Raw genomic sequence first — 125,511 nt, 5'->3', positions numbered from 1 at the left:
TTCCACTAACCTTACTGATAGTTGATCCTTCCTAAGGCCCACCTGACTTCACTCTCCAGGATAAGGAGTCACACTGTTGACTCATATTGTTTTTCATCAAGGCTTAACTCAGACATTACCTTTTCCATTTACCTTACTCCAAGGTCTTGATGCTTCCTCCATTCTAGAATGATCTTGTATAATGCATGCTCTGGAGTTATTCCAGGGGTAGCCCTGAGGGTTATGGTCAGTTTTCTATTTTTTTCTTTCTTTTTTTTTTTTTTTTAGTGAGGCAATTGGGGTTAAGTGACTTGCCCAGGGTCACACAGCTAGTAAGTGTTAATTGTCTGAGGCCAGACCTGAACTCAGGTACTCCTGACTCCAGGGCCGGTGTTCTATCCAGTGTGCCACCTAGCTGCCCCCCAGTTTTCTAATGCTATAGCCCTCAAGCCCCTACCAGTGTGTTTTCTCCTCTATTGACTATCCATTGATACTAATTAACCAGACTCAATTATCTTTTAGAAAGTAGTATTGACTAAAGTATCATAAAACAACTGGTACAAAACATCACTCCCAAAAGTCTTCGACATAGTGTCCCACAAATACTTATAGAGTCCAGAGGAAAATGAGCTCCTTTAAGAGATCACATGTAACAAAGGTTTAACTCACAGCTGCTGAAAGTCCTTTTGATGGAGTCTTCAAGACTCCATTAAAATGGAGTACTTCAGGGCAGCTAGATGGCACAGTGGTTAAAGCGCTGGCCCTGGATTCAGGAGGACCAGAGTTCAAATCTGGCCTCAGACACTTGACACTTACTAGCTGTGTGACCCTGGGCAAGTCACTTAACCCCTATTGCCCTGCAAAAACAAAAACAAAAACAAAATGGAGTACTTCCCCTTAGAAAGAATGGTGTTGCTTTTCTATTAGGTTCCTTATAGAGTCTTGTTTTTGTTTTTGTTTTTGTTTTTTGGCGGGGCAATGATGGTTAAGTGACTTGCCCAGGGTCACACATCTAGTAAGTGTCAAGTGTCTGAGGCCGGATTTGAACTCAGGTCCTCCTGAATCCAGGGCTGGTGTTTTATCTACTGTGCCACCTAGCTGCCCCCTTATAGAGTCTTAGAAGCTGCCTTTCTTCAATGTATATAGTTTGTCCTCCTGATGGAGACACTGCCACCAATCACAACTATTTCAGGAACATTGATAGGCCCCTAATGAAAAAGTCTAAATCCACTTGCCCTCCAAAGTTCATAAGATCCTCCTCTGGTCAAGAGAGAGAGGTGGGTGGAGGATATCAACACCTCCCCTCACCCAAGAAATTCCTTTCAGGAGCTTGGCTGGACACACTTGCTCCTAGATCACCACTGGGATATTCCAGATATTTTATAGAAAGCCACAGGTCATGATTGAGTCTCCTCAACCCATCTCAACCCACATCCTATGTGGTCTCCTTTCACTTCATCCAATGGCCTTCATTCTATCCAAATTGATAAAGGACTTTTTTGAACCTAGTTCAAATGCCTTTGATCCACTGATTACATAGAAGTGTTTGGGTCTTGCTCAGCCTCAGTTCTTACTTTTGCCAGACTGACTGAATCAAAAAGTCTATGGTTTCTATAATTATTAAAGTAGGGGTACTCCTCTTACACTGGTATTCACTCATCTGGACACATGCCATTTCCCTCTTAGTAGTAAAGAGTCTTAGATTAGACAATTACTAGCTTGTGACCCTGGACAAGTCACAACCCTTTTTGTCTCAGTTTCCTCATCTGTCAAATGAGCTGGAGAAGGAAATGGCCAACCGCGACAGTATCTTTTCCATGAAAACCCCAAATGGGGTCACGAAGAGTTGGACGCAACAAATGACTGATCAGTGTAGAGCAAGCATTTCCAAATGGCCTCTGGTTGCTGAGGTTCCTATCAAGGGTTTTTAAAAAACTATTTTGATCCCGCTATTTCACTATAATTGGTTTCTTTTGTAACCCGATGTAGTTTATTTCATGTAGTGACTAATATTGCTCTGAAAAGACTTCACCAAGTACTGCCCAAGGTTGGGGGGGGGGGATTTGCAAAATAGGATTAATGATACCTGAGGCACCTTCCTCCCAGGGTTGTTGTTAGACTCAAGTAAACTCATGTATGTAAAGTGCTCTGCAAACTTAAAAACCAAGGACAAATGTCAGTGCTTATTACTGAAGGCAGCAGCCAGTTCCTGTGTCTTGTGACTCCTAGCCTAATGCATGACATTGGATGAGGTGCTTAATATGTGCCACTGAATCAAATTGACTGATGAATGGAAGTTACAATGAGCCAGGTTTCAGGTTAATATAAAGAGACATTTCTTTACAATTAGGGCCTCATAAATGTTTAATAGGCTGTGTCATGAGATATGAGGCCTGGTGGTCTTGAGACCACCATGACAGTCTTTCCTTAAGGGAGGCTGTAGCTTATAGAATCTATGCACAGAAACCATTGCTGTAAGATTAGGCCTCATGGCCTTCAGGGAAACTGGAAGATTATAGAATATACTTATGGAAAAATTTCGACAATAATATTTTTCAAAGTACAACCATATCCCCCAGATGATATTTTGTCTACCACAAACTTGTTTTTCTCCCTGATAACAAATATCTAAGACGACACTTTGCTCTGATCCCTGATGTGCAAATCATCCCACTCCAAGGAAGCTACCCAAAATTAAAGCTACCCAAAAGCTCCCCCTGGAGCACCCCCTCCCCTCCAGCAGGAGCACATCTCCCTCCTGGAGGCCCCCCCCCACAATGGACCTGGTTCTCTTCTCCCCCAGTGCAGTGCTGGCCTTACTTGAGTTATACTCTTAAGTTTGTATGTTTCCATGAGTTGGGTGTTGAGTCTTCTTTTCCTCTCTCCCCTTTGCCCTCTTCTCCACTGCTTCCAATAAAGCTTTGCAATGAACTGCTTCCCATTGTTTTACAAGTTATTCTTGGCACCTAAAATCATTAAGAGGTAGTTTCCCCTAACATTTCTGACTGGCCCCCAGGCCTCTCTTTATACATAAACTGGCTACTGGGACAAGGACTTAATCTATTGACAGCCGCACCTACACTGGGGAATAGGGCACTGTGAGTCCAGTCAGAGAAGGCAAAGGTCAATGGGGAAGTCTGTGCCCTCCCAGAAAAGACTCTCTTAACAGAGAAGATGTCACAAAACAAGCTGCCTCAGTAGATGTCAAGTTCCCTCACACTGGAGGGAGCCAAGCCCTTTTCTACTCTATGAGTCCCTTAGTGTGAACTTTCTGTGCCCAAGGTTCCTGTCCTTGGTCCTGAGAGGAATACAGAGAAGAATAAGACTTTTGGTCCTTGAGAAATTTACCATCTAGAATAGGGGGTCTGTGAACTAGAACTTGGGGTCTGTGAACTTGTTTTGCAAATGCATTTCATTATGATTATCTGCCTTTTTAATCCTACATGTTTGATTTTATGCATTTAAAAACATTATTCTGCATTATTAAAAATATGAGAAAGAGTCCCTAATTATCATCAGACTGCCAGGCGAGGTGGGCAGAACCTCTGCATTCAAAGCTAAATATGTTCCCTGGGTTCTCAGAATTGGAACATAAAGCACTGAGCGATTTCAGGAAATAATAAGAGCCCTTGGCACTGCTTCCCGGGAAGGAGCATTAAAAGGGCTGCTTCCTGACCATTAATTTGAGCCAATTACCCTAGCCATGTATAGGCTATGTACCTATGTCATAAAGGTAATTGGGACCTGCTTCGAAGCGAGGCAGTGGCTTTTAGAAACCAGCAAAGCAATGAAAAGGTTGTCATGCCAGTGATTTGGTAAGAAGACAAACACAAAACAGACACGGATGGTTCCAGGATAAAAGCTTTTGTAAAAGCTGGCAAAAAGGACAGAGTGGAGCAAACAACTAACCATGGGAAATGGCCTAATTATGGCTGCATTTATTTCTGCGCCTCAAAAAGAAAACAACTCTCTAGAACATCCCTGTGCTGTTGGGTTGTCTCCAAATCTGCCCCCAAAATACCTGACAAGTCTTTAAGAAAAACTGTAATGACCAGTGTATAATTGCATGGAAATAGCTTGAATTTGGAGAAACAAATAATCTTTTGGAAAGCTTGTCTTCTTTTCCTTTAAGTCCATTTTGAGTTTTGAAGGGGAAAAAGCTGCTAATTAAAAAGATTGAAAAGATGTTTTCTTCAGAGCCAAAAAGCAGCATTAGGCAAAATTGCAAAGTAAAACAAATTTGTCACTGACATTTTCCCATGTCAACCTCTACATCCCTAGTGGAGGGGCAGGGAGGCCTTCTGGGCTCAAACACTGCCTTGACCACCTAGGACTTGTGGAATGGTTGGGAAACAGAGGACCTGACTTCTTATCCTAGCTCTTGACCTTGGGCAAGTTATTTAATTTCTCTGAGACTCAGTTTCCCTCCCTTGTAAAGTCAGGGTAATGGACCTGATGATTTGTGTTGTCCTTTCCAGTTCCAGATCTATGAGCCTGTGACACCCACAACTGTGCCTCATGCTCCAAGGTGACAGCTAGTCATCTGAGAAATTATCCGCTTTAAAGTAATATCAGGGGCAGCTAGGTAGCGCACTGGATAAAGCACTGGCCCTGGATTCAGGAGGACTTGAGTTCAAATCTGGCCTCAGACACTTGACACTTACTAGCTGTGTGACCCTGGGCAAGTCACTTAACCCTCATTGCCCTGCAAAAAAAAAAAGTAATATCAGTTTAGATGTGTCCCCTCTCCTGGGGACAGTTGTATTTTAAAGGAGGGGTGGGTAGGGGAGCCTGAAGAGTCGGTGCCTTCAATGATTGTGTAAACTGTTCTAGCAGTGTAGAAAGATGGAGAGAGAGAGAGAGAGAGAGAGAGAGAGAGAGAGAGAGAGAGAGAGTCTTTTGACATTCCTTAAATCAGGAGCCTTAAACTCAACTTTCCTATTTGTCCTACCCTTATGGCACTCACCCACTCCTGCTCTTGCTAGCATCGTCTTTGTTTGTCTTTGAAACACCCGGTTGACAAGATTAGATATCCATTTGTACACAGGGCATGCCTTAGGAAATTGGAAGCATGCCCTGGGTCAAAGCTCAGGTCATGGCGGCCATCTATAAATGCCTATGGCAAAACTTGCTCAGGTAGAACCTTGACATGATGTCTTTTCAATACTCCCAACCCCCTCCACAGGCTCCTTAGAAATGCAGCTCAACTTCTGTGTTTGCTGTATTTTCAGTCAAGCACTTGAAAGAACTGAGTGGAGTTAATCTAGAAAAGAATCTGAAGAACCTCCAAGTGGAAGATGGCTTGGGCTTGTCCTGCTTGGACCCAGAGGGGCAGATTTAGGTGCATGTGAAGCAAATGCTCCTAACCATGAGGCTAGCCCAAAGGAGATCACCAAGCAGAGGCTGCACAACCATTTAGTGGGTTGTTACAGTGGATACTCCTTTGGTGTATGGGCTAGATGAGAAGACCAGTAGCCAAGATCCTTTTCAAGTCTCAAAGTCTCTAATTCTGTATGTATATGGAGAGAGAGACAAAGACAGAGACAGAGACAAAGAGAGAGATAGATACAGACAGGGAGACAGAGGGAGAGAGAGGGAGAGAGACAGAGGGATAGAGAGAGCACCATTTTTTAGATGGGTGAAGAAATGAATCCAAACGTTGTCTACAACAGCATTTTCTAGATTTGTTTTCTCCTCAGCAGCCAGATTTGGCCAGGGGAAGGAGAACAAGGCAGGATAAAGGCTTTAGAGGATTAAGTGTTTCGGGTTTGCCTCTTCTAATCTTCACAGAAAGTTTGGGGAAAGAGAAGCTGAAAGCGCATCTCCAGAGTCATCTAAGGGAAGACGTCAAGGTAACACACTGGCCATTCATCCTAAAGCTCAAATCAGGGCAGGTATGAAAAATATCTTCAAGCATAATCAACAATCCATCCTGGCTTCTGATATAAGACAAGTGAAGTGGGCAGGTTTTTCTTTCAATTTTTAATGGGGTGTGTAAGCCTTGTTTCCTCTCACTCTCACTATAAGAAGACAGCCTTGTATATGTCTTCATCAACCTCGCCACTTTAATACTTTAAAAAGATCGTAGGAAGAATCAGAGAGGAAGCAAGGTCTAACCCTCAGCTACACCTTCAAATATGAAGTCACTTGAGTTTTGTCTACACGGTCATATGAAAAAGAGCTCACACTACTAGAGAGCTTTAAGGTTTGCAAAACTATTTACACACACTGGCTTATTGTATCCTCTCTACAACTCGATGAGGCTGGTGCAATTCTTATTCCCATTTTACAAATGTGAAGACAGGTTTTGGAATGCAGTAGAAATACAGAGTTTAGGAATTGCCTAGAATTGCCCACCATCAAAAAGCTATTTCTCCAAAGGAAGACATCAGATATCCAAGGGACCCATCAGAACACAAAAACCTCAGAGAGGGGATCCATTAAACAGATATCACCCACTAAGCCTGATGATCAGCGAGCACCTGGATGAGCTAAAGGAAGAGCTCCCTGTGAGAACAGGGAGCAGGGTCACGTTTTTTCCCCAGAAGAGGGCAGTAAGCAAACGCAGGAGCTTACAGAGCAACTTTCACCAAAGAAGCTCTCCCATAGTCAGACTGTAGATGACTGAGGACATACATATATGAATGAATGAAGGAGTATTTATTAAGCACCTGCTATATACCAGGAACTGTACTAAGCTTTGAGGAAACAAAAGCAAGAAAGCAAGACAGTCCCTGCCATCAAGGAACAACATTCTAATGGGGGAAGGCAACACAAAGGGGGAAAGGATTCATTCAATCAATTACTCAATCAAGAAACATTTGTTAAGCACCTACTATGTGCAGAGCACCATAGGGTGGCAGCATGGTTTAGAAATGGCCGGAGGCAGGGGAAGCTAGGTGGCACAGTGGATAGAGCACCAGCCCTAGAGTCAGGAGGACCTGAGTTCAAATCCGGCCTCAGACACTTAACACTTACTAGCTGTGTGACCCTGGGCAAGTCACTTAACCCCAATTGCCTCACCAAAAAAAAAAAAAAAAGAAAAGAAATGGCCAGAGCGGGCAGCTAGGTGGCACAGTGGATAGAGCACCAGCCCTGGAGTTAGGAGGACCTGAGTTCAAATGCAGCCTCAGACACTTGACACTTACTAGCTGTGTGACCCTGGACAAGTCACTTAACCCCAATTGCCTCACCAAAAAAAAAAAAAAAGAAAAGAAAAGAAATGGCCAGAGCGGGCAGCTAGGTGGCACAGTGGATAGAGCACCAGCCCTGGAGTTAGGAGGACCTGAGTTCAAATGCAGCCTCAGACACTTGACACTTACTAGCTGTGTGACCCTGGGCAAGTCACTTAACCCCAATTGTCCCGCCCAAAAAAAGGAAGAAGAAGAAAGGAAAGAAAAGAAAAGAAAAGAAATGGCTGGAAAATGAAATGGAGGTCTGGTTCTGGTCAAGATAAGCCAAAATCTCACCTTTCCAAACCTAGGCTCCAGAAGTGGAGTACAGTTTCTGATAAGAAGGGATGAGAATAACAAATATGCAGACCACATGACTTGGAAATAGCCAGGAAATGACATAGTAGCCTGATTCAGGGGAAATTAAGGTATTAGTCTGAGGGACTCAGAGGCTACTCATGTATCGTTTCCTGCTTCATTTTTCTCTTTTCAATAATATGCCTTCTGTAACATTGTGAACTATGAATTTTCAAATGCCCTGGAGGCTCTTACATCCATGTACTTTCCTAAATTAGATGGGAAAAGCCTCCCTCAGTACACACTCAGGCAGGATGCAAGAGATATACAAGCTGAGGTCTCTTTCATAATTTTCTCTGTTATCACAGCCAGTCTCTTACCTCTACTTTCCACATTGCCTAGTCTTCTTTCAGGGGTTGAGGGCATTGGCACCAACAGAAGCTAATGAGGAGTCTTTTCTTCAAAGAGTATGACTCTTTTTTATATTTAGAGGAGTCCTAAAAAGAGATAACAAAAATAACAACAAAATCATGAAATAGGGAAGGAAGCTCATCTTGGGATGGAGAGACTGAAAGACTCTTCTTCCTTCTTCATATCCCAAGTAGATTTGCATGTGAATCTGGTGGCCTGAGCCAATGGGTGGCCTGAAAGTAGAGGGGGAGGGGAGGAGGAGGATTGGAAACTCATCCAGCCCAAGCAACCTCAGCCTCCTTTGGATCCCAGACCAGGTCTTGTGGGTGCCAGGTCCCCACAGTCAAGGCTGTGTACTGTGCCTGCAGCTTATGGCCAGAAGTTGGACACCAAAGGAAGTAGTTGGGAAGCATGTCGCAGGAAATAACTGGAAGCAGGTTTTATAAAAATCACTTTAACAGGAAGTGAATTGCAGTAAAATGCCTAGAAATAGCTGTGAAAAGAATCACAGTAACACAGTAAGAAGGAGTAAGGCTATTGCTAAAACATAACAAGTAGCTAAGAATTATGTAACAGTAAAATCTCTAAAAATTGATATAAAGAAAAAAAGAGGAAGGAGGTAGGGAAATATCACAGTAAAATCTCTGGAAATTGGTATAAAAACATCACAATAAAAGGAAGTAGTTTGGAAATATTTCATAGTATAAAGCATAGAAATTGAAGGAAAAAAATAACAGCACTGAGACAATAAGTGGGAAGCTATCTGTAGTGCCACAGGAAGTAGGTGGGAATGACCATGGTATGGTGTCTAAAAGGAGATGGGGGGAGGGGGATCACAAGAACAGGAAGTAGGTTGGAAATATTTTACAGAATAAAGCCTGGAAGTGGGTGTGGGGAAAAAAAGTAGGAAGATCATTACTATACCATTACAGGAAAAAGGCGAGAAATATATGAAAATAAAGACTTTGGAAGGAGTATTTTAAAAATTACAGGAACTCGGGGCAGCTAGGTGGCACAGTGGGTAGAGCACTGGCCCTGGATTCAGGAGGACCTGAGTTCAAATCCGGGCCTCAGACACTTAACACTTACTAGCTGTGTGACCCTGGGCAAGTCACTTAACCCCAATTGCCTCACCAAAAAAAAAAAAAATTACAGGAACTGGAAGTAATTTGGAAATATTTCATAGTATAAAATCTGTAGTTAGTGTGAAAAAATGAAAGCACCAGGAGAGGAAGTGGAAAGATTATCATTGTAGCACTACAGGAAGTAGGTGGGAATAACATCAGAGTACAGAGTCCTGAAGGAAGTTTGAGGGAGAAAAATCACAAGAATAGAAAATAGGTGGGAAACAATTAAGAATAAAAAAGTCTAGAAATTTGTGTGGGAAAAAAATCCCAGCACTCAGAAAGGAAGTATGAAGAAAATTATTATAGTACCAGAAGAAGTAGATGGGAATTTCGTCACAATATGATCTCTGGAAGGGGGAGCGGGGAACACAGGAACACGAAATAGGTTGGAAATACTTCACAGTATGAAGCCTGGAAGTTGGTATACAAAAATCACTGTACTAAGACAGGAAGTAAGAAGACTATCACTGTAGCATCACAGGAAGAAGGAAGGAACAATATCATAGTAAAAGTTCTAGATGGTCATGTGAAAAGAGAAACTCCATTTAAAATAACTGTTCAGCCGTTTCAGACATGTCCAATTCTTCATATCCCATTTGGGGTTTTCTTGGGAAAGGTACTGGTTTGCTACTTCCTTCACATTACATTCTCTGGAAGGACAGTTGAAATCAATATCAGGAACAGGAAGGAAGTTGGAAATATTTTACAGTATAGAGCCTAGAATATGGTGTGAAAAATAACAGCTCTAAGACAAGAAATGGGAAGACTCTCACTGTAGTATCACAGGAAAGAGGTGGGAATGACTTCAAAGTACAATCTCTGAAAGTAGATGGGGGCGGGGGAGGGAGGGTAGAAATATTCCAGAGTATAAAGCCTAGAAGTTGGTGAGGAAAAAAATTTGTAGCACTAGGAAAGGAAGTAGAAAGATTCTCACTGTAACATCATAGGAAGTAGGTGAGAATCATATTACAGTACAGTCTCTGGCAGGAGGGGGAAATCAATACACAGGAACAGGAAAGAAGTTAGATTTTATAGTCCAGAGCCAAGAATATGGTGTGAAAAATCACAGCTCTAAGACAAGAAGTAGAAAGAAGTAGCATCCCAGGAAGAAGGCGGGAATAACATCACAAATCCATCTCTGGAAGGAGGTGGGAAATATATATATCACAATAACAGAAATTAGTCTGGTAATATTTCATAGTATAAAACCTAGAAGCTGGTGTGAAAAATTCTACAGCATGAAACAAAAAGTGCTAGTGGGAAGACTCTCACTGTGGCACCAAAAGGAAGTAGGTGGGAATGACTTCACAGTATAATCTCTGTAAGGGGGGGAGGGGGCAATGAATCACAGGAATAGGATATGGTCTTACTTACACACACACACACACACACGCGCGCGCGCGGGCACGCACGTGCAACCATCTCTCTCCTTCCTCCTCCTGGTCACCTGAGGAGTCCAGCTCCCTCAGGGTCACCCTGCCCTCCCCCTTCACTACCCTAGACCCCTCCTCTGCAATCTCATACCCCAAGTCCTCTACTAGTACCCCCTAACTAGTGAATGCCAATAGGCATTTTGTAACTGAGCCCTCATTGAGGCCCAGAACCTCCTGTTCAACCTCTGAGGTGATACCAAGACCAGAGATCAAAGCCAGTCCTGACCTCAAAGAACTTATACTCTAACATGGACGAATCATTGGGATAAGCATTTACTAACCACTGTGAGCCAGGCACTGTCCTAAGTACTTTACAAATATTATCTCATTGATCCTCACAACAACCCAGGGAAGGAATCAGAATGATGTGGCTTGCCTATGGTCACACAGGTAGGTAGTTGGCGACTGAAGTTGGATCTGACCCCAGGTCTTCCTGACTCCAGGCCCAGCACTCTATCTTCTGTAGCATCACCCAGCTACCACCATATAGGTGCATAGCATAACTACTGAGGTTCACAATAGCTTTTGGTTCATGATCTAATGAAGTTCCAAGTTTGTAGAAGGTCTGCCCTTGGAACTGTGCTTATGAAACATAAATGTCTCATAATGATACACCCAATCAGCAAGAATGCTCCAATAGTGGGCTGGTTTGTCGGGATCCCAGCTCTATCGTAGAAAAAATCATTCCCTCCTGCGTGATTCCCAGGTCCAGGCCACCATCTCATGCTACTAATCAAAAGGATACAAAGACGATTGGAGGGTCAGGGTCAGCCACAGGTCTTTATGAGGAATAGGATGAGATCAATCACATGCAGTTAAGAGGACATGATTGGGAAGGGGTACCAGTCACATTCTTGATCAAGCTCTTGTGATTTAAAACAACAACATAAAAAGCACCAGTTCTACATTTCCCTCTGGTCCTTGAAGCGTTTGCCTCTTATGTTCTCCATTAGAGGCTTGAGTTTAAGGAAGGAAACTACAGATATTGCTGCCACCAACATGCGTTGAAGGCAAGGGCCACCACTGCTCTCCCCTCTCTACCCATCCTTTCTCTCCTCCTTATGGAAAGATCCACCAGAACCTTTGTAGGGGGAAAACCCAACACTCCACTCACATCAACTTCCTCTCTTCCTACAAGAAATACAACCCCTAGGGTCTTTATCAAGTTAGACCCCTTACAGGGGGCCCAGCCCAAGCCTTATCAAAAGGGCTGTAACAATACGATCTTTCATTTAGAGCAGGAAGAAACCTTAGACTTCATCCGGAATACCCCCATATGGGAAAATGGTACTCTAATGTACTTTTGTGGAGTTGTGAACTAATCCAACTATTCTGGAGAGCAATGTGGAACTATGCCCAAAGTGCTACGGGACTGTGCATACCCTTTGACTCAGCAATACCACTACTAGGTCTGTATCCCAAAGAGATTTTTTTAATAGAGAAAAGCATTTATATGTACAAAAATATAGTAGATCTTTTTGTGGTCACAAAGAATTGTAAATTGAGGGGATTGGGGAATGGCAGAACAAGTTATGGTATATGATCATGATAAAATACTACTGTGCTATCAGAAATGAGATGCTTTCAGAAAAACCTGGAAAGACTTACATGAACTGATGCAAAGTGAAGTGAATAGAACCAGGAGAATACTGTATCTATATACAGCAACAGCATGTGTTGATCAACTGTGAGCTACTCTCAGCAATACAATGATCCAAGAGAATTCCGAAGGACTTAGGATGAAAAATGCTATCCACTTCCAGAAAAAGAATTGATGCAGTCCGGATGCAGATTGAAGCCACTTTTTTAAACTTTCTTTTTCTTGAGGGGTTTTTTGGTCTCTGTTTTCTTTCACAACCTGACTAATATGGGAAGATATTTTGCATGACTGCAAATGTATAACCTTTATCAAATTGCTTGCAATCTGAGGGGGGGAGGAGAGGGAGAGAAAGAATTTGAAACTCAAAAAAAATTTAAATAATATAAAATTTTTTCACATTGCTTTAATTGGAAAAAATAAAATATTGAGATCACAGAAAAGACCCCTCTTTTTACAGAGGAGGAAACTGAGGCCCAGAGAGGTTATATGACTTAAGAGTCACAGATGTGGGTATTAGAAGCAGGAATTGAACCCAGATTTTTGTTCCAGGAAGTCACAGGGATCATGAATGGAGCCATAATGCAAGTAATGTCACTCTTTCCAGTGACAGTGAGAGCTTTTATTTGATTGCTATTCTGAGAGCGAGAGTGAGGGTAAGGGGCAGGGTTCCCAGGCATGTGTCCAGTGGCGGACCAGATGGCCACATGCCTTTGCTGAGTAGGCCCTGGTTTCTCAGTAGATGGCCGGATTGGATATGGAGAGCAGTCCAGAGCCAAAAAGATAGAGCAGGTTGGTCAAGTTAGTTAGTCAGCATTTACTATGTTCTAGGCACTGTGCTAAGTGAAAAAAAGAGGCAAACCAATCTCTGCTCTAGAAGGTCACAATCTAATGGGAGAGACAAGATCCAAAGAGCTACGTAGAAACAGGCTATATACAGGGTAGATAGAAAGCAATTTCAGAGGGAAACAAACAGCATTAAAGGAAATAGGGAAAGACTTCTTGTGCAAGGCAGGATTTGATCTGAGATTTGAAGGAAGTCAAGGGGCCTAGGGAAGGAGAAAGAGCATCCAGTAAAGAGATGAAGTGCCATCAGAGGCAGCTGGTATCATAGGAAATAGAGTACTAGACCTGAAATCAAGAAGACCCGAATTCAAATTTGGATTCAGACAGTTACTGTCGATCACGATCAAATGGGATAATAATGATTATAAAGTGCCTGACACATAGTAGGTGCTATGTAAATACCTATTCTTTTAACACAGTGCTTGGCACATAGTAAGCATGCTTTTCATTCATTCATTCATTCATTCATTCATTCACTTATTCATTCTTTTGGTAAACTCTTCCAATTCACTACTTTCAAGATGGTTTTTCTAGGACATTATCCACCACACTTTAGAACTGAAAACTTCCAGCTTGTGGTGAGATGAAGCAACTGACCAGATCAGCCAGAACCGAATTGCCAACATCTCTGTTTCCCTCATCACTGCAACACAGTCTCTGTACTGCCCTTCGCCAACCTCAAGGCAGCTCAGAGCAAAAGGCAGGAAAGACTCCAGTGCCTGCAGAAAAGGCAGCACGGATGGCCAGATGTATTTCCCAAGCCAGCTTGGCTAGGGCCATCAGAAACCCAAGATCCTCCCTTAAGGAATCTTTGTGAAAAGTTCACTTTGGGTGGGGAGGGGGGTGTCATGTGTCTAGTCACTCTGACCTAGTGTGATCTTTTTCAGAAAAGGAGACTTCCAAGTAAACCCATGAAAGCAGCAAACACAAATCAGAGAAGTTAGAGATTCTAATAGAGCCAGAAAATCCCACCAGAGTGAAAGAACTCTCCAGCTGAAAATGATATAGCTCAGTTCAGATCAAGAGAAGGCTCTGATATCATTCAAGGGGAAAGTTCCCAAAGACTCTAGAGAAGCAGCTTGGAGCTCAGGGCCATGGTGAGAAGCTCCATTCCTCTCCATGTCTTCAGTGTGTCTTTCTGCAAACCTGAGTGCTCTCTCTCCCAAGAAGCTCTTAGACCAAGTCCAGCCTTAATGCACGTGCTCAGTGCCATGTCACACCCGACATTCTGCCCACTAATACGGTCACGTCTCCTTCTGTATACGCCACAGTTCTTGGGGGAAATTCCAGTCACTGTCTATGATACTATGCCCCAACCTGCACTTGTTATCTTCTCTTTCTTCACCCCTACCCTCCCCAAACCCTGCCAGTTCTTCCTTCCTCTCCATTCACACTGTTGTCACCCTGACAGAGGGTGTCTATGAGATGCTTTGCCTATCCAGTCTCTCTCCTCCAAAGGGTCCACTGATCCTATATTCACTTGTGGTATCTCTCCCATTTCTTCCTCCTTCTACCACTCCCTTGAAAACCCCTCCTCAATGAGATCCTATTTATAAAGGGCAGTGGATAAAGTACCGGTCCTGGATTCAAGAGGACCTGAGATCAAATCCGGCCTTAGACACTTGATACTTACTAGCTGTGTGACCCTGGGCAAGTCCCTTAACACTCATTGCCTTGCAAAAAAAAAGAAAAGAAAAAGAAAAAAGGGGCCTGGAACATAGTAGGTGCTTATCAAATGCTCCTTTCACTCCCTCTTCTTTGTCTCATTCTCCACTCTCCTCCACCTCTGTGACATCCTCGGTCTCCCTACTTTGTTCCTCTTCCCCACCCCCACACTTCTCATCCTTCCTTTGCCCTCTTTATTTTTTTTTCTTTTTTCTGTGGCTTCCTCTCTCTCCATCCAAAAATGATGCTAGGTTAGATCTCACCACCAAACTGTCTGATGCAGTCTTCATTTCCTAGACCACAGACTTGCACTAAATGGGGATGGAATGATTCATATGATTCTCAAAAAAGAGACATTCCATTTGAATGTTGTGTCAATGAGAACATCTCTCCTCTTAGCACTCTGCTCTGATTCAAATGTTATTGAGGTAGCAGAAAATGTTGGAGAAAGCAGTGGTTTGGATGCCTGGGTCTGCTACCACTTGGCTCTCTCCGTAGCTTAAAGCTCAGGGCCGTTTTCAGCCTCAAAGTCCTTAATATTAAACCTCTTTGTGGTGACTAAGACGTTGGTGTTTGAAGGAATGTCAGAAGACATTCAAAAACTGGAAAGTGACCTCCAAGAAGCTGAAAATTTCTAGACTGGAAATGTCTTAACTTAGAAAACAGACAAATAAAAATTGGCTCTGAATGGGAAGTTTTAACAGCACCATGTAAAGAAAACCCTTCTAGTTCCAACATGTTCAACAGTGAACTCGTTTTCTCACACAAACCAGTCCTCCCTTTTAAAGACCTTGTCTCTGACAATGTCACCACCATTTGACCAATTACATAGGCTCAAAACCTTGAATCCCACTTTAACTCATCTATCTCCTTTACCCTATCTCCCCTGCCCCCAACCCAAACAGCCAGTCAACAAGACCCATTCATTTTTCACTGCAAATGTCTCTTATATAGTCCATGCCTTCCTTACCTCATTCCTATATTATTGCCACTGTCTCTTAACTAGCCTCTCCAACACCAATTTCTTCTCATGCTGATCCTTATTAATACTACTATCAGATGAATCTCCCTCAAGACCCAATTTTATCATATGACTCCTTTGCTCAAAAACCTTCAATGGCTCCCTATACCTTCTTAAATATTCAGTGATCTATGATGTCACTAATGCAGGCATTACCTCTAATGATGCAGACGGTAATCCATCTATAGATGCCCATCCTGTACAACTCTTGTCTACATCTTCCCCTAAGTTCACTAAAGGGGATCCATATAACATGCAGAAGGCATTTCTTCCTTTCTCTTAATGTCACAAAAATGCATACAATGGAGCACATGGACTTTTAAAAATGACATTTTTTGACAAAAAAGGAAAATAATAAATGTTGGAGAAGCTGTGGGAAAATTGGAACACTAATTCATTGTTGGTGGAGCTGTGAACTGATCCAACCGTTCTGGAGAGCAATTTGGAATTATGCCCAAAGGGCGATAAAGCTGTGCATACCCTTTGACCCAGCAATTCCACTTTTAGGTCTTTTTCCCAAAGAAATCATGGAAAGGGGAAAGGGACCCACATGTACAAAAATATTTATAGCTGCTCTTTATGTGGTAGCAAGGAATTGGAAGTTGAGGGGGTGCCCATCCATTGGGGAATGGCTGGACAAGTTGTGGTATATGAATACAATGGAATACTATTGTGCTGTAAGAAATGATGAGCAGGAGGAGTTCAGAGAAACCTGGAGGGTCTTGCGTGAGCTGATGATGAGTGAGATGAGCAGAACCAGAAGAACATTGTACACAGTATCATCAACATTGAGTGTTGATCTACTGTGATGGACTATATTCTTCTCACCAATGCAATGGTACAGAAGAGTTCCAGGGAACTCCTGATAGAAGAGGATCTCCAAATCCAAGAAAAAAAAAAGAACTGTGGAGTATAGATGCTGAATGAACCATACTATTTCTTTTGTTTTTGGTGCTGTTGGGTTTTTTTCTATTTTGAGGTTTTTCATCATTGCTCTGATTTTCTCTCTTATAACAGGACTAATGCAGAAATAGGATTAATGTTATTATGTGTATATATATATATGTATGTGTATATATATCTATATAGATATAACCTATATCAGATTACCTGCTGTCTAGGGGAGGGGGAGGGAGGGGAGGGAGGGAGAAAAATCTGAAATTGTAAAGCTTGTATAAACAAAAGTTGAGAACTATCTTTACATGTAACGGAAAAAATAAAATACCTTATATGTAAAAAAAATGACATTTTTAAAAATCGTAATAAAAATGTTTATTTTTATTTAAAGTTTTGAGTTCCAAATTCTATCCCTTCTTCCTTCCCTACCCTCCCCCCTCCCTGAGGTGGTAAACAATCAGATATAATTTATTATACATGTGCAGTTATGTAAAACATTACCATATTAATCACTTTGTACAAGAAACTTGAATAAAAGAAAAAATGAAAGAAAGTGAAAAACAGCATGCTTCAGTCTGTGTTCCATTAATATCAGTTCCTTCTTTGGAAGTGGATAGTATGCTTCACCATGAGTCCTTTGGGATTTTCTTGGATCATTGTATTGCTGAGAATAATCAAGTCATTCCCAGTTCTTCATCAAACAATATTGCTGTCTCTGTGCACAACATGCTCCTGGTTCTGCTCACTTTGCCATGCATTAATTCCTATAAGTCTTTCCAGGCTTTTCTGAAATTGTCCTGTTTGTCATTTCTTATAGCACAATCATATTCCATAGCAATCATATACCACAGTTTGTTTAGTCATTCCCCAACTGATGGGCATTCCTTTGATTTCCAATTCTTAGCCACCACAAGAAGAGCTGATAGAAATACTGTTGTACAAAAAGGTCTTTTTCTCTTTTTTGAGATGCCTTTGGGATACAGACCTAGTAGTGGTATTGCTGGATCAAAGGGTATGCACAGTTTTATAGCCCTTTGGGCATAGTTCCAAATTGCTCTCCAGAATGGTTGGATCCTTTTACAACTCCACCAACAGTGGATTAGCATCCCAGTTTTCCTATATCCCTTCACATTCAATATTTTCCTTTTTTGTTATGTTCACCACTCTAATAGGTGGGAGGTGATACCTCGGAGTTGTTTTAATTTGCATTTCTCTGATCAATAGTGATTTAGAGCATTTTTTCTTATGACTATAGATAGCTTTGATTTCTTTGTCTGAAAACTGCTTGTTCATATCCTTTGATCATTTATCAATTCGGAAATGTCTTATATTTTTATAAATTTAACTCAGTTCTCTATATATTTGAGAAATAAGGGCTTTATCAGAGATATTTGTTTCAAAACTTCTTTCCCAATTTTCTGCTTTCCTTATCATCTTGGTTACATTACTTTTGTTTGTGCAAAAGCTTTTTAATTTTATATAATCAAAATGATATATTTTACATTTTGTACCACTCTCTATACCTTCTTTGGTCCTAAATTTTTTCCTCTCTCCATAAATCAGACACATAAACTAGCACATGGACTTTTGATTGGTTAGCTGTCACTCTGGCCACATGACCTGCTCATCTTCTTCTGGTAGCATCCTTTTCTCTAATTCTCCCATTTAATTCCTCATTTTCTCCATGTTGCAGCCCACTCACACTAGCCATTCACCATTCCACTGGCTCACTACCATATGACATAGCAGAATGCTCCTACCATATTTCCTACCTTGTCAAATCTCACCTCCGCTGTTTGGTTTCCCAGGCCTCCTCCAGCATGGCCACTCGGTACCTATCCTCAACACAGATGCTCCACTTTAGTAAGGTCCATCCATCTCCTCAATGACCTAGGAATACTTTAGGCTTTTTCTTGTCTCTGTGATTCCAGTTGAGACATTACCCTCCCTTCTCTGCTCTGAATGTCCAAATTGTACTGACCATTCGACGTCTATCTGAAATCTTACTTTCTCCATGAAAACTTTCCTGTCTAGGATATCTGCCAACAATATCTTCCTCTAGTACTTCAAATCCATAACATATGATTTGGCTCAGTTTTATAGAATGTCTAGTATTGTTACTGTTTCCTGGATCTGGCTTGTCTCTCTAACCAAACTAAAAAAGTTCTTTGAATGGAGGAACCTTGCCTTAGTCACTTTTGTATCCCCCAACCCTGCCCCCGACAGTGCCTAGAACAGAGTCTTCTTTATAGTAAGGACTCCAATAAATATTTGTTGTGCAACCTAAATATTAAAGGTCACATAATAAAACATTAGAAGAAAACACGAAGAAGCTCCTTTCAGCTATGTGGGAAGGGGGGAAAGTATTTTTTAATTATGTTGATTTTTTTAAATCTCACCTTTATTCCTGAATGTATCTTCCCTTTCTCCCCACCCATCCAGGGTGCAACAGAGTAAAAACGAAAGAGAAAAAACAGTTTAACAAAACTAACCTCTACATCATCATTATCTGATTCCCAATTTTTCCCTGCCTAGAAACAGAGCGGCTAAGCCATTGGCATAGCAACTGAGAAATGCGTCTAATAGCCTCATTTCTGAGGGCCTGAGTGGGAGGGGAGGGAAAGGACCATGTGAGCAGCCAATAAGCATTCAGACAGAATGGTCTGACGCAGTACCCTAATTCCCTGATGCCCAAAGGCAAAAAGGCTGCTTTCTCTCTCAGCTTGTCTTTGAAGGGTCTCAACAAGTTCAGCTCAAGTGAACATTTCAGCCCTAAGCTCTTTCAAGTCAGCCATGAGCTTGCCTCATAACAACCCTGTACAATCCAGGGAGCTAGACAGCAATTTGGGGCAAAACGAAGGTGGATAAGTATGAAAGAGGACAACAGACAGTACAGCATTATGGATATATCTCAGGGTGCAGCTAGCCTCGAACCAGGAAGCCCTGGGTTCAGTTCCTGCCTCTGACACATCCTGGCTGTGTGACCCTCTGCAAGTCACCTAACTTCTCAGTGCTCTGGGCCAACCCCTAGGAGTATATATTCCAGAGAAGGTGCTGACTTGATTTGGTAAAAGGAGTTCCCAGCTGAGCCAGCTATGTGGTACAGTGGATAGAGTGCTAAGCCTGAAGTCAGGAACACCTGAGTACCTCAGTTTGCCTCAGTTTCCTCAACTGGAAAATGGGGATAATAACAGCACCTACCTCTCACAGGGTTGTTCTGAGGAACAAATGAGATATGCTCAGCCCAGGGTCTGACACATAGTAGATTCTATAAATACGGTATTCTCTTTCCCTCCCCCCTATACCAGTGAAATCACAGGTCTAGTTTCTATCACTAAATATGAGGCATATACAGAAATCTGAAAGATCATTATAAAATACTGTAAAAGTGCAGAAAACAGAAGAAGGGGACATGGGGGACAAACATTCTAATTATAACCATATAAGAGGAAAGTAAATGAGACAAAGAATTTCAATCAGAGCCTATAGGGAGTGACTACAAATTCCTTGTGATACTCTATGCAATGAAATTAATTTAAATGTAAATTGCACTGTGCATATTTAGTTGGTTGTACTGATGCTCAATGTTATCTTTCTAATTAAACATTTAATTTTTTTTTAATTCAGCATGGCTTAATCCAGAACAAGTCATGCCCAACTAAGCTAATTTCTTCTTCTTTTTTTAGACAGGAAGAAATCAGGGGAAAGATGTCCTTCCGGTTTTAGCAAATCCAGATGTTGGCAATCCTCTTGACAAAATCTCATGCTTTTCTGACAGAAGAAATGAAGGGAGGTGGGCTGGAATAAACTAGCGTCTCCATACTGACGTGCTAAACCCTAAATAAGGGATTCAACTAGATAAAAATCAAGTGTGGATGCATCGATTCATTTACTTGGTCTTTTAGAGGGAGAGCAAAGCAACAGAGGGAACCAGAGAAAAGTCTGAACTGCTTATGGGCTCAGGTCTGAGTCCTTTGCATTCTTGTGAGGTCCCTTACCTTTTTTTTGTTTTGTTTTGTTTTGTTTTTAGCGAGGCAATTGGGGTTAAGTGACTTGCCCAGGGTCACACAGCTAGTAAGTGTTAAGTGTCTGAGGCCGGATTTGAACTCAGGTACTCCTGACTCCAGGGCCGGTGCTCTATCTACTGCGCCACCTAGCTGCCCCGGTCCCTTACCTTTTCAGAGACACAAAACAAATTCTGAAATCCCCAAAGGAAATTCTGGGTAGAACACACAAGGCAGAGTATGAACCCAGTACATGTACACCCAGAGCTACCATCCTGGGCCACAGACTGCATCATCTATGACTTGAATAAAGGCTTACATGGCATCCCTATCAAACCCGCAGATGACATAATGGTGGGTCTGGAGAGCTTAGCCAATGGATCACAGAGTTAGCACCATAATGGACGTCTTCAAGCCCAGGTCTGATGATCTATCATTGGTTTGGGTACATAGTTGAAGGAATCCTTAATCAAGTACCAGAGCAGCTGTGAGTTTTATTATTCCCATTTTACAGGTGAAGAAACTGAGGTGAGAGGCTGTTCATAGAACTAGTAAATATTTGAAGCATGATTTGAACCCAGCTCTCCCCATTTTTCCAGGTCCATTTCCCACTATACCAAAATGCCTGACATTGCTACTCTGCCTCACTTTACTTCCCTTCATAAGCCCTGTGCTACAGTTTAATTCAATTCAATATTGATTCAGCAGCTCCGAAGAGTAAGACACTCTTCTAGGCAAAGGCAAGGATCACTTGACATTCCCCTCAGGAATCCTGGGCATTTTCCCCCGTTGGTTTGGGGGTTTTTGTTTGTTTGTTTTATTTTTGGGGTGGGGCAATGAGGGTTAAAGTGACTTGTCCAGGGTCACACAGCTAGTAAGTGTCAAGTGTCTGAATCCGGATTTGAACTCAGGTGGTCCTGAATCCAGGGCCGGTGCTTCATCCACTGTGCCACCTAGCTGCCGTCCCCTGTTTTTGTTCTTGGATTTCCCCAAGCCTGGAATACACGAATTCTTTCCACCACCCCCATCTCTGCCAACTGAAATTGTCCCTATTCTTCAAGAACTAGTTCAAATGCCACCTCTTCCATGAAACCTTTCCTGATCACCCCTGCCTGAAGTAATGGCTCCTCCCACTGCCCCTGACAGTGTGCCTTTCTTTTGCACTTCTCCCGTTCTATCTTCTATTCCAGCTAGCTGCTTACCACGAGCCATCTCCTTGCTAGTACATGAGCTTCTCATTCCTTGCACTTTATGGTGCCTAGCTTGGTAACTTGCTAATAGTAGAAGGGAAGCAGAACTGGGAACCAGTTTAGAGATCACTACTGCACCACCATACATAGGTAAAGGGGGCGGTGGTCTTGATACAACTAGAAGAATGCAGAAAAATGAATTTAAAAGTATTTACTAGCTTACTACATGCCAAGAACTGTGCTAAGCACTGGGAATAGAAATACAAGTAAGCCCTCATGTGGCTTTCATTCTAATGGGAACTAGAGTTTGAAAAGGGGAAAAGGGGTCAAACTAGGGTTTGGAAGGCCAGGAAGTGATACCGCAGCATGGTTCAAGGCAAGAACAGGTGAGGACTTAGAAATCTAAAGGAAGGAGTCCATATTCCAGTGGCAGCAGAAAGAGAAGGGCCAAAGCACAGGTAGCAGAGTTTGGAGACTGCTGGGAAGAAAGATCACCAGCGCCACTCCACCTCTCCATCAGGGCTAAAGGAAGCCTCTGGGTAATATACAAGGCCCTAAAGCTAGCAGAATGATATGAGACAGAGGGAATTAGCTCACCCCAATTCAGATACTGAATAAGCCTAGAAAAGCTCCCACTTAGAGGGAACTGAAATACAGACAGAAAGTTCTCCCTTTATGCAAGTGGACCATTCCCCAGACCTCTGGGTAAAATGAATTTGCCAGAGGAGGTGGGGAAGGGATGGAGGTGGGCAGCCGGGCAGGAAGGAGGCAGCATCTGCTGCAGAGGGTACATGGCTCAAGGACACTGGAAGAGCGGGGACAGAGAAGGGAGAGCAAGAAGAGGAATATGCAGGGGTCAGTTGGGGGTCTCAAGCCAAGCCCTGTCCCTGACCTAGCAGGGCTGCAGTGCTAGTGGTGGTGGTCTCTCCAGGAGTCCTGCTTTTACTTGGGGGGATTTTTTGGTTTGTTTAGTTTGTTTAGGGTTTTGAGGGGACTTTTTTTCATGGCAGGCTGAGGAAGAACTGATGTACAATAAAGTTAACATTTGGTGGTTTGGGGAATGTAGATTTCTTTCAAAATTACTTATGTAAAAAACAAAAAAATAATAATAATAAATGGGGGAAGCTAGGTGGCACAGTGGATAAAGCATCAGCCCTGGATTCTGGTGGACCTGAGTTCAAATCCGGCCTCAGACACTTGACACTTACTAGCTGTGTGACCCTGGGCAAGTCACTTAACCCTCACTGCCTTGCCCCCCCCAAAAAAAAAATTTAATGTAAAGTCCCATAATGCAAATTTACATAAAGTGAGAACTATCTGTATTTTGGGGGAGAAAAGGGAAATGGGCCTTACAAAAGAACTGAAATAGCCCAAAGACTATGGGCTTACTCACAAAAGAACCCTAAATTCCCATGCAGGGAAGAAGCAGCCCAGCCGGAATTTTGCAGAGAAGCAGCAAATTGCAGTAGTTGTTCAGTAATAGCATAGTGGGGAAAGTGACCTACCTAGCAGATGATGTCAGTGACTCTGTGGAGAAGCAGCAACTGTCAGCTTCGGAGAAAGTGAGGTGTTCTAGCTAGGAGAGTGAGCTGCCTGAGCTTCTGGTGTGCCCTCTCCTACCAGTAGGAAGGAATTTGTGGGAGAATGCTATCCCTTTTGATATAGCGTGATCTTCTGATTAACTAAATGCCTTTGCTTTGCAGTTTTCAAAAATAGCATTTTTACTTTACATTTGATCCTCACATCAACCTTGAGAAGTAAGTGCTATTGTTAGCATGACCACTTTACAGATGGGAAAACTGAGATACAGAGATGTGACTTGTCCGGGGTCATACAGTTAAGTAAACATCTGAGGCCAGATTCTGGAGTCAAGTCTTCCTGAGTCTAGGTTCATCACTCTATCTACAGTACTATATAGCTGCCAACCAGAATCAAGGTGGGAAACACTGGCTAGGGGCTTGTGAGCCATGGTTTTGGATAACACTGACCCAAAGAGCTGACCCTTGAGAGCATCTTTTAGGGGGCTATTTGGGGGGAGGGGCAAAGAAGGCAGGCTCCACGTGTATCAACCAGCTCAATAAATAACCAAATTCTCCCTCCCGGAACTGCCTTCTCTGCCCTCTTCCTGTTAAAATAGATGTCACTGTTCTTCACTCAGGGAGAACGAGGGTTTACAAGGCAATCTGATGTGGAATCCAGAGTCCAGAGGAGTTAAGTGGTCAGGGAGGTAGTCTGTCCCAGGGCCTGCCCCTTGACCCAAAGGACGGTGGCCTAGGAGCCTGTCCAAGGGGTGATCCATTTATCATAAAGGTTGTGCAAGTGCTCAGCATTTGGTCCTCGCACTTGGTTCCTGAGTCAGAAGAGCTTCACACCTTAAAGCTTGTCTGCCGGGCTCCTTCATGAGCCACAGTCATTACTAGCGTCATGGGCTGAAGGCCAGTGACCATCATTCCTCCCCTTGGCCTTCAGCCCTCATGTCTCTTTGTCTCCACCTCTCTGTTCTCCTCCTCTGCGGGAGAGAACAACTATAGCTTTAGGGACAGTATAGCTTTAAGGGAACTTCTGGCAGATGCAGCTAGGCTAACATCTGGACAGCGTTCAGTCTAGGACCGGGAGCTGCTGGTTTGAGGAATGTTAAAAGTAAAGTAAAAGTTTCCCCTGAAGGAAGAGGCGAAGAAAGACCCCGGGCTCGGTAAGATTTGCCCTTTCCTCTCCTGCACCCAATCTCCCTTGATTCACTGGCTGGAGGGAAAGAGGGAAGGAAGAGGCAGCTGGACTGAACCTTTGTTTGAAGTGGGTCCTGTGCCTGACTGAACCCCCCCTCCCCCGGGGAACAGCCTGGAGGGGCAGGGGGATGGAGACCCAGGGGGATCTTTGATCTGCAAAAGACTGGGGGAGGGGGGAGGGGGGAGGAGACTTGGAAGAGAAAACAACTGCCTTAAAACAAAGAAAGTGGAATAGATCTGGGGCTCCGGGCAGAGGATGCCCAAGTGAACGTCACGCCCAGTCTAACTGGGGGCTGTCCTGGGGTCTCTCTCTGTCTGCCTCTGGCTCTGTTCACTTCATCTCTTCCTTTATTACTGCTTTTCTAGCTTCTATTTAGTTCCACTTACTCTCTATTCTCTCCTTTCTCCCCAATCTTCCCCATTTCTCTCCCCTTTTCTAGTCTCCTGTCTCCTGTCTCTTGCCCTTCCTGTCCTATCTCTTTTCTGTCTGGTCTGACTCTCATTCTCATTCTCTCTGTCTCTGTCTCTCTCTCTCTGTATAAAATGGAAGGAGACAGGCAGACACACAGAGAAACAGACAAAGACAGAGACAGACAGAGACTTCGGGAACAGCTCTCATAGTAAGCACAGAGAGTGGATGGGTTTCTAGACAGAGACGTGTGACACAATGGAAGGAGCAATGGGTTTAGAATCCAAGTGACTGTGTTTCAATCCCACCTTTGCCACTTCCTACACGTGTGCAGCTCTCTAGGACTCAGTTTTCCAATCTGTAAAATGGGAAGGGGGTATTCTAGATGGCCCCAGAGGTACCTCCCCACTAAACTGATGACCTTATCATTTCTCTGGTGCCAGGACTGTTTGCTTCCTTGAGAGATCAGAAGAGCCTAGGGATTTTCTGGGGGCCTCACGGGGGCAGCTGGTTTCTGTGATCTATACGGTAGCACTGTGTCAAGGCCACAGTTCACTATTCTTTTTCATTTCTCCCGGGGTTCACACAATGCATCCCAGCAGCAGGAAGGCAGAGAGATGGAAAAAGCAGCAGCAACGACCTGTTCACCTATTTATTCCTCGTATGTTTTGCACGGCTCTTCTCTGGGGCAACCTTGACATCCCCAGGGCTGAGGCTGGAGCCAGGATGGAGGAAGATGAGGCTCCAGAGCAGCCTCCCTGCACACACTGGTTGTTAGGAAATACTGATCTCACAGGCAGAGCCTGTGACTGGGAGGGGCAGCTCACGCATGCCCCTTCTGTCTCTGGCTTTCTCGAGACGTGGGACCTGGGGCTGGCCAGAATCTTCCAGGTTCTGGGCCTCAGCTTACCCATCTAAAGCACACACTGAGTGATATTTGCACCCTCTCTTGATAGAGGGGTCCTGACAATCCATCCATCTCCTCTTCTCCCCAGAGGAAGGATACCCAGGCAAAAACCTGCCACCCACTTGGACAAGGGACATTTACTAAGTACCGGTCTCCCACTGTACTGGGCACTAGGCACAAAAGTGAGGAAGTGAGGTGAAGAGCAGGCAGTCAGTACCATCCCTGAGTAGAAGGGGCTCTCACACACTCTCTCTCTCTTTTCCCATAGAGCTTCAAAAGAAGCATCTCCTGGCACTTTGAAGTCTGGCACTATTGGGACCGAAAGTGCCCCGTGCCCAACACTTTGGGCCACAGCCTCTCAAAGGCCCAAGCCAAGGATGTCCACGCAGCTGGCCCTGGCGGGAGCTCCCTTTCTACTGATATTCCTGACCCAAGTCGTGACCCCCACATGGTATGGAGGTGAGTTGTGGAAGCTGGTTATTGTCTTAGCCATTATTGTTATGACGATGATGTTAAGGAGGATAGGGAACAGAAAAAGGCAAGGCAGCTTTAAACCATGAGAGAAATGTGGATGAAATGCAGAGGTGCATGAGGTTTGGTGCAGCAGAGAGAGCATGAGTTGAAGCCAGAGGCTCAGAGTTCAAATCCAACCTCTGCCACGGACTAGCTGTGACCTTGGATGAGTCACTCTATGTCATTGTTCTTCCATCTGAAAAATGAGGTGATCAGATATCCTCTGATGATCCTATGAAGAACCATTCTTGACAATAAGAGTAGTTCAATGGGAAACAGAAGATGGAGGCAAACTGTGGAATGGGCATCTCAGGAGACATCTGAAAACAAAAGAATCCTGTACGGAGGCAGAGGGTTGGATGAGAAGACCTCCAAGACCCCTCAAACTTGAGAATTCCTCTCACCTCCCTCTACGCTCAAAATTCAGAGAGGCCTTTTCTAAAATGAATTCTTTATATTCTAGCCAAACTGGCCTGATCTTAGCACCCCATCTCCTTCACCATGCTGCCTGTGCCTAGACTGGGCCCAAGGCTAAAATGCTCTCCAGGGATAGACAGAGAAATCAGATTAGATAGATAGATAGATAGATAGATAGATAGATAGATAGATAGATAGATAGATAGATAGATAGATGATAGATGGATGGATAGAGAGAGACAGAGAGAGAGAGAGAGACCGACAGAGCATTTCCTTAGTATTTACTATGTGCCAGGCACTAGGAATACAAATACAAGCAAAAAGATAATCTACCCTCAAGGAGCTTATGTTCTGATGAGAGAAGATAAGACAAAACAGAGAGCTGAAAAGTGGAGGGAGGTAAAAAGGCTGCAGGGACAGGGGGGAGAAGTGGGGAGCGCTGCTCCTCGTCTCTGCCTCTTAGCATTCCTAGCTTCCTTCCAGACTCGCGCCCCCACACCATCTCCTAGAGAAGGCGACCCCTACGGGTGTCAATGCTTGCTTCTGCCTCCTCAGACTATTGAGCACACACTTACATCCTCAGCTGTTGAGGGCAGGGACTCTATTTCTGTCTGCCTTCTTATCCCTCACACAGAAAGTGCTTAAGGAAATGCTTGGGGGGTTGGACCAATCTGATGCCCTTCATGCTAAGACCCAACGTAGCAACAGCATCACTGAGGCTGGGTCCCTTGTTTGAAAGGAGCTGGAAAGACGATAAACCCAGGATAAACCAGAGTTGCTCCTTCCCTATTGCTCTCTGTCTGTCCCCATGTCCTTCTAAAAGACTTCTTTATTTCTCCTGTTCCACACTCTCACATTGGGTTCAGAGGGACAGTATGATGGGGTTGGGGGGGGCACCAATTCCTTTTCCTCCAACGAGGTTGTCACCCTGATCACATAGCTCACTTCTTTTTTTTGCAGGGCAATGAGGGTTAAGTGACTTGCCCAAGGTCACACAACATAACTCACTTCTTTCTGCACAGAGGGATCCCCCTCTGAACCCTATCAGAAGGGGATGGTGATGCCTGAGCTCCTGGAGGTTCCCCAACCTTCCTATTTGTAGGCTGAAGGAGTAGATGCCTGTCAGATAGGAGACGGAATGGAAGGGAGGAGGGGTCTGGGGGGAGAGGACTAATGAGATGGGCAGACCGAGGCTTTGGCTGGGGCCCAGTCAGCATAGGCCACACTCTCAGAGTACTATGTGGTTTTCTATGTCTGCCCATGGGAGGGCTGGGGCTGGGGCTGAGGGGTGGGTGAGGAGGGGGTGTAGGAGAAGGAGCTGGGCCTAAGCCATGAACCCAAGAGAACAGCCAGAGAAGAGTCAATAACAGACTGCTCCCCTGTGGCGGGATCCAGCAGCCTCGCTGCCGCTGCCCAAGCCACTGCACACATGCTAAACTTTTCCACATGCCCTTTGCTTCTGGTGGAGGTCTTTGGCAAGAGTGTCTATTTGTCTGGGACAGCTGCATCCAGCACTCAAACAAATATGCAAACTGCTTCCCCTCCCTCGCTTAACCTGGCTCTGGCTAGGAGATGCCAGGAGGAGGTGGGCAGGCTAGCGGGCCACAAACGCTGCCTTTAGCCTGCTTAACAGCTTGTGTGAAGCCATGCTCAGGCCAGACCTAGAGGAGAAATGGGATCAGACTTGGGGTTGGAAGAGATCTTCAAAGGCATTGAGTCCAATCCCCTCAAGGGGAAACGGAGGCCCAGTGAGGGTGAAGTTATTTGTCCAAGGCCACCCAGGTGATCTAGGACAGAACCAACAACCCCTGTGGCCCAGGAGAGAGCTCATTCTACTGCGCCTCCCCTGGGTCTCCCACCTACTGGCCTAAGGGGGGCAGGAGGAAACAATTAAGATGGAGAACCTCAGCGGGAGCCCCAAACTCAGAGCCGTCCTTTTCCTTTCCCTTTCCGACAGGGGCGACCTGAATGCCAGGCCTGACCCAGGGGGCTTAGGAGTTTCTAAGGAGTTATATCTCCACAAGCCCTATTCTTCTTCTGCCCTACTCCGGGCTGCTGCAGGGGCTGTTTCCCAATGCAATCCCTGAATCTACCCAAGGGACATCATTGCAGGGACATCTCCCCAGATCCCCAAGGCCAAAGCTCAAGGCCAGAGGCCCGTGTCTAGGGGCCCACACCATTGGCCAGCCCTGCCCCTGTTGGGAGCCTCCTTCGCTGCTCCCAACTGAGTACTCCCATCTCCCCCTAACAGCTACTTGAGCTGAGCAGGGTGAGCTCTGTGACCTCCTCCCTTCCTGTGACCTTGTCCATAGAGAATGGCCGCAGAGAAGGGAAGTGGGGGTAGGTTGGGGCACAGTCCTGGACTAAATCTAGGACTGCAAAAAGAGAAATAGCCTTGTGTACATCCATACCCAGCAGAGGGGGCAGGACAACAGGGAAGCCAGGAAGCTCCTGGCTCTCCACAATGGCTGGCCTTTCCTCAGGTTCTAATCCCTATTCCCTTTGCCCTGCCCCCTTTGGCCTCACTTTGTTCAGTCAGATTTACCTGCGCTAACAGCCAGGTCAGCCCTGGGTTAGGATACTGACTCTGATGCAGACTAGCTGTGTGGCCCTGAGCAAGTCACTTAACCACTGCCTGCCTCAGTTTCCTCACCTGTAAAATGAAGATAATAATACCTATAGAACCTACTTCACAGAGCTGCTGAGACAGTCACAGAGATTACAGAGGTACAGTGTTTTGCCAACCTCAGGGGCAGTGACACCATGGAAAGACTGGACCCTGGGATCACAGGAGCTGGGTTCAAATTCCAGCTCCCTCGTCCACTCTCTACCTGTGGGCCTTTGGGCAAGTGATGGCCCTTTTCTAGGTGACTGCAATAAAAGGAGGGGGAAACAGCCTCTGGGGTCTCTGCAGTCCCAGGCCCAGTGTTTGCTTGGAGCTCCTGGGGAAGTTGAAGACATTGGGCAAGTAATTCATGGCGACCACACCCTTATGTGGAGTGAGCCTCTGCCTACTTGGGGGGGGGGGTGGACAGCAAGGCCACTTAGCTTCATGCCAAATCACAGGCCAGAGAACAACCATGGAAAGGGAACCCAGCCCTGTAGGCCTCATCCGAATCTTGTTTCAAATTCTTATCTACCTCCATTAAGTGTAAAATCTCCAAAGTAGTCTTCTTTTGCCCAGTTTGGCCTTGTGGGAGGGAGGCCTGGGAAGAGCAGCAAGCCTGGGCCCCATTCCCGCCCCTGTCCTCCCCCCAGCCCAGGGAGGCCTGTAATTATTTATTGCACTGTCCCTTCGGCTTCCTCACAATTCCAGAATGATGTAAAGTACTTTCTGGCCTTTGATCCCGGCTTACTAACTGAAGGGGTCAGTCACAAGGAGGCAGGGGTCAATCCCTCCTTGGCCGTGTTCACAAGGCTGCCCACCAGCCCTCTTTCTTCATTTTTCTTCCCTTTATATCACCTTCATTGCAGGGAGCCTGGACTGGGGGGCGGGGGCAGGCCTCACCCAGCCCGGGTGAACTGGAGTTCTACCTCCCTGTGGGGGAATTCCTTCACAATGGGATGGGGGAGGCAGGGTTTAGGGCCTCACCAACATCTGGCCTTTTGTTTGCCAGGAGTTGCTCTCATTAAAGGCTAATCCCCAAACCGCACTGCAGGCTGGGCTCAAGGGCCTATGGGAGGTGGCAAGGGGAAGAGCAAGGTAGAAGGGGCAAAGGGGGGAAACAGGAGGACCAACTAAAGGGGAGAAGGAGGGAGGAGAAGGAAACAAGAGAGGCCGGGGGAGACAGAGATGGAGAGAGAGAGAGAGAGAGAGAGAGAGAGAGAGAGAGAGAGAGAGAGAGAGAGAGAGAGAGAGAGGTCAAGGGAAATTAAGCCCTCTTCTAAAATGAAGGAAACCCAGTGAGGACAGGATTTCACAATGCAGGCTTTCAATCTGATTTATTCGCCCACTTGTTTTCCAAGTTGGACTGGTTTGCCCCCCTGCCTGGGACTTGGGGAACTGGAGCAGCTTCATGACTGGACCCTGGGCTCCACCCTGGAGCACAGGGGGCCCAGCTGTCCCCTAGAGTGGAGCCAGAGGGAGGCATGGCCTTGTTTACACGGGCCTGCGGTTGCAGTTCTAGAAGGCTCCATCCACTCCTTGAGGCCAGTCCCAGGCCTGGAAAAACTGCCTGTCCTGGAAGGCGGAGATTCTGTTCTGCCCCTTCCCTGGCTGGCTGCCCCACTCCTAAACCAGAAGGGCGTGGGGGGGGGAGCTGGAAGGCAGGCTTCCTGGAGCTCTGCTCAGGAAACAACCAAGTTGTTTCCCAATTAACACTAATTCAAGACTGATTTCCTGCAGCCAGGCTAGCAGTCTAGAGAAACCGCCTGTTTAGTCTGCTTGAAAGCTGCTGGTGGCTGTGTCCCCCAAAGGGATAGTATATCCTGAACTACTGGTCACCTAGGTTTGCCCCCCAAGAAAAAGAGCCAGCATCCTGAGGACTACCAAGCACTTACACATAGGATCTATTATTACCCCAACTTTACAGATGGAGAGAGAAAAACAAGCAGAGGTTAAGTGACTTGCCCAGGATCACACAGCTGGCGGCTGAAGCCAGGGTTGAAATGGAGGCCGTACCACCCTGTCCCTCTCCCCTACAGGGTCTCTCATACTCATGCACTTCTCTCCTCTCTCACAGACACCACCCTAGTTCAGGCCTTGGGTCCTCTCCCTTCTCCAATCCATCCTTCCCCGGCCACCAAAACAATCTTCCTAAAGATGGACCACATCACTCCTCCATTCAAGAGCCTTTGGTGACTCCCACTTGCTCCTCAGCTTGGTACTTAATGCCCTTCACTACAGCTTTTCCTGACTTCTCCCCTCGTACCCTCTACTTTCTAGCCAAACTGGCTGCCCTGCTCTCCTCCAACCTGACATTCCATTCCCTACCTCTTTAGCTTTGTCCCAGCTGTCCCCCATGCCTGGCATGTTCTCCCTCCTCACCTCCACCTCTTAGAAGCTCTATTTTCCTTTTGGATTCAGCTTGTGTGCCACCTCCTCCAGGAAGCCTTTCCTGATCTCCTCCTGGTTATGAATATACTCCCCTCCTCAGATGACAGTGGATATGTGGACCTATTTACTCTGAATCATATCCCTGAAACAGAAGGAAAGCTTCTTGAGGACAGGCACTATCTGGTTTTGGTTTTGTATTTTCATCCCCTAGGATAGAGCCTGGAACATCCTAGGTGCTTACTAAAAACAGCAAGCATTTATTTATTGCCTATACAAAGACAAAAACTGACCCTAACTTCTCCCCCTCCCGCCCCCAGAAGTTGGTATTCTCTGAAGGAGTAGTGCTTCTCTGCTTGGCCCTGAAGACTAGTCTAGGACCAGGGTGGGGGTGGTGGGGGGGACGGGACTAGGGGCGAATTTGGGCTAGAGATGAGAAGAATTCCTCCAATGAGAACTGTCCAACATGGAATGTACTGCCCAATCTGGACAAGGGACAGGGAGCAGTCATCTTCTCCATCCCCTCTATTCCACACTGAGGCCCAGAGAGGTCAAGTGATTTGCCCAAAGTCACAGAGCCAAAGCTTGAAGACAGGCTCTCTGTCCCCCATCCTCATCCCAGCCTGTCCTGTCTGAAGTTCTTTCAGCTCCTTGGCTCTGCTGCTATTGTGTTCTAAGAATTATAGAGGGGCAGCTAGGTGGTGCAGTGCATAGAGCACCGGCCCTGGATTCAGGAGGACCTGAGTTCAAATCTGGCCTCAGACACTTAACACTTACTAGCTGTGTGACCCTGGGCAAGTCACTTAACCCCAATTGCCTCACCAAAAAAAAAAAAAAAAGAATTATAGAGGAAATAGCCTTCCAACTATTTAAGTCTCCACTAATTTATTCTATAAAGAGCATTTTGTAATAATGGTAACAACAACATCAATAATAATGCTATTCTCCAGTCCTTTTTAGATGTGTTTGACTCTTTATGTACCTATTTGGGGCTTTCTTGGCAAAGATCCTGGAATGCTTTGCCATTTCCTTCTGTAGCTCATTTTAAGGATGAGGAAACTGAGGCAGACAGGGCCATACAGCTAGTCAGTGTCTGAGGCCAAATTTGAACTTGGGTCTTCCTGACCACCTAGCTGCCCTTAGTTATAGTTCTATTTGTACAGCTTGAGGGTCCTAGTAAGTTGACTGCCAGGTGTTTTATGCACTTTGTAGTTATTTTGAGTGGACCCATTAACGGCTGAGATGGTAGCATGACATACATACAGTATTGGACTGACCAAAAACAAAGGGATGTGACCACCCTCAGTGGATTAAGTGGCTACATTTTCAAGAAAGAAATATCTTTCCTGGAAGAGCCCTGCTAGGATAGGGCCCCCAACTACTCCATTAAACCGTCAATGTGATCCTAAAGCACAGGTCTGAACATGTCAATAAACTCCAGCAGCTCCCTGTTCCCCCAGGACCAAATACCAAATTCTCCAATTGACTTTTTTTGGTGGGGCAATGAGGGTTAAGTGACTTGCCCAGGGTCACACAACTACTAAGTGTCAATTGTCTGAGGCCAGATTTGAACTCAGGTACTCCTGAGTCCAGGGCTGGTGCTGCCCCCCCTCCAATGGCTTTTTAAGACCTTTATAACTGGGTTCCTTCCTACCTTTTCTGTCTTTTTGCACCTTACACTCTGACGTATTCTCTATGATCCAATGACAAGGACCTACTTGCTGTTGCTCTGTCTCCCAATACTGTGTCTTTTCACTGATTGTCCCTCATGCCTGGAATAATCACCCTCCTTTTTTCTACCTCCTAGCTTCCGTGGATTTCTTCAAGTCTCAAAGAAAATCCTACCTTCTACCAAAAAAAAAAAAAAGTCTTTTCCAATCCCCCTGAATTCTAGTGTCTTCCTTCTGAGATTAACTTCAATTTATCCTATATATGACTTGTTCATATATAGTTATTTGCATGTTGTCTTAGACTGTGAACTCCTTGAGGGTAGAGGCTGTTTTTGCCTTCCCTTGTATCCCCACATCTTAGCACAGTGCCTGACACTGACTTGATTTGACTCTGCTGGATGCTACTTCACTGGTTTAGCCGTAGTCATTATCACCTCTAGCTTCAGGCTCAGCTGACATCCTAATCTAACTAGAACCCACACCCTAAGACCATAGGACCAGCAGAAATCCTGGCTCTAGGATCTGCCATCTCCTAAGCAGAATCCCAACTCGAGGCTCCCAACTATCCACTCTTGCTGACTCGTGTACTTCTGGATATCACCAAGTTGCTTCTTCTGTGATATACTATTGCTTAGTTTATGGTGGGCTAAGGGGAGAGGAGGGAAATCCCCTCCCCCTCCATTTGCCCCACTATACCAGAAGCACTCCTAACAGCTGGTGACCTGGTCTTTTTCTTGAGATCTTGTTCCTAGCAGGGTCAGCTCTTCCATTGTGTTTATCTCTCCCTATTTCCTGGCCTTGTCATATGCAAACTCACAAATGGCTATTTTTCTCTCTGAAACACAGTGCCAGTGTTCACAAACCCATGACCCACTCCTCACCTTCTGTGCTCCTCCCTTTCCTCCTCCACCCCTGCTACTCGTTTGGCTACTGGTGCCAACTTGCAACAACCAGGAAATGATAGCCATGCCCAGGCCCCTCTCCACATGGCCATATGCCTCTGCCTCAGCAGTAACAGGGTGAGCTCCCCCCTGCCCTCAGCTGCCACTGTGCAGTTGTAGGAACAAGGCCTGAAGGTGCCATCATGCCCTCCCCCTAAGATAGCTTTATTGACAGGGAAGCAGGTCGCAGCAGATGTATGTGTGACAGGGGTGGTGGTCTTACAACTCTCCAGGGCCAACCTTTCCCCACAGAATGCCCAGCTCCTCAACTGTGGGTGGTCATGTCCTGGAAAGAAAGCACTGGGGAGGTACAAAGGGTGGGGAGGGCCTTCCTGAGAAGTTCTGACCTCATGCTGCTTTGTTCTCTTCCTTCCAGGATCGGGTTACTATCCTGATGAAAGCTACAACGAAGTGTCTGTTGAAATGCCCCCTCAGGTCCCTGCTCTGGACTACCGAGGTAATTTCAGTTCAGGGCCAGCTTGGGCCCCGTGAGGACCATCTATCTCATAGACCTCTTTGTATCCCCCAGGTGCCCAAGAGAATAAAGGCCAGACACATAATATAAACATGTTGGATACTGGCTACATCCATGAATGAACCAAAGTTAGGAAGGGAGAATAAGCAAGGAGTGTGAGGGAGGAGACCAGCCTGACTGTTGCCGAAGGAGAAGATTGGGGGAGCAGTGGGAAATAAGGGTGCAGAGGGAGGCTGGAGTCAGATCACAACAGGCCTGGTGATGAGATGTCTGCACTGGGGGGGGGGGGGGGGAGATGGAACTGGATTACTCCTAGACTGTCTTTAAACCTGGAGCTTCTCTCCCACGGAGAGGAATCTGGACAACAACAAGACAGTTACAATTTGTGACCTCCTAAAAGCCAAACTCAGATGGCCAGTTCTTCATCATCATTCCTCTTGACTTCTTGGTAGTATGTGACACCCTCCTCCTTCTCCTTGGGGCTCAAATGAGCTAATGTCTACAAAGTGCTTTGCAAACCCTAGAGGACCATGTGCATACCTGTGAGCTGCTCTGATGATAACAACAAATTTGTTGTTTTGTTTTTTGTTTTTGTGGGGCAATGAGGGTTAAGTGACTTGCCCAGGGTCACACAGCTAGTAAGTGTCTGAATCCAGATTTGAACTCAGGTCCTCCTGAATCCAGAGCCAGTGCTTTATCCACTGTGCCACCTAGCTGCCCCTGACAACAAACATGTATTAAGCAACGTAGCGGGAACTGTGCCCTTGGCCTCCGTGACACCACAATGTCCTGCTTTTCCTAGCCTCGGTATCATTTCTTTTCTAGCTCCTTTATTCTTTCTTTTTCTTATTCCCATTTGGTTCCTAATTTGAGAGTCCAAACACTCCCCAAGGGTCAGTGCTCAGCGTCCAGTTCCTGCAGCTTGCACTGTTATCTCCCTCTATGGTAATGCTTCCCAGGTCTCTATCTCCAGTGCCTCCTCCTCAACTCCTCTCCTGATTTAGAGTCATATGTCTTCAGCTGCCTGCTAGATACCTCCACTCGGGGCCCTCATTGACCCTCCACGTCAACACATCCGAAATGGGAATCACTGTCCTCATTTCTCTCTTTCTGTTAATGGTCCATCATGTATCCCTGGTCACTGGGGCTTGAAACCTCCTCCTCAGTATATCAGTCACCAAGTCCTAGTGTTTCTTTCTGTTTGGTGGCTCTTGTGTTCTTGGTCCCTGCCCTTCCAATCCCACCATCATCACCCCAGTTCGATGTTTCCTAATCTCCCTGCCCTAAACCCAATCCTTCCTACACACCTGATTAATCATCTTGAACCACCATTTTTATCATCATCTGGCTTCCTCCACTCAAGTCCCTACCCCTAGCCCCCAACCAGCCCCAGTCTGCTTTCCCAAACTTGCAGCCAGGCTGGCTTCCTCATTGTTCCCCGTGTTTAGCTGCATGCTCCCCATCCTTGGATTCAAGGCCCACGCCCGCTGTGAAGCCTTGCTTGACCAGCACAGGCCACCCTGATGGCGGCTGCTTCCTCTGAGCTCCTCCAGCACGTGGTGTCTATGCCTTCATTAGGCATTTAGCAGTCCCAGCTTTTTCCTGTGCCTCATTGCTTCCCAACTATATTATCAGGCAACACACTGTAATGGCTTCACCGGGGCAGTGGGAGAACCACAGTCCTGAATCTGGAGTTAGGAGAGGTGGCTTGCCACCTGGGTGACCGCAATTAAGTGGCTTTCCATTCCCTCATCTGTCAAATGAAGGCGTTAGACTAGGTGGGCTTTGGATATTTCCTCAAGCTATGATTCTCTTAGTACTGGACTTGAAGTCAGCAAAGGCTTGGTTTGGCTCCTGTCTCTGACCATTACTAACCATGTGACCCTGGCCAAGTCCCTTTACACAGCTAGTAAGTTTCAAGTGTCTGAATCCAGATTTGAACTCAGGACCTCCTGAATTCAGGGCCAGCGCCACCTAGCTGCCCCCTATCACTTTCTTAAGACAATTGATAAAATAATAAATCAAGCCCTGACTTGTAGCATTTGCTGATTTCAGAGGTGTAAATGCTCATGCTGAAAATTTAACAATCAGCTCTGGCCAGGTCTAGTGGGCTCCAGTATACCCCTAGGTGGAGAATGTTACATAAGTGAGCTAATGTGTATGACCTTAAAGATACAGACAGACCTGTGTGCGAGTGACAGTATTGACAGTGACATAGGTACTGGAAGCATTCAGACGACCATGGGGATGAGCACTGGGAGGGCTCTGGTCCAACCCCTTCATGACATAGATGAGAAAACTGAAGGCTGAAAAGGCAAAGTGATTTGCCCAAGGTCACAAGGTTGTAGGTAGGTGACAGTTTCGACTGGGACACAGTTATTATTCGGTAGCTAGGTAGGACATGGAGAGAACCTTGCTCTTGGAGTCAGGAATACCTGAGTTCAAATTCAACCTCAGACATTTAACTAGTTGTGTGACCCTGGCCAAGTCACCCCCTGCCTCAGTTTTCTAATTTGTAAAATGGAGATAACAAGTTCCCTGGGTTATTATGAGGATAAAATGAGATATTTGTAAAGTACTACACAAAATGCTGATGATTAGTATTATTATCCCCATATGGATGATGGGAAAGCAGGGACTCTCAGAAACTGGAGGACATCCCCAGGACTTGAACCCAGCACCCTCTGCCATTTGGCCCTCACTATGCCATAGAATCAACAAATGGATTTCTACATAAGCTTGTAAAACTGACTACTGGGGGAAGGGAAATATTGGAAAATAGATTTTCAATCCATTGGGGTTGATGGCGATACTCTCTGGCTGAAAAGTCATCCCTTTACAGGTCCCTAACAGGACCTGGTTTTAACGGGCTTGGTTTTTACTTTGCAATCTCTTAATCCCCAGTTACTTGTGGTGGTTCTTACAATGCAAGGACTCTGCCACTAGATGGGGTCAGCATACCAAACTCAAAGGTAAATAATTTGGGCTTAGTTGGCCAGAGCTTCCAGAAGGGTGGTTTAACCCTAATTCATGTTCTAATCCTCTTGTAGTCAGTCAACATACCTAAATTTTTAAAACATGCAAAATGTTCAGTATTGGAATTTGCAAAAAATCCCCTGAGCCGTGATTTTTTTCCACCACAGGGAACCCTGAGTAAGGGTAATCCCTCCAAACCACCTGCTATGACTTAGTAACTGAGTCCTGGGCAATCTGAGGCTCAGGAAAGTGCAATGACTTGCCCAGAGTCACAAAGCAAGTGTCAGAAGCAGAGTTAGACAAAAGGTCTCTATCCACTGCTCCACACTGCCTCTCAATTCTGAATATAACTTTCAGAACTGACTTTTTTTAAGGGCAGAGATTTAATAAAAAGGAAAAAAATTTCCAGAACATGCCCTGTGGGTTAGTCCATGGACATACAGTCCAATCTCGAGTACTTTTTAATATGTTTGATCAAAAGCTCCCTGAGGTTTTGTGCAGTCGGGTGAAGATCAACATCAAAGGTTCCTGACTGGGCTGCTTAGCTCTCAGGGTCAGCTGGCTTTTCTCTTTCTAGTCACTGTGAGGAAGCCTTGCTTAGCCTTAGGGCAATATGGCGTCCCCTTGGCCTCCTCCCCTATACTAGCTGGGTGATAATGGACCAGTAATCTCATCTCTCCGTACTTCCAATTCCTCATCTGTCAAATGGGGCTAATTAGGTCTGGAGTACATATCTCACGGGGTTATTATGTGGCTCAAATGCAATCATGTCTGCAGTGAAGCACTTTGCACCCCTTAATATGCTACCGAAATGGTAGTAATTATGATTCTGCAGGCCCTCACACTCAGAGACCTGGCTTCCCTCCCCTACAATGCTGTTTTTCTCCGGTCAGAGGTGGTTCGTTTGTACTTTGCTATTTTCAGTTTCCCATCAAATATTTAGTTTCCTCAGCTGGAGCTGAGCAGATCTTGATATTCATGTAATACTTGTTTCCTTGAATGAATGAATGAATGAATGAATGAATGAATGAAGCATTTATTAAGCACCTACTATGTGCAGAGCACTGTGCTAAGTGCTAAGGGCAAAAGAGAAGTCAGACAGAGGGTGTTCTCCAGGAAGGAGCTCCCACTAGAATGGGAGAGGGTTCAACTACAAGTCTAATGGAAAGGTCCCGGGGTCTTGGGGTATAGCAGCCATGAAGTTGGCAATGGCTTCACCAACGTTACTTCCTCTGATAAAATTCTATCAGTTTCTGTTGTTGAGCCAAGTATTTTGTACAAGAACTTTCTTTCCATTTTAAGGACTGCAAGAAGTTATTAGGCAGAAAATGGAGGAATAGGAGGGTGGTGAAGGGAAAAAACATTGTTTGAAAAACCACTGGTCTTTTAAGTCCATCTAAAACCAGCTCAGCATCCGTGTTTTCTTTTGTACTTTCCCTGGATAGTGTTTGAAGACTGGTCAAAAAAGGGCTGTTACATTTATCTTACATTTCTTTTTTCTTTTTTGTGGGGCAATGAGGGTTAAGTCACTTGCCCAGGGTCATACAGCTAGTAAGTGTCAAGTGTCTGAGGCCGGAATCCAGGGCCAGTGCTTTATCCACTTGGCCACCTAGCTTCCCCCATCTTCCATTTCTTTTTCTTGGGTTTTTTTTTGGTTTGGGGTTTTTTTTTGCGGGGCAGTGGAGGTTAAGTGACTTGCCCAGGGTCACACACACAGGGTGCTTTATCCCCTGCGCCACCTAGCTGCCCCCCATCTTCCATTTCTAAAACTCAAACCCTTCTGCCTCATTAGATTATTGCCACCAAGTGTATACACAGTGACACATACTGGTGATCTACCTGGTGCACTGCCTTAAAAATGGCTCCAATCTTGCTTGCACTTCTCTCCCTCCTCCTCCCATCTTATTTTTTTTAAGATGGTAAGATATCCTGGTAAAATTCTACTGATGGGGGCAGCTAGGTGGCACAGTGCATAAAGCACCAACCCTGGATTCAGGAGGACCTAAGTTCAAATCCGGCCTCAGACACTTGACACTTACTAGCTGTGTGACTTTGTGCAAGTCACTTAACCCTCATTGCCCCACCCCCCAAAAAATTCTACTGATAGCAAAAATCTAGGCTATCCAGAAATGTTAGGAGAAAGAATCAAATAAAGGTCTCTCAAATGCAGGTTTGACCCTATAAACAGGATTTTAAAAAATTTAACCACTTTAGATAGTAATATTTCTAAAATTCATTATACAATAAGCAAGAAACTAGGGGAAATTTTATAATAAGTTTTTCTGATCATGTCTCATTTCTCAAATATATAGGGAACTAAGTCAAATATAAAAACAAGAGCCATTTCCCAACTGATAAATGCTCAAAGGATATGAACAGTCTGTTTCTAGAGGAAGAAACCAAAGCTATCAATAATTTATATGAAAAAGCCTCTAAATAATTAATAATTAAGGACATAAAAATTTCTCTGAGGTACTTTCTCTCACCCATCAGATTGGCTAACAGGAGAGAAAAGGGAAATGACAAATGTTGGAGGGAATGGGGAGAAATTGGGATACTAATGCACTGTCGGTGGAGTTGTGAACTGATCTAAACATTCTGGAGAACACTGATACAGTATCCCAAAGAGATCAAAGAGAAGAGGAAAAGACCCACATGTACAAAAATATTTATAGCAGCTCCTTTTGTGGTGGCATTTAAGAAATGACAAGCAGAATATTTTCAAGAAAAACCTGGACTTAAGTGAACTGATACAGAATGAAATTAGCAGAACCAGGAGATCATTGGACATGGTAACAGCAATAATGTACAATGACCAACTGTGAATGACTTAGCTATTCTCAACAATACAATGATCACAACTCCAAAGGAGTCACGACAAAAAAAAAAACCTATCCACTTCCAGAGAGAACTGATGGACTCAGAGTACAAACTGAAGCACCTTTTTTCCTATTTTTATTTTTCTTGCTTTTTCCCCCAGAACATGGCTAATGCAGAAATAAGTTTTGCATGGCTTCATATGTATAATGGATTTCACAATGGGTAAGAGACAAGGGGGATAGAAGGAAAAAATTTAGAACTGAAAATAAAAATAAAATTTAAAAACAAAAACAAACAAAAAATAAAATGCAACACACATGCACGTGTGGTTACAAAGGGTTTTGAGATAGCTGAGTCCAAAGTGTCTTTGTGGGACAGCCCCACACACATGCCCTGATCTGATCCCCCTTCCTTTACCTTACTTTCTGTTTCTCTAGTGCCTCGGTGGTGTTACACTTTGAATATCCAAGATGGAGAAGCCACTTGCTACTCCCCAAGGGGAGGCAACTATCACAGCAGCTTGGGCACCCGGTGTGAGCTGTCTTGTGACAGGGGCTATAGGCTGATCGGCCGGAGGTCTGTGAACTGCCTGCCAAGCCGGCGCTGGTCTGGAACAGCCTACTGCAGACGTAAGTGAATGTGTGTGCCCCCTTCCCTGCCTAGCCTTCAATGTGAAAGAAATGCAGACCGAGACAGACAGCCTGGAAGTGTCTAAGCCTGACTATGGCACACTAGACTACCTGAGCAAACAAGGCCACCCCTTTGCTCTCCCACTGAATACCACCCCAGGGGCCCGAAGCCCATAGGAAACCAGCCCCAGAATACAGCAGAAGCACACCAAGGGCAGGGACTGCTTCTCGGCTGTGCTTGTGTCTCTATCCCTAAGACTTCAAGAATGTGTCAGAGTAGTCGCCACATTCTCTGTGACTCCTCAATGACTTGGGCATATGGTCTGAGAGATTCTGAGCCCAGCGCAAGCCTGGCCACAAGTATCCCAGTACTTCCCTAAGGTGGCCCTTGGCAAATAGGCAAGCAGGCAGTCCACCTCCAGGCCCTGCCTTGGTTAATGCTGCCAGAGCTTATGCTCAACTGGCACCCCCGCAGAGAACCCAGAGCCACCTCCATGCCGCAAGAGGCATCTAGCAGATCTCCCCAAGGGTTCTCAGGGAATTTCCAGTATGACAGTAGACTACAAAGAACCCTTTCTGGAAGCACACAGGAATACAGCCCTGTGCTTCTTCGGAGGGTTCAGGGACTTGCTCCAAGTCACAAAGCCATGACTAGAGGTGGCATGTGAAGCTCAGCCTCCCTTAGCCCCAGGACAGCATTCCAGTCACTCTGTCTCAGGGCCTAATTAGGGCTTTAGTTGTTGGGTTCAATTGCACAAACTGCACACAGGGGTGCTCAAAGAACAAAGAAACTGATCAGAGCTGGAGGGGTAAGTGGCTGACTCTCACAGGGACCTGTGGCCACCCTTTTCAATACTGGGTACACTCATTACCTACCCATCTACCCTCCTCACTGGACTGGGCCTGGAGTCAGGAAGACCTGAATTCAAATCCAATCTCAGATACTAGCTATTCGACCCTAGGCAAATCACTTAACCTCTATCTGCCTCAGTTTCCTCAACTGTAAAATGGAGATCATAATAGCACCTACCTCCTAGGGTTGTTGTGAAGATCAGATGAGATATCTGTAAAACACTTGGCACACTGCCTAACACATAGTAGATGCTTAATAAATATTTGTTCCCTTCCTTCATTCCATGGCACCCTCTCCCCACACTCTCCCAGCTGAGTACCTCATCTCACACTTAACTGAAAAAAACTGAGACCATTTGATGAGAACTGTCTTTTCTCCCCTCCTCCTTATGGCACTTCCCTCAGCTGTCTTCACCCCTTCTTTACCGAGGCAATCTTCTCCACATGCATCCTTGGTCCCATTCTACCCCATCTTTTTTTAGCAGATTACACCCTCTGTTACCCCACTCTATCACTAATCTTTAATCTTTTGATATATATTGGCTGCTTCCCTGCTGCCTACAAACATACCCATGTCTCCCCCAGAGTTAAAATAAAAAAAAAACTCACTTGATCCAACTTTCCCAGCTGCTTTAGTCTATATTTCTCCTCCCCTTATCAGGTAAACTCCTTAAGAAAGCCATCTACATTCAGTGCCTCTACTCCCTCAGATCACTCTTGCTTCTAAAACCTTTGCAATTTGCCTTCCAACCTTATTGTTCAACTGAAACTACTCTCTCCAGAATTAACAATGGTTTCTCAATAGCCAAAATTAATGGCCTCTTCTCATTCCTCAATCTTCATGACCTCTCTGCAGCCTTTGACACTATCACCCTCTTCTCCTAAAAATGGTCTCCTCTCTCTCTATAGATGTTTGTGAAATGGCCGTCTACTGGTGCTACTCCTACCTGTATGACTAATCCTGCTTAGTTTCCTTGGCTGGATCTTCTTCCAGGTCACATCGCCTAACCATGGGTGTCTCCGAGGCTCTGTCCTGGGCCATCTTTTCTTCTCCCTCTATAAGAGAGGCTGGCAAACTTCTTCTATGTAAAGAGATAAGACAGTGATTATTTCAAGCTTTGTGGGTTGAAACAAAATCAAAGATATCATGTAGATAAAAAGAGAAAACAAATCTCTACAATTTTTTGCTGATAAAATTCAAAATGTAATAATTTTAACTAAGTATGATTTTTTATAACATAGGTCTACTGATGAGGAGAATAGAATCCTTTTGTGGGGGGAAACATTTTGCTTAATTGGGGTTCAAAGTTAGGGTTCCCTATCATCAAAATCAGTTGCAAATGTTTATTTTCGAATGTGGATCTCTAATGAGATTTTATGTATTTCATATTTGAAAATGTCTATTCACACAGATAGGTACTGCCAAATACTGATATCAATCCACAAAGCATATGATTTTAATTAAGCACATTCATCATTTGGAAGGCATTTCTAGAATTCTATTTGATTCTTCTCTTGAGAGTTGCCATTTAACATGTTGTTTCATTGCAGATGAATCACTTCCAGGTGCAGATTAGATGGAGTTCCTTGATTACACAGTTAGATAGACTTTAAACTATGGAAATTTCTTTCACACTTACACGGGAATACGAAAAATGCTACTGGAATTGTGCTCCAAAAATACATCCCCTGCAAATTTGGGTAGGGATGGAGATCTTGCTTCTTGTTTTAGCTTTGGAAGTGTTTAACATTACTTGTTGACTTATTTGTCATTCAAACAACGTTCGTCGTCATCAAATTGACTTTCCTGTAGTATAAGTTTTACATACAAGTGCTATTTTGCCTTTTAATTTTAGGTTGAAACCATTAAGGAACATCATCAAGTTAACAGCAAAAGCTCATTTCCAAAACCAGTCAGTGTTCAATTAACAGAGGTTGAGGGTGTGTTGGTGTTGGTGTTGGTGTTGGTGTTTGTTGGTGTTGGTGTTGGTGTTGGTGTTGGTGTTGGTGTTGGTGTTGGTGTTGGTGTTGGTGTTGGTGTTGGTGTTGGTGTTGGTGTTGGTGTTGGTGTTGGTGTTGGTGTTGGTGTTGGTGTTGGTGTTGGTGTTGGTGTTGGTGTTGGTGTTGGTGTTGGTGTTGGTGTTGGTGTTGGTGTTGGTGTTGGTGTTGGTGTTGGTGTTGGTGTTGGTGTTGGTGTTGTTTAATCAGAAAATTTTCAATCTTGACCTTGAGCTCAAAAAATCATAATCAAACTTTTTTCTTTCTTTTCCTATTTTGACATGATGTGTATGTGGCACAGTACAGCAATGTACATGGTATTCAAAACCCTGGAGTGCTAACTAACTGTGCCACTTCAATTTGTAGCCAAGCTGTGAGAGTACCAGCCAGTCACACATGGTCTCTGTTGAAACAATTCAACTCTGCCATTGTCGCTCCAAAGCAGCCACAGACAAGACATAAACAAGTGATCATAGTCATGTGTCATAAAATAGTATTCTTTTGATTTTTTAATTTTAAAATGGAAAAAAGTGTTCTGTTTGTGAGATGTACAAGGACAGGCAGGAGGCCAGATTTGGTCCCCAAGCCTCAGTTTAGCAGACCTTGCTCTAGACTCATGGCTTACTCGATCATCAGCTCCCATGGGTTCAATTCCCATCTCTCTGCAGACCGCTCTCAGAGCCAGCTATATATCCAGACCTAACCTCTCTTCTGAGTCCCAGTCTCACATCACTCCCAAATTGCATGGCCCATAGATACCTTATCCAAAACAAAAATCATTCTCTGGTCTCCTTGGTGTTCCTCAAACAAGACCCTCCATCTTCCCAAATCCATGCCCTTTCTCTGACTGTCTCCCTCACCTCCACTTATGGCTTTCCCTAGCTTCCTTCTGCATGAGACCTTTTCTGGTTCCTGCCCCCACTCTCCACTCCAGGGGCCTCCTCAGTTATCTTCCATTTATGCTCTATTGATCTTACACATACACAGCTATTTTCATGTTGTCTCCTCTAACAGAATGTGAATTCCTTAAAGACAAGGACCATATTTTTGCCTTGGTTTATATTCCCCAACTTTAGTACTGTGTCTGACATATAGTAAGCACTCCATGAATATTTGTTGACTAACAGAAAGTTTCATGAAGCAGGGGGCAAGGCTGCAGGTATCTCTGTTTCCTGATATGTCTAATGGCACCTCTGGGTTCCTCACTGTCTCTCCCAGTGCTGGGCTGCTGGGCCCCTGGACCCCACCACTGCTCACAGAAGCCCCCTTGGCTCTCTTGTAGAGGTGAGATGTCCCGTGCTACCACTGCTCACCAGTGGCACCTACAGCTGCACAAATGGCATCCTGCTAGATTCCCGCTGTGACTACAGCTGTGCCAGTGGCTACCATTTGGAAGGGGACCGCAGCCGAATCTGCATGGAGGACGGGAGGTGGAGTGGAGGCGAGCCTGTATGCGTAGGTGAGGTCCAGTCCCCACCCAGTGCTGCCTTGACTCCAGCCATCCATCCATGAATGCCCACTCTAGCAGGAAACTGCCAACCATGGAATGAGCACCCTAGGTACTTGTCTAACCTACTAGGGGGCTGCTATAGCTTCTCCCCACCCCCCTCATTCCCACCCTGGGATAGACTTCTTCTTCAGACACCTTTGGGCTCCTTGCCTCCTATATCCACCAAAGAGAGTAGATGTGCCTCCCAGGAATGAGAGAGGACTGAGGGATTGTCATCTTATTTCTAACCTTGGCAGACATAGATCCCCCCAAGATTCGCTGTCCCCACTCCCGTGAGAAGATGGCTGAACCAGAGAAGCTGACTGCCAGGGTGTACTGGGACCCACCTGTGGTGAAAGACTCTGCAGATGGCACCATCACCAGGTGGGGAGTGAATGATATCTTTCTCCCTCTCTTTCCAGCTTCACTTTCACCAAGAATGCACAGACCATGGCAAGAGCAAAGCTGAGTTCCCTGACCCTAATCCCATAGTTCCTTTTCCCTAATGATTATTCTGCTCTGCTCGATCCAGGGTGACCTTGAGGGGACCTGAACCAGGGTCTCGGTTTCCTGAAGGAGAACATGTAATTCGGTACACTGCCTATGACCGTGCCTACAACCGGGCTAGCTGCAAGTTCATCGTCAAGGTGCAAGGTCAGAAAGGATGCACCAACTGGGTTTCCCTGTCACTTCCCTTCTGTTTCTGTTTTGCTAGACCAGGCACAGGTGACCAGGGAGAGACAATGTAGGCTGATGGAAAGGGCTACTGCATTTGGAGTCAGAGGACTGGGTTGAAATCCTGGCTGTTAATTACCACTTGGGGGATGCTGAGCTAGTCACTCCTTCTCTGGGCCCGAGTTTCCTCATGAATTCTCTTCCTCATCATAATCTGTGATCATACAATTTTACACCCTCACACACCTGTGTTGTGGAAGAGGGTTACCAATCTGGAAATGCCCTCTGATAAAAATCAGGGTTTTTCCGGGCATTAAAAGACCACTCATATACACATAGTTCAGCTACGCTGCCTCCAGAGTGGGCCCCACAAGCCCCTGGCCACTGCTCAAATGCAGATGAGCTCACAGGTCCCCATCCAGTCTGACATGATGGCTTCAGAAAGGTCACACTGGATCAGACCCAGCTCTGTGAAGCCAAAGCCTCTATCGAGACATGTTTTATAAGTCCAAGAGTCTCCTCAGAGGTTAGGAGGGATGTGTACCTGAGCACTGTGGGACCATTCTGGTTACTGCCTATGGCTTCTCCCTGGCGCTTCCAAGATGGCTGCCCTGGAATTTCCTTGAGGGAACTCTCAGACTCTCTCTAGCTTGAAGGCTAGACAGGTCCTTGGTCCATCTCTGGTCACACTGGGCAGTTACCCTGCACTAGAGCTGGCTCTGTTGCTGGTCTCTTTTCCTGTAACCCTCAGGCTTCTGGCTGACTTTTTATGCAGTTTGGGGGCAGAAGTCACTGTAGTTTCGCACTGTCTTTCTTGATCATTATCAAGGCTAGTTGGCACTTCAGAGTTTTGCTGAAATAGGTATGGGGAAGCTGAAGAGTCAGCCTCCATACAGGCAGTCATCTTGACAGGAAGTTCTCTCCTTTCCTACAATCAAGGCCAGCTCAAGGCCCACATTGTCACCAGAAGTTGCCCCAACTACTCCAGCCCTCTCCTCTGAATTTCTACAACCTGCCATTGATTTACATGTGGTCTTCCATCTTGCCCTGTTTTGTTTTTGCATTTGCAGATTCCATCCTGGGTAAACCATGGTCTCTCACCTTGGAAAACCCAGCGTGGACACTGTCAGGGCCTTCCTTTGGTAGAGGAGATTCTCCAGCCTGACTTGAGTTCTTCCTCCACAGTGAGACGCTGCCCTACTTTGAAGCCGCCTCAGCATGGCTACCTTACCTGCACCTCAGCAGGGGACAACTACGGGGCCATATGCGAGTATCAGTGTGATGGGGGCTATGAGCGCCAGGGGACCCCCTCCCGAGTCTGCCAGTCTAGCCGCCAGTGGTCAGGATCCCAGCCCATCTGTACCCGTGAGTGACCAGAGCTGTAACTAGCAACTTCTACACCCCTGATAAGCAGAGAAGATGGTAGGATCACCTATAGGATGGTAATACAGGAGAGAGAAATGTGTCTAAGCTGCTGAAAACAAAAGAAAGGCCCTCAAGGCCACAACAGGAATGAGGCAAGCAAAGACAGAAGCAAGGCCAGGATACTACTGTTGATGCCTACTCAATTGAAATGTTCTAGTACCATCTCTGCGCTGATCTAAGAGTTCAGTGATTATAGGGCACTGGGAGGGAAGGATCCGAGAGGTCTGTTGTAGGGACCCTGGGTAAACCTCCAAGTCCTTTTGCAGGGGGTAGGGAAGCAGCTTCCAATAGGGTGTGAAGGAAGGAGTCTGGGACCCAAGAATCCCTTCATTGAATCATTTGGGAGGAAAGCATCCTGAATGGCCGGCCATCTTCTTCTACTCCAGCCATGAAGATTAACGTCAATGTCAACTCAGCAGCAGCCCTATTGAACCAGTTCTACGAGAAACGACGACTCCTCATCGTCTCCTCTCCTGACCCTTCCAATCGGTACTACAAAATGCAGATCTCCATGTTACAGGTGAGTGCCTTCCCCTTCTTCATCCTCCCTAAGGTACCTAACAACCTGCATTCATTCCCTCTTGTACCATCTCACCTCCTTACCAAAAATCCATTATATCTGTGACTTTCACTCATTTTTTCCTTCACTTTTATTCTGAAGCTAAAATCTTCAGCCCCCAATTCAGTTTACTGAATCAACTACTTTTGCTGAAGACAAAATGGCAACATAGAAAATGTTGATGATACAGATTAAACTGAAAGGTGTGTCATGCTTATATTTTTTCCTGGCGAGTTGCTAAGTTTTTATCAACATACCACTGCTTAAAGTGATATATAAACGCTGGTTGTTCTTATTATTCTAATATTTGTGTTGAGAGCCTATGTTAGTGGATAGAGAGCTGGCCTAATTCATGGTCAGGAAGCCCTGGGATCAAGTCCTACCTTGTATACAGACTGGCTGTGTGACTCTAGACAAGTCATTTAACTTCTCTGGGGTCTAGGCAACTCTCACAGGCTTGAATCTGCCCAGCAAGTACTGATCTGCATTACTTTTCTTTGCAAGGCAACGAGGGTTAAGTGACTTGCCCAGGGTCACAGAGCTAGTAGGTGTCAAGTGTCCGAGGCAGGATTTGAATTCAGGTCCTCCTGAATCCAGGGCCGGTTCTTTATCTACTGCACTACCTAGCTGACCCCACTGATGTGCATTATTAAGGGAGGAGGTTTCCAAACCCAGAATTCCCTATACTGCTGAAATCACAGCTCCAATCCAAAACAAGAAAAGAAGAGATCATAAGGCTGCTGGGCAGCAGATACCCCTTTCTGAAGAGGGCATAAAACAAAATATCTTCCCTCCAGAGAAACAGGAATTGGTACCAGGGTGGTTCAAGTATCAGAAATAGCACCATGGGATCTGGAGGAAACCTTAGGGGCCACCAAGGCCAACCCCTTCATTTTACACTGAGGAAATGGAAGTGAACAGTGGTTAAGTGATTTGCCCAAGGTCACACAGCAAGTACAGTATCAGAACCAAGTTTTCAACTAGGCCCTCTGACTTCAAATCAAGCACCCTCTTCCACTGCTCTAAACACTTGTTTGAAAAACAATGTGGACCAATCCCAGGGAAGGGTGTAGCAGTTAGCTAAAGACTTTTTAACCTATACCACCATTATGGATTGGGCCAACTTGAACTCACATTGCCCAAGCAGGCTGGTAATGCTGACGATGGGACTTGAAAAGGAGCTATTTAAGAAGAGGTCAGAAGGAGGACTTTGGAGAGATAGTAGGCCGGACTGGCCAGGCTCTGAAGTTCATTCAGGAGAGCTGAGTAGGGTGGAGGGAAGGGGGGGGGGGGCAGAGGCCCAGCCCATCGGCGAGACTGATCTTTTTGTAGAGAATGAAGGTACAGGTAAGAACAGTTCAGCCCTAAAGCTGAGAAGGTAACCCTAGGGCCAAGACTAAGGACTTTGTTCCTCCAGGGCCCCAAGGAAAGAAAACAGAAATGGGTTATAGAGTCTCAAGAACAGGAAGGAAGCTTAGAGACTACATAATCCCAACCTCCTTATTTTCCAGAGGGAATGAAGAAACAGATCCACGGCTAGTTAAGAAACTCGCCCATATGGGCGGGAGAGAGACCTGCAATCACAACCCACATCTTAGTTCAGCTTTGAATGAGAGAAGGTGAACTGGAATGACTTAGAGTCCAAGCCTGCAGACTGGAAAGGCGGCAGGCCTAGATTATATCATGTTTCTTTAAAACTGTGCCATGCTGAGCAGCATCAACCAATCACTAAGCATTTATTAAGCACTGACTATGTGTCAATCAGAAAGAAAAGTAAAATCGGTCCCTGAATCAGAACATACAAGATAAAAAGAGTAAATTGATGGTAACCTTAGAAGGGGGTGGCATGAGCAGCTGGGGGACAGGCCTGGAAAGGCCTCCAGGAGGAGGTGGCACTAGAGCTGAGGCTCAAAGGAAGATTCTAAGGGATCCCAAGAGTCTAAGGTTAGGAGCGAGAGGGTCAGCCAAGGCAAAGGCAAGGAGATGGCGATGAAGTGAGGGAAGAACAGCAAAGAGGCCATTTGGCTAGACTGTGGAGTGCATGGAAGGTAATAGAATGTAAGAAGATTAGAAAGCTGGGAGGCAGGGGCCGTGCTATGAAGGGCTTTAAATACCAAACAAGAGGCTTTTGATTTGCCCCTGGAGGTAAGAGGGAGTTTGGAGTTGGCTGAACAGGGACTTTTTGCTAGAAGCGATAAGGGCCTTAGTGGAGAGCATAGAGATGAGCATAGAGAGAAAAAAGAGGGCCCAGGACAGAGCCATGGGAGATACCTAGACCCCAAGATTCCCATCAATGGTGGGCTTATTGACTATTAGGTCTATACCCTGTTCTCACACCCACTGTGCAATGAAAGGGAGAAAAGTCATGGATGCCAAGAGGAAACGCTCACCATTTGGCCCAGTGGCTATGGAGGACAACTTGAAGCAGAGCCAGCTGATCCATTGGATCAGAAAGCAAAACACAGATGTGGGCACCATACTCAGAATGCATGTGAAGCCAAAAAAGATAGAGGAGAAAGGAACAAAGGGCAGAGGTGGCAGAAGCAAGGGAAGCTGTGCCGGAGGGACAGAACAAAGCATGTGCTGGTGGCAATCAGGGTTAGGGTAGGGGACAGTGCCAGGAAAGCTTTCAAGGAAGGGAAGAGAAAGGTTTATAGGATAGCCACAAATGGCTGAGCAGAAGAGCAACTCAGGAGTTAACTAAAGGGACTGTGCCCAAGAGATGGTGATGACTGTGTTGGTGAGATCCAGGGATTTATAGTCACACAGGAACTTAGAGATCAACTAGGTCAATCCTCTTGGAAAGGGGGGTTGGACTAGACGACCTCTAGATGACCTCCAGTCCAGGTCTCAATCCCTAAGTCTGTGAAGTGTGTGATCAAAAAAGATAATGGGCTGGTAACAGGGGAAGAGTGAGAGATAATTGATGGACATCCCCATGCTCTACTGGTATCCTTATGATATCAAGAGGAATCAAGGAAGGCCCCTAGCACATTGAGTAAACCCTGCTGTGACACAGGATGGGCAGGCGTGGAGAATTTGCAGTCTGAATCACTGGCAGGTTGCCACAGATCCACTGTAATAACAATAATAATAATAGCAATAAAAAAAGAATAATAAATTTATGTAGAATTTGGGCATTTGCAAAGTGCTTTAAGGACATAAACTTATTTGAGCTTTACAACAACCTTTTAAGGTAAGATCTAGTATGATGCCCATTTTACAAATGGAGAAACTAAGGCCTAGTGTGTTTAAATGACTTGATCAGGGTGAGAAAGCAACAACAACAACAACAACTAGCATTGCAAAGAGCTTTTAAATTTTAATCCTCACCCTAACCCTGGGAGGTATGCGTTACCCATTTTACACTGTAGGAAACTGAAGTCACCTATTGGTGACTTGCCCAGGAAAACACATTGAGAAATTGTCTGAATTTTAACTCAGGTTTTGCTAACTCCAGGGCCAGCACTCTATCCACTGAGCAACCTGGCTGCAAACAACTGAGGCAAGATTTAAATCCTACTCTTACTGGGCCCAAATACATAGTCAGATGATGGTGTTCACTTGGGTGACACTGAATTGAATGAGACTGTGTAGCTGCACTTTGTCTGTTCCCTGTATAGTTATAGCCTGATAATCTCCCACTTGTTAGTTTGTGTGCTTCAAACAGGACCAAAAAGCTCAGCTACAACCCCAAGGCTATCTTGGGCAGAGAACTCTGGCCTTCTTCATTTGAACCACACTGTGCTCCCCGCCCCCGGGGGGGGGGGGAGTTGAGCTAAAGGAATAATCCCCAGAAGTCTAGTGCCCAAAAGAACCTCTTGTTTGGGAGCAGTCCCGGGCCCTTTTCATCCCACCTGTCTCCTCTCTAGCAATCCACCTGCGGGCTGGATCTCCGCCATGTGACCATCATCGAGCTAGTGGGGCAGCCTCCTCAGGAAGTGGGACGCATCCGGGAACAGCTGCTGTCGGCCAGCATCATAGAGGAGCTCAGGTACAAGCTGGGGAGCCTGGGAAAGACACAGGCATGGCAGGTCAGAATGGGGCTTGCGAGAGATGCTCTTTAGGGCCCTTTCTACTTCGAGTTTACCAGGGCACTTGACGCTCTGCAAGACCCAGGGTTCAACCCTGCAATCCTATTGACTCAGAGACTCCTTGGGTTTGCTCTGTCTGTAAGGAGTCATCATTCACTGAAGTCATGCCCATCATCCTCTGAGGAAGGCAGGAGGTAAAGACAAGATCTCCTCTTATCAGCATCATTATCATGACACTGGTTTCATGAAGAGCACTGGCTACCCTAAAAATCTCTTATCCCCAAGGGTTTGTTCTCAATGGGACAGAAAGACAAAAGTCAACTGAGGGAGAAACTGGGAAATAATAATAATAATAGCTAGCATTTGTATAGTGTTTTAAGACTTGCAAAGCACTTTACAAATATTTTGTTTTATCCTCACAACCACCCTGGGAGGTAGGTGTTAATATTACTTCCATTTTGACAGATCAGGAAACTGAGGCAAACAAAAGTTAAGTGACTTGCCCAGAGCCACACTGCTAGAAAGTATCTAAGGTTGTATTTGAATTTAGATCTTACTGACTCCAGGTCTAGTGTTCTATCCATTGGACCAACTAACTGCTTCACAGACAATGGTGTTTAACAGGTAATGAGAACTCGGTATTGATAATAAAGGTTGCCCTAGCTAACTGGGGGAGGAGAAGACAGTGTCCGAACAGAACTTGTTAGCTCCCCACTTTAAACCCACCTCTCCTTGGACCATCATTCCTCTTGAAGGTACCTCCCAGCTTTCCAGTCACCCAGATTCACTTCTGAGACCCCTTAACTTTCCCTTCTCCCTCACCCTTCCACATCCCAACAACTGACAAATGTGGGCAACTCTACTCCCACAATTCTCAAATCTGTCCCCTTCTCAATTCACAGGACTACTGTGGTAGTATAGGCACTGTACTGACCATGGCATTCCCCTGTCTGAGAAGTTTCTATGATTCCCCATTGCCTCCAGAATAAAATGCAAACTCCTTAGCTGAGCATGTCAAACCCCTTCACACGCAGCCTACTCTGACTTAGCTCCTTGCCTTTGAGGCTACTTGCTGTTCCCTGAACTCATTCCCTCTTTGGTCTCCTTGCCTTTGTTTGAGCTGTCCTCGGTGCTTGAAATCTAATCCCTCCTCACTTATCCCTCTTAGAAGGGGCGGTGTGGTTTAGAGGGGCTAGAGTGCTGGATTCTAAATCAAGGGGACTTGGGTTCAAATTCTGGCTGCGACGCTTATTATCTGGGTTAACTTAACCTTGTGAATGTTCACACTCAAATGAAGGCAGTGATAAGGAAAAGGGACCCCACTTGTCAAGCCCTGTTCCTTAAAAGTTTGCCAAGGCCTTTCCAAATGTCATATCTGTGCCAACCTTGGGTGAGGGAGGTTTTGGTAGGGGTGTCCAGCGTGGAGAGTCAGTTCATCAGTGCAGATAATTACTCATGTGTGGGAGAGCTCAAAGCAGCAGTGTCTGGGGTACCAGAGTTAGTAGGGGTTAGTGTGCATCTGAGGTACTGCACAAAGCCAAGTACTCCTGCCTGCCATGCCCGGGGGGGGGGGGGAGGGTGGGCAATCGAGCCTTGCAGTAGCCCCCTACGGACTCAGCCGCCCCCCCCCACGGCGCTGCCGGAGGCGGAGAAGTCCTCCCTGTGGGGGAGGGAGGGGGAGTGGCGCCGCCTGGCCTCCGGAGCGCTGGCTGAGCAGCCTCCGGCTCATCCCGCCGCGAGCTGCGGGCAGGCCCCGGCCCGGCCTGTCTCCGGGGGCGCCCGTCGGCCCACCCCTCCCCCAGCCTCCGGAACCGCCCTCTGTGGGCTCGCTGACGTCCCCCGGCCCGGCCTACGAGAGCAGGGCCTCGGCCCCGCAGCCTTCGGGTCTTCCCGTGGGCGCCAGCCGAGCCGGCGGGGGAGCCCCCAGGCCAGCGCGCGCCCGGCCGCCCCGCCCTCCGGGTCCACGAGCGCGTGCAGAGGCGGCCACCATCTTGGCGCAAGGGCCAAGGCCTGCCTTCGCCGAGGTAACGGCCGAGTGACGTCACGGTCGGCGAGTCGGCGCGGCCCCGGTCCCGCCCCGCCCCCCCCCTCCCTGGGCCCCCTCGGCGGCCCCGTCGCCTCGCCTCGCCTCTCCTCGGGCGCCGCGCGCTGCCCCCGCTCCCCCTCCCCCCCCGCCCGGCCCTGTCCCTCCGCTCTGGCCCTAGCCCCGCCCCCCGCCGCCCGCGTGCCCCAGGGCGCTCGAGGCTCGCGCCACAGACGACCAACGGCCGGCGGGAGGTGGCGGCGACGCCAGCGAGCAAGGAGGATGCCGACCAACTGCGCGGCGGCCGGCTGCCCGGCCGTCTACAACAAGCACGTCAACATCAGCTTCCACCGCTTCCCGCAGGAGCCCAAGCGGCGCCGCGAGTGGGTTCGTCTCCTGCGGCGTGACAACTTCGTGCCGGGCAAGCACGCCTTCCTGTGCTCCCGCCACTTCGAGGCCTCCTGCTTCGACCTGACGGGCCAGACGCGCCGCCTCCGGGCCAACGCCGTGCCCACCCTCTTTGAGGGCTGCACTGCCCGCGTCAGGGCCCGTGGCCAGCCGGGGCGCCCACGCCCACGCCCACGCCCGCGCCCGCGCCAGCCCGCACCTGCGCCCGCGCCCCAGCTCCAGGGGGCCCAGGAGCCCCCTGCGGAAGCCCAGGAGCCCCCGGCGCCAGCCCAAGCGCCCCCGGCGGAAGCCCAGGCCTCCTCCGCCGCCGCCGCCGCAACTGCCCCCCCTGGCCCTGCCCCCGCCCCCACCGCCAACCACGACGCCGAAGAAGAAGACGAGGTCCAGCTGCAGATCGACGACGAGGTCCAGGTCGAGGCCGAGCAGGAGGCCCAGGCGCAGGCCGGGCCCTCCCCACCTCCGCCCCCGCGCCCCCCTCCGCGGCCCCCTCCCAGCCCGAGCCTGCTCATCCCCGGCTGGCCGCACGTCCTCCGGGATCACAGCTACGCCTTCCGCAGCCCCTTGGAGGCCAAGAAGCGCATCATCCGCCTGGAGAAGGAGATCGCCTGCCTGCGGCGGCGCATCCGGGCCAGCTTGTCCGAGGCCGGCTGGCCCAAACCCGAGGCCGGCTGGCCCAAACCCGAGGCCGGCTGGCCCAAACCCTAGGCCGGCCCGGCAAGGGGAGAGGGGCCTGGGGGCAGGGTTGCCATCCTCGGCCCGGCCGGGCCTCCTGCCCCCCCGCAGAGGCTGCCGGGAGGAAGAGTCCAGCTCCTCCCCCGCCCCTCTCCATCCTCCCGTTATCCCCCTGCATCCTCCATCCTCCATCCTCCATCCTCCGCCCTTCTCCACTGGACAGTTCCTGTTTCCAAGCAAATCCTGCTTCAAGTTGGTTGTGTTGTCCGCCGCCTTTACCAAAGACTGTTCCAGCCAGCCTCTTGGCCTGGGCACCCCCACCAACTGCCTTACCTGCCATATGCCCAAGTTCTGTGTCTTCACCGCATATGCCGACTTCCCTAGAGAGGCTGACACGTTTATTTATGGATGGGTTTTTAGAAAAAGAATCTGCTTTGAAAGGGACAGCCTGTGTCAGGTAATCTGCCTTAAACCCTTTTCCTTTCCTTTCTTCTGAGGCAGGAGGCTCTGGAGGAGAGCACACTTGGGCCTGGAGTGGGGAATCCAGCCTGGGTTCAAATTCTGCCTCTGAACCAGTTGTCACTGAGCCTCAGTCTCCCCAGCTGGAAAAATGAGGCTAAGAATTGCATTAAGATGTAATCCTCAAAAAAAATTTTTTTTTAATGTAATCCTCATAATTGCTTAGATTGGGTCAAGAAAGCCTGGTTAGTTCCATCCTGCCTCTGACACATACCAGCTGCGTGACCCCACAGTGGGACACTTTAATCTCCCCCAGGCGACTGTAATTTAATTAAAATGGAACTACAAAACCGTTTGCCTGACTCCATAGGTAAAGGCAGAGGAAATTGACACAGTGGGATTTTGTGAACACCAAAGAAATCAAATGGCTGGTCCCTCCCCACAGAGTCTATCATAAAAAGAATGTATTTTTTGATTTTGTGTTTGTTCCTTGCCAGTGCCAGTATTTGCAATAAGATACAGGGGAGTATGATTATTGATAGTTTGGATGGTGCAATGGTACTTCACATTCCAATAATTATTCAGCTTTTTAAATAGTTTACAATCATCACAAATCTAACACGCTGCCTTCTTTATAGGAGATGATTCATAAACACGTGTTGTGTTGTATTGAAATGCGATCGAATGGGTTCAGATCAATGGACTTGAGGTAGGAAGGTCAGGTGTTTACAGTAGTAGGATGGCGATGAAAGGTGCGGAAGGTAAGGGGGCTGACTGGTAAGAGGCCTAAGTCTCCTGACATTCAGGGCTCTTTTTTTTTCTTCCAGGCAATTTCAGCACCTCACCAGATCCTACTTCAACATGGTGCTAATTGATAAGCTGGGTGTGGACCGGGAGCGTTACATGGAACCAGTTACCCCTGACGAAATCTTCACCTTTATTGATGACTACCTTCTGAGCAACCAGGAGCTGGAGCAGCGCCGGAAGCATCGAGATGTATGTGAATGAAGCTGAGCCAGGACACAGGGAGTGCATAAGGCAGCCTGGCTTTTAAAGAACTCTGGACTCCAGAAAATAAAGAGATAGGGAGCTTATTCCATTTGGGTGAAATGGGGGCCCTACAAATGGGGGGGGGCTGGTCACCAACACATCTAAAACCATGTGCCACACCCACCCGCAGGGATCTGGGGTGGGTGAAGTTATTTAGTCCCATCAGGTTCAGCAGTGGAGATTGCCTGGGCAGCACCAGAGCACAGGGAACTTGGGCATTCCATAAAAATACAAGATCCATGGGTAGTGTTCTTTTCTCTGCCTTCCGTCCCCTCAACCTTCAGGCTCCCAGAAGTTCATAAACTCCTATGTTCATTCACCAACAGAATGTGTGTTGTAAATGGTTCTCTTGCCCAGATAGTACAACTGAAGGCAACACCATCAGCAAAATCAACCCCGCTTCCCTTCAGATGGCCCAGGGGAGGGAGGGAAGGGAAGGGAAGGGGGTGGGACTGAAGGGCATGTATGGCACCGATTTTGCCAGTCTTTCAGTTTTCCTTCCCAGTGCTTCTCCCTTTGCCTTAGCCTCAGATACTGCTATCCTCTAGGTTCATCTTACCCAGTGTGTCCTGGTGGCTTGCTAGTTAGCCATGGGCTAGTCTTCCTGCTCTTCTAGCCCCCACCAAAGTTGATGTACAACAAACTTCAGCTTCTCTTCCTGCTGCTCCCTCCAAGGGCCCCATGAAAATTGTCAGACATAGATGGATATGTCAGACATAGGTTCACTTTTCCAAGCTAGATCCAGTGCAAGTCAGGGCTAACTAAGAACAGTACAGTCAAGCTGTGAGAACCAGAAATGGGGGGGTGGGTGGAGAAAGGCCTTTCTCCCTCCCCCCTTTTATGTACTGCCATTGCTCAGACTTCAGCTCCAGAGTTCTTCTGCTGCTGCTCAGACACTTTCCTTAATTTCTGTTATGGCTCAAAGACCAATAACACGCCAGGTAACCGGGGGCCTTCTCCTTCAGTGTCTTTGTTCAGTTTGAAGGGGCACCTGAAGGAAAGGTGGTGGGACTTATTGACCAAACCAAGACCCTGCTTGTCACACAAAGCTAAAAGCACCAATAGCCTGGCTTTCAACACAAATATATGTCCCAAGGTGGCCTCAGGGAACAGGGGGAAGTTAAATATGGTTTTAACTTAGGATATTTATTGCTCAAAGCAGGGCCCTGGAGTATAACTAGAGGACCCCAAAAGCATCCAGATGAGGTGGGGGGAAAAGTCCAATTCTGGGCTTTGCCTGGTGGGCAGGGAACACAGGCTCCTGGCCCTAAGCCAGGAAAGCAGAAAGCACTGTTTGTTTACACAAGAGTTTTAGGAGAAACCTTATTGTAAAATCTTAGCAAAGCTAAGTTGTTGCTGAGTGGAATGTGACAATGGGACCGGCAAGAAAGCTTAAAAGGTCAGTGCAGAAGCACCACCTCAGCAAGAAAAAGTGGGCAGGTTATATCTTAGAACATGCAAAGTGCAAGAGAGTTCCACGTGGAAAACATCCAGAAAGACCGGACCTTCCAGTTCTGAAGGTCAGGGTCAGACAGGGAGTGAGAGCAACGCCTTTGCCTATAGCAGAGCTGGATTTCAATTGGCAGACCAGAACTGCCTGGCATGAAGCTAGATAGCATAACAGGACCAAGAAACTGTGTGCCAAGTCCCACCCAGTAGCTGACTGAAGCCACGTTCAGGGGGTGGCTCCCTAATCATATTCTCCAAGGAGGAAAAGGTGTTACAAAGGAATAGTGCCTGTTAGCTTTGATTACTCCCAGAAGATCCCCTCTGCCCTGCTGTAGCCCTTGGGTAAGAGTTGATCAGATTCTCTCTCGAAAGACGATCCAAATGCATTTTTTGAAATCCCCAGTCCTTTCTGGTGGGGAGCCAACCAGTGGGGTCCAACCCAGCTCTCTATCCAAAGATGCCATTATTATCATCAGCTACTTCAGATAGGACTGTTGGCTTTCAGTTTAAGGTTCACTGAGTGCTTTCCTCCTATAAACCCATGAAGTAGGAAATGCAGAATCCCAGTTTTACAGAAGAGTAGAAACCAAAGTACTTAGAAGTTAAGTGATTGCCATGCCTTTGATATGACCAAATTTGTGAGGCAAAATCTGAACCCAGGTCTCCTAACTCCAGTGCTTTCTGCTGCCACTGGCTGGCTCTCTAAGACAACATACCAGGCTTAGAGCCAAGCCATAAACCTAGCCCTAGCTTCATGCATACTCAATGCCAATTTATGTCATACACAGATCTATAAGTTAAGAAGTTGATTGGATATTATTGGAAACCTTTGGCTTGTTTGACTTTGTATATTAAATAGTCCTTTGAGATGTTTGAATGGACTTTCTGTTGAATGTTATCAAATCGTCTCGTCCCTGATCCCAAACCACAGAAACCTTGTTTGGGGCTCAAGGGTCACTCATTACTCATTGCATGTGCTGTGTGTAGCTGTATTCTGTTGCCCTCAAAGCTGAGCTAGCCCTGGTGAACTGGCAGGCCCTGGTCTCCAAAAAGACCTCAGGGCAGAATGGCTTGCAGAATGACATGATCCCCAGAGCTAGCAGACTCTCACTTCCCACACTCCCCCCACCCCAAACCCTGGCTGTCCTGCAGAGAACAGTGAAAGACACATCCTTGCTACTTTGGAGAGGAGAGCCAGTGGCTTCATTTAAGAGAGGATGGGAATTCTTGGTGCCTGATGATGGGAATCAGTACTGGTCAGGTAAAGGGAAGAGAGGATTCTTACTCCAGTATGCATCAGCCTAGAGTTTCATGTCCCTTCCAGCCCTGAGACTCTGGTTTAGGGAAACAGGGCATGGTGGCACTAAGGGAGGTGCCATCTCATAGAGGAAGGACTGGGTGGTCAGGAGAGCAAGGGTCACTCTGGCTGCCCGCCACCCTCCCAGCCATACAGAAGAGGTAGTGAGGATGCCAGGGCACCCCAGTCAGGATCAAAAGAATGAATAGAGGCAAAAGGCAGGCACGTAAGAAAGCTTTATTAAAACAAACATTTTAAAAGGCGGCAAACAGCAACACGACAAATTGTAGCCAAGGCTCTCCCTGTTATGCTATGAAACCAAACCGAGAAATCCAGATATGACCTCCATCCAATTCCTCCCTACAACAGAGATTTCTTCAGCTAGCTAGGCAAGAGGAGCTAGTGCAGCTTGCTCCAGAGTTGTTTTCCTCCCCAGTGTAGCTCCTTCTGCAAACAACTTTGTAAATGCATCTGTAATGGGGGGGGGGGTCACCAAGAAATCTTGTCAGCATGGAACAGCATTAGAGAATTAGTGCCCAGCCACTTGACCTAAACTCAGAGAACCTATATCTAGCCTCCCTTCCAAAGCACTCCAGGTCAAGTCCAAGGTCTGGCCTCACTCTAAGCTGGTCAGTGAAGGCACTAAGGGCTCTGCAATACCTGCTATAATTGTGTGAAGTGTGTGTGTGTGTGTGTGTGTGTGTGTGTGTGTGTGTGTGTGTGTGTGTAGGGGTGTGGTCCTGAGAAAACTCTGGGATAAGGTTTAAGCGCCTACTTAGGAGAACAGAACATGCTGGCTATGTTTAAGACAACTGGCTTAAAGGCTTTAGATTCTCAAAAGCCTGGCTCTGAAAACCAGAGCCACTTGGGATGATGGTGATCACAAGGAATCTGGTCTTGTCCTGTCTTTGTCTATCTCCATATCTAAGCTTATGTCATCCTCCATACCTCAAATGAACTCCCCCTCTCCTGCTTCCCCACTTGTTGGCAGAAGGCTCAACTTTCCCTGGAGATCCAACTTAGGTGCCAACTCATTCACAAAGCCTTCCCTAACCCCCAGGCTCAGAATAGTTTGCCTGGATTTCTCCTTTGGCTTTAAGCTCTTCTCCCAGATATTGGTCATTGAGCTCATGCCATTTTTCCCGTTAGATGAACCCAGGGTGCTTGACATAAACTTATAAACCAGGTCCCTAGCAGTGCCTTACACACACACTAAGGACACAAACAGTTTGGCCACCATTGATGAAGGCCTCCAAGATACCCAGAGGGGAAACTGGACACTCAACTTGAGTTGGGGGGAGGAGATAAATTCAGGGGAATCTCTTTAAAGGGAAGAAAAGCAATGACTTCCCCCCTAAAACCCCTCCTGTATGACCAGAAGAGGAACTGAAAACAGGTGAAATACAAAGGAGCCCCAGCTGCCTTACTGAGTACTAGGGAGGGAGTCCCTTCATCTCCCAAGGAGGTGAGTCTGATGCTTTTGTTCTCACTCCTACTCTTTTCCTGTTTTTTCCTGCCCCTGACAATCTTGGGCAAGGGGTACGAGTACCTCAGAACCCACAAAACAGGGGGGCAAAGCTAAGGCCCAAGAGGCCATGAACTCTCTAGGAGTAGGGAGAGAGTAGAAGAGGTTGAAAAACTTGGTGGTTTCAAGCTCTCAAACACTACATTTAACCCTGACCCAAAATGGATGGGTCAGGATGGAATCTGCAAGAAGAAAAACAAACAAGGTGAGACTGAACACAGGCACAAACACTGACCAAGAATAAACCCATAGTACTGGGATTGCTTTAAAAGGTGACAACATCCCCCTTCACTGCAGGATGGCAAGCTATTCAGAGAGCACAGCTGTATACACACATGCACAGGAACATACACACACACGTGTGCATCTGTGTATGAAACAAGGCAGTATGAATCCTGGCTCTACTTCCTCCAGCTTGGCCCAGCTTGTGGTCCTGCAGCTCCAGGGAGAGCCAAGGCTCAGGATCCCAGCTTCTGCCTGGCCATGGTGGGACGGAGCTGCAGGGTCCCTTCTGCCCACGAGCCTGGGTACTGACGCATCTTCTGCCACAGACTCACTTCTTCCCCAGCAGAGTCCATCCAGTCAACCATCTCCCCATTACTGATGCCTAAAAAGAGAGATCCACTATCTGAGACTCCATGAGGGTGTCCTTACTAAGAGGAACGGATGTGAACAATTACCTAGAATGGACAAAAAGACTCTATCCATGCCTTCAGCTCAGGAGAAAGGGATTCCCAAAGTGACATTAGGACTCTGATGTCCAGTACATAATGGGAGAATCTCTAGCTCAGACTGTTGTTCCAGATTACCAGCCATGCTGAGAAGCTGCATGGGGCAGTGGATAGAGGGCCAGTTTGGGAAGCCAATAAAACTTGGGTTCAATGAAATCACAGGCAGGTCTAGACCCAAAAAACTAAAGAAAAGCAAAAAAAACTGGCCACTGACACTTCATGCCCAAACCATAACCAACCTACGAGTGCTAACTTGGTTCAAGGGAAAGCACCCCTCCTCTAAGCTGAGGACTCTGGGGCTAGGTAGAAGGAAGCAGGGGAGGTACAGTTATTCCTGCTAGAGTACAGCAGAGATTCAACTTACTCTTCCCACAAGCCTCCCCTGACCCCCTTACCCTTGGAAAAAAAATCTTACATGAGAGAGAGAGAGAGAGAGAGAGAGAGAGAGAGAGAGAGAGAGCGGAAACCCAAGCAAAGGAAGGGAGGGTCCCCAAGTCATCACATATAGGAATGTCAGTCTTCAGAAACTGCAAGGGGTTGGGGCTGGGAGGCAGGAGGAACCCACTAATCTTACCAGTACCGACACCCAGCCTGATTCCTCCCAGGAAATCATTGCTGGCCAAGGGCTCCCGGTCCCACACGGTCAGCTCCAGGCACACATGCTGCAGGTCCTCCGGCTTTACTCCACAGTAAACAAATGTGTGATTGTAGTGGGGGTTCAAGCTCTTCTTCACCACTGGAGTCTTGCGTTTGCTGGTCTTGTTCCTCATAGGAAGGAGGTACCTGAGCAATGGGAAAGGTAGTGAGAGAGGAAAACAGTCACTCTCTCTAAGCTGGCCACATCTAATGAGCCAAGGTCCTCCTTTCCACTGGTCTGGCCTGAAAAGTGTAGCCCCACTCTGAGAACCCCAATAGGCACCCCCTCCTCCTTGCTTTCTATTAAAGTAGAATCCCTCTACCTTGTTCTCCTCTTACTACTACAAATTATTATTATTATTACTACTACTGCTGCTGCTACTATTACTATTATTACTCATAATAATTAATTTACACCTTGATATCTTTTTGGGGGGTCAGGGCAATGAGGGTGAAGTGACTTGTCCAGTATCACACAGCTAGTAAGTGTCAAGTGTCTGAGGCCAGATTTGAACTCAGGTCCTGAATCCAGGGCCAGTACTTTATCCACTGAGCCACCTAGTTGCCCCCTTCTTGATAGCATTTTAAGGTTTGGCCAAGTGTTATCCACACAGCAGCCCAAGGAGGTAAGTTAGGATATCATCCCCATTATTTTATTTTATTTTTTTGTTGTTGCTGGGGTTTTTTGGTTTGTTTTTGCAGGGCAATGAGGGTTAAGTGACTTGCCCAGGGTCACACAGCTAGTAAGTGTTAAGTGTCTGAGGCCAGATTTGAACTCAGGTACTCCTGACTCCAGGGCCAGTGCTCTATACACTGTGCCACCTAGCTGCCCCCCCCCATTATTTTAAACAAATGAGGAAACTAGGATACAAAGGGGTTAAGTTACCAGTCCATGCCTGCCCAGCTAGTAAATATCTGAGTTGGGATTTGAACCAAGGACTCCTAGCCTGAGTCCAGTGTTCTCTCTCCATTGCCATGTTGCCTTTCAGATCACTGACCCAATCTAACTTGGTTGCCTTATGGCCAAGTTAATATAAGGCTCCTAATGGGAAGGTTCATGTGTCAAGGACCAGTTATTTGATGGGGGTGGGCATGCTCTCCAGCCATCTGCGATAACTTAGTCTTAGGTAATTGCTTCAGACTTGGAGAATTGAAATAACTGGCCCAAGGCCACTTGGCCAGAGGAAGGATCAAAGGTGGGATTTAAAGCCAGGTCTTCCAGACTCCAAGGTCTGGTCTATATCCGATTATAGCATGCTGCCTCTCAGGCTAATAAATGTGTCACAGAAAATGAATGGAGGGGAGGGGGTGGGGAAGAGCCAGGTCCTAGTGAAAGCCCCATATGCCTAATCAGACATGATTTATTAAAGAACCTCACAGGTACCCGTCAACATCAAAGCTGGGTCAGAAGGGAGATCCAGGACTTGGACAACGCTGACAGTCTGTTATTTCATCAAGTGAGGCTACCTTATTGGTAACATCCAAATGCTTGAGATGCCATGTGTTGGGAGAGCCAAGGGAGAGCCAAGGCTCAGGCTAGGTGGCGCAGTGAATATAGCACCGGCCCTGGATTCAGAGGACCTGAGTTCAAATACGGCCTCAGACACTTGACACTTACTAGCTGTGTGACCCTGGGCAAGTCACTTAACCCCCATTGCCCCACAAACATAATAATAATAATAATAATAATAATAATAATAATATTTTTTAAAAGCTCAAAGCTAGAGATGCCATGTGTTGGAGGAAGGGGAAGGAGAGGGGGCATTGTTAGATCATAAGATTAAATGAAGGCTCATCTGAGCATGGGTGTCCCTTTCACCCAGGCCTTACATCTTTATGACTCCAGAGATAGTCTCAGAGAACTATTCACCATCACCCTTTGGTTGGCGAGCCTGGTCATGAGCCTCCCTCTGTTCTCCTACTGAAAGCCTTTTCCCCTTGAAAGCACCTACAAAGGTCCTGAAGACACCTTGGAGAACCCCACTGCCATGCCAAGAGGAAGCAGGAGTTGGCAGCACAAGGCACCCCACCTCCCAAATGAGGGTGATTCTAGTCCCTCCCTCACCCAAAAGTGTCCTATGAGGCTCAGAGTATGTATAGAGAGTATTGTGCCAACCTGGATGAATGGGAGTTAGGAGAGTGCTTAGTCAGTGTAGGGTAGCCCATGAAGTCAGAGACCTGGGTCCAAATTCCATCTCCAACGCCTACTGCTTTGTGGCCCTGAGCAGTGCTACAGATAGCCTGCTGAGACAGGGGTGTTTTGCCTTTTTGCTGTCATGGACCCCTTCCATCTCAGAATAATGGTTTGAAATGCATAGAATTACAAAGGAAACTAATTATATTGGAATACAGGTATCCAAATATGTTTACCGACATTTTTTGTTTGTTTGGGTTCTTTTTTGGTGAGGCAGTTGGGGTTAAGTGACTTGCCCAAGGTCACACAGCTAGTAACACAGCCAGTAAGTGTCAAGTGTCTTAGGCCAGATTTGAACTCAGGTCCTCCTAACTCCAGGGCTGGTGTTCTATCCACTACACTACCTAGATGCCCCCCAAATATGTTTAAAAACAAGTTCACCTAAACAAATGCTGAGAACAATCTTTACATGTAACTGGAAAAAACAATAAAATACTTTTTATCAGGAAAAAAATAAAGAGAGAGCATCTCCTTACTACAAAAAAAAAAACAAACAAAAAAAAACCCCAAAACCAATAAGTTCACGGACACCAGGTTAAGAAGCCTTGCTTTGGGGGCAGCTGGGTGGCACAGTGCATAAAGCACCAGCCCTGGATTCAGGAGGACCTGAGTTCAAATCCATCCTCAGACACTTGACACTTACTAGCTGTGTGACCCTGGGCAAGTCACTTAACCTCAATTGCCTCAAAAAAAAAAAAGAGGCCTTGTTTTCGGCTTAAGTTGCAAAATATTGCCAAACTACTTCCTTTCTGAGAGTTCCCTACACCGGTGAAATCATAGGGCTGACTCACAAAATAACAATGATGACAACAATGATGATGATATCAATTAGTAAATGTCCCACTCAACTCCGTGCCAATTCTGTGACCGAATTCCAAGCTGGGCCAAGTCTCAAGGGAGGGGTTCAGAGCAATGAAATGCTGCCTCCGCCTTCAGGACAAAGGCCAGGGGAAGCCAAGGATGGGTTCATGAGCAAGGAGCAAATGGAATTGCAGGGAACATCCTCTCTCTTGGCCTTCTCATCCTGCCGCTAGTTAGGCTCAACTTGACCGAAGACTCACCCTTTGACAAAGCTGTCCGAGGTGCCTCCAGATTTGGCTGCAGTCAGATTTTTGGCTTCTTTAATCCACACCTGGAGTTCTCCTCCATCTCCACCTTTGCCTAGAAAAGAGACCATCCACAGTGAGTATGTTCTCTAGCACCCAGCAGCGTCCATAACTGAACCAAATCACATTCAGTTTAGAGCAACAGGCATTTCCATAAGCAGAACAAGGACTCCCTCTGAGGAATAATCTGCTTGAGGCTGGGAGGGGGTGGAGGGAGCCTGCTAGATGGCCCAAGGCTCCAACACACAGCCAGGTTCTCCCAGGAAGCCTAGCAGCTCACCAGGACTAGGACCACCTCTCTCCTCAAACTCCCCCTCCCAGATGCTAGGCAAATCCTCAGAACCAGGGCTTTTGGTATTCTGGCCAAAGCTGAAATAATTACGGCCAAGTGCTTCAGCAAGTACTTACTTTTTTTGTGGTCTCCTGCAACAGGTAGCTTGGAGGCCGGGATATATTTCAATGAAACTACCAACTCGCCCTTCTGTGGCAGGATGCTGGCCAAGGTCTCAGCACTGATCTGAAACACAAGTAAGCCCCCCACGTCACTTGGGGCCGGGCGGCTAGTGTTTGGGTACAGCACTAGGGGATGCTATCCCAGCACAGGGACACTCTTCAACATCCCACAATACATGGTAACCTGCTCTAGGCAGTGCTCAGAAGTGCTGGTTCTTTAGAGAAAGCAAAGTCCCAGCAACAAAGGGCCTACTACCCATGCTGCCTTGGGAATATACCTACCAAATTCTGAACACTTCAATTTGGTTTAACCCAACAAACATTCATTAAGGGAGATGGCATGGAATGTTGGCCCTAAAATCAGACAAATGGAGATCGTATACCAGCTCTGTTACTTGTTACCTATGTGACCTTTTGGGGCAAGTCCCTTCCCCACTTGGGGCCTGTTTCCTCATCTATGAAAAGAGAAGGCTGTACTAGATGACCTCTAAGATCCCTTTCAGTTCTGAATCAGAGAGGCCCCATAACTAAGCCCCCAAGGAGTTGTTACTTGCTCAAGAAACTCTTTGGAGTCCAAGAGAGGGAGGTTGTTAAAAGCCAGAAAAGACTTAACAAAACCCTTTCAGCCATTTTCATCTTGGCTAGGCCCTAGTTCTTTAAACTGAGACCCCATATGGGGCAGAGTAACTGAATATGAGGGTTGCAAAAAATTTGGCAACAGTAAAGGGTTATGCATACCTATTTTCTATACCTATATACCTGGAGTCATATAAAAATTTCTCTGGTGAAAAGGGGCTGTGAGTGGAAAAAGTTTAAGAAGCCCTCATCAGCCACCAGTGTGGAATTCCATGTCACAAAAAGCCTTTCTATTCAATTTGGGGCTAGGGTCAGAGATAGAGAGAAAACTCCATCAGAAGCTCTCTGTCAGCTGTCCTTCCTATTTACCCAGCAATGAGACTTCAACAGGGAAAGGTATGTATAGGACAGAGCCCCTTAGATGGCAGGGGATTAGCAGCCAATTCATTTTCTTTTTGTTTCTTTGTTCTGAATAGAGCTAAGACCAAATAAAATGGTCATTCCACCTACATAGGAGAATAGAAAGAGGCTTATACATGAAACTAGGAATTACAATTAGGTATAGCTTGCCTTTCTTTTAATAAAGTCAACATAGAACTTTCAAAACTGTCCTAATTGTGATTCCTTCTGTCATTTCTTTTGTCCTCTTCTGCAAATTTCCAAATGATTCCATGGTTTTCTTTCCTTTCTTTTCTTTCCTTCCTTTTTTTTGCAGCCAGTCTATAGTCCCCTTTTCTCTTCTGCTAACACTACCTCCCACCCCACAAACCCTATGGAAAAAAAAGAAAAACAAAAGCCTTTCAACATATATGCCTAGTCACACAGAATAAATTTCCATATTGGTGATGTTCAAAACTGTAAGTCTTCTGGGGGCAGCTAGGTGGTGCTGCAGTGGATAAAACACTGGCCCTGGATTCGGGAGGACCTGAGTTCAAATCTGGCCTCAGACACTTGACACTTACTAGCTGTGTGACCCTGGGCAAGTCACTTAACCCTCACTGCCTGGGGGGGGGCACTAAGTCTTCTATCGCCTGTCAGGAGATGGGTAGCTTGCGTTATCATCAGTTATTGGGAATCAAGGTTGGTCATTGCATTGTTCTTAAATCTTTCAAAGTACAAGTCTTCTCACTGGTCTTTCTGAAGTTATCCTTCCTTCCATCAACATCATAATGACAAGGATTCATATATCATTTCAAGTTTTGCCAATTCTTCTATGTTCTCTCATTTGATCTTTATAATACTTCTGTGTGGTAGGTACTATTGGTATCCCCACTATACAGATGAGGAAACTGAGACAGAGAAGTTAAATGACTTGCCGGGGGTCACACAGCTAGTGTCTAAGGCATTCAATATACTGGAATGGATTCACCATTCCCCAGTGGATGAAACCCATTTAATTTCCTGTTCTTTGCTACACCAAAATGAGCTGCTTTAAATATTTATGTATATATGAATCTTCTTTCTTTGATCTCTTTGGGGTAGAGTTCTAACAGAGGTGTTTCTGGGTCAAAGGATAGGTACAGTTAAGAGATATGAAAGGCATAATTCCGGGCTGACTGGACCAATTAACATCTCTACCAAGCTCATGTGCCTTTCTTTCTGAAGTCCCTCCAACATTTATCATTTTCCTCATGCCAGTCTGATGGGCTCGAAATGGAACTTCAGAACTGCTTTAGTTTAATTTCTCTAATTATTGATTTGGAGTATTTTAAATACAGTTGTTCAAACCTTATATTTCTTCCTTTCATAATTTCCTGTTCATATCCTTTGATCATTGATCTACTGGGGAATTCAATTCAACACACATTATAAAGTAGCGACTATGTTCCAGATCCTGGGCTAGATGCTAGGAATACAAAGACAAACTAAACAGTCCTTGTTTCCAAGAGGAAAAAGAAGATCAAGAGATCTTTAGAAAATCACTTAGCAGGTCCGCCATCTAGGTATGCATCATACAAGGTAGTGGAAGAATCTGGTAGGCTCCCTAAGAATTAAAGTTCCACATAATTTTCAACTGTTAGGAGACCTTGAAGAAGACCAAAGAGGAGTAGGTAATAGTATGGTTAGCTAGAGACTTAAAGATGATGAAACGAGCCTTACAAGGGAGACAGGTATGATTAGTGGGCCTGGGGCAAACTGGAAATAAGGCATCTGAAAGTTGAGTGTAGATGTAAATACTTCAAAGCACTTCCAACAATGAATATGAATGAGATACATGATTACTCCCAACAGAATAGCAGATTAAATCTACCAATGCAAAACCCATATGTTAAAAGAATCCCAGCTGGTGTGCATGATCTGGACATTGGTAAGAATAGATTTGTTTTGATTTTTAACATATTATTTTAAATGTAGTCATTTTCCCCTTATCAAAGCACTATCATATAAGCACAAACCTGGAGTACCCCAAATAGAATTCAGGTTTTACAAGATCAAAACATGACGAGAAGCAATCGGTTGCTATAGAGTAGAATATATTTTGGAAATCTAATTTCCCCAGGATGGAAAAATGTAAAAGGCATGCTCTATCCATCTTGCCAAGGGAAAGAGCTAGCATTTCGATTGTTTAAAGTAGCAGTTACAATAAATACTGTTGCTAAAATAAATGTTGAAAACTTAAAAAAAAATACTGTTGCTAATTTTGTGTAAGTTTTGAAGAGTTATGGGCATCAACTGCTAATACTATCCAAAAAATATGTTCAGGATTGTTTTGATACTTATATTTATAAAAAAAAAAGGGGGGGGAAGCTGGAAGGAGGCAGATGGAGTGTTGTTTAAAACGACACCTCCAGGTTACATGTAACAGACATGGTAAATACATGCTTACAGTTTTATTGTTATTTAGTCTTTGTGGCCCCATTTTGGGGGTTTTCTTGGCAAAGATACTGGAGTACTTTGCCATTTCCTTCTCCAGCTTATTTTACAGATGAGAAAACTGAGGCAAACATGGTAAAGTGACTTGCCCTGGGTCACACAGCTAGTAAGTGTCTGAGACTGGATTTGAACTCAGATCTTCCTGGCTCCAGGCCTAGCACTCTAACCATTGTACGACCTAGCTGCCCATATACACTTACAGACTATTCTGATAAATAATGACTATTAGTTTAAGTGAAAAATAAAAAGGAAGGATTTTATAAAGCTAGAAAAAATAATAGTGAAATTTATCTAGAGGAAGAAAAGGTCAAGAAATTAAAGGGAAATGGGGGAAGCTAGGTGGCACAGTGGATAAAGCACCTGCCCTGGATTCAGGAGGACCTGAGTTCAAATCTGGCCACAGACACTTGACACTAGCTGTGTGACCCTGGGAAAGTCACTTAACCCTCACTGCCCTGCAAAAAAGAAAAGAAAAGAAATTCAAGGGAAATAATGAAAGCAGTACTTTTTTTTAAAGCCATAATCATTGAAATAATTTGGTACTGGTTTAAAAAGAGAGTTAAATAGATATTAAATAGATATACAACATACAGAAGCAAACAAATCTAACTGTCAAATTTGATTATAGCCAAAGACTCTACCTACCTACCTGCCTACCTACCTACCTACCTACCAGGGTAAAGAGTCAATTTAACAAAAATTGCTGGGAAAACTAGAAAGCAGTCTGGCAGAAATTAGGAACAGATCGACATTTCATACCATATAACAAGATAAGCTCTAAGGGAACAAAAGACCTAGATATGAGAGGGGCAAGGGGAAAAAATTACCTTTAAGATCTAGGGAGATAAGAAGAGTTCGTGACCAATCAAGGGTTAAAAAGGATCCCAGAATTAAAAATGGACAATTTTGATAACATAAAATTAAAAAGGTTTTGCACAAATAAATCCAGTACAGCTAAGAATAGAATGGAAATAGTTATCTGGGGGGAGGGGGGAGGGGGGAAGGAGGGAAATTTCATCACTTCTCTCTTAAAGGTCTCAAAGGAGAACATAAGAAATTTATTCAAAATTATAAGAATAAAAGCATTCCCCAATTGATAAGTGGTCAAAGGATATGAACAGGTAGATCTCAAGGGAAGAAATCCAAGCTCTTTTTAACCATATGAAAAAATACTCCAAATCATTAATAATTAGAAAAATGTAAATTAAAGCAACTCTTAGGCTCCAGCCCATACCCATCAGATGGCAAAGCTGATGAAAAAAAGAGAAAACAACAAATGTTGGAGGGTATGTGGGTACACAGGTACACTAATACTGTTGATAGAGTTGGGAATTCTTGTTCCAGTCATTCTAGAAAGAAATTTGGAACCATGCCCCCAAAGTTATTACTAAACTGTGCATATCCTTTGACCCATTGATGCCACTATGACCCGAAAGTGATCAAAGAAAGAAGAAAAGGTCTCATATGTACAAAAATATTTATAGAGATTCTTTTGGAAGAAGCAATCCCCCCCAAAAAATTAAGAGGTGCTCACCACCTGGGGAATGGCTAAGCAAATTATGGTTCATTAATATAATAGAATACTAATAAAATATTTTTTTAATTTTAAAAATATAATGGAATATTATTGTACAATAGGAAATGACAAAATGGACAGTTTCAGAGGAAAACTGGAAAGATTTGTATGACAGAATGCAGAGTGAAGCAAGTAGAACCAGGAGAATGATTTATACAATAGAATTCAAATGCAGAATGAGATGTAACATTTGTTGACATGGCCAAAGTGGGAGTTTGTTAGCCTGGATTACGCATATTTGTTATGAAGGCTTCTTTTTCCTTTTTTATTGTTCAATGGTAGGGGGAAAGGGAAAGACATAGGTAACAAATTATTGCGGGGGGTGGAATTTATTCCAAAAATTTTTTTTAAAAACCTTTAGGTAATATAGAGACATATAAGAAAAACTGGGTTTACCAGAACTTGAGGGAAGGAAAGAAGGAAGGAAGGAAGGAAGGAAGGAAGGAAGGAAGGAAGGAAGGAAGGAAGGAAGGAAGGAAGGAAGGAAGGAAGGAAGGAAGGAAGGAAGGAAGGAAGGAAGGAAGGAAGGAAGGAAGGAAGGAAGGAAAGGAGGGAGGGGAAGGAAGCAAGGAAGGAAGGGAGGGAGAGGGAGAAGGAGGGGAGGGGAGGAAAGAAGGAAAGAAGGAGGGAAGGGTTCTATATCCTGTAAAGCTTCTTTTCTGTTGTTTCTTTGTCTGTAAAACAACAGGAAGGGACAAGATGATATGGAAGGGCTCTTCCAGCTCTGGAGTTATATTATAGTCTATGGCAACAGACTTAGTCAAGCTAACAAAGAGAAAACTCAAATGCCCTGCAGATTATCATAGGTGAATTTGAATTGCTACCCACAATTAAAGCAAACAAACTTGTTTTGCATGTACATGGTTGTTCTTTTTTTTAAAAAAAATAGTACTTTTAAAAAAAGAAAGTCTAAAAGGAAATAAGTATATGGGTAGAGGATTCTGAAATTAATTATTTTTAACATGTAGAAAGTAAAAAAAACAAACGAAAAAAACAAAACAAAAAACCAAGGTTGCCTGGGCCTAGGTCCTAGCAGCTGATACAGTCCTACCAGTCAATTCCCTTCCCCCCCCTTTATCCCAACCTCATCCTTTACAGTAGAAATATTGAGGGGGGCATGAAGGGAAGAAGAAAAGGGAAGTGTTGTACCAGAGAATGTAATTCTTCCATCCAAGAAAAGCTTTTGTTAAAAAAAGAGGTAAGTTCTACCCCCAGGAAAAGCTCAATTCAAGGTAAAGTTGGCAAAGTTTCTCTGGACAAGATATATATGGTCAATATAGTCATGAATCCAAATTTGAATTTCCAAAGCATCATCAATCAGGTATTTATATGCTTATTAAATTATGAAGCAGTATGATATAGTACAGTCTTAGAGTAAGAAAACCCAGGTTCAAGTCTTGCCTTTGAAATGTAGTGGTTGTGGGGCAGCTAGGTGGCACAGTGGATACAGCACTGGCCCTGGATTCAGGAGGACCTGAGTTCAAATTTGGCCTCAGACACTTAACACTTACTAGCTGTGTGACCCTGGGCAAGTCACTTAACACTCATTGCTCCACCAAAAAAAAAAAACAAAAAACTTACATGAGCTGATGCAAAGTGAAATGTACTGTATACAAAATAACAGCAATATTGTAAGATGATCTGCTGCAAATTAGTTATTTTCAGCAAGACAGCTCTGAAGAACTTATGAAAAATGCAATCCATCTACAGAGAAAGAACTGATGGTACCTGAATACTGATGGAAGTATATTTTGTTGTTGTTGTTAGTTCCTTTCTTAAAGTTTTTTTGTCTGATATGTTTTGAATTACTGTACATGTATAATTTATAATGAATTGCTTGAGTTCTTAAGGAGGGGTTGGGAGAGAGGAAGAGAATTTGGAACACAAAGTTTTAAAAATTGATGTTACAATTTGTTTTTACATGTAAGGTGGGGGAATATTCTAAATACACAGATAGATAGATAGATGAATAGACAGACAGACAGACAGACAGACAGACAGACAGACAGACAGATAGATAGATAGATAGATAGATAGATAGATAGATAGATAGATAGATAGATAGATAGATAAATGAAGTGAAATGTGCTGGTTGTGTGTCTCTGAACAAGTCACATTAGCTCTCTGAGCCCCAGGCAGCTCTCTTAAGACAGTAAGATGCAGCCAATCTCCATTAGCGGAGGGTATTGCCCCACACAAAGGAAATCAAGGGCCTGGGGCAAAAAAAAATTTTTTTTATAATTACTGTCATTATAGTCTTAGAGAAAACCCAATTTGTATCATATAAACCCAAAGGGAAACATTTCAATAGGAACAAGGTCATTACTACCAAATATTCTAAGCCAAGTTCAAGGTCATTCAAAACCCAATTTTGGCCTCAAGAAATAACTCTACCTCAACACACACAGAAGCGCGCGCACATACATACACACACACACACACACACACACACACACACACACACACAGAGTCACAAGTACATATAAACCAGAAGGGGGCAGTACAACTCTATTGAGTTGCTTCTCACAAAGCTGAAAACCAAGTGGCCAACCATTGCTTGGGGAAAAGCTGCATGAACTGTAAGATGTCATGGACTATGACTGTGTGATTAGAAATGACAAATACAAGGAAATCAGAGAATCATGAGAAGACCCATATGAACTGATACAGAGGGAAGGAAGTAGAAGACGGAAAGTGAGAGGGAAAGATGACTATGATGATTTCTTAGCATGACTACAACAGTGCAGAAGAAAAGAACACTATGATGAAACTAGATGCCATGAAACTGTAATGCTCAATCCTGGCCCTGAAGAAGAGATGAAGAAATGTACCTGTCTTCACCTTGAAGTGGAGGGGTGTGGGATGGGTAGGGAGAGGAACTATGGGCAAGAAATGTGGACTCTCAGACATGGCTTGTGTGTCAGGTGTTTTTGCCTGTTTCTCTTGGTTCTGATGGATGGATGGATGCATGGATGGAGGAAGGGAGGGAGGGAGGGAGGGAGGGAGGGAAGAAGGGAAGAAGGGAGAGGTATATGAATATTATATAGAAAGGAAAGGTTTCAATAAAACTTTCATTTAAAAAAAACAAATGGGGCGGCTAGATGGCGCAGTGGATAGAGCACCGGCCCTGGATTCAGGAGTACCTGAGTTCAAATCTGGCCTCAGACACTTGACACTTACTAGCTGTGTGACCCTGGGCAAGTCACTTAACCCCAATTGCCTCACTAAAACAAACAAACAAAAAATAAAAAAAAAAAACAAGGTACTAGTGAGAGTGGGAAGTAGCCATACCTTTCCATGCAAGGGAAGCCACTGATCAAGAGACTTGTCAAGCTTCCAGGGGTTCATGTTGACCTCAGCCTCTCCCAGGAATGTGTTGCGACCCAAGCGGCCATGATGCCAGACAGAAAACTGTAAGACCCTCTGAGACAGCAGGGCTTTGGGGATCTCATACTGTGGAAAACAGCACAGATGCCCAGGGTGAAGGGAGGCAGAAATATGGAACCCTGTCCCCACGGGGCAAGGACTCTAGAACTGGTCCCCAGGGGATCCTCAGGCCCAGCCAATCCAAAAAGGCCTGGGTTACTAATTACAAGTGCATGACCATCCTTTCAGTTTCTTTGTGCTGCCTCCCCCCCAGCATATCACACAGCTACCACATACCCAAGGGAGGACCCAGCACAAAATTGATTGTTTATCTCTGAGTTGGGAGGGGGGCCTCTAGAACTTGACTAGGGATAGTGAAGGAGCCCATTCCCCCAAGTAATTGATGAAGCCTGGAGTCATCTGGGTCTCTGTTTTCCCAAAGCTCCAAGCATCTGGAAGGTGTTCTCTCCTCCCTCTCCAGCAAAGGTCTGAGAAGGCACATGCCCTCCCTCAGTGTCTGTCTAGTGTCAGGTACCGGTGAAATGCCCCTGCAGATAGGAGCCTAAAATGCCATCTGCCCCAGGGGTGGTGGGTACTCACTCGGAAAACCTCATCAAATTTGGGGTTGCTAGTGCCTTGTTTGATGCTGGTTTTACGCTTCCCCTGTCGGGATTTGTCAGGCAGGAGGTAAGTCTTCACATATCTGGAGAACATTGCAAATGCCAATTGCTTCACTGGAGGTCCTCCAAACCCTTTAGCTACTGCTATACACACACATACACACTCACACACATACATACACTCACATACATACACTCACACACACACACATATATATATACACACACACACACATATATATACACTCACACACATACGCACACTCACATATACACACTCACACACACACACACACACACATCCCAGCACACCCGATACCCTTTCTCTTTAACCTCTACCCCTCGATATCCCTTAGTCCTCCCCGCTGAGCCCCCGGCACCCCCTCTGCCTTCTCAGAGTGGCAGGTTTAGACAGCACTCACGGGTTTGAGCGCTTCTTGATGTCATCAGCAAATGCCAGTTGGCGGCACTCCTTCACATGGACCAGCAGGGTCTGTGAGGACTGCTCATACTTCAGGGAGATAGCAATCTCTCCCGTTATCAAGATGTTACTGACTTCACCAGCCTCACTGTAGATGCTCACCATGCTGCCCAGCGTGCTCTGGAGAGAACAAAGCCCAAATATGCCATGGACTTCCTGCCTGGGTAGCTTCAATGCCCTCCCATGCCCTCCAGACCAAACCCAACAGGAATAACCCAGGAAGCTTGGCAGTAACCTTGACATTATCCCTCTGAGTCAAGAGCAAGGCAATTCACTCAGAAACAGGAGTTCTTAACCTGAAGGCCACAGAAAGACTTCAGAGGGGTCAGTGAACTTAGATGGGGGAAAAAAAATCCATCTTGATTTTCACTATCTTCTAACTAAAATTGAGCATTTCCTTCAATTGCTTTAAAACACTTAAAAATGCCACTTAGGTACTTTGCAGATGAACTAGACTCTTTACTTTTTAGAGAGTCCTAGATTTAAAGATGAAAGAGACTTCATGTCATATTATCCAAGCCCCTAGGCCCAGAGAGGCTCAATGACTTGTCTGAGGTCTCACAGAGAAACTGGTAAAATACAAATTTGAACCTCAGAGCTCTCCTTGGCTGCCCAACCAGTACATCTCTTGTACATGTCCTTGTAGATACTCACAGAGTGAGGGGTTAAGGAGAGGTCCAGTCAACACAGGGAAGGCCTCTCTGTATATCTCTTAACATCATGTAGAAAATGTGAAGCACATGACATAGGCCACTATCCGCTGCTTTCCTTTCCCTGCTAAGCTTTTGTGCATTTTATTACTTACCTCCACTTTGGCTGAAGAAGATGAAGGGGGAGGTGGGGTGGGAAGAGAAAAGAAATGAAGTTCAAGCTCTTTAGTTTTTGCTACATGCCAAGGGTAGGTCTTTTTTTTTTCTCTTTGCAGGGCAATGAGGGTTAAGTGACTTGCCCAGGGTCACATAGCTAGTACGTGTCAAGTGTCTGAGGCTGGCTTGGACTCAGGTCCTCCTGAATTCAGGACTGGTACTTTATCCACTGCTCCACCTAGCTGCCCCCAGGGGTAGGTCTTTTGTTCCTGAGTCACCAGAGCTAAGGGGGCAGCCTATTGCTGCTGAGTCTCTCTGTGCTTAGATGAGCCAAGTCATTAGAAAGCAGACACAACCTGCCAACTAGTCTTTACATTCTCGCCTGGTATAACCTGCCAGAGCTTGTTGTTCTTGGCACATGCCATGAGAACTCACAGGCCCCTTCAAAGAACTGTATACCCAATGTAGCACATGAGACTACATTAAGAAGATGTGTGCCCCGAGGTAGCTAGATGGCTCAGTGGATAGAGTCAGGAGTACCTGAGTTCAAATCCAGCCTCAGATATTTGACACTTCCTAGCTGTGTGACCCTGGGCAAGTCACTTAACCCTGACTGTCTCACAAAAAAAGAAGATGATGTGTGCCCCAAAAGGCAGCCAGCTGGTCCTGTAGAGCACATGAGGGAAGATCAAAGTACTTGCCCAGGGTCACATAGCTAGGAGAAGATGAATTTGAACATAGGTCTCCCTGACTCCAAGATCAGCATTCTGCCCAGTATACCACACTGCCTCTCAAAAGCAAATGGGCCCGTTCAAAATAAAAGACACACAAAAGACTTAGGAAAAGAAAATGACAATATACTCTCTCATGGTATGCAAAATAAAAATGATGATAGTACTTGAATAATACAATACCAAACTACTAAGAAGGTTATATTACAGAACCAAGTAAAGTAACAACAGAATTCATTTGGAGAAATAAAAGGTCTAGAATCACAGGGGAAATGAGAGGAAGAAAAAGTAGGAATGAATACCCCTTCCAGACTCCAAACTATATGACAGAGAAGTAACTACCAAAATTCATTTGCTACTAGTTAAAAAATAGAATAATGCAACTAGGTGGTGCAGCGGATAGAGAGCCAGGCCTGGAGTCAGGAAGACTCAATTTCATGAGTTCAAATCCGGCCTTATTAGTCCTGTGACCTTGGGCAAGTCACTTACCCCTGTTTGTCTCAGTTTTCTCAGCTGTCAAATGAGCTGGAGAAGGAAATGGCAAACCATTCAAGTATCTTTGCCAGGAAAACCCCAAATGAGATCACAAAGAGTCAGACACAACTGAAAAGAATGACTCAACCAAAAAATTGAAAAGTAGATCACTGAAACATACTAGATAGATAAGAATCAAAAACAAAGCCCAAAGCAAGCCCAAAGATCAAGAAAACCAAGAACAGAGATTACTAGAGGAGGGACTCCCTACTCCACAAGAACTGCTAGGAAGCACATAACAAATCAAAAAACCCCAACCAAACACTACAAAAGAGAGTTAATGAAGGGCAGTTAGGTGGCGCAGTGGATAGAGCACTGGCCCTGGAGTCAGGAGGACCTGAGTTCAAATCAGGCCTCAGACACTTAACACTTACTAGCTGTGTGACCCTGGGCAAGTCACTTAACCCCAATTGCCTCACCAAAAAAAAAAAAAAAGAGAGAGTTAATGAAACATTTAGAAAAACATACGGAAGAAAACAGAGTTCAGAGGGACACAAAAACCAGCAGGACAGCTTTGGAATTAATGTGTTAAATTATATACTTTTTGTTTTTAACCTAGGTTGTGTATAATAGAGATGCATATGTTCATGTACAATCCTCCCCCTCTCATCTCGTTCTTTTTTGTGTATATAAGTGTTTGAATTTGTTGGGGGTTTTTGTCTCCCTCATTAGAATATTAAGCTCCTTGCCTGTAGAAATTGTTTCATTCTTTGCACTTGTAGCCTCAGTGCCTAGCACAATGCTTTGCCTGACACATAGTAGGCACACAACAAGTAGGCTAGGTGATTAAGTGATTTTTGAAAATCAGAAAGTACCTTGGCAGTAAGCTCCAAATGGACATATGAGCCATATATATAAAAGGTCATATTATGATAAAGTCAGATAACAGAAGGAAGCATCTTGCACAACTATGGCTTAGGGGGAGAATTCTTAACCGAACAAGGAATGGAGATGATCATAAAAAAGAAAATTAAGGGGCAGTTAGGTAGAACAGTGGATAAAGCACTGGCCCTGGATTCAGGAGGACCTGAGTTCAAATCCAGTCTCAGACACTTGACACTTACTAGCTGTGTGACCCTGGGCAAGTCACTTAACCCTCATTGCCCCACCAAAAAAAAAAAAGAAAATTAAAAAATACGACTTCATAAAACTAAAATTTTATTACACAAATAAAACCAATGCAGTTGTCCATCAGGAGAAATTATTTTCATCAAATACTCCTGATAAAAGTCTGCTTTCGATGATATGTTGAAAACTCACAGAAATACATAAAACATTCCCCAACAGACAAGTGGGCAAAGAATATGAACAAACAGTATTTGAAAGAAGAATTTTGAACTACCCAAAATCATAAGACTGTTCGAAATCACTAATAAGAAAAGTAAAAATTTAAAAAGAAATCCTGAGGTTTCAGGGCACTCCTATAAAAATGGCAAACATCAGAAAAGATCAAAGTAGTCTGTGTTGGTGGGGATTCAGAAAGACAAACACACTAATACAATGCCAGGAGAGCTATGAATTGACTGATCTAAGCATTCTATACAACATTTTGGCATTATGCTTTTAAAAAGTCACTAAATTGGGGCAGCTAGGTGGCGCAGTGGATAGAGCACTGGCCCTGGAGTCAGGAGGACCTGAGTTACTAGCTGTGTGACCCTGGGCAAGTCACTTAACCCCAATTGCCTCACTTAAAAAAAAAAAAGTCACTAAATCGGGGCAGCTAGGTGGCGCAGTGGATAGAGCACTGGCCCTGGAGTCAGGAGGACCTGAGTTACTAGCTGTGTGACCCTGGGCAAGTCACTTAACCCCAATTGCCTCACTTAAAAAAAAAAAAGTCACTAAATCATTCATGTCCTTTGACCCAGAGATCTCATATGTTCCCAAGGAAATCAAAGACAGAACGAAAGAGCCAAAGTACACCAAAGTATTCACAGTGGCATCGTCTGTGATTACAAACACAGAATGAGTGTAGAAGTGGGTGTCTATTGTTTGGGGAATGACTGAAGAAACCACATGATGTGAATTTCATTTTGATGTAATTTCTTATTATACTATAAAAATAACTATGAGTGATTCAAAGAATCATGAGATTCGTTTAAACTGATGCAGGCTTAAGGAGGCTAAACCAGGAAAATAATTTACACCATGATAAGACTTTACACCACAGATGGAAAGAGCTTTAAAACAAAGCCGAATACTGGGGTAACTGTAATGCCCAAGCTTGGCCTTAAAGGAAAGCTGAAGAAATGCACCTCCCTCCTTTTGTTGGAGTAGGGGGACCATGGATACAGAATGGTGCATACCTAGTCACACATCAAGTAGAGGATGCAGTGTGGGATCAGTGGTAAAGAGAAAATGAATTAGCCAAGAGTATGATTACAGTACTGGTGCTCAATTAACCTCATCACCACACCACAGGGGGTGTGTGTGTGAATTTTGATATATTCATGATGTATATTAGTTATGGTTAAAAATTAAAATGATGAAGACTATAAGAAAGAAATTGAGAGAGGGGACAGATGAGGGAAGGTTATTATTCTACACCCAGAGCAAGTTGCTGGAGGTCAACCAGGTGGCCAGTACTGACTTCGATCTCTCCTCTCCTGGTGGTACCCTCTGCTCTTCCCCATGAACTCTACTATTTAATCTTGGGAGAGAAAATCAGCATGGTATAGGAGGGGAGGGGTGAGCAGGTGGGCAGAGGGAAAATGAGGGCTGAAAATTTAAGAAAGGGAAGAAGTAATACAGGTTACAACAGTGAGGTTGTGTACAATGTGGCCACCTCATGCAAAAGTCACTACACATTAGCCTTTCAAGCAAGTCCACTCACCAATTCCAACCTTTTCTCCTACTGTTGAGGACACCAGCATCTCCTGGTCATCCAGATTCATAAATTCTTCTCTTGTTCACCCCTTGTAACCAATCAGTTGCCAACTAGTGTTGTTTCTACCTTCACAACATCTCTTCTATCTGTTGCCTTCTCTACTCACCCAGTCTCCACTCTGGTGCAGGACTTCATCACCTTTCACCTAGTCTACCACAACAGCCTCTGATCTGGCCTCCCCATTCTGGGACATCTTCCACACAGCTGCCAAATCAATTTTTCCTAAAGCACTGGTCTGACCACGTCACCCTTCTACTCAATAAACTTCAGTGGCTCCCTACTGACCCTGAGATCACATATTTTATCTTTATTCTGTGCTTTTTAATTTCTATGTTTATAAAAGTTTTATAATGTACCTAATTATAAGCAAAGTAGCATATGTATAATTTATAAAGAAGCAAATATACACACATTAGGGAGACATGCTCAAATGTTTTTTCTAACGGCGCACACAGTCATAAAAATTTAGCACTTCCTAATAATGATAATCATAATAGTTATCACTATCTAGTACTTTACAGTTTGCAGAGCACTGCCTTGACATGGTATCTTCTTATACCCTCACTACCTTTCTGTGAGGTAGATGCTATTACTGTCTCTGTTATATAGATAAAGAAACTGAGACTGAGAGTTGGTTCTGAAGAGCAGTAGTAGGTATCCGAGGCAGAATTTGAACTCAGGTTTAGACTCCGAGTCCAGAACTCTACCCACTGAGCCACCTAGTTGGCCACAGAATAGCATGGAAAACTATTAAAATGCTTTGCTGAAATCTAGGCAAACTACGACTTGTTCTTGATGAAGTTGTCACTTCTCTTTCTAGATTTTCTCCACCTAGCTCTTTCATGATCTGCTTTAGAATTTTGCCAAGAATCCCCGTCAGGCTCCCTGGCATCTGGTTTGCAGCCTCTCCTCTTCCCTTTTTTGAAAATCAGGACATTAATTATCATTATTATTAATAGCTAACATTTGTCAAGTACTTTCAGGTTGGCAGTGGCCCATCCCTTCTCCAATCTTGTGGTCCCTCTCCTACTGTCTAGGGCAGAGGCTCAGTGATAACACCTTCCAGTTCTTCTGATCCCCAAAGATGAAATCATCTACCAAGGGCAAACTCAGGGTTTTCTTATTATGACCCTTTTGATCTTGGGGATCAAGTCTTTGCTTAAGTCATTTTTCTTCTGTCTTTTTGCTAGGCCAACTGACCTGCTCAAGAACAGTTCTGGGGGAATAGCTCAAGCACCTCCCCAAAACATGGTTGAGTATGAGCTGACTGTAATAAACTGTGATTGCACTCGTTTGAGGGGTGGGGGGACAGTTTGCCTTGTGCCAGAAGGAAGAATTTAGTTAATGCTTTCAAGGCTGTGACACGAAATGGTTCCAACCCCAGTTACTTAAGGTAAGAGGATCCCTTCCACCCTCACCCAGGAGCACAGTAGAATGAAGCTCAGTAACATGTGTAGGCCGGTCCCAAGCACCTAAAGCTTAGGGTTCAGAATCCCTCGAGGTCAGGGGCCACATCATCTAACCCATACTTGAACAGGAAATGCCTTCCACAAGGTCCCTGAAAAGTAGGCATTTAACCTTTACCTAAGGACCTCCCAGGAAGGAGAAGCCCCTCCATCTCCTAAAGTGGACCATGTCAGCTTTGGAAGGAAAAGCTTCCCGGTATCAAGTGTGACTTTGCCTCTCTGCAGCCTTCATCTTTTGTTCCCAGCTCCGCCCTTTGGGGCCAAGTAGATATGTCTAATCCCTCTTCCTTGAGACAGCCCTTCAATCCTTGACTCCAGCCTTCATAGCCTATCTTCCCCTGACCCAAAGCCATCTCTTCTCCAGGATAAATACCCTCAGTAACCCTCCTCTGGAAGTTCTCTAAGTCATCCTTCCTGAAATGTGGCTTCCAAGTATCAGTGAGCCCAGACGTTTGCCCTCCCTTCCATGGCACAGAGTTGGTTCCCCAGATCTCTCCTCGATCCCAGAAAGGAGATCTCTCCCTCACTGAAATGTCATGAAACCAATCTAACTCACCAGGGAAGAGCCACTCCGCAGACTGCTTCTTGCCGTCTTCTGCCGATGGATCTCTACCAGGCTATCAATGTCTTCCTCCTCCTCCTCTTCTTCCTCTTCCTCCTAGAAGTATAAAGATGCCTGTCAGGCTCAGAGACAACTGCAAGGTTCTAGAAGAATCAGTGGTCAAGTTTTCTCTCTAAAGAAACCTCCAGAGGGGCAGCTAGGTGGCGCAGTGGATAGAGCACCGGCCCTGGATTCAGGAGGACCTGAGTTCAAATCTGGCCTCAGACACTTGACACTTACTAGCTGTGTGACCCTGGGCAAGTCACTTAACCCTCACTGCCCCACCAAAAAAAAAGAAAAGAAAAAGAAAAAGAAACCTCCGTCATCGGAAAGCTGTGACCCTCCTGTATACCCACTTCATCTACATCACAGGTTACCAGAAAGGTCACCTCTCCAGAGCTGCTCTCCAGGCTTCTGAAGGGAAGGCTAAAAAGGCAACACACCAGATGTGCCCATGACCTGTACACTTCTTCCTCATAAGTATAACTGTCTTGTTTTCCTTGAAATGTTACCCTCATATGTGGTCACCATGCCAATTGGCTTTGTTTCATTACTGTTCTTTGTTATACAAGGGTGCCATAGCCCCAAATGACCACAAGTGGCGAAACAAAAGGCTTCAGTCAAACAAGAAAGCTTGGGGGAGGAGGCCCTCTTCCCCGACTGGCGATATTTCAATCAACCGACATGTATCTGAAGTAGGTGTTAGAGAGACAAGCCCAAACTTACACACACACACACACACACACACACACACACACACACACACACGCACACACGCGCACATATACACACACAGAGATGCACACGCACACACAGACGCACACGCACACACACGCACATACACACACACAGACACGCACACACACACAGACACACGCACGCACACACGCACACCCAGAGTGTAATATAATTCACACAATCAGACTTAGAGCCGGAAGGAAATCCAGAGATCATCTGGTCCACCTTTCCAGAAAGGTGAAATGTCTTATGGCAGAGAAAGGACTTAAAGCCAGTGTTCTTTCCTCTGGACTATGATGCAAAATTGAGCTTCAAGTCGAACACTCAAGACTGTACAGTCCCCTAGCTCAGAGAAGCCAAAGATTACTGTTGCCTAGGGAGTCAGGGAAGGTCAGGAGGTGGGTGGACAGGTGGTTGGCTCCAAAGGAGCCCCCAAAACACGTGGTACTAAGCAGAAGACAAGATGTTCGAATACAAAATGAGAATAACATCTGAGACGATGTATGATTCATTGTGAGATTAGCGCATTTGCGGTGACAGGAATTAGAAGCTGCTTTTCCCTCCGCTGTCTCAAGCATACATATAAAGCTGTCTCACACACGCGAATAGACAACTGGACTTTGGAGATTTGTGAGAACAGAGAGCTCGGCTTTTGTCTTTCATCGAGGATTAATAAGTCTGGGAAACCCGAGAACTGTGAGCTCACGAAGTACTAATCGCTAAAGGTCAATTCCACATACAAAACAAAAGCCCAAATGTCACCCAGCAGGGGTAAAAACCTGGAAACCAAGGGGGTGCCCATCGATTGGGGAATGGCTGGATAAACTGTAGGACCATTATATTAATAATGGAAGATTATTGTGCTGTGAGATACAATGATTATGAGGCATTATGAGAAATAGAGCACTTAAATCTAGAAATGACTGATTTCATAATCAGAGGCTTCAAGAAAACTTGAGGTTGGGCTTTTGTTTTTAGATGCCCAGCACCCACCACCATAGGAACTTAATAAACACTTATTGAATTGTATCTGTGTGCCTGCCTTCCTGTAGCTTATCCAACAATATTTTGTCTGTCATTTGTGCTAATTTTCTGCATAGGAGCTAAAACCTAAAAGTTGTTTTCATTTTAATTTGCATTTTTATCAGTGATTCGTGTCATTTGGATGAGGTTAGAGACAGTTTGCAATTCTTCTGAAAACTTTCTTCATAATCTGACTACTATTACTGTTGGGGAATGGCCTCAGGTCAGACATTTTCATAAACTCCCTGGATAGCTTGAATCTGAAACTTTGAAAAATAATGTTTCATGCAAATTTTCCCTCCATGTTATGATTTCTCTTTATATTTTACTGAGATTGACTTCATTCATGCAAAAGCTTTTTCAATTTTCTTCAACTGAACTTGTCAATTCTGTCTCTCCTGGCAGACCATTATTTTGTTAACAATAACCTCGCGCCCCCCCCCCCCCCCCCCGCCCCCGGCCCCCCGCCGCCGTACTTCCTCTGTGTGGCCATGGCCGCTTACATTTCCATATGCATATATGATTGACATTTACTATCACGAGACTCTGGGGTAAACTAAATTTCTGCCAAACTGTTTCCTAGTGTTTCCGACATTTTTTGTTGTTGCTGAACAAAGAGCACAGCCCCTTCCCCACCCTGCCAGCTTCTTGGGTTTATTGAATACTGTACCACTGGGTTCTATGGCTTCTAGGCCCGTTTCAGTTGAACTAATTCAATTTTTTAAATAGTACCAGAGTTTTGATAGTGACAACTTTATAATACATGGGCAGCTAGGTGGCACAGTGGATACTGAACACCAGGCCTGGAACTTCCTGAGTTCAAATCTGGCCTCAGAAACTTCCTAGCTGTGTGACCCTGGGCAAGTCACTTCACCCGATTTGCCTCAGTTTCCTCATCTGTACAATGAGCTGGAGAAGGAAATGACAGACCACACCAGTATCTTTGCCAAGAAAACCCCAAATGGGGTCGCAAAGAGTCGGACACAAGTGAAACCACTTAAGAGCAATATGAAGAAAAATGTCACATAGTTGTCAGACCTACTGCAGAAGGACCCTTACCATGTCTGCAATGAGGCCTGGGACTGATCTGCTTCTATCTCCCAAGGAGCCACTGGCAGAGCTTAAGTCCCCTGGGCGAAGATCCATGACAGACTTAGTGTACTCTGAAAGAGAGATCAAAAGTCAAAATTTAAAAAGAGCCCCCACTGCGGTCCAGGCTGCTCCAAGCCCACCCCACCCCCACCCTTGAGGCCAAGAAGGAGGAGGAGGAGAACTACCTGAAGGCCTCAGAGCTCTCCTGGGATTCTTCTTGAATATCATTTCGGTCTCATCTGCAGATCCCAAAGTCTGCCCCCAAGGCGGTACTTCCTAGGAAGGAAGGGGAGTAGGCATTGAGTTTATGGAATAAGGGATGTAGCTACATGGCCAATATGGAAATACAGTTTTCATAACTTCACATGTACAATCGCTAGCATGTTGCTTAATGTCTTAAGGGGTAAGGGAGGGTGGGAGGGAGAAAGAGAATTTGAAACTCAAATTTTTTTTAAAAATGAATGTAAAAAATTTTATGTAATTGGGAAACATTTAACAAAACAAATAAAATTCTATTTTTTAAAAGGAGGGCTGCAGCTTGGGAGGGAGAACACCGTGTTCAAAGCTGGTACATGAACCTCCCACTTGAATGAACTCTGTTGGCTCACCTCCATGATATAGATATGAATTCTATATGTTCATTCAAGTCAATTCAAACCCGTATCAAGGGAAATAGTTACAAGTTGAATAATGTTCTGATACCAGTTCTCACATACAGCACTATAGAAATGGAGATCAATAATAAAGATGTATCATCTTGCCACCGAACAGCTTGGGATTGAACCATGAACCAAAGGGTGAACACTCCCAGGAACACACCTGTGCACGTGCACACTCAGACAAGTACAACTTGAAACTAGAAGAAAAAAAACCTGTGTGTTTTCTAGACCCACTGAACTGCACTGTTAACTGGATTTCCCACCTGAATACAAACCAAATTCCATTCAGTCAAATCCCTCACCAGAATTGTGTGAAACCCCAACTTACATCATCTGCACCGGCACTGCTGCTGATGGCCGCAGAAGCGCCGCACTCTGGGCCCTCAACACTCCTCTTGCTTTCTCGCAAGGCTCCAACTTTCTCCAGAGGGTTTCTCCGGGAGACAGACAGACAGACATTTACACGTTAGAAGCAAAGACCGGCCAACCCCAAGAGGAAAATCTATAGTCGCTGGCCTGGAGCCATGGGTATAATCAGACAAGACCCTGGGCTTCAGACTATATTTGAGGTAAGGGAATGCAGAAGGCTAATTTCTAAATAAGCATCACCTCTGCCCCAGTAGGCAAACACACATACAGACACACATCATTCCTGAGGGGCGGCTGGGCTGCTCACTGTTTGGCTTGACACAAACTCCTTGAGCAGTCCAGCCTCAGGAGGCTAACACATTCTAAGAGCCCGCCAACTGAGAAGGGTCAAAGTAAATGAGGTTTCAGCCCAGGTCTAGCAAGGGAGCTTGGCACACTACAGGACTAGGAAGCCTACACCCTAATGCTGGGATGGAGATGAGGTTTGCTGAGAATTCAGAGGGTGTGAATGTGTGTGTGCATATGCACACATCTTTATCTGTGTGTATACATGTGCACGCTCAGAGGAAGGAGGCAGTGTTCTCACCTCCAAGTGTCGCCTACAGTATCCACTTGGCTATTGTCCACGCTCATGCTCTCGGGCTCCAGAGAATCCTTTCCATCTCTGGGCTCTGAAGCATCAGATGACAGGCTACAAGGGGGAAAAACCCAAAACAGATGAATACTGGGCAGGATCCAGCTACCCCAGGTGAGTTGTCCCCTTCCATCCTGATGACTGGCATGGGCTCACTGGCTGACAAGTCACTTACCATCTCTCCTGAACCCTTACCCTCAACTGGGGATGAATGGGCAGGTGATGGCAGAACAGACTCCCTATTCATTTTTCTACCATCTCAGAATCCCTCATGGAAGAAAGAAGCTTCATAATGATTGTTAAACAAGGACTTTTTCATGGTATGTTTTAGATGAGATGCAACTGAATTTCTAGGTGCAAGAGGCAGCAGCGGCCGGGAGGAAAGGGCGGTTTGCTTTGTAGCCAATAATGGGCAAAGACCTTCATCTTGGTTCTTTCCCTCTTCATCCTGAGCTAGCTGGATAAGCTTGAGCAAATCCTTGGACTTCTGAGAACCTCAGTCTTTAATCTACAAAATTAGGGAGTTGACCTTGTACTTCAGTCATGTCTGACTCTTCATGACTCTGTGGACCATAGCACACCAATCCTGTCCACGAGGTTTCCTTGGCAAAGATACTGGAGTGGTTTGTCATTTTCCTTCTCCAATGAATTAAGGTAAATAGAGGTTAAGTGACTTGCCCAGGGTCAAACAGCTAGTCAGTGTCTGAAATCACATTTGAACTCAGATCTTCCTGATTCCAGGGCCAGTGCTCTATCCACTTAATCATCCAGCTTCCCCTAGCTCAAAGGTCCTTTCCAGCTAATTAACATTCTATGATTCTATGGATTCTCAGAGAGGTAGTATATGGCTAGTGTGTTGGACCTAGAATCAGACAGACCTGGGTTCAAATCCTGGCCCTGCCACTTAGTCTAATGTGACCTTGAGTAAGTCACTGCCTCTCAGGGCCACACTTTCCTCATATGTTAAATGAGGAGACTGGACCAGAGGAAGAAGAGATCCCACATCCTCATTCCTTGCCAGCTCTAAGTCTATGATCTGATTTCGTTTCCAAGCTGAAGAGAAAAGGGCCATCACTGTGTGTTCTACAGGAACACAGCTGTGTCCGAAGGCTTTCCATTGTCCCACGCAGTCATCAGGCTTTGGGAAAAGAACCCCAGCGAAGCCCTTTCCCACCTTCTTTAGCCCTCTGAACGTGCCAGTAGGTGGTGGGGGCAGGGGGAGTGAAGGGAAAGCTGCACGAGAGGGAAGGAGGGCCACTGAGGAACCAAGGCCATGAGAGCTAGGCCCGGGAGGGGCTTCAGAAATTATCTAGGCCAGGCCTTCCTAACCTGGGTTCTGTGAACATGACTTTGGTTGGGGGTTTTAGACTTTGATCACTCTATTTTGATACAACTGGTTTCCTTTGTAATCTCTGTGTATTTTAGTTTTTGCATTTAAAAATATAATTCTGAGAAGGGGTCCCTTGGCTACCCCAGATGATAACTAAAGGGGCCCAGGACACAAAAAGGGTAAGAACCCCTGGACTAGTTCTATGCCCTCTCTTTAAAATGGATAGCATAAAGCACTGGCCCTGGAGTCAGGAGGACCTGAGTTCAAATCTGGCCTCAGACACTTGACACTTACTAGCTGTGTGACCCTGGACAAGTCACTTAACCCTCATTCCCCCCAAAAAATATATATATATAAAATAAATAAAATAAAATGGATGGTGGCCAGGTTTAGCCACAACCCTTTACTGAGGAATTCTACCAGAGGGTCTCATCCATTCTCCTCCTATGCTTTGTGGGAACAGAAAAGGCCCCAGTCCCACCCCACTACCACCACCACCAGCACACCACACAACCCTTTTTTAGAAATAGTAAGGCACTGAGGTACCACCTGACACCTATCAGATTGGCTAAAATGACAAAAAAGGAAGATAATAAATGTTGGAGAAGCTGTGGGAAAATTGGAACACTAATTCATTGTTGGTGGAGCTGTGAACTGATCCAACCACTCTGGAGAGCAATTTGGAATTATGCCCAAAGGGCAATAAAGCTGTGCATACCCTTTGACCCAGCAATTCCACTTTTAGGTCTTTTTTCCAAAGAAATCATGGAAGGGGGAAAGGGACCCACATGTACAAAAATATTTATAGCTGCTCTTTATGTGGTAGCAAGGAATTGGAAGTTGAGGGGATGCCCATCAATTGGGGAATGGCTGGACAAGTTGTGGTATATGAATACAATGGAATACTATTGTGCTGTAAGAAATGATGAGCAGGAGGAGTTCAGAGAAACCTGGAGGGTCTTGCGTGAGCTGATGATGAGTGAGATGAGCAGAACCAGAAGAACATTGTACACAGTATCATCAACATTGAGTGTTGACCTACTGTGATGGACTATATTCTTCTCACCAATGCAATGGTACAGAAGAGTTCCAGGGAACTCATGATAGAAGAGGATCTCCAAATCCAAGAAAAAAAAAAAAGAACTGTGGAGTATAGATGCTGATTGAACCATACTATTTCTTTTGTTTTGGGTGCTGTTGGTTTTTTTTTTTTTTCTATTTTGAGGTTTTGCATCACTGCTCTGATTTTTTCTCTTGCAACAGGATTAATGCAGAAATAGGATTAATGTTAGTATGTGTGTGTATATATATATATATATATATGTATAGATATATAGATATAACCTATATCAGATTACCTGCTGTCTAGGGGAGGGGGGAGGGAGGGGAGGGAGGGAGAAAAATCTGAAATTGTAAACCTTGTATAAACAAAAGTTGAGAACTATCTTTACATGTAACGGAAAAAATAAAATACCTTATATGTAAAAAAAAAAAAAGAAAGAAATAGTAAGACAGTATTTGGAGATTATCCTCATTGGCAGCCTCTGAACTAATCTGAAAGAGAAACTTATCAGTCTTTCTCTGACTAGCAGTCGCCAAACCACGTCCTTCCCTCCTCTCTCCAATCAGTTCAGGAAGGACTCCTCCCTTGAAGTAATTAGGGGGCTGGTTGGGCAAGGGCCAGGGCCAAGGGCCTTTGATGGAGCCACCTAAGCCAAGGGCTCTTGCTTAGACCCCTTTTGAGTCTGAGGGAGCCTTCCCAGAACTGTAGCTTTAAATGCATAAAATAAAATGTCTAAGATTACTGTGGAAACCAATTATATTGAAATACAGTTATCAAAATATTTTTAAAGTAACTTCCTGGATCCTAGGCCAAGAAGCTCTGTTCTATGGCCTCTTTCTCAGTGGCCAGAGGGAAACAACAGCCCCTCAGAGAACAGTCCCCCCTTTCCCCATTTCCTGGATGTATTGATGGGAGGGAGGAGGTCCCTTTGGTCACTTCAGGTCACCTGTGACCAAATGTGGGGAGAGCCCTTGAGAGGAGTGTTCATCGAAGGAATGACAGGTTTGAGGGAAATGATTACCCAAGGGTATGGCCAATAGATTAAATGGCAATTGGTCTGTTTGATAAAGCAAGATGGTAATTGTCCAATAAATAAATAGATAGATAGATAGATAAATTAATTAATTAATTGATAGATAGCTAGATAAATAAATAAATAAATAGGATGGTAATTGTCACATTCCCCAACTAACTGTATAACTATGTTTTGTTTGTTTGTTTGTTTTGCGGTGCAATGGGGGTTAAGTGACTTGCCCAGGGTCACACAGCTAGTAAGTGTCAAGTGTCTGAGGTCGGATTTGAACTCAGGTACTCCTGAATCCAGGGCCGGTGCTTTATCCACTGTGCTATCTAGCTGCCCCCTGTATAACTATGTTTTATCACAGTATATCACCTTGGTTTCCTTGTTCAAGATTCCGACAAGTATGACTTCAAAGATATTTTGTGGGGGAGACATGCTTGAGGGTCTGAGGGGACTCCGCCAGTCTAGACATTTCTCTCTCCAGGAGAACCATGCCTGGATTGGTAATAATCATAGTCAGAACAAGTGGCTCCAGGAGGCTTGGGCCTACCACAAAGAACACAGTATCAATACATGTTCTTTCATACCTTGTTGCTTATTCCCTTAAGCTCGTTTCTCCTCCCTCCAGCTGCCTGCTGTCTTGAAGATCAACAGGGCAAGGGAAGTTAAGTCATGGTGGAAAGGGCACTGGACTTGGAGTTGGGAAGACCCAGGTTCCAATCCCTTCTCAGCCACTTACTAGCTGTGTGACACTTCTGGGCCTCACTTTCCTCCTCTGTAAAATGAGTGGCTTGACCCCTGATGGCAATTTCCTCAACTATAAAATGCAGGGGTTAGACTTGAAGGTCCCTCAGGGCCTTTAGCCTCTGAATCTTTGATCTTATTAAATTACAAACAACTACGCCAATCAGATGGAGCACAGTGTGGAACTGAAAGCATGGGCCTAGCAGGCTCGGGCAACAAGTCAGTAAGGCTGGGCATGGAGCTAAGAGCCTATAATGGGATCTTTGGGTATTTTTTCTGTAGAATTCCTTTGTGAGGAAGTCAGATTGCTTCTTCTCAATGTTGTTTTCGTTATCTTACTGTGCACATTTCTTTTGTTTTCTTTTTTTCTTTTTTTTGATGGGGCAGTGAGGGTTAAGTGACTTGCCCAGGGTGACACAGCTAGTAAGTGTCAAGTGTGTGAGGCTGGATTTGAACTCAGGTCCTCCTGAAACCAGGGGGCTGGTGCATTATCCACTGAGCCACCTAGCTGCCCCTCTTTCTTTTTCTTTTCTTTTTCTCTTTTACTGGGCACATTTCTTTTCCATTTGAGGGGCTGGGGTAAGGGGAAAGGTCAGACACAGACTCACCAAGTATCAAACACTTTGCCAGGTTCTAGCCCCATTTCTCCCCTAGCTAGCTGTGTAACCCTAGACAAGTAACACAACTTCTCTCGTTTTTGTGGAATTGTACCACAAGGTCACTTGTATCTACTTCACAAGGCTGTTGAGAGGCTCAAGTGATAAAGAAGACCCTGTCCTAAAAATCGAAAGCACGCTGGAACACACTGGCAACGATCTGAGTTTTACCTGAACTCCTTGAGTGGCTCCTGGGTGCTCTTCATCCCAGTCTGGGCCTCACTTAGTTGGGACTGCTGGAGAAGAGACTGCCCCACAGTATCTCTTTTACTAGCTTCAAATGTCATCCCCAAATGGGAAGGGTTAAGGGGGAGAAGAAAAAAGGAAGAATTAATCCTAAAAAGTGAAGAGGCAGCATGGTACAGTGGGACAAACACCGGTTTCAAGACAGAGAATCAAGAGTCATACCTTGGCCATAATTTACTAGATATGTACATTTGGGCCTCAATTTCCTCCTCTAGAACTAGAAGACCTCTCAAGTCCCTTCTAGTTCTCAATGTAAGATACATGCAGATGGTCCCATTCCATTTCAACCAACTTTCTGGTTCTTAGGATGGCTCCCTGGAGACAGCCTTTTACTTTGACAGCAACTAGCCCTGTATTTACAGTATATCTAGCACAATTCCCGACACATAGTAGGTGCTCAGTCAGTCAATAAACATCTATTAAGTGCCTACTATGTGCCAAGCTCTGGGGATCTGAGACAAAACCAGTCTTAGCTCTCAAGGAGTTCCCAGTCTGATGGTGGAGACAACATCCCAACAACTCCATACAGACAAGATACAGACAGGGAAAATTGGAGCTAATCAACAAAAGGAAGACATTGGTATGAAGGGAGATTGGTGTGGGCTTCTTGTAGAAGGTGGTATATTAGCAAGGATTTGAAGGAAGCCAGGAGGCAGAACTGAAGGGAGAGAACACTCCACACATGGGGGACAGCCATTGAAAAGGTAGAGTCAGGAGACAAAGTGTCTTGTTCAAGGAACAGCAGGGAGACCAGTGCCACTGGGCTGAAGCGTACATGGCGATGGAGATATGTGGAACACGTCTGTACATGTATAACCTACAGCAGATCGGGGAAAGGGAAGGGAGGAAAATTTGGAACTCAAAATCTTACAAAATCTTATAAAATATTACAAAAATGAATGTTTAAAACGGTTTTTAAATGTAATTGGAAAAAAGAAAATATTATTAAGCTAAAAAAAAAAAAGAGTACACGGCAAGGGTGGGGTGGGGGTGGGGAATGGGGAGTAAAATATAAGGTGTAAGAAGAACATAAAGGACTTTGAATGCCAAACAGTGCATTTTGTATTTGATCCTGGAGGTGACAGGGAGCCACTGGGATTTATCGAGTAGGAGGGTGACATGGTCAGATATGCACTTTAAGAAGATGACTTTGATACCTGAGTGGGGGGTGAACTGACATGGAGAGAGACTTGAGGTAGAAGGACCCACCAGCAGGCTACTGCAATAGTCCAGGCATGAAATGATGAGGGCCTGCACCAAGGTGGCAGGAATGTCAGAGGAAGAAAGAGAGCAAATGTGAAAGAGATTAGGGAGGTAAAATCAGTAATTAATGAATAAACATTTATTAAGTTCCTACTATGTGCCGGGCTCTGTGCTAAGTGATATAAAAAGAGGCAAAGGACAGTTCCTGCCCTCAATGAGCTAACAATCTAATGGATCGACAGGCCATGACAACAGATTGGATACAAGGGGTAAGAGGAAGGGAGGCAGCAGGGATGACACCTGGCGTGTGAGCCTGAGTGACTGGGATGATGACGACACCCTCAGCAGTTAGGAAGAGGGAGAAGTAATGAGTTCAGTTTGGGACATGTTGAGTTTAAGATGTTTATGGGACATACAGTGCAAGATATTCAAATAGACAGTTGGAGATGCCAGTCCGGAGGTCAGCAGAGAGGTTAGGGCTGGATAAATAGGTTTGAGAATCATCAACATAGAGATGGTCATTGTATCCATGGGAACTAATGAGATCACCAAGTGAAATGGTATAGAGGGAAAAGATAAGAGGACCCAGGACAGGGCCTTGTGGGACCCCCACAGGTAACAGGGTGACTTAGATGAAGATCCCTCAAAGGAGTCCGAGAAGGAGCAGTTAAATAGATAGGAAGAGAACCAGGAGAGAGTAGTGTCATGAAAACCTAGAGAGATGAGAGTATTAAGGAAAAGAGGATGATCCCCAGTGTCAGACTACAGAGAGGACAAAAAGGATAAGGACTGAGAAAAGGCCACTGGATTTGGCCATTAAGAGATCACTGGTGGGCAGCTAGGTGGCGCAGTGGATAAAGCACTGGCCCTGGATTCAGGAGTACCTGAGTTCAAATCCGGCCTCAGACACATAACACTTACTAGCTGTGTGACCCTGGGCAAGTCACTTAACCCTCAATGCCCACCAAAAAAAAAAGAGATCCCTGGTAACCTTGGAATGAGTAGTCTAGTTGAACAATGAGATCAGAAGCCAGACTTCAGCGAGTTAAGAAAAGAGCGAGAGGAAAGGTAGTGGAGGCACCGAGTGTAGACAGCCTTCTCATGGATTCAGACACAAAAGAGAAGAGAGACACGGGATGACAGCTAGCAGGGATGGGCGGATCAAATGAGAGTTTTTAGGATGGAAGAGATATAGGTATGCTTGTAGGCCACAGAGAAGCAGCCAGAGGACAAGGAGAGATTAAAGATAAGGAAGAGAATGGGGAAGAGAGATGATTCAGCCCCCTGGAGAAGATAGGATGGAATGAGCTTATGTGGGCATATAGATCAAGTTTGCTTTAGCAAGGAGAAGGGCCACATCATTATGTGAGACAGAGGTGGGGGAGGCACCTAAGTGATATGGGATGAGGAGGAGGAGGGGAGAAAAGGAAGCTCTTGGTGAATGGTCTCAATGTTTTTTATTAAATAAGAGGCAAGATTCTTAGCTGAGAGGAGGGGGGTGGTCATGGGAAGTTTGAAGAAGAACGAAAAGATCTGGAAGAGCTGCTGCTCTGAGTGGGATAATGAATTAAGGAGGTATAAAAGGATTGCATTGCAGCAGTGAGAGCCCAATGGAGATTATACAACATAAATTTATATTGGACCCAGTCAGCATTATTTTGTGGTTTTCTCCATCTTTGTTCAGTAGCATGTGTTTTAGAAGAGAAGGCAGAAAATGGGGGGAGTGATCCAAGGCTGAGTCTTTGCAGGGCAAGGGCAGGGACTCAGAAAAATGGCAATGTAGACTGCTTCACCAAAGAGTCAAGACGGGGAAGGGAGGAGAGTGTAGTTAGTACAGGGGTGATTTCCTGGGAAAGTACAGAGAGGTTGAGGGACCAAAGGTCATTGTGTGGATAATGAACAGGGTTTGGGGTTGTAAGGCAGAGGGAGAGGTGGAATCACAAGAGACTGTGATCAGACAAGGGAATTTCAGAGTTCTTGAACACGGAGTTGATGCATTGCTCGATTACAGCAAGATCAAGGGTATGACCATCTCTGTTAGTAGCAGAGATGGCTGAAGGAGCAAGTCAGTGAGGTTTTGAGGTATCTGAGTTGACGTCCCCAGGATAAGTGCTCAAGAAACACTTGCTGAATGAATGAATAGCTGGCATTATTTGCTACAAACAGAGCAAAACCCAAAGTGAACCTGGATACGCCAGGACCCCCTTGACCAGGACACGGTCTCCCTAGACATGTAGTACCTGTCGGCTTCTTCCGCAGTGACATCCTCACCAAGTCACTGGCCAGATGGTTAGCAAAGCGATTCACTTTCTGATCATAAAACCAATCCCCGGTTGTTTTCTTCAGCTCTCTAGGAGGGAAGGAGAGGAGGTGACATTTGGCTAAAGGGATTTTTTCAGGCAGGCGTGCAGGCTGACATTTTCACCACATGCAAGGCCTCACTTCCCTCTCTGCTCACTCCTCCCCCTGGTTCAGGAAGAACACTCACGCTTCCTTGACGCACACCTTGCACCTCCAGGTGCCATGGGCGCCAGGAGTGCGGCAGTCCCGACACACCAGGTGATTACAGCCTCGGCAAGTGTTGGTTTGGGGGTATACTCTCCCCAGGCTCTGCTGGCACCGGGCACAAGTCCGCTCACCGTACCGCTGGCTGCCTCGCTTGGCCCCTTTCCTCCGCATCGCCAGTAGCTCATTCTTTAGTCTCCTGCTCAGACCAGAGAGAGTCGTTCACCTGGAGTCAGGATCTCAGTGGGGTGAGCAGGATTTGTGGCTGGTGCTGATTGTTTTTTCGGGGTAGTGATGTGAAAAGAGAGTGAGGCCCTTGGCTTTTTACGAAGTTCACCACAACACAGAGCCAACTTGAAGCCCTGGGGAAGACACACGTGGCAAACATGCAGTAGACACACGGCACACATGCAGCTATGACGACATCTCTCTAAAATTTCAAGCAAGAAACACAAGCAAAAAATGCCAAACCTTGCCAGGCCAGGCCTGAGGATTCCCCAAGGCCTGTCGGGATACTCTCACCTGATCCGCTTCTCTTCAGCCTTCCGCAGCTCCTCGTCTCGCTGAAGAACTTTCAAGATCAAGTCCCTCTCTGTCTCAGAGAGAAAGGAGAGATTAACCGCCTCCGACATGACTCCCTTCAGTTTATCCTCAGCTCTTTTTTGCCTGAAGGAGGACAAGGACTTGTATCAAAGATCGGGCGGATGACACCAGACCCCCTAGGAAGGTTGAGGAGGCAAGTGCCCTCCCTGACAGGGAGGCCTCTTTTCTGCTCACCACTCAAACCACTGCCATACAAATTCTGTCCTGAGAGCCAAGGCTTATGACTCCAGTGACAGTGAAAGCCCCAAACCTCTCCTAGAGTGCTTCCTACTATTCACTTGACCAATCCACCTGAGCGTCTTGAGAAACAACAGGGGCTAACTGGAGTACTCCAAACAAAGAGGGCAAACATTCTCCGTTTCCAGGCTTGTCTGCTTAGCTCTTAGCTCCAAATTCAAATCATTGATCCCTACTATGCCTTGGCCACTTAACAGGACTGGGTTCATAAAACTAGCATTTTAGAAGAGCTGATTTCATCTAAAGGCACTGGGCCTACAATTGACATAATTGGCTCCAGGTGAGCCAAGGGTCTGACTTGTGGTTGTGTCAGTCAATGGGCTAGGCTCTTCCTGGGCACAGATAGTAATCAAAGAACTTTGAACAAGGGCAGCTAGGCAGGGCAGTGGATAAAGCACCGGGCCCTGGATTCAGGAGGACCCGAGTTCAAATCCAGCCTCAGACACTTGACACTTACTAGCTGTGTGACCCTGGGCAAGTCACTTAACCCTCATTGCCTCACCAAAAAAGGAAGAAGAAGGAGAAGAAGGAGAAAAGGCGGTCCCCCAGATCTGGAATATGTTCTTTCCTCACTTACGGCTTATAGAATCCCTTCCTTCCTCCCAAGTCCAGTTCAGGTGCCGCCTCCTACACAAGGTACTTGGCACAGAGGTAGGTAATGAATGTTATGTATGAGGAACAGCAAATAACTCATTTGTATGGAACATACTGCGAATTAGGAGGAATAATATGAAATCTGTCTAGAAAAACAGTGGGAACAAAATGAGAATGGCTTTTAAATGTCACACAGAGGAATTTCTATTTTATTCCAGTTACAAAAGGAAAACACTAATGATTTTTATTTATTTATTTATTTTAACACTAATGATTTTTGAGCAAGGGAGTACCGTGGTCAAACATGGCCAACACCTCTAAACCCTGCTACGGGGATCTCTTGAGCTTGGGAGTTCTAAGCTATAGTCAATAGGCGAGTCCCTAGTAGCAGAAAGTTACCAGTCTGCTTAAGGAAGGACAAACCAGCCCAGGGTGGAAACAGAGCAGATGAAAGCTTCCATGCCGATTGACAATGGGATGGGACCCAGAAATGGCCAATGAACTTCCAGCCTAGCCAAGATGGAGACCATTGCTGTCCTCCCATTCATCAGTTTAGTTCAGACTTTGCCCTGGATCTTCTCTGGCTCCCAACTAGCTAGAACTGCACACTTCATGCCAAGGACACCCACTATGCCTTTGTCTCAGCATGTGATGGCATTTCCCATTTGGTTTCCAATGCCTTCCCAGTAGAAAAGAAACTCTTAGAAGGCAGTAATGGTTTTTCTTTTTTGTTTCTGTAGCCCCAGTATGTAGAGCAGTGCCTGGCACATAGTAGGTCATTAAGAAATGCTTGTTGGGTTGGATCTCTTTCCCTGATTATGTTCCAGCATTTTTCTTGGGCTTCTTACTTAACAGCAGTACAGCCAGGTGATGACTTCAGGATATGAGACTTCCAACTTCCAAGTACCTGGCTTTGGTCAGAACTCTTGGCTAGAAGTCCAACATCGCGCGCGCATATGTGTGTGTGTGTGTATGTATGTGTGTGTGTGTGTATGCATATATATATATATATATATATATATATATATATATATATATATATATATATATATATATATGGTTGAGATTTTTTTTTGCTCTTAACCCTAGCTCGTGTCACTGTCGGCCCATTCACATTGCCTACAGCTTTGGCATTTCATTATTTCAAAGCGCTTAGAATTATCCAAGGTCAGTGACTGCATCCAAGTGTGTGACCTCCACCTTCTAGGTCTGACTGGAGAAGGCTAGCCGTAGGCAGGTTGCTTATTTCTTCCTAGGCACTAGGCCTTATTCAAGGAAACTAGGTCTGTTTCAAAAGCTATGTTCTGTTCCAAGTCAAAGAGGGAAATGGGTTGTTAGAGAAGCGTTCCAAGAATAGGCACAGGTGCAGTGGAAGTGCAATGGGGCTGACTGAACAACCAGGTAAAGCCAAGATGCCCTGTCTCTGCACTAGCAATAAAACAAGAGAATGAAAGTAAAGGCATCAACATCAACAGAGAGGAGATAAAACTACCCTCGTTTGCAGATAGCATGATAGTTTGCTCAGAAAATCCTAGGCACTCAACAAAGAAACCAATGAAGGCAAGTGTCAGGATACAAAATAAATCCACAAAAAAAGTCAGCAAATCAATACAGCAATGATGAGAATCAGGAGGATATTATTTTAGAAAGAAATCCAATTCAGAATAACTCCAAAATGAATGAAATACCTGGAAGTCAGCCTACCAGACAACTCTTAAGACTTAAGGAAATGCGATTACCAAACACTCCATTGAGATAGAAGCGAAGCTTTGGAAGAACTGGAAGGCTGCTCTCTCTCACTGCTTCTGGTTGAGCCACACCCAAACAATAAAAAGAACAAGAGTATCTAAATTAATTTACAGATTTAGTGCTAGGCAAATCAAATGACCGAGTGATTACTTTATTGAGCTGGGCAAACGAATAAGAAAATCCATCTGAGAGAACAAAGGGTATAGAATCTCAAAGAAAATAACAAAGAAAAAAGGAATAAAGGGGAAAGACTTTGTCATAAAGTAGAAATAATCAAAATTATTTGATACTGTTTCAAAAGTAGAAACATTGGTGAGTAGAACCATCTACATAACAAGGAATGAGAAACAATTGCTCTCAGTTCATCGGGATCCAGTGTCTGATAAACCCAAGAACAATAACCACTGGGGTAAAGGATACCATATGCAACAAGAACTTATGGGAAAACTGGAACATGATTTGACAGAAAAACAGCCTGGACTGACAACTCAGACTACTTATCATAGCAAGTTCCAAAGGCTACATAACTGAAATATCAAAAAATTGACATTACAAAAATGAGAGCAAAATGGAGGTACCTTTCGCAATGTTGCTGAGGAAGGAGGGGCAGATCCTTGGCTGAGTCCTCTCAGACAAAGGTGAGAGGAGATTAGAAAAGAGAAAATAGACTGTATTTCAACTGTATAAAGTTTAACGTTTTTGTAGGAACAAAATCAATACAACTAAGAGAAGAGAAGAGATTGTCAACTGGGAAAAAATATCTCTGACAAGAATCTGTAGAATCTATAAGAAATTTATACAAATATGTGACAGCCCAAGAGGCATTCCCCCAATAGTTAAGTGGTCAAAGGCCACAAATTGTTTTCAAACAAAGAATTACAGACCATCAGCAGCCATATGAAAGGTTGCTCCAAATTGCAGATAAGAGAGATGCAAATCAAAACCACTTTTGCCCAAATAAAATCAAGTTAGGATAAGAGAAGGCAGAGTGTAAGAAAAAAGAATCCCCTGCATCTAACCCAGCTGAAGTCTGATTCTAAAATACATAGGAAATCAGCACAAATACATAAAAGCACGAGCTATCTCTAATATCTCAGGATAGGAACAGTTTTCAAAAAAAGAACATCGGGGCGGTTAGGTGGCACAGTGGATAAAGCACCGGCCCTGGATTCAGGAGGACCTGAGTTCACATCCGGCCTCAGACACTTGACACTTACTTGCTATGTGACCCTGGGCAAGTCACTTAACTCCCATTGCCCCGAAAAAAAAATAAGCTATGGGCAAAAAAAAGAACATCAAACTATCAACAACTATATGGAAAAAATGTTCCAAAGCCCTACTAATGAGAGAAATACAAGTCAAAACAATCATGAGGTCACTCATTGCAGTCAGCAAGTTGGCAAAGACAAAAGGTGTAGTCTATAAAATAGCTGTGAAGTCAGGCCTTATTGGAAGAGTCAACTAGTCCAGTCATTCTGAAAAAATAATTTGGAATTAATGGCTTAAGAAAAGTGACTAAACTTCATATCTTGGGCCCAGAAGTCCCATTCTTGGGCATATCTCCCAAGGAGGTCAAAGGTTAAAAAAAAGGTCCCATAACAACCAAAATATTCATAATCACACTTTTTGTGGTGGCAAAAAACCAACTAGAAACAAAGCAGATGCCAATTCATTGGGAAATAGGTGAATAAACTGCAGTAAATGAATGTAATAGAATATTAATTTGTCATAAAAAATGATGACCATAAAAAACTTGGAAAGCCATGTATAAACCGCTACAGAGTGAAGTAAGTAAAATCAGGAGGACTATGTATACAATAAGATAAATTAAAAACAACTAAAATCAGAATAAACACAATAACCAATATTCTGGATTCCATCCAGAGGTTAGAGGACTATAACAGTCACAGACACAGTTGCTGTGCTAGTCATTCTTACTTGACCCTTTTTTGGATGTTATTGTTACAAGGGAAAGTTCAGATGGGGAGGGTATATAGGGAAATGACTGTGATATAAAAACAGCCATTAATAAAAATAGAATTTTAAAAACTCAGGTTTCATCTCATATATAGAAAATTGTCAGGGCAAAAAATGGAAATAGTGTTGGAGGAAAGACAGATACACTAATACATTGTTGGTAGAGCTGTGACTTAGTTCAACCATTCTGGAAAACAATTTGTATCATGTGAGAAAACTAAACTGTTTATAACTTTTGACCAGCAGATTCTACTACTGAGCCCACCCCAGAGGAGGTGAAATACAAAAAAATAAAAAGGCCCCATTTCAAATAAAATATTCAAAAAGGCGCATGTGTATGTGTGTATGTATATATCTGTGGGGGAGGGGTTGGTAGCAACAAAGTGGGTACCCATCAATTGGAGAATGGCTGAACAAATTGTGGCATATGAATGCCATGAGAAATGAGCAATATGAGGAGACTGAAGGAATATAGGAAGACTTCTATGAACTGCTGCAGAGAAAAACCGGCAGAACCAAGACTACAATAATATAAACCAAATAAACACTCAAATGAAACATGTGCAAAGAGATAGGAAGCACCTCCCTCTTTCAGTAGAAGGAGAGGGGGGATGTGGCCCTTGCATTCACTGATAGACATGGGATGTTTTTGATACAAGGAAGGGCTGGAAGAGGAGTTTTCTACCTGGAAATAACTGGCATAAAATAAAAGAGAACAGTAACACATTATTTTTTTAATTAAGTCATTTGCCACCTTGCAAATTGGTTTATGGTACCCATGAACCACTGAGGCTTTCCTCCAGTGGGAATAACAGAGAGCAGAGATTAGCAATTTAGAACAACAGGAAAAAAACAACCAAGCAGCCAGAGATTTCTAGGAAATACCAGCTGCCACTTGGAGCATGAGAGCACTTTGAAGACATGATCCCATTGGATCCTCACAACTGTCTCAAGGTTTCACCAAAAGCAAGCTGGAGGGGAGCTCAGGAGTCATCCAGGCCAATCCCTTTGCTGTACAGTGAGAGGTCAGGGCAGAGCAGTACCAAAACTCGCCCAAGGCTTCAGAGCTAACACAGGCCAGAGATGGGGCTTGAATCCGGGTCCTCACCAACCTTCTGCCTTTTTGCCCCATCAGCTTTTGTACACAAGACTGCAAATATTATTCAATTCAGTAGGCACGGGGCAGCTAGGTGGCACAGTGGATAGAGCACCAGCCCTGGCGTCAGGAGGACCTGAGTTCAAATCCGACCTCAGACACTTAACACTTAATGGCTGTGTGACCCTGGGCAAGTCACTTAACCCCAACTGCCTCACCAAAACAAAACAAAACAAAAAAACAATTCAATAGGCACCCACTACGCACAAGGAAGGGCCCAGTGAAACCCTTCTGTTTTTAAAAGGTGGAGAAAACTGGGCATGTTTATAGGCAGCAAGGAATGAGCCTGCAGAAAGAGAGAAGAAGGAAGAAAGAAGGAAAAAGAAAGAAGAAAAAAGGAGGAGGAGAGAAAGGGAGAGGCAGAAAAAGTATGAAGCTCCAAAGACACAAGCTACTGGAAGAGATGGGAGGGGGATGGATCAAAGGTCCAAACAGAATCTAAAGAGAGAAAAGAGCACCCTTCATCAGAGATAAGCTAAGGAGAAGATGGGGGGGGTGGGAAGGGGAGGTAGAAAGATTTTAATGATGGAGAGAAGAGGGAAGCCTTGGCAGATGGCTTGGATTTTTTTCAGGAAAGCTGGAAGTGAGGAACTCTGGTGAAAAGGGGAGAGGAGAAAAAGGTTGGAAAAGACCCAGTGAGAAAAACAATAGAAAAGAAGATTGGTGCACAGCAGCACTGTTGGCTCAGCTGAAATTAGAGAAGCAAAATTGGGAGTGAGCCTCCTTCTCCCAGGCTGAAGTCAGGGTGGGTGGGTGTCTCTCTGTCTCTGTCTCTGTCTCTGTCTGTCTCTCTGTCTCTGTCTCACCCTTCAAAAAGCTTCCAGCCTGAAGCAGCTGACTCTGCCCCCACCCCACCCCGAAGGTGCCAGGGCACAAACAGTAACGTGGTACTGCAACAGGTTCCCCACCCCACCCCCCATACATGACTTGAAAGCCATTTTCATGAAAAATGTACAATGAGAAAAAATCAACAGGCTCCTGTACCTCATCAAGCCATTAAATCATCTTTTAACATAATAAGTCTGGGAGTAACTGGCCTGTATGGTACACTCAGTTCCCAATTTACTAACAGATCGTATTCCAAAAATGGACTTTATAGGCCAACTACTTGGAATTGGGAGCACATTTTCCTATAAGAACACAATTATAAAAAGCAGTTTAAGAGTCCCAGGTTAACCCACAAAAACCTAACTCATGGGGCAGCTAGGTGGTGCAGTGGGTGGAGCACTGGCCCTGGAATCAGGAGTACCTGAGTTCGAATCCAGCCTCAGACACTTAACACTTACTAGCTGTGTGACCCTGGGCAAGTCACTTAACCCCAATTGCCTCACTAAAAAAAAAAAAAAAAACTAACTCATAAGATGACTCAATGAGAATACTAATATTAATTCAACTTTACCAAACTAACATTTTTTTTTGTTGGTGAGACAATTGGGGTTAAGTGACTTGCCCAGGATCACACAGCTAGGAAGTATGTGTCTGAGGTCGGATTTGAACTCAGGTCCTCCTGACTCCTGGGTCAGTACTCTATCCACTGTGCCACCTAGCTGCCCTCAAACATTTTTTTTTTTTGGTCGGGGCAATGAGGGTTAAGTGACTTGCCCAGGGTCACACAGCTAGTAAGTGTCAAGTGTCTGAGGCCGGATTTGAACTCAGGTACTCCTGAATCCAGGGCCGGTGCTTTATCCACTGCGCCACCTAGCTGCCCCTCAAACTAACATTTTATAAAAGTATTTCTATGAGGAAATAAAATGGATTCTTAATTCCATTCAGAACTTGGAAGACAGTTGAAAAGAGCACCGGATACAGAGTCCCATCACTGCCACTTACTACTCTGTCACCTTGGACAAGTTGCTTCATCTCACTGAGGCTCAGTCTGCCTACCTGTAAATGAGGGGAGGAGGTTGGCCAAGATGGCTTGTGAGGACCTCCCTACCAGCTAAGTATCAGTGAAACTTTGAACCTGTGAAAGATGAGGCAATACCATTTCCTCTGAGTCTGCTTATAGCCACATGTGTTCCTTTCTGATCAGAAAAGGGATTTCCCATGTTTTCAGACTTTTTCAATGTCTCGATCAGTTGTGTGCTTTCCTCTCCAAAATATAATATTTGGCATATGGGATGGCTCTCCAGGAGAGGGAGGAAGGGAGAGATATATGGTGGTACACCACCACAGTGGTGATACAAGCAATAGAAGATACCAAAAAAAAAAATTTATTTTAAAAGGGGGGGGGTGGGGTTGAATATCCTTGCAACCATCCTTCTAAGTTACTCAGCCCCCTCTCATCTTTCCTAGCCTTGGAGGTTCAAGCTTGTATCCAAGTAACTTTGTACCAAATGACCAAGATTACACATTACCCATCCTGCCAAGTTCCTTAGGTCTTTACCTTAATGAGGCCTAACCTTGTCTTCCTCTGACCATTTTCTCTTCTTGATTTTCTTTAATATATCTTTATTTCATTAAATAATTCCCCATTACATTTAAAAATTTTTCAACATTCTTTTTTTTTTTAATTTTGAGTTCTGAATTCTCTCCCTCTCACCCCTCCCCTTTGAAAAGACAAACCATAGGATTATATATGTGAAATCACACAAAACACATTTCTGTATTAGCCATATTGCAAAAGAAAAAACATGTACCCCCCAAAATCCTCAAAGAAAGTGAATAAAGTATGTTTCAGTTCTCTCTCTCTCTCCCACCCCACACCTCCAAGCCTGATTCACACTGGGCTTTACTGTCTTTGGAATGGCTCAGCACGATATCTAGCACTCACTAGGTGCTTAATAAATTCTTGTTGACTATATCAGATTGCTTTTGGTCTTGGGGAAGGAAGGGAGGGAGAAAATTTGGAACTAAAAATCTTATGAAAACAAAAGTTGAAAACTATCTTTACATGTAACTGGAAAATAATAAAATACTTTTATGATGGAAAAAAAGAAAAAGGAAATGCTTGTTGATAGTTTGAGGGTTTTGTTGTTTGGTTGGGTTGTTGTTGGGGTTTTAGAGGGGTTTGGGGGGTTGTTTTTGTTTTGTTTTTGCGAGGCAATGAGAGTTAAGTGACTTGCCCTGGGTCACACAGCTAGTAAGTGTCAAGTGTCTAAGGCTGGATTTGAACTCAAGGTCCTGCTGAATCCAGGGCTGGTCCTTTATCCACTACAGTGCCACCTAGTTGCCCCTGATGTTGTTTTTTAATAGGGTCAGAAACCTGGATGGTACTCCCATCCCTTTTCACACATTATCTCACTTGAGTGTTGTTTCCCATCCCATGGTAGTTTGGGGACCCTCTAAATAAAGCAAACTGCCAGGCCCCTGAGATTGAAGTCCTGGCTTGGGTGTACTCTGGGAATACACCCAATCTTCCGTTACACAGAAAAGTTTCTAGTAAGAAACTCTCACTTTCCAAGGAAAAAACAAACAAACAAAAAGTATATGTATCCAGCTGGGTCAAAGTCATGAGCACGAGTGCAGAGAAGTTAAGTCAGCACAAGCCAAGTGGAGGCTTTGGGAGAAAATGGGCCCTGCCGAAGCCACATCAAGAGGAGGGTGGGACAGCCTGGGTATCAAGACAAGACTTGGAAATGAATGGAGAGTGGGCAGTAGGCAGGTGATATTTCAGGGATCCTGAGATCCTTGCCCTGAAAGGCTTCAGATGTTTTGGGCAGCCATCCCCAAAATATACCTTCTCATGTTGTTTCACAGAACCCCCCCAAAGCCTGGAACAGATGACAAAGCCACCATGTCCCAACCAGAGAGATTAGTTGCAAAATACCAGCAGCCCTGGGAAAGTAAGCATGTTGACCTTTTTCTCTCTACCCTGAGGTGTGCAAGCTCGACAAATCAGACCCGTTACTGAGAGCAGTTTTAGAATCCTGGGAGCTTAGGTACAGAACTGTGCATTTGCCTGTCTTTGTGTGCCTAGCAGCTTGCACACAGTAAGCGCTTAATAAATGCTTAACTGAAGGGCTGATTGGCTGAGGACAAGAGCCATGTGTCTTGGCTTTTCTTAGGATGCCCAGTGCTCAGCCAAATAAAATGCTTGTTGACTGAATGACTGCAATGCATTTCAAAGCTGTCCCCCCACCTCTAGTCTTATAAGCATCTCCCTAGCTCCCCACCCCCCTCCCTAATGCTCCCAGGAAAAAAGAGGGCCATGAATAATTCATTTAGAAACCTCTACTACCAGTGTGACCTTGGGTAAAACACTTCATCTCCCCAGAATTCACTTTCCAGACTGGAAGGCCTCTAGGGTCCCAGTCTGTTGGCTCTAATCTACAATCTCAAGACCCTCCAAAGTCAATCTAATTAATTTCCACTAGAGCAGGAATACCCATCCATAGCCTGTGGGAACTGTTGGTCCTTCAACCGTGTTCACTCCCAACACTACAAAATTGTCCCAGGACCTTCCCCGCCAAGAGCTGCCAGATGCACTTAATAGCCCCCAGGAGGAAGCCTGGGCACAATCAATCTCCCACTCCCAAACACATCAAAGACCTTGCCAGCCAGGTTGCTGAGCAGTCGCTATCTGCCCCGCTACTATCTCCTTTCTTTATTCCCAGAAAACTGGGGGCCAATTCAGGGAGCTCATCACAGTGGTAAAGATTTAGTGCTGAGAGGAACCAACTAGTTTACAGGTGGGGAAACTGAGGCACAGATAATAGGTGGCAAAGGGGAGATCTGAAAACTGCTCTTCCCGGCCCCACGTCCAGCACTCCATTCACTTACATCCCAACATTCCCATCACTAACATCTTTGTGTAAATGACTTTAACCCATTGTGCCTTCCTTAAAGGGTAGATCCAGAAAGAGAAAGACTAGGTTGGGGGAGAAGGGGCACAGCCTGAGAAGGTAGGGGAGGGCATGAAGTGATAAACTTCATAATTTTGCCTAGGGCTACCCAAAGAAGCACTTTTGAAACTGGTTCACATGACTCCAAAGGACCCATCATGAAACATGCTGTGCATCTCCTGACAGAGATGATAATAAGCTCAGTGTAAAGAACAAGACATATTTTTTTTTGCAGGACAATGAGGGTTAAGTGACTTGTCCAGGATCACAAAGCTAGTAAGTGTCAAGTGTCTGAGGCCAGATTTGAACTCAGGTCCTCCTGAATCCAGGGCTGGGTGTTTTATCCACTATGCCACCTAGCTGCCCCCACAAAACATATTCTGGTACATGACCAATATGGGAATTTGTTTTGCTCGACTATGAATAGGTAGCATGGTGGATAGAGCTGTGGACCTGGAGTCAGGAAGACCTGAGTTCAAATCCTGCCTCAGACACTTACTAGCTGTGCCACCCTGGGTAAGTTACTTCACATCTGTCATCCTCACATCTGTCAGCCTCAGTTTCTTCATCTGCAAAATAGGGATAATAACAGTACCTACTTCCCAGGGTTGTTGTAGGGATCATATGAGATAATATTTGTAAGTCACTTTGCAAACCTTAAGGTGTTATATTAATTCTACCTATTATTTGTTACAAGGGTTTTGTTTTTCTTTTGTGGGAAAGTGGAAAGGAGAGATAAGACTTTTGTTCATTGGAAAAAATAAAATTTAAGACAAATTTCAAAAAAATGAAACTGGGATCATTAGAATTGTTGAGTCCCCATGCCCTAGGAGAACTCTTTTTTTTTCTTTTTCTTTTTTTTTGCAGGGCAACGAGGGTTAAGTGACTTGCCCAGGGTCACACAGCTAGTAGGTGTCAAGTGTCTGAGGCCAGATTTGAACTCAGGTCCTCCTGAATCCAGGGCTGGTGCTTTATCCAGGAGAACTCTTTAAAGGCTGATAATAGTAGCTAGATTAAGTCTAATCCAAGCCCCAAATTCTACCCAAATACCTTCTATGACATTCTTACAGGTGATCATCCATCCTGAGCATGAACATATCCAAAGATGGGAAGTTCACTATTTCAAGAAGTAGCCCCCAAAGAATGCCTTTCTCCCATGTGGACTTGGGGTCAGAGACAACAGGTTCAGGTCTTGGGTCAGGAAGGAGGAGGTTGGATGGAATACCCTCTAAAATCCTGCCTCCTGCCTCAAAATCTAAGATCTTGGGATCCTAAGTGAAACCAAATCTGCCCCCCCTTAAATGATACCCACTGCTCCCAGATATGTCCAGGAAACGTAGCCAAGCTCTTTTCTATCCGAGGGCTCCTTTCCCAGATGCACCCAGACAGAAATATGCTCTCATCCTGTCTTCACCTGCTCCTAGCCCAATCCTAGTCCTTGGATTCTCTGATTCTGCTCTAGTCTGTGGTGCCTAGAACTGAACCCAGTACTCAAGATTTGCCCAGACCAGGTCAGTGGATAGGAAAGCATTTCCTCCCTTTGCCTGGGTACTATTGATAGAACTCAAGATCACATCGGATTTTTGCCTCGTGCTAACATGGCCTGTCCACTCCATCAGAACTGGTCTGGCCACATCTCCTCAATCCCCCCGTGTAGCTGTTATGATTTGCTCCTTGGAACCCAAGGACAGGGCTGTTCACCTCCTCTCTGGGGCCTGTTTCTTCATGTGTAAAATGGTGAGGCCTGAATGAGATGAACTTGAAGGTTCTTTCCAGCCCTCAGTCTAGAAATGTGACAGTGATAATGATTTCATTGATTCCTATTCGATTTCATTTTGAGAGGTAGCTTGGAAAGACATGGGCTCCAATCTGGTCTCTGTCCGACCCCTACTAGCTCTGTCCAAGCCACAACCTCTCGGGCACCCGCCCCAGGCTACAACCTAAGGCTCTAGTAGTTAGAAGACCATCGGGGACAGAAGTGTCCTCTTTACAGATGACAGGAAAAAAAAATTGATCTTAGGATCATAGTCAGGCAGGCCACCTCCCTCCCCACCCTCACCCTTCACTTTGCAAATGAGGAAAGGAAGGCCTGCAGACATTGAAGAACTTCAGGGGGCAGCTAGATGGCGCCGTGGATAAAGCACCAGCCCCAGATTCGGGAGGAGCTGAGTTCAAATCCAGTATCAGACACTTGGCACTGTGACTCTGGGCAAGTCACTTAACCCTCATTGCCTCACAAATAAATAGATAAATAAATAAGCAAGCGGGTGCATAAATAGATGGATGGCTAAATAAATAAATAGATGAATAAATGGGCGAATGAATGAATTAATTGATTAAATAAATAAACAAACAAAAAAAATAAATCATAAGAACTTCTTCAAGGTCAGGCTGGTAGTAAGTGGCAGAGCAGAGACTAGAACCCAGGGCCTCTGACTCCAGAACCACTGCTCCTTCTGCTATACCCCACTCATGGAATGATGGCTAAACTGAAGAGCAGGATGATCTTAGAGCATCCGCATTCTGCCATCCTAAATCCTAGAGTCTCAGTCCTTCAGAGGTACATAAAGAACTTCCTTCACAACATATTCAACAAGTGCCCATGCAGCAAGCAACAAGGGACACTCAAAACCTCTTGAGGAAGCCTATTCCATTTGGAGATAGGTGTAAATTTAATTATATGAGAAAATGTAATAGTCATGCTCTCTCTGTTTTCAGAGGAGGCAGATGTAAGGGGGCAAGAAGACCACAGTTTGAATCCCACCTTAGCTATGTAACTCTGGGCAAGTCATCTCACCTCTTTGAGTACTAGTATTCTTCTTCTTTTTTTTTTTTTTGCGTGGGGCAATGAGGGTTAAGTGACTTGCCCAGGGTCACACAGCTAGTAAGTGTGAAGTGTCTGAGGCCGGATTTGAACTCAGGTCTTCCTGAATCCAGGGCGGGTGCTTTATCCAGTGAGCCACCTAGCTTCCCCCAAGTACTAGTTTTCTTATCTGTAAAATGGAAACAATAGCACTTTTTAGAAGGCAGTTAGGTGGCACAGTGGATAGAGCCAGTAGTCAGGAAGACCTGAGTTCAAATCCAACTTCAGATACTTACTGGCTGTCTGACCCTGGGCAAGTCACTTCACCTCTGTCTGCCTCAGTTTCCTTAACTGTAAAATGGGCATATGATAGCACCTACATCCCAGGGTTGTTGTGAAGATTAAATGAGATCGTATTTGTAAAGCAAAGGCATTTAATAAATGCTTTTTCCTTTCTTACTTCACTGGGCTGTTGTGAGAAACAAATGAGATAACATACAAAGTGATTATCCTTCTTCACCCAAGCCATTAATAAAATTGGACATAAATGAGCAAAGGTCAAAGCCCCATGGCATGCCCCCAGATAATTCCCTCTGGGTTTCCATCCATCTAACAACAGAGGACCAAATAATTCTAGATTCTGACTCCCGTTCCTCCATCTTGTTCACCAAACTATCATAAAGGACTGTTCAATGTCAGGGAGACGTTTTGCTTTTATTAGCCTGATAGGCATCACCCTGCTCAGGAGTGTAATAACACCGTCAAAAAAAAGAACTAGACTGCAGTCCGGTTTGGATCCTGGGGGGGTTTGGTTTGGGGTTTTGCCATTTGATTGATGCCCTCCATATCCAATGAAGTCATTCCAGGATATGAACCCCACTTCCATCCCCACCTCCCATAAGCACCCACTTGAAACAAAAGAAAAACAGTTAAAGCAAAATTAAGAGACATATTGACGGAAGAGGTCAGTGAAGGGACCTCCTCCCCTCCTCTTTATTGAGAGGGAGGAAGCAGAGCACTAATTGTTCTTAACGAAGACCCGGGTCCAAGGACTGCTTCCGACACACGCTGGCTGCTGACCTGGGCAGCTAGCTATCTAAGGATTTGCCTTTTTCCCTGGTTCAGCTCATCTTTCCCTCTTGCCTCTTCAGGGTTCCCTTGGGTGCTCGGAGCCGCGCCCCTCAGGTCTCATCTACCTGCAGTAGTAGTTTCCTCATTGAGGGTTCAGTGTATTCGTTAAATCACAGGTCTAGGCTCCCAGATACACAATTACTACATTGGGGCTAAAGCCATCTTTCATTCTTCTAATATCTCAGAGATTTTTTTTTTTACGGACTATTCAAGTCCCCATAATCGGTTTTGGAGAGTTCATATATTTATTAAACTTCAATGCTAAGAAAAGCAAACATCTCATCAAACAGCAGAAGCCCGAGAGCTTTTTCTATCGGAAAATATTTCTTCTTCCCCAGGAACCTCCCAATGCCTCTCGTGGTGCTTGGTTAGGCTGGGTAGGTTAGGGGTCTATGGATTTAGCCCTTGGCGGGAAGGAATCCCCGAATGGCTAAAAAACGCTGGAAGGCTCTGCACCCTCTTCCTCCGAGGTGAGCTGTTCCAGGCAAATTTCGTCTGCTCTGGAGGGCCAAGGACAATGACCTCAGCCCTCCAAGGCAGCCTGGAGACCCCTCCCTAAGTATTTCTCTGCAGCAGACCCTCCACCTCGGAAGGAACCCATCCTACCACACAAAAAGCCTCCAAACTTTACCTTGGCTGGGGTAAGGGAAAGAAGAGGAGATGCCGTCAGCTTCTAAAGTCCTCCTGGTGGTCTAACGATCCAGAGGTGATCGGCGGGGCACAGCCCCAGGCCAATCTGTGCTGAAGAGAAAGGAGTGGCCACTGTCAACCAAGGTGGGATGCTGGTTAATGCTCCTTTCCCCTCCAAGCAGCACAGACAGAGACGGAGACGCTGCATTCATACAGGAGACCTGAGGGGTGGGGCCCGGAGCACCCAGGAGCCCGGAAGGGGGAAGAGGGAAAGATGAGCTGAACCAGGGAACCCTGGAAAGGGCCAGGGTGGGGGGTGGGAGGAAAATGAGCCGGGGGAGTCTTGGAATGGAGCTTGGGAAGCCGAAGCGGGAAGGTACTAGGCGGGAAGGGGCAAGGGTGTGCTCCCTCCCGGCAGAGTGACGATCACAGGACTCCAGCTTTAGACTTGGAAGGGACCTTAGAGGCCACCTACTCCACCCCCCCCCCCATTGTACAGACTAGGAAACTGAGGCCTGGGGGGAGGCAGTGACTTATCCAAGGTCTTAGAGCCAGTCCAGTGGCACAGCTGGGTTTCCCACTAACCCCGTCGGTGGGGGCGTTCTGGGTGGGGAGACCATGAAGTGGGCAGTCAAAAGCCCAGGAAAGAAGGGAGAGAAGGGCAGAGAGGGGGCAGGAGAGAAGAAGCCCGAGGGACAGCAGAGGAAAAGGGCGGAGGGAGCGGAGCGGAGCCGGCAGCCGCGGGAGCGGAAGGGGAGGGCAAGCCAGCCAGGGCAGCGGGAGCCCGGGGCCAAGCGGGGCTGGAGCTGCTGGGAGCCGAGCGGGGCTGGCCGGGTCACCTGGCTGCGGGGCGCGGCACGGAGCGGCGGCGGCGGCCCGGGGCTCAGCGGGTCGGGCCGGCCTTTCTCCCCGCCTCTCTCGGTCTCCGAGCGTGCGTGCGTGTCCCGTCTCCCGGCCGGTCCAGCTGCCGCTGCCTGCCCACCAGCCAGTGGCTCAAGCCCAGCCTCGCTCGGCCAGCAGGCGGAAAGAGACACGACTTTCCCGGGAGCGGGGCGGGGCCGCCCAGTTAAAGGCGCCGGGGAGCCCGCCCCTTGACGCGCGGGGAGGCCCCGCCCCCGCGCTCGCGCTCCGGCCCACGATTGGAGGAGCCCCGGGCCTCCTCCCCGTCCCCCTCCCGGCTGCGGGATGGCCCCGCCCCTGGCCCATCCTCCAGACGGCTCGGGCGGGCAGGATCTCAAATGCCCGCGTGTCCCTCCGTGTGTGTGCGTGTGTGTGCGTGTGTGTGTGTATGTGTGAGTATGTGTGCGAGTGTGTACGTGTGTCTGTCTCTGTGTGTGTCTGTATGTGTGTGATGCCCGCATGGCCCTGTGTGTCTGTGTGTGCGTGTATGCTCGAGGGCAGATGTAGCAGGACTGGCCCAGCTGGCAGGCTTCAGCAGGGGAACAAATCCACCCTTTGAGGATATGTGCCCAGAGGACAAACAAGTGACTGTCGAAAATGGGACTTCCAACCAAGGAACAAGACTCCCAGCTCTCAGTTTTCCTGAGATCTCTGTCCAGGGCCATGGCCCTTATCCCTCCTCCTCCCAGCCCCCATCCTGAGGAGTCACTGCCACTGACAGCTCCAGGGGTCCCCCAGAGCGTGCCAGTGAGCCCCTGCTGCCCCTTCCCCAGCCGTGCTCCTCCAAGACTGTCCCAGCAGCAGGGACACTTCAGCATCCTGCCCAGGCAGGATTTTGCTTGGCCATGTTCTCCCAAGGCCTGGAACCTGTCCTGCTCCCAAAAATATCAGCCCTCTGCCCCCTACACAAACACACCAAGTGGCAGGGGACAAAGCCGAGCAGAATACCTCAATGCAAAGTAGCAATGGCCTTGTAGAACCTAAGCTATACTAGAAGAGCATCCTGTAGCAGGCCTAGGCAAGGCCTAGCCTTCAGAAGAGCACCAGGCGGCACCCAGGCCTCCCTAATGAATCAGAAGCAATTCGTTCTTCAGTCTTGACAAATTGCAGCTGCAGGCCCCGAGGGCCTGCTTTCTGGGTGCAGAACTGGGATATTGGGCAAACAAAAAACACAGGCGTCCATAGACTGGGACAACCAAAGCAAGCACTTTAAAGTAGCAAAGCTCAGTTCCCCCTCCCCCCCTTACTTCCTAGGATCCCCACACAACAACCTCAGGTTGAGGGTACTACAGAAGCATTATTATCTCCCCTTGACAACCGAGAAATGAGGCTTGGAAAGGTGATAGGACTTGCCAGCGAGTGTCTAAGTGGTATTCAAACTGAGCTTTTCCTGGCGATCCACTCCACCAAACTTCCTCTCTGCCCAGCATATACAGGGTACTACCTCTGGGGTGCCAGGGAGGGAGGTGGAGAGGGCACCGAATTCTGGGTTCCTACAGTCCTCTGTTTAACACTGCAATTTAACAGCAGCAGCAAACCTAGATGGCTTTCTGTGTTCTAGAAAGGGAGGACCTGAAAGTCTATGTTGAAACTCATTATGAGTAGCCTGGTCTTGTGGTACCCAAAGCACTTCACACTAAACTCGCCCTTTTCAGAACTTGGGCAGCCATTGGTATCTCAATCTAAGCATCATTTGCCAGGCTTTCGGTCTTGTACCCTGACTAAGGGTTAGCCTGTGTAACTCCCTTTGGGGTGGTGCTGAGGTAATGGGAAACAATGGAGAACACAGTGAGAGTTCTTGAGGCCCAGGGGTTCATTTGGGCTCCCTAGGTAGGCAAAGAAATATCTGAATAAACTCAGTGGCCTGTTGTGGTTGAGGTCTATGAAATTTAGATTAATTTTTAAGTTAAAAAATACATGACAGGGGCAGCTAGGTGGCACAGTGGATAGAGCACTGGCCCTGGATTCAGAAGGACCTGAATTCAAATTTGGCCTCAGACACTTTACACACTTACTAGCTGTGTGACCCTGGGCAAGTCACTTAACCCCAATTGCCTTACCAACAAAAGAAAAAAAAATATATGACAGTCCAGATCTGGTGTATACCCATTTACAGAGTTGTGTCTATCTGAGAAATGGGCCTTCCCAAGATGTGCAAACAAAGCAGACAGCCAAGGACAAAAACCATCAGCACTGACTTAAGTCAAATGGAGAAAACCCCCCCTTGAGCAGCATCAAATTTTTCCTCTCAAAATCTGTCCAAACAAAGCCCTCAGAATCAAATGCTTCCCAACTGCCTACAAATGGCTTCAGAATGTGTCTGAGTTCCTAGTCATATTCATACTGTGATGACAGGAAGTCTGGGCTAAGGACCTGAGACTATCCCTTAGTCCTCACTCGAGAAAAACCTGGTTTGGAATAGACTTGAACAAGAGGTAATCCAAAGAGAAGAGAGTTCCACCCTGTGGTTGACACACACTGGCTCAGCAGCACTTCCCCTCTCAGTGCCCCAGGTAACTCCCCTAATTAAGACTCAGTTACAGGGGCAGCTAGGTGGCGAAGTGGATAGAGCACTGGCCCTGGATTCAGGAGTTCCTGAGTTCAAATCCAGCCTCAGACACTTGACACTTACTAGCTGTGTGACCCTGGGCAAGTCACTTAACCCCCATTGCCCTGCAAAAAAAACCCAAAAAAACCAAAAAACAACTCAGTTACAGACACAGGGCTGATCTGCCTGGAGAGAGGGAGCTTCCTACATAGAAGCAATCACAGGTCCAAAGAAACAGAAAAGGAATTTCCCTCTCCCCCCATATATGTGTCTTCCAGCCCTTTCATAGACCTACAAATGGGCAGATTTCCACATGTGCATCTTAACAAGAAAGAAAACAGTAAATCAGGATAGGAAAACAATTGACTTCCCTCAAGAAAAAGAGATGCTAAACTGTGGGTGTCCAGCCCAGCCCTCTCTGGGAATCCACTCTTTCCTTTCTCCTCTTAAGAAAACGGATACAAGGATTTCCATCTTTTGAGATATTTAGGAAACTGGAGCTTTCAAACCAACTTGGGTCTCTCCCTTCCATGGCAGGCTGGGATGCTGACCCTGAGTCTGCCCACCTATTAGCACCTTTATTATACATGCTGTATTATATAGGTTTTGCCTCCCTCCACCTAGATGAAGATCTGTGAAGGAGACACAGAAAGAAAACGCCTCCTTCTGCTGTTACTGTGCCCTTTTAACCTTTACCAAAGGTGTGTCTAGAACTAGAGGATCATGGTTAGCCTCACAGAAACCCTGTTCAGTAGGTGGTGCTGGGATCAGTGTACCCATTGAAGAGATGAGGAAATTGGAATGTATAGCCTGCAGGTACTTGCCTGAAGTCACCCACTGAGTCATAACCTAGCTGAGATTGGAACCTAGAGCTTCTGATTCCTAACCCAGAGCCCAATTCACTGGACCAGAGTACCCATGCCCAATTCCCTCCCCTCGCCCACTTCTTTTTTTTTTCTTTTCCTTTTTTTTTTTTTTTTTGGTGGGGCAATGAGGGTTAAGTGACTTGGCCAGAGTCACACAGCTAGTAAGTGTCAAGTGTCTGAGGCTGGATTTGAACTTAGGTCCTTCTGAATTCAGGGCTGGTGTTTTATTCACTGTGCCACCTAGCTGCCCCCTCCCCCCTCTACTTCTGATTCAGGGTGTTTCATGGGTCAGCAGAAACCAAAAACGTTCTCCAATTCCAAATGGTGGTTCCTTAGGAAACTCAAAATTCAGCAATAGGAGAAAGGTGCCTGGGCACACAAGAAGTTTGGGAAAGAGTTCAGAAAGACCAAAGACTAAAATGGGGAGCAGAAATTGATCTTAAAAACATTTTCTGGGGCAGCTAGATGGTGCAGTGGATAGAGCACCGACCCTGGAGTCAGGAGTACCTGAGTTCAAATCCGGCCTCAGACACTTAACACTTACTAGCTGTGTGACCCTGGGCAAGTCACTTAACCCCAATTGCCTCACTAAAAAACCAAAAAACCAAAAAACATTTTCCCCTTTCTTTTCAAATTTCATGGGGAATTTTTTTTCAAAAATGGAAATTTTTTGCATGACTTCACATGTATAATGTATAATATTGCTTGCCTTCTCAATGGGTGGGGAGGGAGAAAATTTAGAACTGAGTTTTTAAAAAATGAGTATTAAAAATAAACAAAATAAAATTGACAGAGAATTTTCTGCTCTGCCACTTTCCAGTGAGTCCTAGTTCCATCCCTCAGCCCTAAAAACAACCCTCCTTCGTACTAAAGGGTTACAGTTAAGCAAAATAAATCAACGTATGGGTCATGTCTCATAATGTATGCCATATTCTGCACATGTAGTCCACCACCTCTCTACTGAGAAGGAAGTGTTTCAGTCCTCTGGTTACAATTAGTTGCTACAATGATTCGTTCCAAGGTCTAGAAACTGATAGTGAGAGCCAGCCAGTAGAGACAACTGCCAAATTCTGAAATTTCACCTATATTTTGTTCCCTATTAAGCTCGATTCTCTAGCTTAATCATGTGTGTGGTGGGGTTTTGGTTTGGGGGTTGGTTTTTTCTATTATAGAACTTTTTCCTTTTTGCTATTCCAGAACTAACTTCCACTTACAGAAGTGCCTCAGTTTCATTATCTAAAAAACTAAAGTCTAGGAATTTCATCTATTTCTTGGTCAGAAACACACACACACAGATCGCCAATGTCCATTCTCCCTCATATTCTTGTTAAAGTATGAGTCATTAATGACCATTGCTACAAAGCAATTTACTGTATATTTACATAGTCATAATTAAGACTGCTCTTCCCCTTCTGCCCACAACCTCCCAAATGATTTTGAGCCCAAAGAGATAGGGCCACTGGAGCTGTTAGAGAACTAAGCCTGGAGCCAGGAAGATGCCTCTTTCTGAGTTCAAATCTGGCCTCAGACATTTACTAGCTGTGTGATCCTGGGCAAGTCACTTCACCCTGTTTGCATCAGTTTCCTTATCTGTAAAATAGGCTCCAGAAAGAAAGAGAAAAAGACCTATTTGTACAAAATATTTATAGCAGTTCTTTTTGTGGTGGCAAAAACCTGGAAATTGAGGGGATGCCCATCTATCAGAGAATGGCTAAACAAGCTGTGGTATACGATTGTGATGGAATATTATTGTGCTATAAGAAATGACTAACAGGACGATTTCAGAAAGGCCTGGAAAGACTTATAGGAACTAATGCATGGTGAAGTAAACAGAACCAGGACATTGTATACAGTGATAGCAATGTTGTTCGATGAAGAACTGTGAACTGTGAATGATTGAACTATTCTCAGCAATACAATGATCCAAGACAATCTCAAAGGGCTAATGATGAAGCATACTATCCACCTTCAAATAAAAAATTTATATTGATTGAACACAGACTGAAGCATGCTATTTTTCACTTTATTTCTTTCATTGTTCTTTTATTTGAGTTTCCTTTTTTAAATTTTAAATTTAGAATTTTATTTTTTCCCAAATTACATGTAAAAACAATTTTAATGTCAATTTTTAAAACTTTGTGTTCCAAATTCTCTTCCTCCCTCCTTCCCCCCTTAAGAACACAAGTAATTCAATATAAGTTATACATGTGTAGGCATGCAAAACATTTCCACATTAGTCAGGTTGTGAAAGAAAACACAAAAAAAATTTAAGAAAAAGGAACTAAAAAAATTTATGCTTCAATCTGTAGTCAGACACCATCAGTTCTTTCTCTGGAGATGAATTGCATTTTTCATAAGTCCTTCAGAGTTGTTTTGGATCATTGTATTGCTGAAAATAGCTAAATCATTCACAGCTGATCATCTTACAATATTGCTGTTACTTTGTATACAGTACATTTTACTTTGCATCAACTCATGTAAGTCTTTCCAGGTTTTTATTTCTTATAGCACAATAGTGTTTCATCATAATCTCACCCCACAATTTGTTCAGCTATTCCTAATTGATGGGCATCTTCTCAATTTCTAATTCTTTGTACCAGAAAAGGGCTGCCATAAATATTTTTGTATACATAGGTCCTTTATCTTTTTGGTTTTTATCTCTTTTTGGATACTGACATAGTAGTGGTATTACTAGGTCGAAGAGTTTTATAGTCCTTTGGCCATAGTTCCAAACTGCTCTACAGAATGTTTGAACTAGTTTACAACTCCCCCAACGGTGCATTAATGTCTCATTTTCCCCCATATCCCCTAAAACATTTGTCATTTTCCTCTGCTGTCCCATTGTCTAATCCAATAGGTATGAGGTAGTACCCAGAATTGTTTTGACCTGCATCGTTCCAATCAACAGTGAGTTAGAGCATTTTTTTTTCATATGGCTATAGGTAGCTTTGATTATTTCATCTGAAAACTTCATATCTTTTGATCATCTATCAATTGGGGAATGGTTCTTACTTCAACAAATTTGACTCAGTTTTCTATATGTTTGAGAAATGAGGCCTTTATCAGACAAACGCTTCAAATTTTTTTCACTGTTACAATTGCTAACTAACTGTATTTCTCTCCATCCTATTTTGCCTCTCCATGACATTTACTCTATTTTCTATCTTCTTTCACCCTAGAGTTTTCTTATAAAAAATGACTAATATGGTCGTGTTTTACATAATCGCACAGGTATAACCTATATCTGATTGCTTGCTGCCTCAGGGAGCGGTGAGGGGAGGGAGGAAAGGAGGGATAAAGTTTGGAACCCAACCTTTAAATAAAAATGTTTATTATGATTTTTAAAATGAGCTGGGGAAGGAAATGGCAAACTACTCCAGTATCTTTTGCCAAGAAAACCCCAAATGGGGTAACGAAGAGTCCGAAACAACAACAGAATAGCCTCTACCCATCCTGGCAATATTCTTGGGGGGAAAAAGAAACATAAGAAGGGAACAGGCAAGCTTTCACAAAAGTTGTCCTAGAGCAGGTCACATCTCCAGTTAAACAAATTCTTGAAACATAAGGAGAATATAAAATGTCTATTATTGATTACAACAAAACATTTGACTCTAGAGTAAAATGTAACCTTCAAGGCTCCATTTGAAACAACAGTATTCTTTCAGTGAAGAAGCCAAATGGCAGATAGCTTAAAGAGCAATGGAAAGAGCTTTAAGTAGACTGTGGCATGGTATGGACTTTTTTGTGTGTGTGTGAGGCAATTGGGGTTAAGTGACTTGCCCAGGGTCACACAGCTAGCAAGCATTAAGTGTCTGAGGTCAGATTTGAACTCAGGTACTCTTGAATCCAGGGCCGGTGCTCTATCCACTGTGCCACCTAGCTGCCCTCTCTCTCTTTTTTTTTTTATGGTATGGACTTTTTTAAAAAATCAACTGTTGTGTTAGAAAATAAATCAAAGCAGAACTAAATATTAAAACTTTCAAAATAAGGGTATGTAATTAACATGGTGGAATTAATTGATGGTTTTTTTTCATTTAACAAGCATTTATTCTATCTCCCTCCCATCCCCTTCTCTAACCCCGCCCCCCTCCCCAAACTGGAGAAAAGGAAACACTAAAAGCCTTGTAGCAGGTACACACTGCCACACAAAACAAATTCCCACACTGGCAAAATGCATCTCTTTCTGCATCTTGATGCAGATCTACCATCCCCTGCCCCCCTCAGGAGATGAATACCATGCTTGATCATCAGTCTTCTGGAATCATGGTGGGTCATTGAATTGATCAGAGTTCTTTAGGTATAGACTATAGACTTTTTTTTTTTTTTGGCAGGGCAATGAGGATTAAGTGACTTGCCCAGGGTCACATAGTAAGTGTCACAAGTATCTGAGGCTGGAATTGATCAGTTCTTAAGTCTTTCAAAGTTATTTCTCTTTAAAATGTTGTTATTGTATATTGTCAGCAGTCCTAGAGTACGAAGGATAAACAATCTGTGAATAGTAGTAGCTACCCTACCTCCTCCTCCTTCTCCACTTCCTCCTCCTCCTTTTTTTCTTTTCCCCCACCTCTTCTTCCTTCTGTCCCTCTGATCACATGGGGAGTCACACATACCCTTACACGTGGGTGCTCTGTCCAAAGGAATATAATTTTTGATCACTTACACTTCAGAAGCTATCTTGGAATTTGGGGTTAGATTTTTTTTTCCTTCTTTACCTATTTATGCTATCATTTCTTTTTCAAAAAGCTAGGTCAGTTAACTGTTTTATCTCATGTCATTTCATTTACGATTTCTCGAAATATAGCTCTGAAAAAACAAGCTTTGAAAAAGCCCATTGTGATTCAAATAGAGTTACCTGACTATTCCTTTAAACCTAAATCACACTGACTTTCACTGATTGGCCAGCCCAAGTCTCACTTGCTCATTGTTTGGATTTTGATGACTCAGAGTGAGTGCAAATAGCAATTGTTCTCTGTTCTGGCCAGAAACTCTGAGGGTCTTCCCCTCTCAGATTTTTTGGAAAGGCAAACTAGGCTATCTTTTGTCTCAATTCTAACCTAGCCTTTAACCAATGAATGGGCATTGCCTCAGATCAACCGAGAGCTGGAAAAGACCTTAGCTTAAAAAAGGCCAAAGAATCCCAATGCATCCTGGACCATCCAGTCCTCCTGATTTATGTCTTGCCACTGGACTCATGACTCCATAAAAAAGAGTGAGGCTGGTGACTTTGCATAGTCCTGCCTCACTTAAATCCAATTCCCTGCAAATCAAGACATCACCCTCCTGACGTCATTGGCCCTCTTAAGAGAACAAAGGATGAAGAACAACATTTTTCTCCTGGTTTTACTCAATTCACTCTGCATCATTTCATAAAATCTTCCTAGGTTTCTCTGAATGATAGTATTTCATTATATTCATATACCATAATTTGTTCAGTTATTTTTTAATTGATGGATACGCCTAGTTTCCAGTTTTTTGTTTCTACAAATATAGATGCTATAAATATTTTGGTATGGATAGGTCTTTTTCCCTTTTCTTTGATCTCTTTGGAGTATATGCCTAGCAATGTTATCACTGAGTCAAAAACTATACACAGCCTAGTAACTTTGGGAGTATAGTTCCACATTACATTCCAAAATGCCTAAGCCAAATCAGTTTCACCAACATTTTGGCACTAATGTGCCAGTTTTCCCATGATCCATACAACATTTGCCATTTTCCTTTTTCTTTTTTTTCAAACTTTGCCAATCTCAGGGTTGCTTTAATTTGCATTTCTCTAAATAGAAGTGAATTGAAGCATTATTCTCATATAGCTGTTGATAGATTGGGTGTCTTCCTTTGAAAACTGTGTATTCATATTCTTTAATCATGTGTCAATTAGAAAATGACTTTTATTCTTATAAATTTGGACCAGTTCCTTACATCCTTTTAAAGACTTTTATCAGAGAAATTTCCTACAAAGGTTTTTTTTTTCCCCCTAGTTAACTATTTCCCAGCTGTGCTTGCTTGTATTTATGCAAAACTTTTTAATTGTATGTGAGATTGTCCATTTTATCTTCTGTGATGCTCTTCATTCCTTGTTTGCTCATGAACTCTTCCCCCATCCAAAGGGTAATTTCTCCCTTGCTCCTCTAATTTATGTGACTTTTTATGTCTAAGACATTTGAAACTTATTCTGATATATGGTGTGAAGAATTTGTCTAAATGTAATTTCTTCCATACAGCTTTCCATTTTCCCAGCAGTTTTTGTTGAAACAAAAGGCCTTCTTCCAGTAGCTGGGTCCTTTGGGTTTATCAAACACTAAGCTACTAGGTCATTTGATCTCTGTATGTGGTATAATTAATCTGTTCCACCAACTTGCCTGTCTTTTTTTTTTTTTTTGCAGGGCAGGGGGTTGGGGGCAATGAGGTTAAGTGACTTGCCCAGGGTCACACAGCTACTGTCAAGTGTCTGAATCCGGATTTGAACTCAGGTCCTCCTGAATCCAGGGCCGGTGCTTTATCCACTGCACCACCTAGCTGCCCTGCCCCAAGATCTTTTAACTAGTATCATGTTCTTTTTTTTTTGGTGAGGCAATTGGGGTTAAGTGACTTGCCCAAGGTCACACAGCCAGTAAGTGTTAAGTGTCTGAGGCCAGATTTGAACTCAGGTCCTCCTGAATCCAGGGCCGGTGCTTTATCCACTGTGCCACCTAGCGCCCCCCCCCCCCCATGTTCTTTCGATGATTGTTGTTCAGTTGTTCTCAGTCATTTACAACTCTTCATGATCCCATTTGGGGTTTTCTTGGCAAAGATACTGGAGTGGTTTGCCATTTCCTTCTCCTGCTCCTGTTACAGATGAGAAACTGAGACAAACAGGGTAAAGTGACTTGCCCAGGGTCCAGATTTGAACACAGAAAGATGAATCTTCCTGACTCCAGGCCCGGTACTCTATCCCCTGAACCACTTAGCTGCCCATTTTGATGCATACTGCTTTATAGTACAGTTTGAGAGTTAGTATTGGGTTAGGTTGTCATTCCCACTTTTTCTTTCATTATTCCCTATGAGATTCTTGATCTTATGTTTCTCTAGGTGAATTTCATTCTAAATTTTCTCATTGTAAAAAATAATCCTTTGGTAATTTTGAATGGTATAACACTGAATAAGTAAATTAATTTAGGCAGTGGTCATTTTTTATGATATTGGCTTGGCCTATGAGCAATTAATATTTCTCCAATTATTTAGGTCTGCCTTTATTTCTTTGGAGTGTTTTATAGTTGTATTCATATAGTTCCTGTGTGCTCTTGGAAGGTTGACTCCCAAGTACAAATTTTTCTCCCTCTCTCCCTTCCCTCCCCCCTCCCCAAGGATATACAGTATAAGCATATTAAACATTTCCACATTAGTCATGTTGTGAAAGAAGAATCAGAACAAAAGGGGAAACCATAAGAAAGAAGAAAACAAACAAAAAAGTGAAAATAATATGCTTCAATCTGCATTCAGACTCCATAGTTCTTTTCCTGGATTTGAAGAACATTTTCCATCATGAATCTTTTGGAATTGTCTTAGATCATTGTATTACTGGTCGAAGTCTATCCCAGTTGATCATCCCACAGTGTTGCTGTTACTGTGTACAATGTTCTCCTGGCTCTGCTCACTCCACTCAGCATAAGTTCATGCAAGTCTTTCCAGATTTTTCTGAAATTTGCCTGCTTATCGTTTCTTACAGCATAATAGTATTCCATTACATTCATATACCACAACTTGTTCAGCCATTCCCCAATGGATGGGCAGCCCCTCAATTTCCAATTCTTTGCCACCACAAAAAAATTCTATAAATATTTTTGTACATGTGGGTCCTTTTCCCTTTTTTAATGATCTCTTTAGATTATAGACCTACTAGTGCTATTTCTGGATCAAAGGGTATGCACAGTTTTATAGTCCTTTGGGCATAGTTCCAAATTGCTCTCCAGAATGACTAGATCAGTTCACAACTTCATCAAAGATGCATTAGTGGGGGCAGCTAGATGGCACAGTGGATAGAGCACTGGCTCTGGAGTCAGGAGTACCTGAGTTCAAATCCGGCCTCAGACACTTAACACTTACTAGCTGTGTGACCCTGGACAAGTCACTTAACCCCAATTGCCTCACCAAAAAAAAAAAAAAAAGCATTAGTGTTTCAACTTTCTCACACCTTCCCTATCATTTATCATTTTCCTTTTCTGTCATATTAGCCAATCTGATAGGTGTGAGGTGGTACCTGAGAGTTGTTTTGATTTGCATTTCTCTAATCAATAATGATTTAGAGCATTTTTTTTTCATATGACTATGGGTGGCTTTAACTTCTTTATCTGAAAATTGCCTGTTCATATCCTTTGACCATTTATCAATTGGGGAATGACTTCCCAAGTACTTTATAAATCAAATAATTATTCTAAATTTAATTTCTCTTCCTATCCCTTACTGATGAGTTTTTCTAGTAATGAACAAGAATGTTGATGATTTATGCATGTTATTTCATATCCTGAAACTTTGCTGAAGTTATTTTTTCAACCAATTTTTTAGTCGACTCTCTAGGGGCAAACAAACCACATAATCCCTTTACCTCAATTTCTCTTTCTTTTCTTATTGCTATTGCTTTCATTTCAAGCACTATATCAAAGACAAGTAATGATAATCAACATCCTCGTTTTGTTTTGGTTTTTTTGGTGAGGCAATTGGGGTTAAGTGACTTGCCCAGGGTCACACAGCTAGTAAGTGTTAAGTGTCTGAGGCTGGATTTGAACTCAGGTCCTCCTGAATCCAGGGCCAGTGCTCTATCCACTACGCCACCTAGCTGCCCCTCAACATCCTCGTTTACTCCTGGTTCTTACTGAATAAGCCTCTAGTTTATCCCTATTAAATAAAGTGCTGGTTCTTTGTTTTAGATAGATACTATTTACCATATTATGGGAAGGTCCATTTACTCCTGTTTTCTAGAAGAGTATTTTTTGTGGAGAGGAGAAAACAGGTGTTGTATTTTGTCAAAAGCCACATTACTGGGGCAGCTAGGTGGTGTAGTGGATAAAGCACTGGCCCTGGATTCAGGAGGACCTGAGTTCAAATCCAGTCTCAGACACTTGATACTTACTAACTTTGTGACCCTGGGCAAGTCACTTAACCCTCATTGCTCAGCCCCTCTCCCCACCAAAAGCCACATTACTCACTTATGCAGAAGTGGCATACAAGAATACAGAATATGGCTAGTGGGAAAAGGAAGCGGCAGTGATCATGTACTGAGAACAGGGGTTAACAGATAGAGTCCAGGACCCACCTAATGTTAACAACCTTAGCAAAAGACTTGCAGAATGTCAGGGGGGCCCTTTTATGGATGATTTCTCCACCAACAAGGTGTTCCTTTGCCCCGGAAAGTTTTGTTTGTGCCACAGATGGCTGTCTGAATAACGCTCTCAACAAAAATATCTGACTTGGTGGCACTATATAGAAACTGCCATTACACATATAAAGATCATCTTACTTATCTATAAACAACCCTACTATGAAGGGGAAGTCAAAATTAGGTTAAGTTCTAAACGAGTAGGGACTTTCAAATCTGAGTTTATTCAGAGA

The 125,511-nt window shown here is 44.9% G+C and overlaps 2 protein-coding genes across 2 annotated transcripts; one reads left to right on the top strand and one right to left on the bottom strand.

Annotated features, from left to right (window-relative positions):
- The first annotated feature begins 24,255 nt into the window (after positions 1-24,255).
- On the top strand, positions 24,256-59,025 carry SRPX2 (sushi repeat containing protein X-linked 2). Its single transcript, XM_043974198.1, has 11 exons — positions 24,256-24,331; positions 25,950-26,140; positions 34,592-34,672; positions 40,924-41,115; positions 45,248-45,424; positions 45,712-45,838; positions 45,987-46,108; positions 47,315-47,494; positions 47,941-48,074; positions 51,986-52,107; positions 56,537-59,025. The coding sequence occupies exons 2-11, from the start codon at positions 26,059-26,061 to the stop codon at positions 56,715-56,717; spliced, it is 1,398 nt and encodes a 465-aa protein (XP_043830133.1). The 5' UTR covers positions 24,256-24,331; positions 25,950-26,058; the 3' UTR covers positions 56,718-59,025.
- A 712-nt stretch (positions 59,026-59,737) lies between these two features.
- Positions 59,738-112,586, bottom strand: SYTL4 (synaptotagmin like 4). Its single transcript, XM_043974465.1, has 18 exons — positions 112,452-112,586; positions 111,614-111,723; positions 96,471-96,614; positions 95,932-96,147; positions 95,684-95,793; positions 92,166-92,268; positions 87,133-87,237; positions 86,506-86,611; positions 85,704-85,794; positions 85,486-85,589; positions 82,621-82,722; positions 75,585-75,763; positions 75,143-75,245; positions 74,468-74,629; positions 66,106-66,214; positions 65,653-65,752; positions 62,336-62,544; positions 59,738-61,637 (listed from the first exon to the last, which is right to left on the bottom strand). Exons 3-18 carry the CDS (start codon positions 96,578-96,580, stop codon positions 61,489-61,491), a joined length of 2,058 nt encoding a protein of 685 aa, XP_043830400.1. The 5' UTR covers positions 96,581-96,614; positions 111,614-111,723; positions 112,452-112,586; the 3' UTR covers positions 59,738-61,488.
- Between the last annotated feature and the right edge of the window lie 12,925 nt (positions 112,587-125,511).

The sequence above is a fragment of the Dromiciops gliroides genome, chromosome X (assembly GCF_019393635.1).
Source record: "Dromiciops gliroides isolate mDroGli1 chromosome X, mDroGli1.pri, whole genome shotgun sequence".
In the NCBI taxonomy this organism is placed as follows: Eukaryota; Metazoa; Chordata; class Mammalia; order Microbiotheria; family Microbiotheriidae; genus Dromiciops; species Dromiciops gliroides.
This window is presented reverse-complemented; position numbering and strand designations above follow the sequence as displayed.

Bases quoted from the DNA above. Each gene is read 5' to 3' on its own strand.
- SRPX2 (XM_043974198.1), top strand. From the start codon at position 26,059: ATGTCCACGCAGCTGGCCCTGGCGGGAGCTCCCTTTCTACTGATATTC. The intron at 46,109-47,314 runs GTCAGAAAGGAT...CTTCCTCCACAG, and splicing joins GTTCATCGTCAAGGTGCAAG to TGAGACGCTGCCCTACTTTG. The intron at 52,108-56,536 runs GTACAAGCTGGG...TTTTTCTTCCAG, and splicing joins AGCATCATAGAGGAGCTCAG to GCAATTTCAGCACCTCACCA.
- SYTL4 (XM_043974465.1), bottom strand. From the start codon at position 96,580: ATGTCGGAGGCGGTTAATCTCTCCTTTCTCTCTGAGACAGAGAGGGAC. The intron at 96,148-96,470 runs GTGAGAGTATCC...TGGTCTGAGCAG, and splicing joins GCTGAAGAGAAGCGGATCAG to GAGACTAAAGAATGAGCTAC. The intron at 85,590-85,703 runs GTAGTTCTCCTC...TCTCTCTTTCAG, and splicing joins GAGAGCTCTGAGGCCTTCAG to AGTACACTAAGTCTGTCATG.